Consider the following 121,896-nt stretch of genomic DNA (forward strand, 5'->3'; position numbering starts at 1 on the left):
TGCAGGGGAGCAGAGGCAGCACCGAGCTGCCCAGCTGCACCCGCAGGCAGGGTGTCTGTATTTTCATTGGCGTTCCTGAGAGCGTAATCCTGTTAAGGGCTGAGCGTCTGATTCAGCTGTCCTGCTATATGGCTAATCCTGCCAGCGGGAGCATGCATTATCCCATGGCCGGGGGAGGTTCTCGGGCCCCTCCAGGCTCTGGGGTCACTGTGGGTGTCTCCGGCCCCTTTACCCTCCCTGCGGGCAGCCGGGAGCCCCCGCCGCCGGCCCTGCTCCCCTCCCTTTGGGAAGCGAGCCCCCGGAAAGCCGGGGAATTGTGTACCACCCCGGGAACCGTGCGAGGCTGTGTGGGCTCCTTTGAACTTTCCTGAGCAGCTTATGGCCCCCGGGCATTACGGCGGGCACGCAGCCCGGCACCCGGCGGGCGCTCCATTGAGGCTGGCAGGGAATTCCCGACTTTGATCCCATTGTCCTCTTTTGGGGTTGCGGCGTTCAATAGTTTCACGGCCAGGGAGTTAATTTTACTCATTACCTATACATTTGCCAGGCTTTAAATGCTACTTTTGCTCACGTTCCCCCCTTCACTTCTGTGATATCCTCTGATCTTGAGGAGTTTCACCCTTCTGCCATTCCTGGCTTCTTACAGGCAGGACACAGTCTGGTGGGGTTTGTTTCACTGGTGGCTGCCTTGGTCTCTCAGAGGGTTGTAAATGCTCCATAGAAATAAGGTTTCTACAAAATAGGCCATTTTAGCTGCACACCTCTTTGGACAAAATGTGGGTTTGCCCATCTCTCCCCTGAAAAAATAAGAAGAAAAAATCCAGTGCTGATGAATAACAAATATATTGATAGAGCCGGTGATAAAATGTGTGGGTGCTTCTAGCAGCTGGGAAGTCCCACATCGGAGAGGAGGTGAGGAGGTCCGTGGGAAGCCCACGGCACCAGGGGCACAGACGATTTCAGTGTGCAGCAGCCCTTGTTCTGACCCTTTCATTATTTAAATTTTGGCCACAACCCGTCCCCTGAGCAGATGCCAGCGTTCAGCCCCAGGAATACCCATTTCATCACTCTCTGCTATAACCTGAGACAGTGAATCTGGGGTTAAAAGCCTGAAGGAAAGCTGATAAATGTGTATAATATAAACTATTGAAGAGTAAAAAATTCTGAAAACACTGGAGAAAGTAAATACAATAAATTTGGGGTGACATTTCTCTCCCTAACTCAGGTTTTCCAGCAGCAGCTGCCCAGCCCTCTAACAGCTCAGAACTCCGCATCACCTCCAAAATGTAATGAAGAGAGACTCTTGCGAAACACTTTTTTCTTGAACTAACTGAGCACAAGTAACCTTGGCTCTTTTTTTCACCTGGGGTCTCCCGTCGGGTCTGGCAGTGCCGTTGATGAGGGACAGATGCGCCGAGCTCTGCGGGATCCTCCCCGGGAGCTCCCGTTATCGCCCGGATCTGCCCCTCCGCCATGGGCTGGGTGCGTGCCCCCGGGACCCAGTCCTGCCGTCTTGCCGCTGCGTGTTTATTTCTTCTTGTCTCTTCCAGTTTGGCTCTGCGGGAACCTCTCACTCCACATCCCCCGTGCCCCGGTCCCAGCTCCTCGGCCAGACGGGTTGGGTTTCCATATGGAGAGGTGGGAAGGTGGGAACGGCTCTGGCTCAGCTCCGGCGGCTTCCCCGGCCGGGCTGGAAGTGGCTGCGCTGCTGCAGGAGTGAGCTGTGAGTGCGTGGTCGTGATCTGTTTCTTAATTTTATTTTTTTCTTATGCTCGAACACAAAACGTGAGGGCACCCGCGGTCTGCATACAGCTGGGCTGCAGCTTGAACTGGAAGAGTCAATGAAAAATGAGAGCGCAATGTATGAGAGAAGGTGATAAAACATATGTGTAGTGTTACTGATATTGCTGCCCGTCCTGAGCTGACGTCCTTGGGAAGATGCTAGTGGGAATGTGATATCCCAAGACACCCTTGCAAAACCCTTCCTAATTTTGGGGCACGCCGCACAGCAGGGTAAAGCATTTTTGCTTTCATCTCTTATTAAGCTGGGACAAGATCCGTTACTGGTTTAGAAAGTACACTAACAGTTTTCCTGGAAATCCCTTACACGGAGATGTTAATGCCGGGGTGGTGACATCTGTGTCAGCCCTGCTGCACCAGGAGCTGGTTTGTTCTCCTGAAGGTCTCGTGGTGGGTTATGGCAGGAGGGACCCTTTCCCGTACCGAGGGGCGAATGTCCCCGTGCCGCAGGGACAGGGCAGCTCCTGATAGGAGCCAGAGGGAAGTGCTGGAGGGAGAAGCGCAGACGTCAGGCCTGCCCCGGCTTTCTTCTGTGAAAACTTTTGCTCTTCATTACGAGCAGAGTGCTGTGAGGGCAGGCTGTGGGCTCTGCCGGCAGACACCTTCTCCGCGCTCTGCCAAAATCTTGGTCTCTCCCTGAAAATGAGGCGATGCTCGCCGTGCTTCTGCAGGCTGGCGGTGTGGGACACGACTCCCGTCCTCATGGGCTCTCCTCCTTCTCTGCTGGGGACCCTCTGCAGATGCTCCCATCCAAGGATGGTGCTCCTGCCTCCGGCAGGTTTCCCAGGGCTGGATCTGCAAGCTGGGCACCCCTTTGCGTTAACCCCAGCTCCTCTGCTCCCGCCTCGACGGCTGCTTTCTCCCTCTGGCTGGTGGGTTTCAGCTGTGTGGGGGCCGGGGTGGGCTGGGTGCTGCTCTGCGGGACGATGCTAATCAGCGCCATGGCCGCTGCTTTGATCTACGGGCAGAGCAGGGGTATGTGAAGCTGCGGCTGTGCGAAACAGATGGTGGGGGCTTTCTGCGTTCCTGCCTGCCTTCTTTTTGATGTCTAATTCCCCCCTCGGCTGGCTGAATCCTGCGTGCCGGTACCTGGCCATGGCGTGGGGTGGGCAGCAGGGCGGCAGGCAGGCGATGGGCTGGTGTGGCACTGATCCTTTCTGATGGCGAAGCCACTCGCAGGGCACAGGAGGGCTTGTTGAGATGCTGAGATGCCTAAAGGGCTTTCTGCCAAGTCGCCGTATGCATTCAGCACGGTCCTGTTTATCCAACAGCGCCAGGGCACTTAAGCCCTTTGTGAGGGCAAGAGTTATGCCGTGTTTACCGGCTGGCGCGTGACGCTGTCTGCTGGGGGAGCACCCGGCTGGGTGCCCGCAGCGCCCGGGTGAGCTCCCCGGGGCCATGGGGTGAGCATGCGCCATCCGAGCAACCCACGTGAGCGCGTCCCCCATCGGGATCCAGCCCTTGGCTCCCCACCAACACACCTCCTAATAATTTTGCCTAAATGCTTTGCAAATCATCCAGCAACCTATTTATCCCTGAAATATTTTGGGAGATGTCACTCCAAGAATGTTAATGGCGCGTGATTCACGGGGTCCTGCATGCTGAAAAATGCGCGGCCGTGTGGCAGGCTGATGCAGGAGGGCTGCTGGGACAGCACGCGGGAGGTCGGTGATTTATTAACGGTGGGTCATCTCGACTTTTAGACCCTGCTTCCCTCTGGTGCAGCATGGCAAACCGGGGGAGAAACCGAGCCATTAGGCTGGCAAGGATATCGTGCTTGAAACTGGTTATTTTTGGATCGAATTTCCGAGCTCCCTCCCCCCCGCAGCATTAAACACAGTTGTTTATTGGAGTTGACAGTAGAAACACAAGCAGTTGTTGGTCGCTTCTGCAAGAGTAGTGTCTACCAGCGGTGGAATGAACATGACGGAGCCGATGACTAATACAACTTTGAATTTTATATGCTTCCAGCTAACGGGTCCCATATGTTCCCCTGCTGCAGCCTGAGGAGAGAGCGGCTCATTCAGTGTGGTGCTGGGCCCCAGGGCTGGAAGCCTCGCTGGGTCCGGGACGTGGCTCCGAGGAGCTGGTTGCAGAGCCGGGGCAGGGCAGCAGGGCCCAGGACCGTGCCGGTGCGCGGCTCTGCCCTTCCCAGTGCTCCCGGTCCACGGCTGGCTCGGAGCTCGCACCTGAGCACGTGTCCTCCTCGCTGCGGGAGCTGGGGCCATGCTGCGGACGTGTTTGGGGGGTCTGAGCCTTGGGGGGGGTAGCAGGAGCGTGTGTGCTTGTGGCTCTGGGGCTGGTGCTGCTGGCAAGCTTTGCAGGCAGCGCTGAGCCGGATTTGATAGATTTATGAAGAGATCAAAGAGTCACCAGTCTTCCCTGGCTAACCTGGATCTCTTGCTCTGCAAGAGATTGTCGTGATCACATGGATACCCTTGGCTTGGAGCTCTCTGTTGTAGCCTGTTGGGAGGACTAAGCAGGAGGGGAAGTGATGTTTCCTCAGCAAGCTGCTGTGTCATTAAAATAACCCGTCGGCTCTCACAAATCATGCTTAGTAAAAATGTGTGCAGCTTTATTGCAAGAGATCTTATGAGAACCCAGGGAGCAGTTAAAACCCAACTCAAGCATGTGTCTCTGGGCACGTCCTCCCCGGGCACCCGGGCTCCTGGTTGCACGTTCCTACATCTGCCCGCAGGTGCTGCCAGCCCGTGCACCCGGCTCCTGCTGCCCGGACCGGCTGCCGGAGCAGCGCAGCAGTTCTCTGGAGGAGCTGAGGCACTCCAAGGTGATCACATAGCTTGGGCAGGTCACTTTCCAGGACCTACAACATAAAGAGGTCATCCTGGAGTAATTTCCAACAGCCTGTGCTTACTGCTGCCGGTGTTATGCCAGGGCTGAGCTAGGGGAAGGCTTTTGTCTCATTGCTTTTGTTTGTACAGCACTGGCTGGACTGCCGCTGCCTTCCCGTTTGCGCATTGCTGCTAAGGGTGTGTTTTGGCTTGTTGCGGTTATTCAGACAAAAATCAGAATCCATCTTGTTCCCCTCCAAATGAAGAAGGAAGCCATGGGAAGGTCATTGTCTCTTGCCAACAGCGGCCTGCGGTCGGCGAAGCGTTTCCCACGCTCTCCTCTGTGGTCTCGCCTCCCGCTACGTCTGCTCCCTGCCCTTTGCCGGACCAGGCAGCCGGTCGCTCCTCGGAGCAGCACCTGGGGACACCGGGCACACGGGCACGGCTGCGGGCTGATGCTGTTTAAACAAGCATGTGGGGTATTCCTGTGTGGCTGACACTGGGAATACTTCCCCAGTCTGGGAGGAGTTTGGCATCCCAACCACTGGGAAATAAAAGGCAGCCGTGGTGGTAGCTGGCATCTGGCCCCCCAGGCACTGACACGCCAGAGCCTCGCGAGCTCTGCCCAGGCCGGTCCTCTGCTCCCTGGGGAATTTTGACCTTGTGTGTTTTTAAACTCTGAGTGCAACCCGAGAGCTAGCAAAACCAGCGGGCAGTGAAGGTGAGGGTGCTCGGTGCTCGCTGCTGCCTGTGCCCTGCCTCCACAGAGCACGAGACCTTTCCTTTGGCGATGCCCTCGATACCTGTCATTTCTCGAGCGCCGCAGGGCTGGAAGCGCGGGCCGATGTGTGCCCGGGGCCACGCGATGCTGCCCTGGCTCCTCTCTTCTAGCTGTTGGAGGACAGCTCACACGTGGCGGCCAGGTGCCGCCCTGGCCACGCTGCACCCCTGGGTGCTGCTTTGCTCCGGCGCAGGGCTGCGGCACCGATCCCTGTTCAAACTCCTCGCTGCTCCTGGGCAGAGGCGGCCCCGGCAGCGGCGTTTGCAGAGGGTGAGCTGCCAACCTGGCCCTGCGCTGAAATTCCCATTACAGTGTCTCCAGCTAGTTCCCATCTGTTACTTCACTCACTTGATTTATCTGCCAAAGAAATTCCTGGTATAAACACAGCATTATCAGAATTTTACTCCAGACTTGGCCCCTGGATTCCCTGCCAGCTTTTGCTGGTATTGAACTTTTGCTACAGCAGCTCTTCAGTGAAAACAAACGCCTGTGGAAAGTTATTGAGGCCACGCACTGAGCTGGGGAGGCAAGGGTGCTTTGGGTCAGCCCCTGGGAAAGGCTGCGGGTGCGATCCTACACGGATCAGCTGTTTGCATCGCAGCCGGGAGGCAGCACGGCCGCTGCGAGTGCTGGGGCCACCGGGATGTTTGTTCTGGAGCACGCCAGGAAAAGGACCTGTTGCAAACGTGACCGTATTCCCCTTCCCTGTCTGCACAGATCTCCCACCGGCAGCACTCGTGGTTCAAACTGCCGCCACCGTCACAGGCAGGAGGGCCAGGTGGAGGAGGACGCGTGCTGCTGCCTGCTGCGGGCGCAGGAGCTGCTCGAGAAGATGGCTTCTGCAGGAGGGTGAGTTTGTACCCACGCGTGCGCATGGGTGCATCGCTGCTGTGCCAGGGAGGTGCTGCCAGCCCCCTCACTGCCCCGGACACATGATTGCATCCTGCTGCCCCTGCCATGGCCAGAGATTTCCGTGTGTCCAGACAGGACTCTGCTTCAGTTAGCGGGCAGATCTGAAACTGGCTGTGGGTCATGACCACATTCCCATTAACAGCTGGTCCAGGAGACGCTCGCCAGCGAGGAGCTGCATTTAATCACGCTCCCTGTTAGCACGAGGGCAGAGGCTCGTCCTTGTGAGGCTGAAGGTCACTGGGTTGATCTCACTATCGATGGCCGTAGGACAGCCCAGGCCATGCTGGAGTCACAAATAGGATTGAAAAGCCCAGTTCCCAGTTCAGTGCTGGGAGCAATACCTGTTCTCCCAGGGTGGAGTTGGAAAATTTAGCCTTAAAGTTTTTCCTCAGAGGAGTGAAACAAGAGGCTGGAAGGTCCCTGGCCCTCTCTTTCCCCCAGCCTGTCTGCAGCACTTGTCCTCCTTGCCACCTCTCTTTGGGCCTTGAACCTTTCCTGAGCCCAGCACCAGGATGCTGTCCTGGGCACGGCAGCAGCGGTGAGGATGGTGCTGCCCAGCACCAGTGTCTCTAACCCACATGCAGGAGTTGGAACTGGTCTGCAGCTCGGCGTCAGCCCGTGTAAGGGGTGAGCTGGCAGCGCGGCGCTGGAGCCTGTCCAAATTTGAGACTTGATTTTCCCTCACCTCTGCTCCTTTCCTTTGTAACTAATGACAAATCAAGCCCATTCATTAAGAGGAGGAATCTGATCTTGCAATTGAGGAAAGATCGCTTCTGAGCTATTCTTAGCTCACTAAGGAGTTGCATAAGAGGCAGATTTTGTTTTCACAACCCACCTGGCAGCCGAGAGCGCTCCTGTCAGAGGCTCTGCTCCTGCCCTGCGCTTCGGGTCCAGGCACACGGCGGGGAGTTTGCAGGGAGCCGTCTCCTGGCATCCCTGGAATCATTTCTGTTATCGGAAGGGAAGAACCAAGCAGTGCAGAAAGGAAGGGTTTGCCTTGTGCCCCTGATAACACTATTATTAATTACTGTGATAGCAGCAAGACGGCTGCCATGGCGAAAGGGCTCGATAACACTCACGGACCGATCCTTTCCTTGCAGTTCTGCAAGTTAAACGCAGGCAGCGGCGAGGGATGGGAGTCGGGGTCACAAGAGCTGTTTGGCAGAAAGGGTCACGCCTGGCAGAAAGGAAAACTGTAACTCTGGTCTTGGCTGTCTGGGGCTGCCGAAGCATCCCGCGCCCGCTGGGCAGGGCTCCCCGGCACGTCTTGCGCTGGGCATCCCGACGGACGGCGCGTGCCGGTGCGGGGCGGAGGCGTGAAGCGGGAGCCTGCCGTGGGATTGCGTGCTCTGTCGTGACCTGAGCACCTGCCCGAGGGCCGGGTCCGAGTCCGGTTTGCAGCTGATGAGAAGAGGTTGTGCTGGACAAGCCCTGAAATTCATTGTCACGCGTGGCCGTGGTCCCTGCAGGGGGATGGATGCCTTCGCCTGCGGGGGGACACGGGGAACCCGCGGGGGTGCCCGGGGAGGATGGAAACACGAACACCCCCCCCCGCAGTGCCGCAGCTCGGGCGTTCCCGGCCGGCCGGTCCCGGAGAGGCTGCGGGGACACGGCGGAGTCCGCCGGGCCCGGGAACGGCCCCGCAGCGCTACCTGCTGGCTACCGGCCCGCGGCCACCGGGAGCCCCGCGCCGGGGGCAGCCCTGCGGGGTGCGGGGTCACAGCCCTGAGGGGGTGCAGGGTCACAGCCCTGGGGGGGGACCCCAGCCCTGCGAGGGGTGTGAGGTCACATCCCTGGGGGAGGACCCCAGCCCTGCGAGGGGTGTGAGGTCACAGCGCACATCAGGAGGTGGGGGGGACGACACCTCCCTGCACTTGTGCCCCGTGTCGCCTTTCTGCTCTCTGGCTTGTTAGCATGACTTGGTGAGGGATAGTACGAGCTGGTGGGGGAGCCCCCAAAATGCTGCTTTACTGTCAAAATAATTGGGTTCTGAATTGTCTTTTTGGGCAGATGGCTTTTGAGAAGACTGGAGATGCTGGCAAGAGCCAGTGACATATCGGCTGATAAAGCAAGTTCCCAGCAAGGAGGGACCTGGGATTATCCGTCAGCCACAGGTAAAGTGGGTTTGGTTTGACCTGTGTTGTCAGCTATAGCGGGAATTTTCCTCGGTTTAACGTAAGGTCTGCCCAGAGTTAACGCTGCTCATAGATGTGCCCAGTTGTGTGTGAAGAAGGAGCTGCTTGTATCTACCAAAATATCTGCTAATGCAAATAATAACTAAAAGGGTGCCAGTGTTTTATTTCCACATGCATCTCCTGACCCCTTCAAAGGTAGGGACAAATTATTGCAGCTTGTCCCGCTGCAGGCTCTGTGTTGAGCGTGCTGGCTTTGTTCCCCCGGCTGGGATGAGGTTGCTCCAGGGATGGATCGAGTCTCTTGTACAAGGTATTTTTCAAAACAGGCCTTTTTTTTTTTTTTTTTTTTGCTAAAACAGCTGTGGGACATTTCAATGTATAAAATTATTTTTTTCCAGCTATTTTGGCAACGAGATGTTTTTAATATAGATTCCCTTCAAAACTTTAAAGAGCTTTTATCTTTTTTTCTTTCTGTGGAAGTGAAAGTCACTTCCCACTCTCATGCTCGGTCCTCTGAGCAGCGTTCCAGCTGGGATGGCTCTCCCACACCCAACTCCATCCCACTGTCAGTGCACTGTCCTCTGCTTGATCTGGGAGCCTTTCAGAGCCATAATCTGTGTTTATTCAGTGGTGCACCGTTAACCGTTCCTCACTGGTAGTCTAATGTCTGTAGGAGATAAAAACCTGCCCTTGCACGGGGAGGGTACGTGTGGGTGCACGTGTGTCCAGCCAGGTCTCTGTCCCTGTTTTCTCCAGGACTTAGTCTGAGTCTTTCTCTCCCCGCTCCTGCCCCTCCAGAGGACAGGATGGGTTCACAGGTGGGTGCCCAGGACCGGGTGCTGTGGCAAGGACACACGCCTTCCTCCAGCATCACCCCTGCTCCTTCCTCACCTCCTGCCCGCTGTGGCAGATGGTCATCGGCGAGGAGGGCCAGGGAGGGGGTGGCTCCGGGGGTCCTGCTCTTGCACGCCGATGGTGGGAAGATGTAGGCACGGGACAGGATCCCACTGCTGCTCCCGGGGGGAGACGGCCGGCGGCACAACAGTCTGCAGCCATCAGTCGTGAGCGCGAGCTCTGTGTTTGTTTTTGTAATCCCCCTTTTTTTTAATTGTGATTTTAGCGGTGGTGAAAGGTGCTGGATTGACAAGCTGTGGAGACGGAAGGGCCTCTGGACTCCGCTGAAGTTTACATTTACAAAGGACACAGAGAATAAATAGAAGACAGTGTTTAGAGTCCTCTGTAGACACTTCAGACTTGCTTATAATTCTGCAGCAATTCCATCACCTCCGAAGTGATTGATGCTCTCTATAAAGTCTTGCCTTAAAACATTTTCCTATGTGTCAGGGGAAGAAGTTTATTACACTTTACTGAAAGGGCAGGATTTGTATTGCGCTGAAGGCTGAGTCCTTCCCGGCCCCATCCCCACGAGAAAAAATAATCAGAGTGCTGGAAAAAAAAAGAGACTGACCCAAAGCACGCATGTGGGTTGTGGTTAGTCAGGTCTAATGCTGGGTGTTGAGATCGAGTTCTCCATGGGTGCTACAAACGGGGCTGATTTAACAGGTTTTCACCAAATTGTTTTCTTCTAAAAGCTTATATTTTCATTCAGTGAAAACACAAAATGCATCTGCTTTCAACAAAAAGGAAATAATATTTTTGATTAAATCACCAAACGTATAGAAAAGAGACTGCTTGGGGATGGAGCTGCTTGTGTTTGGGATCGAAATACGACAGGTCATAGGCTTTAGGTCTACATTTCTCCTGAAAAAGTTGTTTGGTTTTCTTTTTTAGTATGGAAAATTCAGGGCAAGGCATGCTTTTTCTCCCTGTGGGAGGGTATCCCCAGGCTGCGGCACCGCGGGGCTCTGCGCGGAGCTCGGTGGCCCCGAGGCACTTGCAGCGAGGCAGTGCAGGAGAGTTCGGGAGCTTGGCTGGCGCTGCAGATGTACGTTCCCCAGAGCCCGCGTTGGGAACAAGGCTTCCCTTCTCGCCCAGCTCTGCCACCCTGGCACTGCCGAGGGGCTCAGGGCAGCTGCGGGAGGGCACCCCCGATACCCCGCCGGGCTGCGGTGGTAAGCTCCCTCCTTGAAAAGACAAGGAAAAGCTGCGTAAGGAGTCGCTCAGTGATGAAATCATGCAGAACGGACATGGCGCAGTCACCCAGTTCACCTCCGAAAACGGCGGGATCCTTTGGGGATGTTAATTTTGTAAACCACCTGAAAACAGCTCACATGTTCCCCCCCTCCCCAAGACTGGCTCTCGGCCGACCCCAAAGTTTGCCCGGTGTGGCAGGAGACGTGTCAAGAGCAATGAAGAAAAATAGCAGCGTGTGCGGAACCTGTCAGAAGGAATAAATCTCCTCTGCTGCATCCCGGGCTGGGGTTTGCTTCGGGAGAAGGGCGCTGACAAATGCAGACCGATACCGCGGGGATCGCTTCCAGTCCCGTCTGATACTCATGGCGAGAGGGACGCGACCCTGGGGAGCACGAGGGCTGCGCGGGAGCATCCTCATCCCCAGCCGTGGCTGGGGCCGCCTCCCCGGTGCGGGCAGGGCAGGCAGGGCAGGCAGGGCAAAGGGGCTCCCAGCCTCTTGCCCGGCCTCTCCCTGCCTTCTGGAAGGGGAACTTAGGACTAATCCAAGTTTGCTCATTTCTACAGGGTCATAAAACTCTTAGGAAGGGCAAATACTGGTTTGGGGGCTGATCAGATTGCTGTAAGCACTCGATGCCCTTTTTTTTCCCCTCCGCCAAGCTGTGTCTCCATAAGGGACATGCCCTCCTCCAAAGCCAGAGCCTAAATACACCCGGGCTTACCCTACCAGCGCACTCTGTGTGTATCTTCGCAGTAAACATTTCAAGACAAGCACGCTCCTCGTGCGCCGCTGCCCAGCTGGGTCGCCCAGTTTGCTGGCTCCGCAGGGCTGTAAGAAGTGGGAATTTTGTTTAAAAGTGGGGAGAAACAGTGGGAAGGTTCCCTGGGTCTAATCTGGGTTCCCGAGAAGCCGTGCCCTTGCTGCCTGGGAGGGCTGAGGTGCACAGACCGCTGGAGGGGCTTCCGTGGGCACTAACGCTGCGGGAGCGCCGGGCGGTCCTTGGTGCACGTGCAGCCCCGTGTGGAGCTCCGTGCAGGTGAGCTGGACTGATGTGGGCATCAGAAGGGGATGAGGTCCACAGGCAGTGTGACCTGCCCCTGCGGGCAGCCCTGCCAGGTCCCCCCACGCCCCGCGGTGCTGACGTTCGCTAAGCTGGGGCTTCCAGCAGTTCGTTTGCCTTTAGCACGTCAATAAAATACCTGATTTCTTTAAATACTTGTTGAACAAAGTCAACCCACATTTCAAACCGAAGCACACACAAAGCCCTTTGTCACTGGCTCTGGAAATACGGAGCAGATGCTTTAATGAGGCATTGTTTTCTGAATTGCATAGTTCGGGTGCCTGGAACAACAAGCGCTCGGTGGCTTTTGGTGGTGGCGCTGGCGTCATCCTCTGCCCGTCTGGTTGCTGTGCCGGCCGTTTGCATCAACCTCGCTCCTTGTCCTGAGAAAGCCAGCCGGGGCGGGGGGTGCTGACGTGAGGCTGACGGTGCTGGTGGGAGCTGGGGCCTCTCCTCGTTCTGCAACATCACGCGGGGATGAGGGCTGCACGCACCTCCCTGCCATCTTCTGCCGTGCAGCCACAGGCACTGATTTATTGCCAGCCCCACTGGCAAGGAATTGGCTGTGTCCGCCTACATTTAATCTCCATTTTGATGTTTTAGGGAGAACCTGATGTTACTTCAGCTAATTGTCTACTAAAGACTCTGCTCCTTCCCTGCTTTCGTGCTACATTCACCTTTTTTTCTTTCCTTTCCACAATGCCCTCAGGTAAAAGACAAATTGCAACATATAAAAAATGACCCCAGTCACTTAATTTGAACCAGAGAAGATAATAACAGTCTGGATGTAGAGCTGGATTTATGCTTTTCTCTCCGAAGGAACCCCCCTCCTCCAATGATGGCTGTGGAACGGCATGAGCAGCATCTGAAGCAAATTGAGGGTAACCTTTCGTACCGCACGGATCTTCCAGCAGGGTTTGCCGATCCCAGGGACATCTGCAGGCCGCATGTTGGATTTTGGCAGCCGCTGAGCCCATTGTCAGCCAGTTCCATTGCATTAGCTGGTAATGGATAGAAAGACGCCTGCCAAGTCGGCCCATGCACGCGGAGCCACGCGTGGCCGGGAGCATCCCCGCCCTGCTCTGCCCATGGCCCTCGGCAGCGGGGCACAGGGATGGTGCTCAGGCAGCGTCCCGGGTGCTGTCGGGTGCTCGGGCAGCATCCCTGGTGCCCGCCGGTGCTCAGGCAGGATCCCTGGTGCTGTCAGGTGCTTGGGCAGCGTCCTGGGTGCTGTTGGGTGCTTGGGCAACGTCCCAGGCGGTGTGAGGCGTGCTCGCGTAAGGGTGTTTTCAGACGCGTGTCACAGTCTGCTCATCCACCCCAAAGCGCAGCGCTTGTCCTTGTCTCACCTGTCGAACTCCTGGGCTGAGCGCGGGTGTGCAGGTCCCCAGGCAGCCATCCAGGCCTGACACGGGGAGTTGCTGGGAAAGCAATTAGAGTCTCGCCCTGCCTGCTAATTCAAAGGGATTTTTTTTTTTTTTGATTGCGTCCAACAACATGGAAAAATGTGAATGATGCAGATCAGAAAGAGGAACCGGGAAGCTTAACCTCTGGCTCACGAGCTGTTGGACCAGCAGCTCGGGGATGAGAAGCCAAATGTCAGACACGTGATGCCTGTACTGCACTTCAGGGTTTAGGGTTTTGTTAATTGGTTTTTCCAAGTTTTGAGGTGGTTGTGCATCAGTCACGGCTAGGTCACTGTGACAAGCTCCCTCTTACACGCGGTCCCGGGGGAGAGGACAGACTTTCCCTGCTCCAACACCCGGTGCCAGGGCTGCAGGTTCCTCTCCAGCAGAACAGAGGTTCACTTTTATTTCCAGGGTAACACGAGAGGCAGCATCCAAGTGCTGGCCGTGCTGTTGCCTGCGAGCAGGCAGGTCCCGTACCTCTGTTTCCGAGTGGCTGGGAGGATACGGATCAGACTGTTGCAATTAGCTCTTGGCCAGCTCTGCGGCGGCTGCGCCAGTCCCTGGTAAACACCGACTGTTGGCTGCTCCTTCCCTTGCAAGGCAGCGTGCTGCAGCCCTGGATCGGCCCATAAATCATGCACGTCAACGTGGTTTCATTTCGATCCCTTGATCTTCGCTTCGCTTCTCTGGCCAACGTTTCCCCACCGCTCCCCGGGTGCCAGGGGCCGGCTGGCTGGTTTGTCACACCTGCGCGCCCAGCGGCCACCGCGCCAGTGCCGTGGAGCTGCCACGACGATGGAGCTGCGGGGCTTGGTGCATTCCTGCGACTCTCTCTCTCTCCGAAACACAGAGCACCCTCAGCCCAGCAGCTCCCGCTGCCCATTGGCCCCTTCACCCTCCCTGCAGAATCTGAATATCTTCAAAACTCATCTTGCATATTAAACAAGGGCGGGGGGGGGGGCTGGTGCTGGCGAGGGTGCAGGTCTGTTGAGCCATGGGGAGCAGTGGCACATCGGGGGGGCGATTCCTTCCCACTTGGGACTATTATCTGTGGGGTGTTTCCCAAAGCACTGCAACACCCTGGGCACACGCAAGTGCTGAAGGGAACCCATCGATACCCAGGTCGCTCCATCGCCCTCCTGGCTGTCCCCTTCCCTTCAGTTCTCCAGCTCCAGCTCGTTTTCTGACTTATGATCAAAATCATACAGGGATCAAGGAGTGCAATCAGGACACTTTATAAAACGTTTAATTGCATTTCATAACCTCTTTCCATAAAACATCCGCGGCATGTTTATAAACTTCCCATCTCTTGTTTCCTGGCTCTCGCAGCAAACGCCCACAGAGCTGCGGCTGCGGGACCGCGACTGTGGTACCTGGGGCAGCACCGACCGGACCTGCGGCCATGGGAAAGCCTGGGCTGCTCTGCTGAGCTCGGAGCTGAGACGGGCTTTCCTGGGGTAGGAGGGCATTTGGGAACTTGGATGGAAAAGTAACAAGGCACTCTATATCTGAATTCCTGTTTTCCAAAGATACAGACCAAGATGAAGCAACCCCCTGTGAGCTGCAGAGGCATCGGCATCGTTGCTGCCAAATGGTGCTGCCGGGAGGCTGTTCAGAGGGCGGCGGTGGGCCGGTGCAACGCACCTGCAACCCAGCAGCGGCATGGGGGGTGCTCTGAGCAGGAAATTGCTGTCTTGGAGCTCATGGACTCCGTCCTGCGGGTTTTACAAACCTTTCCGTGGAGCAATGCAGCCGGCCTGTGGACCTCAGTGCAGAGCTGTGCCCTGCATCCGTCTGCGAGGGGGAGCTTGGGTGGAAAGCCCCCCCCCCGGGAGAAGGGGCTCTGAGCCTGTGGCAGTCACCGTCATATCTGGCTGCTTTGCTAACATTATCCTGTCACCTCCACCAGGACTTTTCTCTCAAGGACAAGGAGGTAGGGATACTTTTACCTCCAGGCTGATTTCTTACACCGAACGATGCCCCAGCAAACAGTGCGTTGGAGGGGCGGGGGGTCCTCCAAGAGCACCGCTCTCGGGAAGACCTCCTCGCCTCAGCCCTGCACGTCCTGCCTCCTGCCCTGCTGCTGCTTTTGCTGCCGCCCCTCGGGGGCATCCGAAGGCTGCCGCGATGCTTCATCACCCCTTAGGGACATGAGCCCCCATCTCCATCAGCCCATCCGTCCAGCTGTGGTTTCCATGATCCCTGGTCTCTGCTGCAGGCAGTGACTATCATCTTCCTCGTGCCTGGACTGATGGAGAGGACGGGTCAGTGGAACGTCAGCCCCATCCCTGACCGCGGAAAAGAGCTGCTGACACCCAAAGGCACAGGCACGCCGGAGGGGTGCCCATCAGTCAGCTCGGCAGCCTCGCGGAAGCTGTGCCGTGTCCCGTACCGAGGCCCTGATAAATCCCTGCTCCTTTTTTAGCTTGGAGGATTGCTGCAGCTCTCCCCTGCCTTTCAGGGTTTGTTGGTTTGTTTTTAGCACAATGTAAGGAAACTGGAGATGGCAGTGTCCTCAGCAAAGAGCCTGACTCATACAGAGGAGTTTTTCCACACAAAAAGTAACGACAACGCAATGGTTTCATCCCCCAGGATGCAAAACGCGCACAGATAAATTTTATCCAGAAGGTCAGCAACTTTTAACTTTCAGCCGTTCAAATCCAAGCCGCTTTCCCAGGCAGTTCAGCCGCAGGCAGCTCAGGAGGCCACAGGCGCTTTGGCCAAGGAGCTGCGTGAGGCCGCTCCGTGCTCCGCTGCCCTGCTGCTCCCTTGCTCTGTTGCTCCCCGCTCCACCGCTGCCTGCGCGCTGGCTGCGGGGTCTGCACAGCCGGCGGGGCTGGGATCCCCTGGGCTCTGCGGCTCGGTGCTGGTGCTGCTTTTGCTCTCTGCTCTGCAAACATCCCCTGCGCTGCCGATCTCCCTGCAGGCAGCCCCGGCTTGGGGCGGTGGGGACGGGTAGATGGGGCGGCCGGAGGGAGAGTAGCAAAAGCCTCGGCCCCGGGATTTTGGCTGCTAATGCTGGGTGCTGGCAGGGACACAGCTTGCCCGGTTCAGCCTGAGCGTAGTGCTGTGCTAAGGGCGCTGCAATAATGCTGTAACATTATCAGCAGCAAATGGTCCTCAGTGTGTCACTTATAGGAAGCAGAAAAACAAACAAACCCTGAATAATAGCCAAAACATCTTTTGTGGGACTTGCAGCTTTCTAACTTTATTTAAAAAAGAAGGAAAAAAAAAAAAAAGTAAATTTTCCCTGTCAGAGAATTGCTATCATCACGCAATGGCACTTAGGAATATTATAAACAACTGTGGCAGTTTATGGGGCTGAAGACGTTTTCCCGCGGCTCGCACAGCTCTCCTCTCCCAGGCGGGCTGTGAGCGTGGCAGGATGGCTGAGCAACCCCCCAGGGCCTGGGAAATGAGGGATTAGCGGAGGGGTTTGTGCAGACATCAGGGCTTCCCATCCGCACCTCGATTCCTCCCAGAGCTCTTCTTGTAGTCGCTCTCTGTCCCCCTCCCCGGCCATGGGCATCGCTCGCCCCGGCCGGGGGTGGGATGGCTCCTTCCCGGGGCTGCGGTCCCCCCGCACGGCTCTGAAGCCTCCCCGGCAAAACCCTCCTCCTCTCCCCGATCTGGTCCTCATTTTCTCCCAGATCAGCACTTTCTTTGCTTGTAGCTCTGTCAGATGTCCGGCTGTAAATCAGAGCCCAGGCCCATGTGGTCGGGCTTTGCACGGCCAGGGGGGGCCGAGGAAGACGTTGTTTTGGAGGAGTGGGGGGAAATTATCCAGGCAGCGAAGGAAACCACCCCGGTGCACGTTGCTCCTGTCCTCGCTGCACACTCGGTTACTGTTTCCTACACAGGCACAGCCGCTGCACGAAGGATTTTTCCCTGCAGCAGAGCATCACCGCTCCGGGTGCTGCCTCACGTGCGACGTCTGCAGAGGAGGACGGATCCGCGCATCCCGCCGGAGGTTGCCGGCGAGGCCGTCCGCCTCTCTCAGCTCCTGCTGTGCTCAGAAAGGAACAGGTCTGCACCAGGCCTGCTACACAATGCAAAAAATACCCAACAAAACAACCTCCTTTATTCTGCATGTCCAGGACTGCAAAACACGTGCTCTAGCTGGATTGCTGGCGCTTGCTTTCGCCCCTGCGGTCCCTTACCTGGCAGCTGGAGCGTGTAAGACACACCCTGTAATGCTCTCACATCGAGCTGCGGAAGATTTATAAGATCAGTACGTGACTGACAGATAAGGGACTCCCACAGAGCAAAGACGAGAGCGGGGGAACCAGAAAGCTGTATGCTTGGACTTGAGTCAAGGAATTTGCAGCCCCTCTTGTTCAGGCAGGTTCTAATAGAAAATTTGCCAAATCAACCTAACACCATAAAAACGTTTCTTGAGAAAGGGTTGGGGCAGAGATGGGTTTATAAAAAACACCCACCAAAAGCCTCGTGTCCCACCCTGGTATTTATGAGATGCACACAGACGGTGTTGATAGCAGAGACATTTTTGTAAGTCAATAAAATGGAAAAAAAAGATTCTACTTGGTTAGGAGGGGTGGTGACTTTGAACGCGTCGAGGGCAATGAAGGAGATCATTCCATTGTTTTAAGATTTCCATAACTCACTGTGTTTAAGCACATAAAAATGTAGACATTTTGGCAATAAAGTTTGGGTAATTTTTGAGTATGAATCAAAAATCTCTCCCTCGTGCTCCCCTCCCCCTTCTGCCTTTTGTTGTTGCTGCAGGCAGCTGCCCCCCCCCCCCGCTCCGCCCGCTCCACCCCATGGCCTCATGAACGGAAAAATGTCTTCAGCAGAAACCTCCCAGCTTTTAATTTTCTAATCTGCAGCATCTGTGCCCAGCCCAGGCGCTCCTGCGGGCTGCCGTGGCGTGTCCTTTCCCGGGAGCTCACGCACGCAGGCACGTGCAGGTTGAGCGAAGGCGCCGAAGCTGCGGACGCTCGTGCTGCTGCGGTGTCGCCCGTCACCTCTGCGCACGTGGCTCCCACCGCCGCGTGCCGCTGCCTGGGTGAGGGCTTCGGCCGGCAGCCGGAGGCTAGGTGATGGGCGCTGAAAGCGGGGCAGGGCATCCCGTCACCAGGGCTGCTCGTCACAACCCGGGCGCCTGCCTGCGATTTGCTCTCCTTAACCATGCAGAGAATTCCTGCCAGAGAGATCAGTTTGGGGTTGTTTTTTTTTTTTTTTTACTTTACAGCACTGCATGCAGAGCCAGGATGAGCGACATGAGCTGATGCAGCCTACCTACGCGTTCGTCAGCATCCCCCTAATTAACGGTGCTATGGGAAGTCCTGGACCATTGCAGTGAGCGGTGAGCGTAGCGGCGGCAGCAGGAGCACCAGGACCGGGTTCCTGCTCCTGGAAAGTCCGCTTTCCCCACGTGAAGGGTGCAGGTGGCAGCAAGTCCAAGGCAGAGGGTGGGTGCAGGTCCCTGCGGCACCCGGGGTGCAGGCAGCGAGCACCGTGCCGGTGCGCTGGGCTCGGCGGCTCACCAAGCCCAGACAGCTTTGGTGACAGCCGCTTCGCCACTGCTGACCTCTTTGACTTGCCAGATGAAAACTTTTTCAGCCAGAAACTGGACAAGCTGGGTGGTTTCCGCACTGCCCCGGGGCCAGGGATGGGTGGGCTCCCCGGGGGCTTGGTGTCTGCGTGCCCGGGGGGTCCCCCCTGCCAGTGCAGGCAGCTCCCGTGCAGGGCTGCTCCTGCACCCGCCGTTTCCTTCCAGCTGTTTGCGTGAAGGACCAAATATTGAGTCCAAATATTTTCCACAAAGAGCAAACTTGTTTGGGTGAAAAAAACCCATTGTTTTGTCAACATCTAATTTTCTCAGGGAAACCAGTTTCCTGGGTGGGAGAGGGTCTGGCCGGTGTTCCTGGTGCCTCTCGGGCATCCGTGGCATGCAGCGGCACTGGGGCGGCGTGGGATGGGGCGGCTGCTCTGCGTCCCCCGGTGCCGGCTGCACCGCTTCCCTGCGGCACATCGCCTTGGCTGCTCCCTGTGCCCCACCGCACACCAGCCCCGGCGCTGGATGGGGCTGTGCTGCCCGTGCGGTGCCAGCTCTGCCGTCCCTGCGCCGTGGCTGCTGGAACGCGGCGATACCGGTTGGTTTGTGTTATGTAAAACAGCGAGGTTTTAAAACAGAATGATTGAGAACGAACGCCACCTCCGCCCCACCTCGCTGCCTCCCAACGCCGTCCGAAAACGCTGGTGTGCGTTTGTTAGCGCTAATCACGACTGACGTTACGAGAACCAGATGATGGCAGAGCCAGGAATGCGCTCGCCCATTAGTCACTTCAGATAAATACAGTCATCTGTTTCAGCACTATGAGGCCTTCCGAGCCGAGCCTGGAGGGGCAGCACGCGTGCTCCCGGCAGGAAAACTGCAGGAACCCGGGCTGGCCGCGAGGCAGGAGATCGAAGGGCCACGGGTGACACACACGCGCCGTGTTGCTGTTACTTCGTCTGGTGCTGTGCTTTTAGCCTGCTCCAGGGATGAAAAAGCCACAGAGACTTCAGCCGCGGCGTGGGGCAGGTGCTGGCGGTGGCAGAACCATCGTGCCCGGTGCTGGGCGCCTGGCAGCACCAGTGCAGAGCCGGGGCTCTCGTGATGCTCCGTGTTTGAAGCACCCCACTCCTGCCCATGTACCAGCGGCTCCCCGGCAGGCCCTAGCACCATGCTGCTCGGGCTACTTTTCTTTCCCTTTTTCCTTTTTTTTTTTTCTCCTTTTTTTGCAGCGAACAACTTTATTTCCCACTTTGACATTTTCCAGACCCACCTGGGAGCCTGCCTGCCAGAAGGAGAAATGGCACAAGAGGAAATACATCTTCACGGCCTTGAGAGAGGAGAGCGTTGGAATCCGAGTCCGTAAACAGCGTTGCTGCGCAGTGAGCAAAGGCAGAGCAGGTTGTGCTCTGGAGAGTGTAACCCCACCTCCGCCACTCCTCTTCCGAATTAAAAAAATAAAGAAGAGAAGCAGTGCCTGTTTGTTTGTCCCTCTCAGACTGGATGCTTGAGGCTTGGGGATGCTGTGCAGGGAGCAAGTGCACCCCCCCCCCTCCCAAAAAGCCAGGGAGGAACGGCTGGACTGAAAAAAAAAAAAAAAAAACCCCTTTCACAGAGTGTTTGGGGAGCTTTTGTCTTGTGAACCCCCCCCGGGGGGGACGTGCACAGCTCTGACCTGGCCTGGCTGGGACGCGCTGGGCAGCTGTTGGTCCAGCGGTACCTGTCAGCACCGTCACTGTGGCCTCCCTGACAGCCAGGGAGCTGGCACCCACGGCTCCCAAAAGCCACCATGGTGGGCACAGGGACAGCGCTGTGCGGTGGAGAGGCAGCTGGGAAGAGCAAACCCATGGGCAGGAAATGGGGACCCCCACCCTGAACTGCCCAGCGCATCCCGCATCCTGCATCCTGCGGTGCGGGTCGGTGCCCAGGGTGTATGATCTCCGGGACGCGGGGCAGGCGGCTGGGAGCGAGCCAGGCCCCGGGAGCCGTGCTGAGGTCTCGGCCAAACTCGCGGCGCCTGTCAGCGCGGCTGACACTGCGCAGCACCGCGGGTGCCCCGGCGCAGAGGTGAGACTAAACAACTCCCTGTGGCACGGCTGGGCCGGCGGGAGGGCAGCGTCGGCGTCCGGGTGGCAGCGTCCCACGGGCATCATGGTCGCACACTGGTGGTACCGAAGGTCTGGTCTCTTGTGGCCAGGGGTGCGGGACACCTGCAGCATGTTGGGTTACCGGTCACCCGGCCAAATCCAGGTTCTGCTTCTCTGACTGCATCAGCCCGGTGCACGGTGATGCCGAGTGGGCAGGGAGGTGGCGCGGGGCGGTCACATCAGCAGCCGCCGCTGTGGAGTTCCTCCTGCACTGAGGGGTGGCAAGGACGGGGTGCCTGCCGTGCCCTGGGCTCCCCTCACCCAAGAGCACGTGGTGGGATGGGGCTGCCGGGAGTGCAGGGGGCTCCGAGGACCGGTCCTGCAGTCTGCATGGGCTGCAGCGGGTGCTCCGGGCAGAGCGAGTCCCAGCCAGGACACGGCGTTTTGCTGCAGAGCCCCGTGCAAACGCCTGGTGAAGAAGGCTGATACCTGCCCGGGACAGGCTCTGCCGTTGCCCACATCCCTGCCACGTGGCCAGCCGGCTCAGCCCCAGCCGCTCACCACACAGCTCTGGGGTGGAACATGGGGGTCCCCGGGGGTTGGGGAGCTGGTTCCGGTGAGGAGCCACCAGCAATGCCCGTTTCTGCCCCAAATTGTCAGTCCAACTCCCTCCACCGCCCCAGCGTGGCCACCACTGCGAGACCCCCCCATGGCCTCAGCTCCCAGCTGTGAGCTGTGCTGCTCCTGCCGCCTGTGCTGCTGCCCGGGGTCGGCACCGCGCTGCCTTTTCTGCTGCCCGCCAGCGGGAGGTTTGGCTTCGCTGGAGCAGCGCTGTGGCAGGGGTTTACCTTTGATTTAAACAGGTTTTCTCTGGCTTTGAAGAGGGCCGTTTAGAGTGGTGGTTACCGGTGGATGGCAGGGAGGTGTCAAGAAGCTGCTTCCTTCAACGCGTTTCTTCTGAGCTTTTTTTCCCCCCTCTGATCCTTCTCTGTTCGCCTTCCCCGGGCTCGCTGGGTCACTCTCTTTTTCATCAGAAGTGAATTTCCAGCACTGGAGAAAACCAGAGGGGCACCTCCCCCAAGCCGGCATGTCAGGGATGGCGAGGATGCTCCTCCATCGCAGGGCCAGCACCGGCCGTCAGGGCACCATCCCCGCGGCCATCCCCGGGCTCCTCGGGGACATCCACGCCATCCCGCCGGCCTGCGGAGCCTGCAGACACGCACGCTGCTCTCGCCTTGACGCTTTGTCGCATCGTCTGCCAGCATCCATATTGATGGCCCGGAAGATGTGAAAAATCAATCTGCAGGCACAGCTGTGTTTTATTTTATAATGGTCAAGGCCTGATGTTGATTAAAGCCCCTTTCCAGCTTTGCTGGTGCTGATACCCAGTAACCCAGGGCTGTCCCCACAGGTGAATTACACAGGTATGGAGCATAATTTACTCTCCCCATATCTTCCCCAGAGTGAAATAGCATTTTTCTGTGTCCGGAACTGCCAGGATAACCCTGTGCATTTGTCCCGGACGACACTGAAATGCCAGATGTGACGCGGCCGGGGAGGAAGCTCTGCCAGGGCTCCTCGCAGCCGGACCCCGCAGCCTGCGCCATCCTGCCCCACCACAACTTATCCCTTCACGGTTTTTTTCCAACTCAGTGAGCAACAACTGTCATGTTTATACTCTTCCCCCCCGAGTCCTGCTCTACCTCAAGGATTAAGCTTTCATCCTTCATTACGAGCTTCTCCCCCCCAGGCAACATTTTCCACGAAGAAAAAGGAATTTCTGGGATTTTGCTTTTAAGAGATTATGTTACTAAGCATGTGTGTGTTTGTGCCGCGGCGAGGAGCTTTCTGCGCGCGCACACACACACACTGGTGATTTGTCACAACCTGGGGCAACGCAGCGAGTGGGGCGGTCTGGGGGGGGACAGGTCCCCGGGCGCTGCCTGGCCCCGGCGGCTCATGGCCCTTCCTCCCCTCGCATCCCCGCATCCTCCTCTCCCCGCGGGGCGGTGCTGGCGGCAGGATGGCCATGAGGGTGTTTGCAGCCCAGCGCTGGTGGAAGGGTCTGGCCCCACAGCCCTGGGGACCGGGGGGGTTCCCACCACCATGCTGGTGCAGGGTCACCCCTCCGGGATGGAGGAGACGGGGTGGGCATCGCTGGGGATGTGGGAAAGGAGGGGGCTCAGCCCAGCTCACTGTTCTGGGGGTTGCTGCCGTGGCCCCGCTGTTTGAGCCAGAATTATCAAATCTTGGCACTCTCCGTTTGGGACTGAGCTGCTGCGGCTTTGTGGCTTTCCCCGTGCCCAGCACCGTCGTGATGGTCCCAGGGGACTCATGTCCCGGCAGAGCTGGGAGCCGCTGCCGGCCGCCTCCTGCTCCCACGGGGCGAGCGCTGACCTCGCTGCGCTCTCGCCCGTACTTACACGAAACCTCAGCTACTTACAAGGAGCTTACACCACGCCTGGAGGCTTGGCGTTAAAAATATTTGGCTGTACAGTAACTGTTGAACAAGGTTGTGCTATCATTGACAACAGCTCTTGTTATTAAATCCTTTCCGGGAGCTCATCTAAGCCCAACCAATTAACATAAGGGAAACACGATAGCTAATGTCACCCTACCAAAATAATCCAAATCTGTAGCTACAACAGGGAAGACATAAACACGGCCCAGGAAGAATAATTGCTGCATGTTTTAGCTTCAGCATCTGGGCTGCCGCAGCTTAGAAAGTCATCCAGTTTTGCTAGGAAATAACTAGGGGCAGGTCAGGTGCAGCCTGTGAAAACTGCCTGCCCCTGCCAAACCCTCGGGCACCCAGGGGTGCGGGCGCAGGGCCCCTCTGGGGACACCCCGGGACCCTCGGAGGAGCCGCAGAACCCCTCAAGAGCCACAGCATCCTCCTCCCGGTTCGCATCTGCGGGGTGCGGGCCAGGAACCCCCCCCAGCGGTGCTGCAGCCCCGGGGGAGCGCGGTGCAGAGCCCGGTCCAGCCGCCGGCACCTCCCCGCCCAGCGCCGCAGAGCCTGGACCATGACCGCCACTGATGAGCAACGGCTTCACCCGGTGAGTCACAGCGCTGACTCAGACCCTGCTCATCCTCTGCGCATTAAATACCGCTTATTCTACATGTTCTGGGGGACAACACGAAGATCTGTTCCTAGAGAGATAAGAAGCTTTTCCGTTGCTTTGACTGTAGCCATTACATGCAATAATTAAGCGGCGGTAATTGGCGATTGCTTACTCTGGATGCTCAAGCGTGGTCAGCACGCTGCCCTGCTGCCAGAGCGGCTGCCGTGACCCTGCTGTTGGGAAATTAAACAATTACCAGCTCTGCACTGCTTTTTGACAAGTCGTTTTCCACTTTCCTTTAAAAGTCAATAAATAAAAATAGTAGACTCTGTAGAGCTCACACACAAATGGGAGAGTGCATTGAAAAAAGGCTCCTAAATGCGCAGGCAGCCCAGACCCGCCCCCCCCCCAACCCGCCACAGCAGTAGCTCTGTATCACACATGCAGACACACACTATTGTGGGTATTAAAGAGCCTAAATCTGATTAAAGCCTTTCTATCCCCACCAGTGGTCAATTCCAGAAACCAGTTCATCCAGGAGGCCAAATTCATTTCATCCCCAAAGTCTAATTAAAGCCATTAGTGTATTCCTTGTCTTTCTGATAAGATCAAAGCATTCCAAGAGCCAGTCATTACCTTATTTTCAAGACAATTATACAACATATAGCATCGATTTATTCCGCCTCCAGCCGTATGCATTTATCTCTGTCTATCATCGGGTAATCGGAACCATCAGACACAGCCCAGCCCGGGCTCTCAGCTGACGAGGGCCCACGCTCACCGTGCCGGGTTTCTTTTCCACCCCCGGCTGCAAATTAACATCCGAGGCAGAGCCAGACCCCGATGCCCGCGGCGAGACACGGGGCACGTCCAGGCTACCGTGGTGGTGCGCAGGCAGCCAGCGAGGACCCGCTCCCACACACAGCGCGTGCCGGGGCCGTGGAGAAGTCGGGATGCTCACCCCCCCCCCACACACACACACAGTGCTGCCCCCCCGGGTCCCCTCGTCATGCACAACCATGGTTTTGGGTGGGGGGACGTGGCCCTGCAAGGGCGGGGGGAACGTGCTGCTGACCCAAGGCGCTGTGCCCAGCTTTGCCCAGCCCCGCGCTGCTGCGGCTGGTTGACGGGGGCCACAGGCTCGGCGTGCACGGGGAGGGGGTGTGCTTTCCCCTCACATAAACACATCTCCAGCAGCTCACGGCCCCTGCGAGAGCGGAGCTGTGAATTTTCATCTCTCAGCTAATCAACTCGCCTGCTAGTCCAAACTTGTCAGGAGCTTTATCCCTGCCCTGCCAGCCTCCTCCCGGCCCACGAGTGACAGAAGACGTTCCCATCCCTCCCCGAGACACATCCAGCTGCTACAAAAACAAACATCCTCCCGATGGCGATTCCTCCTCGTCAAACAGCCCTGACCCCGGTCCCTGCGGGCAGCCCCTACAATAACATCTGCGCTGCGCCCGTGCCCGGCAGTCGGCACATCCCGAGTCACAGTCAGTAAAAGGGCGATGTTTACGGCGGGGACGGCAGAGCCGTGTTACTGCCTAAGCCGGGGGTTTATTAATTGCCGGTTCTCCCTATTCCTCTGTGACAAAAGATTAATCACCCGGCCGAGGTTGCGCTGCCCGTGAGGCTCCTGCAGACACGAGGCAGCTGTGGCAGAGCCGGGCTCCTGTGTCGGCCGAGCCGCCGGCCCCTCGCTGTGCCCAGGGAGGATGGGGCTGCCCCGGGGCCGTGGGGGGGGGGGCCGTGCTTTTGGGAGGCTCGGCAGGGTCTGGGCAGGTTGCACACCAAGGGGCTCCCAGAAACCTGCCTGGGAAACCACTGTGGGCTGTAGGGGAGCGAGGGGTGCTGGCCAGGCCGTGTGTCTGTCTTGGTCCATTTTGTCACCATGCTGCCTTGCGTTAAACGCCCTGAGCCCTGCACTCCTGCTTGGCCCAAAACGTGGCTGTGGGCAGCTGTGGCTCCAGGACACTACAGAGACATCCCAGTCTCCATCCTCCAAGTCACCAGGAGGAGCCCCTCTGCTCTGGAGACAGGCTGAGAGAGTTGGGGTGGTTCAGCCTGGAGAAGAGAAGGTTGCGGGGAGACCTTAGAGCCCCTTCCAGTCCCTGAAGGGGCTACGGGAAAGCTGGAGAGGGGCTGGTGACAAGGGCAGGGAGTGACAGGACAAGGGGAACGGCCTGAAGCTGCAGGAGGGGAGATGGAGATGGGATCTGAGGCAGAAATTCTTCCCGGTGAGGGTGGTGAGGCCCTGGCACAGGGTGCCCAGAGAAGCTGTGGCTGCCCCTGGCTCCCTGGCAGTGTTCAAGGCCAGGTTGGATGGGGCTTTGGGCAAGCTGGGCTAGTGGAGGGTGTCCCTGCCCATGGCAGGGGTGGCACTGGATGGGCTGGGAGGTCCCTTCCAACCCAAACCACTCTGGGATGCCATGATTATCTGGGGTTTGCAGCCCTGCCGGCCCCCATGCCCTGGACAGTGTTTCACCATTTCTGGCTGCAGACCCTGGTGGCAGCAGACCCATCCCTGGGCCGGGGCAGGCAGTGGGGGGGGGTGCTGTGCAGTGGGGGGGCTGTGAGGAGGTCTCTGCTCGCGGCGTGCGGGTGCAAGGCGAGCTCGTGCCCAGGCCCAGTGAACGTGCCGCTCCTCGGGCTCTTCATGAGCAGCACATGGAGCTGCTTCATTAACATGTAAACAGCTCTTGGACTCCCACGAAACAAATTCCCCTCTTGCTTTCAGAGCAGGATGAAAACCATCAGAATCAGCTCTTCAGCTGGATTCCCTCTTCCGTGCGGCACTCGAGAGCCATTCACCCCGTGGGAACACGGCGCAGGGGACTGGAGCCTGCGGTGAGGTGCTCCACAGCCCCCTGCCCGGGGACGAGCCCTGCACGGCCTGAGACTCGCCTGGCCTGGGAGGGAGCTGGGACCACAGCAGCCAGCCTGGATCCAGCACCATCTTCAGCTTCCAAAGCATCGCTTGAGCGCATCCAGCATGGATCTCCACGGGGCTCAGCAACAAGGCTGACCCACCGCACCAGCTCGCTCGGTGCAGAGCTGGCCCCTCGCTGCCCCTCACAGCCACGGGTCTTTTGGCCAGAGCCAAGAGCAGACTTGGGGCATACGGTACGTGGGAACAGTGGCTCGGTGGAGCCAAAATCATGCAGCTCTCAGGGAATGTGTTTTCAGCTGGACATCCACTGATTCCTAGTTGGAGGAACCAAATCCAGTTTGTGTGGCAATTACACCTCTACAAACACCGCTGCAGCCATGCACGCTGATTTTACAAAGGCAGTTTGCAACCCTGGGGCTACAGGGCAGGGGCTGCCTGTGACCACCGAGCAGGTACAGCCACACAGGGCTGAGCAGAGGACCCAGCACAGGGCAGCGCTGGGAAACACACACCAGTGTGTGTTTTTACCGGATGAAGTAAAGGACTGCAACCCAGGAACGCGGCATTTCAACCTCCGAATCTAGCCCTGTGTTTGCTACTTTCTGTGTCCTCATCCCAAGAGATGATTGCCCCCAAACTGATTTTCCCGGAACCTTTAACCTGCTGCTCCGACTGCCGCGGTGGGTTGTTGGCAGCTGACGGGTGACAAGGCTGTGGTGGTGACGGTGGCGCCTGGATGGCACCCAGGGGTTATCAGCAGCAGTGGCTGAGGCTGAAATAGCAGGGCAGGAAAGTGGGGTAAGCAGACCTCAGCTTCTTGGCATGTTTGCTTGTGCTAAACCTGTAGCATGAAAACTTTTCACAACAACACTCAGCACTTGAAGCCTTCCTTGGCTGCGTGCGCCCCGGCGGAGGGCGAGAGCCAGGCCTGGCTCACGGGTTGGATTGTGCAAACAAACCGCATCCGCAGGCACTGCGGCCGGGACAGCCCGAAGCCGATGCTACAGGGTGAACGCACACCAAAGCGAAAGCTCTTTCTCCCAGCAGAATTGCAGGTTACAGTGTCTGGGGGACAGCCACGCTTCCCAAGGGACGCGCCTGGGTGCTGCAGTTACACGATGTGCTCACCCTAGCCCCGCTCTCGCCAGCACCCGACAGAGCCTCACCAGCGCCCTGCGTCCCCCAACACCCACCACAGGCCCCCCAGCAGGTTTCTCTCCTGGGCACTGTGGTTTGTTGCTCTGTCATTGCTCTGGGGGTTTTTTTCACCCCTGGGCGTTTCTCACGGATAAGATGCTCTGGAGCAGCGTGGCTGGGCGCCGCACGCGCCTGGGCGCTGGGGCTGCTGACTGACCCTGCGGCAGGAGTTCCCAGCCCCAGGGAGAGGTGTGAGCACGCAGCTGCCCCGAGCGTGTGTGTGAGCTGGGCCCAAACAAATCCATCCCTGGTTTGCCAATTAATTTAGCAAACCAAAGCTCCTGGCGCGTGATGGGACGACCGGATCGATTTTGCTGAGCCGATTTGGTTACAGTTTCTCTTGGCACTTCTGTGATTATTCTGATAACAGCAGTGCTGATGGGATCAGCTGCTCAGCGATCGCCCATTTTCCATGAAGGAAACTTGCCAAGCACAAGGCCGGTAGCGACACACAGCAGCTCTCGCGGCTCAGCCAGCAGCACTGCTCCCGGCCCCGCAGCCCAGAGCCGTCCTGCCCTCCCTGCCAGGCAGCCACGGCCCTGCCAGCACCACGATGATCCTGCAGCCGGTGTCCCCGGCCGCACAGACCCCGCTCTCGGGCTCAGTCCCATGCTGTTTCAACTGCGCTTACAGGAATTAGCAGCCGGGGACGGGAGGGTGGGAGCCCGCCATGAAGCCAACGACTCGCAGTGCCCAGCCAGGAGCAGCCCTGGGGAGCTGCCCCGTTTCCCGGGGATGGCAGCCGGGTGCCGGAGTCTTCCTCCAGGGCTGACCTCTCGCTGGGGAACGGAGCATGGAGCTGGGAATAGCTGCCATGTGGTGCACAGCGCAGTAAAGCCGTGTCTGCCCTGGTGGGACAGCCCGCACCCCGGGGTGCCCTGCCCATGGGGGTGTCCCGCCAAGGGGGTGCCCTATCATGGGGGTGCCCTATCATGGGGGGGGGGGGGGGGGGGGGGGTCCTGCCGTGGGGGTGCCCCGCCGTGGGACACCCGCAGCCGGTTCGCCCAGCCCGGCGCTGCCCGGCGCTCCGCCGCCGTTCCCGGGAGCAGGTTTCCCTCTAGCGGCCCCGACCCGCCGCGCACCGCCCGGGGGAACGGACGAGTCCCGGGGCTGCCGCACCCGCGGGTACAAACCCGGCGTTCCCGCGCCGAGCAGCCGCCAGCGAGGCGATTGCGAGCAGGGCTGGGAGATGGCAAAGAGCGGGAGGACGTTGGCAGAAGGGAAACAGCGACTCGGGTTTTGCCAGCTCTCTGCGACGTTTGACTTCGCACCAAGAAAACGCGGCCGGGGCTGGAGCAGGAGGGCAGGCGGCAGGCCGGCCCCGGGAGCCTTGGGTGGTCTGGGGTCAGAGGATGCAACCACGGCTCTCCCGAGGTGCAGGGATGACTTTGCACATCACACCGTGGTTGTCGCGACTTATGGAGTGGTGCTTGCTGCCTGCGTGAGGGAAACATGGCAAAACCCCTCTCCTCCCCCTCTCCGGCTCCGTGCGCTGCACGCGCAGCCACGCGTCCCCATCAGTGGGATGCAGCGAGGCAGAGCTCGCGTGGCCCAGCTGCGGGGGGAATGAATAGATGCCTTGTGCTTGAGGAACTGACTCACTCTCTCCTGCGCAGAAAATGGCTGCGAGCAGGGACACGGGGCTGAGCTCGGCTCATGGCACTATAAACGGGCTTAAGCCTCACCCGCAGCTGGAGTTGGGATTAACGCCCTTATTCACGGCGCATCAGAGGGCAAGGGAAACAGAGCACGGTGGTGTTTATAAAAGGGCTTGTCAGCATTCCAGACTTGGGCAAGGACCTTCCACCTCTGCTGCTATAAAAAGCAAAGCAGGGCTGCGGCTGAGACACACCAGTTCCGATTCCTGCCTGGGCAGGGCTCCTCACCTTCAGCGTCAGTGGAAACGATGGTTACAGGGAGGAAGCAATGCTTGTTCGGTGGCTACCGCTTTCAGCTGCACTGAAAGTACCATCATTCATGCGGCACTCCTCTGAAATGTTATCAAGCCCAAAGAGATGAACAAAGAGCTTCTTGCCGGGTTGTTGCAAAACCTGTTCAAGTGAACCGATGTAAAGATAAGAAAATCAGGTCACTATTGAGGTATATATTAGGGACACAAAGCAGATATGGACTCATCCCCGTGGCTGGGCTGGGGGGCACCTGGAGCAGCCCCCAGCTCGCCAGGGAAGACACATACTGGTTCCTTGCACGGACACACCACATCCCAGCCAAGGGGGACTCTTCTGGGCTGGGACACTCGCAGCTGTATCCCGTGACACAACTGAGCCCCGCTCCTCCGAGGCAGAGCGGTGATGAGGCTGCACAGGGAATTCCCATGGAAACTCTGCATCCTGCTTGAAAAAAAAAACCAGCAGGGCACTGGCACACCTACTTCCCCCAAATCCCAAAGCGTTCTTAGTTTAGCATCGTAACACTGTGGCAAAGAGGTACTCTGGGAAAATCGCTTTTACTTAAATGCCTAAAAGCCCGTTGTCCGAGCTTGCTGCCCCGTCTCACCTGGAGCCCACTGCTGCCACAAGGAACCTCCCAGCACCACCAGTTTCGGATGGGGGAGATGGACGGGCGATACAGCCCCGACTGCAGCCAGCCACAATCGCTCATCAATTGTACTCCAAAGAAATTTGCCGCCTTCTGACATTTCAGAGCACAAAGCTCCAGTTCCCACACGAACACAGCCGCAGGGCTATCACCCCCGGACTGTTTCCTGCTGTGTCCACACACAGTCCCGACTCCAAGCATTTTCTTAAACAATTTGCACATCTTAAAAATAAAATCCTTTATTGATAATATGAATGTTTAACATGTTTAATGCCATCAGCTATAAAAATGATTAAAGACTTCAGCTTGGTACATTTGGCTTTACAAATTTACAAGTGTTAATGAATTAATACTAGTGTATACATTTTGCACTTCATTATACTCCATTAGCCAGTGACAAACTCTGCAACAACGTCTGCTTATAACAGATGTGAGTTATAGGAGAAATATTTAGTTGCTTCCACACAGAATCTACATCAACAGTTAAATACTAACTCTAAATGTCTTACTGAATTAGTTGGATCCATTTTAATATCTTGTGCTTAGTTTCTCTCAGAAGATAGGCTACTAGCAAAAATACATTCTTTTGCATACCCCTTCCCATATTATATTTTAGAAGAAACAGTACTCAGTGCATTTCCTAATAGACTTCATCATAGTATATCTCTTTCTATAGAGCTATTGATAAAGAAAGGGGATAATACCATTTAGATTAATGTAAAAGCAAAGAAACACGTTAAAGCAGTGTATACAAAAGCCTCACTTTTGAATCGGAAGTGATCCATGGGCCAAAATCCATCTGCCCATCAGTCTTTGCAATTACTCTCATCAAGAGGAAAAAAAATCTGCTGTGGACACTTAAAAGTTAAAAAGAGTAATAAATGTGCTTCCAAAAGAGTCACTGCCCTTTATCTCCAGGCTGCCTCTGTCTCCCCACTGTTAGTACACAGCCTGCTCCACCGGATTAGGAACAATAGCACATAATACCACAATTTAAAAGGTCTGTAAAACCCTCTTGTTCTAGTCCAAATCCCTGCCATGGCTGTGCGGGACAGGACAGCGGGGTCGGTCCAGACCACAGCCACTTCAAAGCAGCACAGGAGGTCCATGTCCTACAGACCCAGGCTCAAAGCCAGAGGGAACCTACCAGCTCACGCAGCCCCCCAGCTGCCGCAGGGATCTGTCCTACAATAAAGGTGGATGTATTTTGTCTAATTCGATATTGAAAAATGATGAAGGAGAAAGCGTCTCTGGCAGCGGGAAGCTGTGCTCTGCATAAACGTGACACTGCTGCAGAGGGAAATGCTGAACGTCGGCTGACACCGAGCAGCAAGTCCAGTTTCTAAATTTAGGATCAGTTCAGATAGGACGCCTGGGATAATTACCTCAGGGTTATGCTCTCAGCCTCTGCCACCGATTCGCGGTGTGTTTGTCTCGCATTTCTCGGCGCAGTGACTCCAAAAACCCACCGTGCTGTGCCGCTGAACCGCGGGAGCACACGCAGCACGGCTGCAGTGAGGACCACGCTGCTCACACAACACGTTTCTGCGCAGCAATCAGTCGCTTCTCCCCTCTTGGACCCAAACAATTTTTCACACATGATTTGCCTCAAACTTAGGCAATTCCTCAGTAAGTGATTTTTTTTTTTTAAATCTCAATGAATTCCCACGTTTTCTTCCTATTAGGCAGAACATCAAGAGCAGATAAAGATTTTCCTAATACACTGTGTATTTAGCATGTATGCGTGTGAAACTACTTACACATACATACACATTCAATTACATGTGACAGTAATGATTTGGTTCCACATTTGCAGCCAAGGAAAGCCAGCAAGATCCCACAGCTCACTACTGAGTAAAATCCAGGTCAGCCGGACACAACTGATACAGATGAGGAACAAAATTATTGCTTTTGTTTATAGTAGAAGATCCCACGTTACTGTTGCAAAAAAACCTGTATCATATGAACCAGTGATTTTTTTCAAGTAATAGTGAGATCTTTGTCAAGTAATAGCAAGATCCTTTTCTCAGAAGTTCTACACACAACAGTAGAATGCTTGAAGAGCTTGAAAATTCCAGGTGACACACCAGAAACCAAGTTTAGCCATTTAGAGCACACAGGCATCTCTGCAGGATGTGTTACGGGAAAGCAAAAAGAACTACACGGATAATGAATACCGAGAGAAAAGTAACCTGGATTGTATTATGGCTAAATTTTACCCCAAGAAACTCATATGTGCTTCCTCAAATAGCTAGGAGTGATGTCCTGAAGGACACAGCGTGGCTGGCTCTGTCAGCCTGGTGGTCACCTTACAGAATTTGTAGCACATTTGCTAACTTATTTTAGCAAATGGAAAGAATTAAAAAGAAAAACAGTGTTGGTTTCAACAGTCATGACTCACAGAAGAATTCTGCAGCTAGATGGTCCCCCTCCTCACCTTTTCCAGAGAATCACATTCATATTGCAGGCTTAGTTCAGGCACTTTATAAAATGTTCATCTGGAGTAAAAAGTCTGCAAAAGTTATTTCTGCATAATTTAAAAGTAGCATTTCAGTCCCATTAGAGTTTGATAGTTAGGTCCCACCACATGACTATGGTTCTTGTTATCTCTAATGATTTGACTGTTGCCATGAGACATTTTGAGGCTACTGTATAGCTGTAGTTAAGGTTTCTCCATAAACAAAAATATTTTCCTACCTATTAAAAAAGAAAAAAAAATATACTAAATGCTTTATACAGACAGAATCTGCTACTATGGAAATAAATAACATGGAGTGGAAAAACAGTGTCTTAGCTTTAGGATGCTAAGCCACGGAATGTCACATTCACATTTTCTGGAGACTAGCTGCTAGTTGGCAGGAGTATCTCAATGTCTTTGCCATTTGACACTACGGCATTGTTAGAGCAGCTACTTGCCACGTCCATGGGGGCACCCAGCGAGGGGGTTGGGGAAGAGGTTTTGGTTAGTGGAGTAGGAGCAGCAGGTGACTGAGCGAGGCCGGGTTTCTTTGGAGGAATAGGTGGAGGGTTCCCCCTTTCTGCTCTAGGAATGGTCGGTGACTTAATTCCAGGAGACAACGGGCTTAGCGGACTGGAAACCTTGCCAGGGCTTGGAGAGTGACCAGATTCGTTTTTGGGGCTCACAGCATTTGCCAGATTTCGATAGTCTGTGCCAAAAGGTGAGCTGTTAGGGGAGACAGGCTTAATAGGTCCCTGCTGGCTGGTAAATCGGGAAAGGACCTGAGTGACTGTATTGCGGGCCAGCTGCTTGGCGGCAGAGTTATCTGCTAGAGTAGGAGACAAATCCCGCGATGGTGGGCTCTGCAGACCACTTGACTGATGGTCCTGTTCAGCCTGAGACTGAAACTTGTGCCGAGCTGCATGGAAACGTTGATTGATCCCCACCTGATAGGACGACTGGTAGCCAGGGCTGCTTGCCGACACTCCCACTAAGCGTTTAGTCAGAACTGGTGAGGAGCAGGGAGAAGGTGTTAGAGAGGAGGCAGCTGTGCTGCTGGGAGACAGGGAGACCCCGCTGGAAGGGAACTGGGACATCAGATGCACCGGTGACTCTGTTCTTACAGGAGAACTTCCATTCTCAACTGTGTTCTCTGGGGCTGCCCCAGTCGATTTCTCCTTTTGAACTTGGTTCTCTGCTGCATTTGCCTGCAGTAGCTCACTGCTCATCTGCACGTCTGTATCACAATGACCATTGGATTTTGCATAGGAATGAGTAGGTGTAGTAGGGCTGGGAAACATGGTATGTACAGCTTTGCTTGTGCTGGCAGGAGTTGCTCGGTCTGCCTGCAGACACTCCGTCTGGCAAGACACAGACTTCACCGTGGGACTGTCAGTTGCAACACCTCTGGACATCACCGAGGGGCTTGGCTGCAAAGGCTCGGCAGGACTGCGCTCTTGGCAAGAAGCCTCCAGCTCTTTCAGGGCTTTCTTCAGACACTCCACCTCTTCTTTGAGTGCTTTTGTACGGTTTTCTTCTCTGTTCAGCTTAGCTTTCAGCTGTTCCCTTTCAATATCAAACTCTGAGAGCTGCTTTTCTACTTGTGCTTCCATCTGTAAACCCCGCTTCCTCTTGGATGCCAGCTCCTCTTCCAGTTTACTGACCCTGCTCTTCTCTTTCTCCAATTTCAAGCTCAATTCTGCTGTCTTCTGCCCCTCTTCAGCTGCTTTGGCAGTGGCTTTCTTGCACTCCACTACAAGCATGGAAGACAGTTGCTTGTGGCGTGCCCTTTCCTCCTCCAACTGGCTTGACAGCTTCTTTTGTTCTTTTTCAAACTTCTTCACTTGGGATTTTTCAAACTCCAACTGGAAGATAAGAACAAAAAAAAGACTGTAAGGGAACCACAAAACATCCTGAAAATAAATGAAGTATAATGCCCCAAAAGTGAATGGGGTTACTATGTATCTTGGAGACGTTCCCCAGCAAAAAGATGGCAATGGCTAAGAAAAAGGTTCTTGCCCCAGGTATCTGCAAGACAGTCTTGTATGACTCCGGTTGCACGTATTAAGAATTATTACTTACTAGTAGTTATATCACGTACGAAATTCAATTGACCTTTAGTGATATACACACCCAGTCGGCCACGCACTGACTGAACAGGCGATCTGGAGCACAGCGTCCTTCCACCTCATTTACAACTTTGTCAGTTTGCTTTTTAAAGGCATTTAGACTTTAAAATGCTGATGTGTTATGTATGTTTAATAAAGTCTACAGTGCTTGAGTAACAGAAAACAGTAGCTTAAATATTTATCATCATGAATAACTCCCCCGGGAGATCTTTCGTGACTTATTCTGAATTTTGAGCACTAGAGAGCCCTATCATTTCTAAGTGCAGCTCTGTTCTTCAGAACTTTTCCAATTTCAAGCTAAAGTAAGATTTCAAAGCATTTGATTGCCTATTAATAGCTTTTAGCACTGCTCAGCTACCAAAACACCCCGAAAAATTAAGGTTGTTTTTCATATCGAAATGATAAAAGCTGGCAGCGCCTTACAGAGGAGGGAGGTCCCTACTACTCTTTCAACACGAAGGTGCAATTAGACATCACTGCTGAGGTGACCGCCCAGGAGCCCTGGCTTTCCATGGGCTGGGTAATTAGCAGCTACCAAAGCGTACCTGCTGGGTGAGCCGCTCCCGCTCCTTCTCCAGCATGTAGGTGACATCATCCCCCTCCGCTGTGTCCTGGGCGTGCCGCTGTCTCTCTTCCTCCAGGTCCAGTATCACCTGCCAAGCAAACATCGGTCACTTTGATGCCCAGGCACACTTACAAGCTGGCGTAACACCGGGAGAGATCAGCACCTTCGCACATGGTCCAAAGCCAAATGATACAGGAGAGGACCCGCTGCAGCCTCAGACATCCAAATTCAACTCAAAATCACATAAAAGCAGCTTTTGGACGAGTTGCAATACCGCGTTGTTATTTGGTATAGTTGAGCCAGTTTGCAAAAGAAGTTAGGAAAACCTCACACTGGATCTTTGTTATGTTCATTTATTATCTTCAATTTTGTTATTAAATAGCTAAATTGCATGCTTTTCCTCCAGACTGCAGAATAACCTTGCGAAGTTCACGTTATCAGTCCTTGGTTGTATGGTGCCCTCATCAGAATTTCCTGGCAGGACCATTGATATAAAACCCAGCAGGAGCAGAGGCACCACCCCAGAGACCGTGCAGAAACACGGGGCTCTAAATTACAATGAGACGATCCTCGCTTGGTTTCGGCAGTAATTCGCACACAGGCTTCTCCCCCAGTTTCTTACAGGGGATTTGAGAACTGCAGTGCAAAGTTTATTTTAAAGAACATTAATTTGTTCTTCCACTTAAGAACAAGATGAGCTCTTGAAATGAAACTGCTTGCCATAAGGACCCAGTTAAGGAGCTCCTTCAGCTTTAATGCTGAATTACATGAATAATTGAAATTCTATTAACTCAACAAAAAAAGCCAGAATACAAACTTCCCCAGAGACTTTGCTGTATCTCACCACCAAAACTCTACGCTCTCCCAACAAATGCTAGCCATGAATTTAGCAGCTTCTCAGTTTGGAAGCTTAAAGTACACAGGAATCTTTTTACAGCAGGAGGCAGGAAGGCTAGAAGGAGAAGGGGAAAAACCATCTGATTGTAATGGCACGATTTAGCTAGATACTTGGCTGAAAAGTGAAGCAGACAGCCTCGCTGTTACTTCCAGCGACTTAGAGGACAAACTGAAGGTACCTCCAGCTGCCCACCCTAAGCCTGGTGTCTGGGATGTAAAGTCAAGCTGGCAGGTTGCTTATGTCATAGCAGGGTTTCTGCAACAGAAACGCTTCAGATTGTTCACAGACTGGAAGGAACTTGCTCTACCTTATCCCCATCAAAACAGATTATGGGAAAATAAACTTCAGCCCACGTGCTGATAAAACATAGGGTGCAACTTTGAACATTTTGATTAGAAATAGAATGCGACCATTTGTATTTGAGATCTTTGTACATGATTTAGTAAGTTTTAATCAAAGCAAGAGCGACATACCTGAAAAAATACAGGATGATATTGGCCCAAGCCAAAAGTAAACCTAGAGCTGACAGCGTAAGACAGCTTCTAGACACCAGGGTAACGCACCACCTCGGTCTGCCTCTGGCTCAAGCAAAGCAAAAATCCCAGCTAGTTTTTCAGATGGAAAAGCAGCATGCGAAGAGGTTAAGATAGAGTGCTGCAATGCAGGTGACTGCAGGGATGCTCCAGAGAGCTCCTCCCAGTCACAGACTCCTGTGATGTACTCTTGGGCAATCAGTCTCTGCCCTGACTACGTAGCAGGGACAAATACTTCAATCATTGTGATGTGTTTAAGTTGACTGCAGGACAAAAACCAAACATGTAAACATATTTATTTTTTTAAAAGCTCACTAGTTACATAAGGAGAATATGTTGTAGCAAGACTCCAAGAAGCAGAGTTCAGTTCTTGCTTCCAGGCTTTTGTGCAGCTTTATGCTCCTCTAGTAAACTACGGTATGGCAGAGGAGCATACCTTTGGGGAAGTACAGTCGGACATGTGGACTATGCACTTCATTAGTGTCAACGTATGTTAAAGCGCCATATGAAGAATAATAGATGCTTTATTAAAGAGGCCAAATACCATGAAAAATAGTTTTGGTCGTGCCATTCTTTCTTAGGAAAGCACAAGGAGATGCACTCCTGTAAGTACCTGGTACCAGCTCTTCAATACTCGCCGAGAAGAAGCCCCAAGCAGAACAGTGATATGTCTGCTGAGAATTCAATCTCCCAGAAATCCTTCCTTACATTTTGGTAAGCACTATCCCTCCCAGCTGTGAAGAAGCTAGCTCCGTTTTTTGTGTCCTGGCAAAAACATCTTGCATATATTTCAAATTTTGGAATTACAATTAATAAACTTACCAGCTGCATTGTATCGAGTGAGAAGTTTAAACAAAGGTGCAAAGTCCTTTCAGTTACCAAAACTCAAGGCATTTAAGTGTTTTTCCTGAAGTTAACATATCATCAAAATGCAACTGTTAACTTCTGCACATCTTATTTGAAGCAAAACCTACCTTTCTGTGTCTGCTTTCTGCAGCAGCTAGTTGGGATAACATTCTTTCCTGCATATTCTTGCAATGTTTCATCACCACTTTCAAAATAGATAAGGGATTGGAGCATACTGGTTGCTTTTCACCATGATTTCCCTCTTTCAGGGTCTCAAAATCTCTCTGCAAAGCCATTAATGGATCACTGATGTTGTACTTCCCATAGCGTTCTTCAATGAACGTGTCTCTATGCTGGGCCTGCAATACAAAAACAAATTTGCATTTCAATATACTTAAAATAGAAAACTAGCTAAAGAAAGTAATTTCTAGCTAATATTCCTCTTCCCCAGTTTTCCACTTAGAGATAAAGAGATCTTAACCCAGCCTGATTCATATCCTGTTATCTGCTTTAAGAATAAAGAGTATTCAGACAGGAAAAAAACCTCAAGAATGTTGTGTTAAAGGTCCCTGGTTAACAGACAAGAAAGAGACAGTAATTCATACGACAAACCGGTGAAGCGATCTACCTGCTGAAGCAGCAGTGCAGACCGTGCCACCCGTGGGACCTCCAAAGCCCGTCTGGATCGTGCCATTTCTGATCAGCCCAACAACAAGGGGACAAACACCGTGTTTTTCACATACTAGGCGCGCATACTCTTCCTCTAACGGCAGACCAATCAAGGAAGTTAGGACCATGAAAAGTTAATGTATGGTGAGGACAATAATCCTTGTATCATCAGAAGGATTTTTTAAACTGTTAGCTTTTAAGGTTCAGCTAGGCTCCAAGCTAATAAAAATGCTCATTAATACATTTAAAATGGGCAAAAGTTGATGCTCTCCCATTAATAGAGACAATAAAATGTAGACAGATCAAATATACGCGAGCGAAGCCAGCTCTCGCAGGCTGAGCCAGCGCCACACAGCAGGATGTCCCCCCCGCTTCACAACCGCTCCTAGCAGCCACCTCTGCAGGGAGGATCCTCAAGTCTTGAAAAAAAAATTGGGAAAACCACTCACATTTCCACAGCTGGAACACAAGCAAATACACACTATTCGCAGGCAGCCTGAGAAGTGTGTGGGAGGTTCTGAGACACGTGCTTGATTAATTTCTCACTGTCCCTCCAGCTGAACAATGTCTTTTAACCAAGTGATCCCAAACAAACTAAAATAAAGGAAAGCCTTGCTTAAGAACACAGCATCTCCAGAACATACTCAGTCCACTAACATCCTCACACCACAGCTACCTGCTATCTACATCCATGACTTACATTCCACAACCGTGAGATAGTACAGAAGGTAAGTATCAATTCTTGCTCAACAAAAGATTTAATCATTTACTGTTGTACTGGTGGAAGAGCAGCTGTGTGGTTGTCTTGACTATTTCACCATCAAATCATTCCATGTTGAGCAACTAAAGAGTTTTATTCTTGCAATAGCCTATAAATCTGTAAATTGTTAATAAAATCCTTAATATTCTCATCCAGACTAAACAAAGTTTAGTGTCTCAAGAAGCAAAATCAGAATGGTCAGGTTTCTTTTGGTGACACATAAGAATTAAGGAAACTCAAATGTAGTAGGCTTTACATTTACAATGTTTAAAATCAGCCATTCCAGCTGGAAATCTGTGTGTTTGGATACCAATAGCCTTATCCTACTGAATGACTACTGGGAAGTTCTAAAAAAAAAAAAAACCAAAAAACCAAAACTTGATAAACACACAGATATTAAAGTATTATCTACATGTTTACCACCATGATAAGAAACCACATGAAAACAGATATCCATGCAACAGAAGATGTAAGAAGGAGTACAGACCTAGATTCAAGAGAGCCCTTAGAGCTGATCTGTCTTGGCTCTGAGAAATTCAGTTATTTATTTCAGCAGAAACGGTTATAGGCTAAATGCTACGCATTTGTGAAAACCTCGTGGCGGTGTTTCGTTTCAGTGTGCACCACCGACAGCACAATCCTGTGCACAGCAGAGCTGCCGCGCCCTGCCAAGAAAGAATACCTTTCAAATCTGAGGTTTGCATTTGATTCTTCTTGATTCATTATAGTCATGGTAACCAGCCCTTACGAGACAATTCATCCTTTACTTTTCTAGAGCACGTAAGTGATTATGTGCTGTTCTGCATAGGCGTGCGCTTAGTGAGGCCACAGAAAAGCTGTGGGCTTTCCTCTGCACCAGTTACCTCCAATGCTTTTCTCTGAAAGACAAGAGCCCCGGTACCTTTAACCAAATTCTTCTTCCCCAGTATGGTGCCATCTTTAAAGCACACTTTAGCCTGTTTAACTAGCAAAGCACTCTGCACGTCATCAGGTGCGCTTTGGCTTTCTGTGTGTGCACTGCTCCCATCTGGGCACCCTTAGGAGCATAAAGAGGGAGTAAGCCATCCCAAATTAAACACAATAGCTTTTACAGAGTTGGTGAAGGGTTCTTAGCACAAGCTCCACAAAGCCCCGACTCTGCTGATGCTGGGAAATGGCATTCAGCTGTCGCAGGGTGGAAAAGGAGCTATCTGCTCTGAATACAGAGCACAACTGCCTCAGCCCCGCTGCACGCTTCTCCAGAAAGCCTTTCACCAACAAGAATGGCAAGCTATCAATGGCTAACTGTTACCCAGCTCTTACGGGATGGCTCGAGGACATCTTTTAGATAGGGAAGCCTGAGCCTGACTCAAATGAAAAGACAACTTAGAGGCCAGTATTTATTGGAATAGCCGTTTTCTGATGTCCCAGTAAACTGTATGGGAAATGCAGACACTTCCCTCGAGCGTACGAGAGCAGTAGCGATGCTCTAGGTACCACTGCACACAGCAGTTGGTACAGATGCACTGAAACAGCAAAGCAAACTGCTCTGACCGAGCTTTACAGGTCAGAGGACTGATAGATAAACAATAAAGCTTTGCTTTACTCAAATACCTGATGAGATTTGCTGGTCCTGCCTATATTCTAAGATGCAACCACATGATTAGCACAAAAAAAAAAAAAGTCAATCTCTGCTCTCAAAGGGAGAAGCGTATGCATTACCTTGACAAGAGACATTAAAAAACCAAAACAAAATACTTTTCTTTCTGTATTTCCTCCATTCCCAAACCCGATTAGGGACATTTGTCCTATGACACTGATGTGTTGCTGTATTTTAATCCTTGCAGCAAACAAATACAGAGGAACGGCTCACATATACTCCTCCCTCTTTATCAGTAATTTCCACCAGGAACAGTGGATACCTTTGATCAGAGCTTAAGATATTGTTCTAACTTTACATAAAAAACCAGAAGAGGAAGGAAAAGATCAGCCCTGGAAATGGGAGGGCGGCCCTGGATAATGAACCGCCCGTGGCTTAATAAATCACAGGAGAAACTACAGGCTTTTTTTTTTTTTTTTGAGGGACGAGGAATCTGCAGTTATTCTGAAGAATTTATAAAAATTACTCAACCAAACCTCACTATAAGTGTGTTAGGAATTTCTAACTGACTTAAGCATTAAAAAGTCTGTAAATACAAATTGGGATAGTCATCCAGCTGGCTTAACTACTGTGACAGATGATCTCCCCTTAAACCCAACCCACGCTGGTGCCGGTCACTCTACAGCCACACCGAAACGTGGGAGAAACCCTTCAGAAGGGCACCCCTGCTTTGGCAGGGTAAGCAAACGGGGGACATTTGGAGAGTTTACTTCTGGGCAACTTCTTTCTAAGAAAAGCTTAAAGAACTGAGATCGAGGTCACGCCACTACGTATAACCTCTGATTTTTTGCAAGTACCGATGGTGCAACAAAAGCCGTGTTTTCCTCTGCTCCTCGCAGCATGGGGCTCTGAACTCTTGAATTTAGTGGGGTGGTTTATTTCCTGTCTGGGAAAGAACAAGTAGTTCTTCCTTGCTACTTTGAGCAATTAAGTATTTTCCTGAACTAGCATGACAACCAGATGAAACTATCATAACATTAATAGCTTTCTGAAGTCCAGCTATTCTTCTTTAGTAGCCAGCAGAGCATAAAAATTTAATTAAAGTTGTCTAGACCAGGAAAAGTCTTAAACAGGTCATCCTACACTGTCCACATCTAGTTTACAAAAACAAATCCAGTGCTTTGGAAATGCAAATGTGGAATTTTCAGGGTGCTGCCCGTGATACCTCCGTACTCTGGTCCCACCGAGCAGCCACCTCATCGCTAAAATAATTGGGACAGCTCTTCCAAAATGAAGCCACAGCACCATAATTTGCACAGGTTATTATTTTATACAGGTATTGAACTGTCACGTACACGAGTGACTTCTCCCATGGCACATGCCCCTCACCCAGCTCAACTTCTGTCACTGGAGGTCACGTAGGAACATCTCCAACAGTTTGATTTTGTCCCATCTGAACGGTCTTAAACACAGTTTTTGTTCAACTTTCAAAACAGAAGCAACTTGATGATGGAAGAGAAATATTCTATTAGGGAGCCCAAAGTGGAAAAATCAGCTTAGATCTCAGATCCCAGTATCAACCTATCAAAACACATAAATCCTCAGGAAATCAAGCTTCAATAAGAAGGAAATAAGGTTACAAAAAGCATTGTTAACTTGGGAGCGGAAAATTGAATCTGGAAAACCAGAGATGACATACGTACTTCCAACAACATCAACTGCACTTTGAAATAAGATGCAATCTTCTGAAATCAGAAGATCTTTTCATTTAGTACCTCCACCTATATCATCTCAAATATGCAGACTTACGGATTTCTGATCAAAACATTCAAAATCCAAAAGCAACTAAATGGACTATTCAGCAATTTTAAAGACTATTCAACTGCCCTCCCCCAACAGGAAAAAAGATAACATTTAAGCTTGGGCTGCTCTTAAAAAAAAGGAAACAGCTACGCACATTAGCTACTCTTAAAAATAAACCTCCTGAGGACCAGAAGAATTAGGCATGTGCAGAGAGGGTACCGCTTTAAACTGGCTGGCTTTTAGCTCAAGTTAGGGCAATTGACCACTGCTAGTCCGTTCGAAGAGAGATAATTCTGATTTTATGGAGCAGAAGCAGTATCTGCCACAACTGAAGAGATGTTTCCTGTGCAGGCAGGCAAAGCAAAGGCTTCACTTTGTTAGGGAAAAACTACTGTTTCCTTTTGGGATTTCTAACTGTTTTGGGATGAATGTTTCCCATAATCCATTGGTGTAATTTATTTTCTTTTTTTATAAAAAGATTTCCTTTTACTGAAACCTTCTTTATAAGACAGCATTTTCTCTCTGCCTTCAATAATCTTTATAACTTGTTTTACTGGAACATCAAACGGGGAATTTCCAAGACTTGTTTCAAGTATTTTTTTGGACACAACGTAGAATATTACTCTTGCCTGTAATTTTAGAGTTTAGGTTTTAACTCTCGGCACAACACAAACACACTGTTAATTAACTACAGCTACTACGTTTGCAGTTCTCCAGCAATAATTTGCACAGAAGTTCCTCCTTTATACTGCAGAGTGGCATAATCTTTAAATAGCTTCTTACTGCCTTGAACTTCCTTATTAGCTTCTCTCCCCAGAGACAAATATTGGGAATAAAGACAAGCTGAGGTCATGGCAATCGCTGACAGAGAGGAGGGAAATGGGGGTGGGGACCACTGGCTTTGCACGAAAATAAATGTCAAAACGTCGCAGTGGGATTCCGAGTCTTCCTTTAGCTCCAGCTCTGAAGCAATGCCTACCAGAGCTCCACACAGCCGAAATTATATTGCTCAAATACAGTATCAGTCTTAATTGCCATCATTATATCAAGTGAACAAACCAGATAAACGAGAGCTACCCAGATTTGCCCACATAAGACCTGTTATCAGCTTCAGAAAGCGTAAGAAATTGTCTTTGGAAATGTCAAGCAGCACAAAACTGCAACTTCCTTCCCTGGGAACTTTTGGTCCGTAGCGGATGGTACAAATCCCGTGTGAGCTTGGCCGTGCACAGCTCCCAGCACGCCTGTGACGGTGAGCCGGGGACCGCACCGTGCTCAGGACCTGCACTTTGGCCACTCTTAAGCCAGGGAGCCTGACACCCGGACGGTTGAAATTCAGAGCTGGAGCCATCCCTGCACCTCTGCTCCTCGTTCAGGACCTAGCTGGGTACTGAGAATCCCTCTTTCAAAAGATACTGGCAAACACTGCTGCTTCGAGCAAGAAATAAGCAAAAAATTCCCCAAACTTGCAGGAAAAGCTGTACAAAAAGCCTGCATTCCAGCAGGACAGCGCCCATGGGAACACTGCTAGATCTCAGTCGCTTTATAAGCGATGCAAGAGCCCATTTTGCCCCATCTGTGAAAGATTTACTGGCATCTGCAGTAAGGTTTTATATTACTGAACTTTTTTTTTTTTTAATTTAAACAAGAGGCAGACTTTCAGTTTTTGAAACTGCACTGTAAACTTAAATTTCTAAATCCACTGACAAATGAACACTTAAGTTTGCACTGCATTAATACTGCTTTAGAGAGTGAATCACTGAATTCAGAAGCAAAGCAATAAACACCAGCTCCCGGTCATTAACACAAAATAGATAGTTTCTATTCCAGTGTAAGTTGCCTAAGGCCTCATTAACATAAAAGAATTAGCCAGAAAGCTGGTTCCTGTTTTCTAAAAGTAAACAGAACTTCATTTCCAATGTATGGAAAAGTCTCATTTAAAGAAGGAGGGCAGGGAACAAAGTGCTCTGACACAGTGATAGAGACCCATTTAAATACTGAATTGTTTCCAGTCACGGTGTGCTATTTCAGAAGCCTAACCTGTGGTTCACACACGCAATCCTTCCTACGCGGCAATAAGGACCGAGAATCCCGCCCTTAGTATTATGCAACACTCTGACAGCATCTGTTTTCTTGGATGATTTAAATATCATTATAACTACAGGAAAAGGAGCACAATAAGAAGTGAGACTTAAGGTCCGTTCTGAGACGAACATTTTGATTTATGTAGTGGACAGGAAGTTAGTTTCAGGCCAAAAAAAAAAGTTTTTTTCAAAGAGGTTTTAAAATAGAGGAAGCAAACTGAAGCACTGGAAAAGAATATTTTGAATGCAGTAAATTTGTTCACTTAATCCTTTATACTAATATCTTGTGTTTGAATTTAAGTAACACTGCAATTTGAAATGGACGTCCAAAGTCAAGTCCAGGTCCACTGCAAATGCACAGGTCCCTACCACAAACATCCACTACTCAATTAAAAACAATACACAAGAAAAAAGTAAACCACAGAAAAATAACCCCAAACAGTAAAGGAGAGAAGTCAGCAAGGGCAAGTCATAATATTTTTAGAGGCATCAATTAGAGGTGACCTAACAACTGCTCTTTCTAACACGCACCTGAGCAGCAAACAAGCCTCAGGGGTGAAACCCCTTCTCCCAGCACGCAGAGGGAGGGTGCTGCCTCCAGGCAGGGTGCAGAGACACCCAGGAAGAACCCAGCCCCATGGGAGAAAGGGTGAAGATTTGGGGACGGGAGGTGAAGAAAAGGGAGGAAAGCGAAGGAGCAAGTTAAACAAGCGGTCTCTGGAAAGCCAGGCTCGGCAGCTCCATTTTGACGGAGTGACAAGCAGGGCCAGCGCCAGCCAACAAGTGGCCTGATACCACGAGGGAGAAGAAAACTATTTTAGGCTTTGTCATCTGCATGCATGGATTCTCTCTGTTAAATGCCAGATGCTAAATGCTTTTCTCTAAGCGTGCAGGAATATCAATTATTGCAGACTGGACTATAATCAAATTACACGTTGACAAATTAAGGTACTCTCTTCCTCTGCAAGTGCTTGTTCTTTCCTGTAACGTACCAAAGTATCAGCCTCAAACATCCAGAGAGTTCAGAAGGATTTAAATCTGAATTAGAAGTCAAATTAGCCCATGAGGGGAAATGCATTTTTCTTACTATGTGGGAAGTAAATAGGCAGACAGGCCTCTCATTTTTAACCGCTGACATCTATGTCTCTCTGCTGGAGAAAAACACAGCCATCGTTTGAGATCATGCAATCCTCTAACGAAGTTCAGGTTCCACTCCGCCTCTGTCCAACAAACACGGGCACTTAATGTAAAACTATCAGGCTGCCAAAGAAACCTGATTGCAGAGGCAGAACACGCCGTTCATAACACTCGAGGAACACAGAGGCAGATGATTCCTGTGCATGGAACAACCAAGGCTGCCACCAGCCCTGGATGGTTTGACCCCTCTCACTGGAAGCTACAGCTCGATTTTCCAACGCATGCAAGTCAAACCTGATGCTCAGTTTCAACCTAATTCAGTCTTAGAAGGCTTTTTCTTCAGGGCAGTATTTTTATATGCATCAAAATGTGAATAAACAGATTAGCAAGGTGGGTTTTCCTTTAATTACAGTCACACACAATAAAACTATTTCAGCCAGTGAAGCACTGTAACGCTGTTACCACAGTTACTATCAGTAAACAAGAAGAAAAGCACAGCAAGGCCAAAATTTCTCCAACTGTATATTCCAAATAAACGGACAAAGCAAGGCTGGGAGTTTTCTGCTTCTAAAACTCTGTCCAGCCACCAGATTAAGAAGTTACACGACTTTTTTTTCCTTTCACGTACCGAAAGGCAACGTGGCCTTCTGCCAGCAGGAAGCCGGACCCGAGCTGTGGCATCGCTAACCGCGGCACTCGGACCCGAGTAACGGCGCGGCTGGAGACCTGCGACACCTCACCACTTGCACCCGGGCACGGGTTTTGGGGCGAGCTGCGTCTTCCTACGGGGTCGTGCTCAGGAGGCAGGGCAGCTCCGGTTCGAAGCTTTTACTGCCCTTTTCCTACTACCTTCAGCTTCCCTCGCATTCTTCAGATGCGACACTACGGTGCATCCCTTACGGAGGAAGGGGAAAAATAGCACTAATCTTTGATTAGCTTGGTATTTTATACTATGTAATTATCAAGTATAGGTTACAATTTCAGTTAATTTCTTCTCAGTTACGAGTACTCAACAAATTATGTCAAAGGGTATTTTAACTGTACTAATCTCCTCATGCAAGAGGGAACTGCAGGTTAAATTTCAACAGAAAAGATAATTGCGTTATGCTATTGGAAGGTACGTGATAAAAAGCCTTTGGAATGGAGCTGCTGCATTCCTTCCCGTCTGGCGCTCTGTGCTCCATTACACACATTTCACACTGCAATACTAAAGCGATGCTTGTGTTGGTAACGCGTTCTGACCACACAGAATTAGAAGACTGGTCCCAGGACAGAGGAGAAATTTGCAGGTCTGTGCGAGAGAGGAACCAAACCTTCCACCCAATCCATAGCTTTGAGAGGGTAACGATATTCCTCCAAAATAAAAGGACTGTCTAAATGCAAAACCGATTAACAATAAAAACAGAAGTGTCCCAATGGTTCCCTCCGCCCTCGCAAAAGGTGTTTGGATTTGGAATCAAGCTACAGAAGCTGTTGCTGGAAAACCAGGTCCGCACAGCGCTCAGGCCTGCCGGCTGCCATTCCTCTTCTGAAATAGCTGAAAGTTTAAACATGATGAGCAGTGACAGGTCAGCTGGAAAAAGCCTGCAATATTCAACCCTGTCACAATTAATTTCTTCAAAAATTGACCCTTTTCATCATTTATACCACTATTTTCTTTTCCACCTTACTGAGACCGAGCATCAACTAAGCATCCTTCAAAAAGCAGCAGTATTACACATGGACTACGTATTTTAAAAATACTTTCTAGGCTCGAAGCGACCACACCAAACGGGCTGCAGAGTACCACAGCCCACACCTCCTCAGAAGGGACGCAGAAGCACCGAGCCATCCCTGCAAGAAGAGGCCCTGCTTGCCCCAGCACCACCCCAGCCTGTCCCATCACAAGTGCTCACACAACCGTGACGTCAGCTCCATTGACACAGGCTGAAACTAACTTTTTAGTGGGTTAGTTTTAGCCACTATCTACTTCACTGGAAGGTTACCTTAATGCCTGTGCCGGCAGCTGAGCACACAGGTCTGCTGGTCTCAGCAGCACCAGCTTACATTGGCTTAGTACAACACGCAGCCACGGATGCTTCCGTCTTAGCGTGACGTTATTCTCACAGAAAGACTCATCTGTGATCCCTCCTGGCGAGAAGAGTTTCTGCTTTAAGAAGCCCTCCTTACTACAGAAGAACAAAACCAACAAAGGAAGTCTGATAGACCTTCTACATTTCTCACAATAGCAGAAACACTCCATTCTTTATCAGAAAGCACATGCATAGCACTATTTCCCCACTGAAATGCTTCTCACAGCCAGCTTTCCATAATGAATTCCAAGATGCAGAATGATATACAGCATTTATTATCTAATACTGCTGATGGGATTCTGAACCAGTAATAAATCTTTCCTTCCGAACTTCACCTTGGATGCAAGCGCTTTGCAGAACCTATAGTAGTACTGTTGTCATTTTTGTCTCTCATCATGGTACTTACAACATACCTTTAAGGCTTCTATGACAAGATCTCTTGCTTCTAATTCTCCCTCAAGAATGCTAAACAGCGTCAGTAGTTCTGGTTTGCTGAGTTTTTCCAGATTCATCCTGAAAACCTGAAAAATGGAACATAGTTTACTAGGTATTTCTTTGTACATTAAAATCAGTATTCTAAGTTACAACATATACTCTCCATTTAACTTCAGCTTCCAGTTTTTTGTACTGCAACTTGCCCTGGGGGGGGAAAGGGGAGAATACACAAGACTAACATTTTCTCTTCAACTTCCAAGACCAGTTGTAGAAGATGCATTTTCCACCTTTTCCCAAGGGGTCATGAACATATGCACACCCAGATGGTGCAGGCAGAACGTACGGGCTAACATGACAGTATAATATTCACCACGAAGTAGTCAAAGTTAACAGGAGAGGGAAAACCATGGATCTTTAAAAGCCATGCTACTGTAAATTGCACATCTGGATCACAGAGCTGCAAACATCACTGAAATGAGAGTGAAGAGCTGCGATGAACGGGGTCCAAACCGGGCCACCTACACAAACTGAACGGGAAAGTTAACATTTCAGTGCTGCGATACGTTTCCTAGGAATGCCACTATGTATTACTAATGGAACAGGCCCAAACCACTTTACAAAAAAAAAAAAAAATCAATGCCACAAAACACGCACATTTAATTACTATTCTTTCAAACTGTTTCAATATCACCATCATTTATTAAATATAATTTTACTGCCCACAGAAGAACAAAGCTCCATCATCTGAACTGCACACACAAACAGCTTTTTTTACCCCCTGCATCTTTGCTGATACACTCAACATTGCCTAGTAATAAGCCTTTTTATTACATTATTTTGTTAACAATGGAAATAATTTCACAGACTAAATCCTTGTCAACTAAGTGCCCGTTAATGATATAGTCTTGTGCTCTGGGCAACATACTTTTCCGAGTCCAAGTCACATTCGTCTTTCACCACCCTCTGTATCAATCCAAAAATGCGACAGCATGAAGCAGCTACTCGGAGATACCAAACTCCACTCATTGGCAAGCAATAAAGGATTAGTTTAACCTTTACTAGAGAACCTATCCATCCAAAACATTCAACTGAACTCTAATTTTTCTGAAGTCACTGCTACTTTACAACTGATTTGCATAACTGTGCCTTGGAGAATTATGCACAAATGCAAGTTCTGTCTTGTTTATGCCAAAGCAGTTTTCCAGTTGCTGGGAACAGAAAGTTCTGCTTACAGAGAGGGGTAGGTACCTTCACACAGCAAGAGAAATCAGAAATCTGCTTCGTGCCCCCTCAGCTAAGCAGACAAGTTTCTCACCATGCAGTCATGTTCTTGCTTAATGCAGCGTTTTACATGAAATTCCATAAATCGGCAACGTTTCTTACAGACTTTTCTGGCTAGCCTTACCATTGGCACGGGCTGCTCAAGGAGACCTCAGTGGAAGTGACCACAACTGTCCGGGCTATCGTGGCTGTTCCAAAACCAATTTAACTGGACACCATGGATCTGTCAGCACTGCACGTACCTTCCCTTTTGCAGAGCCATCAATATACGTTCAAGAGGAAAACACATGAGTGGAATGGTTAGCAAACCCATTCATATCCATCGTAATTTCAAAAAAGCCTGACCAAGATTTGACACAAAAGTGTAGTTTAGGAAACTCACTGTATTGACTCAAATCACACTCCAGCAGGCCAGGGCAGCGTTGGTCACTGTTCAACAAGAGCTAGTGTCAGATCCGCCGATAGACCTTTACAGACAGTTGTCCAGGACATGAACCTGACCGTGTCCCTTGGCTTTACAGTTCTGTCACTGTGGGGAGCCTGCCTAGCCGAGATCGCATAGAAGGTGTGTGATTTACAACTTGCTCATTTCATATAAAAAGCAGAGAGTGCAATAGAAGCAGCAAATGAATGTTAATACATAAATAAGTAGCCATACGTGGCGAGAAAAGAGGGGGCCTGTTTTCAGCCTTTAACATTTACCATGCTTATGTTGGTACTTAAGCCTGAGCTGCATCACTTCCCTGGGCAGGTTTTAAATCTGGAACATCTGAACGTCTGCTCAGGAGATGCAAGGCTTAATTTCAAAACCATCTCAGTCCTTGCTCAGAACAAATTCACAGATGCTAAGACTGAATCAATACTGATGTGAAATAGCAACAACTTTTTTTTTTTTTGCTAGATATTCAAATTATATTAGTTTTGTGGCACTTTAAGCCAGAACTAAAAAGGAGAAGTTTTCTTTGAGATCTTAGAACAAAGCGTAGCATCTAACTGCACAACTCTCATAAATTTTGAACGTGGACTTTCAGTGTGACTAGGTCTGTGCTTTCCTCTTAAAAAGAGGAGACATGGGAACGTGCAGCTGTATCTCTCCATTAGGTACCGAACGGCACGGTCTTAAAGCGAGGACAGCTACCAACTGCAGGCTGGTATTTCAGAGCTATTAGTCCTGGCAGTAATCATTTCTTCTATGTTCTAAATACTCCCATTGTGACTTGTGCTTCACAGTGTCAGAGAAATAAGCCATGCTATTCTTAACATGCCTCTATGGCTATAGTCTTTAATCAGCTTAATAACATAAACAAGCTCTGTCCTAAAATATATGGGTAAAAATACTTACAGAAATAAAGAGCAGGTGCCAGTTTGCACAGCAATCATTTATACAACAACAACAACAGGTAACATTAAAGATATATAAATGGTACAGCCTCAGCTTCCTTCTGTGCAACCTGCTGCTATAGAAGGCCTTTCACTGCTCTGTTTGCATAGGTTATCCCGTGCTGCTGCAGCGACAGACGGAGAGCAGATGCTACAAATAAAGTCACTGTCCTAAAAACCCACTAAATTGCACTTGTATTCTGCACCGACTTAAAGAGAACTTTTTAATGCACCTCTGAGCCCACCTGGCAGGTACCGGTTACGCTGAATCTTTAACAATCCCAAGTGCTCCCTTTTAGGGCCATTCAATACGAGGGAGCTGAAAAATGGAAAAAAAAGCTCTATTCCTTTTACATTACTATTTTACAAGAACAAGAAGCATCTCTGTATCAAAGAGCTAACAAGCACATACCTGAGCTCCTCCTCCCCTATCCAAATCCAAATCCGAATCCCTTCCCGGCCCTCCAGCGTCACAGGCTCCTGAGCTGACCTTTCCAAGGCTGCTTTCTGGTTACATGGCCCTGCTCCTTCCCTCGTCCCACTTTTTAATAAAAGATCACACCGACCCTATTCAATTACCCAGTTCTCTCCCACTCTGCCAAACAGATCTGTACTCATCAGCTGCGGAACCTGAGCCATTATTTCAAACCATTTATCCAAGAGATAGAGTTTCACAGCATTAGAAACAAGATCTAGAAATACCCGGGGCATATCACCCCTTTACATTCAGTGAAATATCCTGACCACTGCAATCCTACAGATCACAAACCACAAGAACCTCATTATTTAGTCTGATGGTATAAATATTTTCCCTGAGTCTGAGATATACCACCATTTTTGGACAATAAGCAAGAGTTCAGAGCGTAAACAAAGATAATTACTTACTGCTTGCCTAAAGGTAAACTTCCTTTTAGCTATACCATGGACCATTAAAGAGTCTCCTCAGCAGACCCCTACCTATCCTTCAAAGAGACAAAACTCTTCTTTTGAAAGTTACTTCCCAGGATTTAACTGGAAATAAATATCACGATCAGTTTAAGCGTACGTACAACCACCCAAGCTACCACACCAGGGTAAGTTATCTTTGGCATGCACCACTTCAGGAACAAGAGATAAGCTTCTCGACCGTGGCAGCTCCTCCACGCACTGAATCACGCTACGATGATTATGAAACCATTAGAGGCTACGCTTTGCTCCGGCTCACACACATACAAGCACGAACCGAGTTAACCAACGTTGCCAGCGCAAAAGAACGTCACCCATCGACTTCAGCGAAGGTTGGAGTCACTTCGCAGCGGGCACTAACCAAAGCACAGCCCGAGGCTGGCAGGGGAGTTTGTCAAGCGGAAGCTTCAAGATACTCTGCAAGCACTTGGCTCAGAACTCTTCTACTTTTTAAAACGAACTGTGAAGAATGTAGCTCGTCGTTCCTTTTTTTTGCTCTGAAGGAGGGTATTTCCTTTCACAAGCCATGGTTACAGCTATGCCAATTCAACAATGCCTCTATGTCTGTAATCCTGAATCAACTTCATTTTTTTCCTGTCCCTGAAGAGGAACTGATATTTTCCAGGAGCTTGCATGGGCACTCATGTAATCGCCTTCATATGAGAACCTAAATGACTAGTTTGAAAACTCTTGATAGACAAGTTTTTAAAAGTGCTGCTGCATGTCTAGCGTGATGTTTGAGTTGTTAAAATAATTACATGATACGTTTATATAATAAAAAAGCTAACATACGCTTTATAATTGTGCATCCACAAAGTGACCTGGCATTGCATCAGAACTGTAGAGAACGAGGTTAAAACGAGCAGTGTTTAAATCCCCCACCTCCGTACCTTAGAACTAAAAGGAGAAAGAATGCCTACCCCCCAAAATCCGCCTCACCCAGCTACTTCTTGAAGTGCTACTTTGAACGAAGCAAATACCTAAAATTCACGTTCAAAACATCCCTACAGCCCTTGAACAACCACTGTGCGGTCACTACAGCTCCCTGAAAGAAAATTAAGGCGATCCCCTAGCTGCCCTGCCCTTCGGACCCCACACCACCCCCGGGCAGCGGGGAGGGGGGGTACCGGGGCGCGGAAGCCCAGCCCGGCACATCCCGACCCACGGGCGGCCGCGCCCCGTCCTGCCCCACGAATCGTTCACGACCAGCCACGGGAGCACGTTCGTGCCCAGGGACGGAGCAAACGCCGGGGTCACCGCGGGGGGATGGAGCTCCGTCAGCCCGGGGGCTCACACGGAGCTGGAGAGAAGGCGCTGCCCGGTCGCTACCCGGGTACCGGCTCCCCGCGCACGGCGGCGGGGGGCACCGGGGTGGCTCGGCCAGGGATTCCCGGGCTGCCAGGGGCCGGTACGGCCCCGCCGAACAAAGGGAAACACCGCACCGGAGCCCGCGGCAGCAGCCGGGCCGCAGCAGGGGCGGCGCGGCCCCCCGACCTCCTTCGGCGCCCGGGGCCGCTGCGAGGCAAAACCGCGGGTACCGGGGCGGGCTCGGGGGCAGCAACCGACTGCGCCGTTTCGCTCCCACTCGCCCCGCGGCAGCGCCCACCCGCCAGGCCAGGCCCGGCCCGGCCCCGGGCAGCGACGGCCCGAGCTCCCGGTAACGCCCCCCGGCCTCCACAACCTCCGCACCCCCCGGTAACGCTCCCCTCGGTAACACTCCCGCCGGCTTCCGGCCGCCCAGGTCCCGGCCGCCTCCGCCCGCAGCAGGGCTGGGCTGGGCTCGGCCCCACCACCGCCCCTCTCAGCCCCCGCCAGCCGGGCCGCCCCGCACCTGCCGCGGCCCACCCGTGGGGGCAGCGCCAGGCCAGGCCGGGCCGGGTCAGGCCGGGCCCAGCCGCACAGAGTGAGGTTCCCGCCGCCACCGCACCAGGGACCGCGCCCCCCGCCCCACCGACCTGGCCCGCGCCGCCGCCGCCGCCGCCGCTACCGCGCCGCTCCGCTCCCCATCCAGCTGCCCCGCCCCTTCGCGCCCGCCTGCTGAGGGATGGCGAGGCCGCCAATCAGAGCCACCGCCGGGCACGCCCGCGGCCCAATCCACGGCGGGGAAGGCGGGGCGAGAACATGGGCCGGCCGGTGGCGGCGGCGGCAGCCAATCAGACGGCGGAACCGGGGCGAAGAGGGCGGGGCAGCGGCTGAAAATCCCTTTTGTTTGCGGCGGCGGCGGCGGAGTGAGCGGGCGGCCGTGATTGGCGCGTCACTTCCGCCGCGGGCGGGCAGGGCGGGGCCGCCATGGGCGGGGCCCGATGCCACCGCCCCAGCCCCGTCCCTCGCCCCGTCCCTCGCCCGGAGCCCGGCGGGGAGCGGCCGTAAATCCTCGGCGAGTGCGGCCGCCCCGGGCAGCCCAGCGAGCGGGAGCCCCGCGGAGCCCGGAGCTGGGAGGGGGGCGGTGCCTCTCCGCCGGCTCAGGCCGGCCTGCTCCCCTCACGATGCCCCGGCCTGCTCCCCTCACAGGGCCGGCCTGAGCTCGGCCCCGCTCTGGGGACCGGCGCTTTGCCTGCGGTGTTTTGCGAGAGACACGTTTTGTCCGCGAAGCAGCACCTCACTGCCCGCTGGTTTGCAGCATGGCTCCCCAGGGCACAGGCACACTTAGGCCTGTCACAGCGTCCCTCGCCGAGCGAGGCCCAGGGGTGCCCTGGAAAGCCTGGCCTGCTTAGGTTTATTTACCTGCTGCCAGCTGAGGAAAGAGCCCAAAATACGTCGGCGACCGGTGCTGGAGGGAACGTGGTCCGTGGGTGCCTCGGCCAGAGTGGGGCTGCTGACGCTGTTGAGGGCAGCAGGATTTTTCGCTGCCGGAGCTGCTTACCCAGCACTCTGCTAAGCCGGCGCCGCAGCCGAAACAAGAACTAACCCTTTCTGTGGGGAACGTGGCGAATCGCGCCGACTCTGATCTTCCTACGCGATGTGCTCGGCATTGCTAACGCGCTCGGTTCTGAAGGGCTGCAAACAGTTTTTAATGGCCGTGCCTGCTCTCAGGAGTCGCTGGGCTCGCGTGCCGCTGCAGTGCAGGGCCTGGCTGTCGGATGGTGACGTGCGCTGTGAAACCAGCAGTTTCTGAAGTAGGAATTAATGAATCCACTGCAAAAAGTGGTGTCACGTAGAGACAGAGCTTTACAGAGTGACAAGGCCAGCAATAAACCCCACCTCCAACCATTGCAGTCTCCTGTCTAGTATGTTCAGAGGAAGATGGTTTTGTCTAGACAGGGTTGTCTGAGCATTAATTCCCAGCCTCGATAAATACTGGAACTTTTTCAGTGCCTCTGGTCTGGCAATCTCAGAGCCCAGGGAACAAAAAAAGTGCGTGGGTTACCTCTGGGGCTGTAAGCGCCCTTGTGGCACTGCCAGGCAGCTCGGCCGTTAAGACCTCTAATTGTCATTACCTTTCTCTTAACGCCGCTGCTCCTGGCTCTCTGCTTTTCACCTGTTGTCTCTTCTTTTATCCTTGGAATATGGTTTTAGGGCAGACATCCTTTCATCACGTACATGAAAAGCGGTAGCAGCTCGTATCGAGGTTCCTGCTCACAGGCTTTTCTTTCCTTCTTACACACAGTTTTCCACCCCACCGGAGAAGTGACGGTGCTGGCTGAAGCCCTTGGAAGAGCAAGGATGGGCTGGGGAGGGTGTAGGAGGAGGGGGATGCTCCGAGAAGGCCAGGCAGCCCCGGGGGAAGGGATGGCTGCTGGCAGAGGGGGACCTGCCGCCGCGGGACGGCCGCTCGCTGTCTGCGGCTGGAGAAAAGGGGAAGGGGGCTAGTGGAGTGCCACAAGTGAAGGAAGTCAGACAAAACAAAAGCTGACTTAGCTCATCACATCCTGCGAGCGCGGGACGTGGAGCCTGCCAGGGAGATCTAGGCTGTAAGCTGGCAGAGCGTGTCAGCTCCCTGAAAAAAAAGGGGGGGGGGGGGGGGCTTTAGGGAGAAAAGTGGGTAGAGACCGAGAGCCGTATGGCGTGGTTACGGCCAGGCGGGGGTTCACGCGTGTCACTGGATGCACACCCGTTGTGATACCGGGCGCTTTGGCATTGGCTTTACGCACGGGAACCAAACGCACCCCGAGGCGAGCGCGGCTCCGGCCGGTGGCGGGCACCGGTGCGCCTTGGCATCCCCGGGCAGCTCCGGGCAGCGCAGCCAAGGGGCAGCAGGCCGGCCGGGAACCCCGCGACCGAAACACGGGGAGGGGGAATGGATGGTTTGGGAGCCGCGTCCCCGTTGGCGGGGCTGCAGCTCCCCCCCGTGTCCGCGGCGCTCGCTGCACGGCGGGGGTGGCGGCGGGAGGAGGCTCCACTGGAGCTTTGCTCGTTCCAGAACCGTTTTCCCAAATACCGCAAAAATGTAAGGAAAACGTTATTCACGTTTGCATCTGAAAACAACAAGGGAGGAGTTGTGTTTCCAGGTTGGCGTGGATTATCTGGGTGATAACGTCTGCTAGCTGGTCATTCCTCGTCTGCTGCAAACATTCCTCTCGCTGCCCCGTCCCGCTCTTGGAAACGCAGGAGAAAGGAGACCTTTGTGCGGAAAGAGCTTTGCATGAGGCCGATGACTTGACTGGCGATGAATCGAGCATGTAAAGGTCACAGATGCATGAGTTACATCAGGGAACATCTGGCCCCAAAAGCTTCTCTGTTCTGGGGGTTGGTGAGGACATTCGATGAAGCCAGCGCAGCTGAAGAGCAAACATCTGAAGAGACTGAGAGTCCTAAACGTCCTAGGTGGTCTCGGGGAGGGCAAACTGAACAACTGCAGCCTTGAGACCCAGCCAATTAGTACAGAAGAGAGAAAAAAAACATTTCTTAGCAGAGCCCATATGCCCATGAAGAAAAAAATATATTTGGTTACCTGCTGGTCTGCATTTGGGGGGGAAATAAATCAGCTGCACAGGAGGAGGAGGCGGCTTTTCAGGTCTGGAAGACATCTCTCTCCAGGCTGTTTGGCCACCTTCCTTTTTTTTTATTATTTTTAGCATGCAGCTGAGTGCCAGGTGTGTCAGATACGGGCAGAAAAATGAGGTACCTGCCCGAGAGTGTGTGCAGCGAGGATTTCTGATGTGAGGAAACAGCAGAGGAGTGCCAAGGTGAGGGCAGATACAAATCACTGCAGTACCCGCGCGTACATCAGGGCAAGCACGAGTATGTGCAGGTGGTTCTGGGTTGCCTCTATCTGTTTATAGCGTGTGACACGAGTCACAGATAAGAGCGAGCGGCTCTTAAGAGGTGGGTGGGGGGGGGTGCTGCGGGCTGGCGGGGGTCCCGTGGGACCGAGGGGTGGGAGCGGGGGGTCTCGGCTCTGCGGGGAGCCCAAAGGAGGAACCGGGCCGGGGGTGCAGCCAGCGCGGTGCGGGCTCGTGTCTTGCTGGAGACCATTAACAACCAAAAAAAGCTTCAAACACCGCAGAGGAGGGAACGCAATGGTAGGAGAGAGGAGATTTCTCCCGAAGTATCACACAGGCAAGAGAGATAAACCGCAAATACAAACAATTAGAAAGAAGCACATCTGTCATGTTTGTGACGCTGTCGGAACGAGAATCCATCTGGGAAAAGAGCCAGCCCTGCCTCCCTGGGAGTTATGTATTTTTTCTTTTTAAATATTGTATGACATTCATCTCTATAGCCGTGTGGTGTTTGTGCTGGCATGTGGGTGTGTATTTCTGAAGGCTCCCCATATTAGCAGAAGATCTATAGTCTCATTCTAGAAATTTTGCCGCTATAAAAATATATTCTGTTTTTGACTGAGTGTTTTTTTGTTCTCTCCTGAAACTCTGGAGCCGTGTAAAATAGCTTCATAAAACTTGTAGAGCTTTTTAAAGTAGAAGTTACTGCCTTGCCTTGCTTTTAAAAATGCACCCTTGATTTTAAGTGTCGGGGTATTGTTTGTTTTTAAACAAGTGAATGCTTAAAAGATGCTATAAACTCCTTTTTTATTTTGTTGCTTATTGAGAAAAATCCAATTATACCTAAGGGAAACGGGAACAAAGTATTTCATAAAAATATATGGTACATAAGCAAACAAAGCCTCAGTCTTCCAAAGTAAGCATGCAAAAAAGGGAAAATCTTTTCAGCATTATCCCTTGAGCCAAATGCCCTCTCTTGGGAACCCAGCGGTGCCCGAATTACCAGCACGAGCCCGTCCTTGGCACCAGAAAGTCCTTTGACCGGCATCGGCTCGCTCGGTGAGGAACGACGGGCCGCGGGAGCCCTGGATCCAGCCCCTCTGGTTGTGTCTGGCGGCTGCTCGGCAGCTTATCACGGAGGAGGGCTCAGTCCAAGCGCTGCCAGACCGGCATCCCCAATTCACATGGACCGGCCATCCCTGGAGTCAGGCCAGACCGCAGGGACGTGGGGAGCATCCTCCATGCCACGCTGGAGTTAGGCTGCCGATGCCCAGCCCTCATCCTCCACGCCGTGCTGGAGTTAGGCTGCCGATGCCCGGCCATCATCCTCCACGGCGTGCTGGAGTTAGGCTGCCGATGCCCAGCCCTCATCCTCCACGCCGTGCCGGAGTTAGGCTGCCGATGCCCAGCCATCATCCTCCACGCCGTGCTGGAGTTAGGCTGCCGATGCCCAGCCCTCATCCTCCACGCCATGCCGGAGTTAGGCTGCCGATGCCCAGCCCTCATCCTCCACGCCATGCCGGAGTTAGGCTGCCGATGCCCAGCCCTCATCCTCCACGCCGTGCCAGCGTTAGGCTGCCGATGCCCAGCCCTCATCCTCCACGCCATGCCGGAGTTAGGCTGCCGATGCCCAGCCCTCATCCTCCACGCCGTGCCGGAGTTAGGCTGCCGATGCCCGGCCCTCGCTGCAGGCACCTGCCATTAGTACAAACGTCATAAAACCCTCACGAGAGACCTCGGTGCTGCTCCCAGCCTCCGTTACGACCTTGTGGGAAAAGCCGCTTGGCTCAGCGGGAAGGAGACTCTCGGCCAAGGTTTCCCTGCGTGCGAAGTCGGGCTATCGCTGCTATCGCTGCTTACGTCTCTCAAGTGTTCTGCCTTTCAAGGAAGGATGCGAAGTGCTGGAGAGAGCGTATTAGAGCAGCTGAGAAGCAGCTCCAGTTCAAAGGATGTTTGGAAAACCCTTTTCCCAATCAAGCAATTTGCAACTTCAATTGCTAAGTGTTTCCTTTTCATTCCTTGGCACTCTAGCTCCATCTGAATTGGCTTTCTCAGCACTTCAGAAAGGCTTATGTTATGTTATGTAAGATTTAACAGCCATCGCTTCTCCAAAGGTAATATAGAAATGTCTTTTTTATGACACAAGAGGGAGATTTCTCATTTGGGAAGCCGATTCTTTGTTGGTACCAAATGACTGCTTTTGGTGCATCCTTCAAGCAGCTTTGATCTAATAACTAATTTTTTTCTTTGAAAAAACTAAAAGAAATTTTGTTGATGTTTCTGATAAATGGAAGTACCTGCTGGAGATACATACTTTAAACCGAAAGGAAATAAAATTTGCTTCTTTATACGTAGATATCATACATATTTATGCACGCATATTTACATTTAAATATAAAGACCCCTCATGACGCTGCCTGCATTCATGTAATTCTGCAGCTGAACAGACCGGTCGTTACATCTCCAGTAACGACTTGTTCGCCCCCAGCTTTGCACCGCACATGCTAGCTCACATAAACCTGGCCGCCAAAGTCCTCGCCCAGTCCTGTCATGGCCCAGCCCAGGAACCATCCCAGGCTTTCTAATCCCTCCAGATAATTCCTCTTTCTCTCCACGAGCGTTTATCCATCCCCGGGTTCACGCGGACTCACTGTCCCTGCGCAGGGAGCGGAAGGGCAGGCTCGGGGCGGGGAGGGGGGGGGGTGGCAGCGGGGCAGCGCAGGGTCTGTCCGAGCATCCTTTGCTTCCGAGCACGTGGCCTTGAACTGCATCCCGCGGATGAGGACAGCTAGGCCAGCCTGGGCAGGGAGCTTCTCGCTGCACCTAAAATATTGTTTACGGCAGGCAGCAAGAAGAAATGTCACTTTGCTCTCCTGACTTCCTTTAGCAATTTGCCAGGAAAAAAGCGCTCCAGCAGCTGCTGGTTTAGCGGATGACTTTCCCGACAGTGATTGAATGCTTTGATAAGAAGCAGGAGTTTGTTTGCCACCTCATTTACCATGCTGGGCTCTTTCAGCAAAGCACATAATACTGTTCTTACCAGACCAGGGCATAATAGAAGTAGAAAACAGAAATATACTTGGAAATGACCCTCACCTAACAGCACAGCCCATGGTCTCGCTTTCTTTGAATTACCCTACGCTCTGCGCGTTGGGAAATTGCTTTCTCTGACGGACGATTGCTTGCCAAAGCCCTGGGACCCCGATTGATTTCTGTGCCTCTGCAGTCGGGAGAGCAGAGAGGAGAGGAGCGTGAAAACCAGGACAAGAACTGGGAAGGACAAATTGTCCCTGGGCTGACCAAAGGCTGGCGTTTGCTAATCATCCCTCTAAGCGGAAAGGAGGGGGAAGACCAGGAACTGTGTGGTTCTCCCAGAGCCTCACGGCCAGTGGCGGTGTCCGTTAGTCCTGGCTTTCAGAGCTCGCAGCAGCTCTGGGGCCTCGGGCAGCGCTCCCACGCCAGGCTGTCCTGGCGACCGCAGCCTTCTGCTTGGGCAATGCTGGAGCTCGTCCATCAGGGTTGGCTCTTACAGGAATCCCGGGACTAGGATGGAGCATTATGCCAAGGGACCGCACAAGAAAAAGAAATTGAAAAAATCGCATTATATCCAGAAGAGGCTTGTTAGCCAGCAGTGACAGTAAACTGACACAGCAGCTTGCCAGAGGTGACAGGAGCTGCGGTCTACAAGCAGGTTGTCCTAACGGAAGGAATCCAGCTGTTCCGCACAGGGACAGAGCCGGGAGGAGACAACACTTCAGCGGTCCTCCAGTTTACTGTCAGTTGCTGTGAAAGGCATTTCTTACATCAAATTATTCTAAAAGGTAAAACCGACTTATGAGCATCAGCTCCTCGGCCATTCCAGGCTTCCAGAAAGTTTCTTCCTGTTATAATTAGAATACTTTCTGTTTCAATTAGCTAGGGTTAGGGGTGACCGTACCAGATTGCGATTTTCTGGAGAGGCTTTCTGAATCGCAGTTTGTGAATATTGAAGCTTCGTGTACACTTCTGTTGTATCTCCCTTGTCCAGCATCTCCTTTGCAAGCTGAACAGTCGTAATCTAGTTAGGCTCTCTTCGTACAGAAGTCTTTCCATACACCTTATCTCTATTTTTGCCTTTCTCTGCCTCTTTTCTAATTCAACCAGAGCTTTTCTCTAAGGTGTGACTGATATTGCATACAGTGTGTGAGATGCAAGTCCTTCAGCTCACATGCAAAACTCATAGCTTATCCAGAGCACAGTTAGATGCAGAAGCTAATTGCTGATGGCATTTGCAGAAGGGTTCTGCATCCTATTTTCAGGCCAAAACAATACAGAATAAGCTCCAATTTTTTTCTAACTGGCAGTGGGTTAAAAAAAAAATAAAAAAATTGCTTTAACTCTGTCCTGGTTTCTTGATTAGATGAAGGCAAATTACATGTTTTACCACCAGTCTATTATTACAACTTAAACTCCGCACAGTTTGTTGAATAGATGTGTTTTTCTCGCAGAAGATAAACTTCCTTCTCTGGAAAGATAACAGAACGATTGTGTCCAACATAGCAATTTCTAAGCCATCTCTCCAAAAATAACACTTTTCAGACCAATGGTACAAGGCACGTGCTCAAGGCCAGCAAAGCCAACGTAGAGTGCAAGAGCATCTTCTGCTACAGGATTTTCTCTCCCTTGTAGGGGTCCAGCACCATTGCAGGTTTTCCCAGCGTGACGGTCGCAGCATTGGCCAGGGAGCACTTTTTGCACGGACAGAGTCAGGGCACAGGTCTGGGCGTTTCCAGCAGCTTGCCTGGGAAGGGGGCTGTGAAGCCCAATGACATGGGAGGCTGCTGGGCCAGGCTGGAGGCACTTCGCTTCTCCCCAAGACACGGAAGCAGGAGGAAACAGTAGGATGCAACGCAACAGCATCAGACTACAGATGACATCTCGGTCTGGTCCCACAACCTCCTTTCGCTTCGCTTCCACGACATTCATTTTTCTTCTGCCTCGCATGGCCGACAGAAGACCTCCCTCTGCTCCGACAGCGACGTTCCCTGGGGTTTCAGCAAAAGCAGGATCACGCGCAGGGCGGTCACAGAGCTCGTGCCCTTCGTGCTTTGGAAGGGCATTGCATCACGAAGACACTGTCTTATACGTGGGCAAACCACATTTTTTCCAGGCTAGACTGGGGCATGTTCCTTCCACCCCTTGCTTCAGGAGCGGCAGAGTTGGCTGATGGAGCGTAACTGGGTCTCGGACAGACACCGCGCCTACCGCTGAGATTAGGCGATGCCTGGCTGTGCCCAGAGGAGACTTTCATGGCAGGGTTCAAATACAGAACAGGACCTAAGCGAAGAGCCCTGCCGTTAAACCAGCTGAACGGCAACGAGCAGCCTCCTGCACCGCCGAGCAGCTGTGCTAGTGACAACGGACCTACTCCATGAGATACACTAAAAATAACCAGTTCCAAAATTAGGCGTGCTTCATTAGACAATTTCTACACCTAGATGAAAATCATACTTTTAAGGTGCGCAGTTTGAAGTGTGGCGGTTCGCGTATGTATTTATTATCTCCTGATTTGTCGTCTCTTTCTGAATGATGCAAAATGGAGTGAGTTCTGTTTGCTTTCACACAGCAATTGCCGCCCTGTTACCCAGAACAGAGGATTTTATTAGCGTAAGAAAGAACCTGCAGGACACATGCAGTATTTACAGGTTATTCACATCTGTATTTTCTAACTTTACCGAGTAATCTGGGGGAAAAAAAAAAAAAATCTTTCTGTTTTGCAGTGTTGCCTCGCTAAGCGGGGCCCTGGAACAGTGACGTTAGTTACTTCAGATAGTGAACATGGTCTCCTCTCTTTTTCAGCTTATTTTTAATTTGAATATTTTTTAAGCCTAGTTAGGTTTTGAGCAATATATTTCTGCATGACGCCCGTTCTTGCCATTACTCCCAGGCTGTAGTTCTCCTGTGTCCCAACTACCTGCCTTCACCATGTGTCAGGGGAGAAACACCTCAGGCATATAAAAAACAATAAATCTATTTATTATAACTTTTAAATCACTGCAAACCTGCTTTGTATGGAGGAGGTTTTGGAACTATTTAATATCATTTTTCTAGTCCTGGTAGCTGGACAGTAACAATTTGAGCATGCATGAGTACATTTGCTCAAGTACCAAGAAAACACATTCATATTTTCCAGTGAAGAAATATCAACAGCTTCTCCAGCTAAGCACCAGAGCTCTCAGACTGTGTAATCTTAGTGAGGCACAGAGCTGAGCTTAATGAGTAAACAGACTTAGTTCACCAATTGCTTTTTCCAGAGCACACCCTGCTTGGCTTCTTCTGAGTCACGGACGGAACGATCGCTGTGGTTTTGCAGCTAGCGAGCTCTGCCCGCTTAAGCACACAGCAATCCCAACCAGGCTCCAGCTCACCTTTAACGAGAGGATCTGGAGACCTTGCCAAGGTATCTGTCTTTCCCCCCCCCATATTCCCAGTTCCAAACTGCCCCCAGCCTACCCCAGGTTCCACGTCCTGCAATTGCCACAGCTCCTTCCCACGCGGAGGCAGAGGCTGCGGAGCACGGGATGCTGCGGGGCACGGGATGCTGCGGGGCACGGGATGCTGTGGGGCACGGGATGCTGCGGGGCACGGGATGCTGCGGGGCACGGGATGCTGCGGGGCACGGGATGCTGTGGGGCACGGGATGCTGTGGGGCACGGGATGCTGTGGGGCACGGGGATACTGCCAGGCACCGGGATGCTGCGGGGCACGGGATGCTGCGGGGCACGGGATGCTGCAGGGCACGGGATGCTGTGGGGCATGGGATGCTGCGGGGCACGGGATGCTGCGGAGCACGGGATGCTGCGGGGCACGGGATGCTGTGGGGCACGGGATGCTGTGGGGCACGGGGATACTGCCAGGCACCGGGATGCTGCGGGGCACGGGATGCTGTGGGGCACGGGATGCTGCGGGGCACGGGATGCTGTGGGGCACGGGATGCTGTGGGGCACGGGGATACTGCCAGGCACCGGGATGCTGCGGGGCACGGGATGCTGTGGGGCATGGGATGCTGCGGGGCACGGGATGCTGCGGGGCACGGGATGCTGTGGGGCACGGGGATACTGCCGGGCACGGGATGCTGCGGGGCACGGGATGCTGCGGGGCACGGGATGCTGTGGGGCACGGGGATACTGCCGGGCACGGGATGCTGCGGGGCACGGGATGCTGCGGCTTCGCCTCCCTGGGAAAGCTGTGCTAAAACATTGAATGCCAATGTAACCAACCCCAAGGAGGATTCTGCAAACAGCATCTCCCAACTGTCCTGGGAACAGTAAAATGTTTCCAGAGTGTGTCAGTGTTTACTGAGATGCTTTTATCTCTTCACCAGCATAGGAAGAGCTGCTGTGTATCCCGAAAACCTCGTACGGCATTTTAATTACAGTCTCCAAGCAAGCCCTTTTTCCTGCCTCTGCCAGTCTCCCTGCCCCCAGCACCCTGCTTTCCATTTTTATTGGATTGATTTCCAGGCTGACCGTATTTGACAACTGGACATTGCAATCACAATGATTTTTCCTCCTCTTTAATCGAGAGGCTTATGATGAGAAAATAACCCGCCGCATGTGCTGGGGGCCCGCGGTCTTTACACAAGGGTCCTGCAAACCCCCCAGGACCGGTGCAGCGCTGGGGCACTGTCTAGCTGGGATGAGCACTCATTAACTTCTTTATAAGTGCTCTATCCAAAGTGGTTTTCAGCAATTAAGAGCCGAGGTAACCTTTCAGGGCTTTGCACCGGTCATCCTTTGCAGACGGGCGCTCCCTGGGGTAAGGACCCAGCCTGGATTTTCATCTGGGATGCATCTGGAAATGCTCTTGGTTTGGGCTGTGTTTGCTGGCTGTCAGGCACCCCGCTTGCCCGGCACAGCCCCGCACCCCACATTCGCCCCCACCAAGGAGCACGTCGCACCCCGTGGCAGCGGCGCCAGCCCCGGATTGGGGGGGACCTGCACCGCTGCTGCGTCTGGAGCAGCCGGGGTGAGCTGAGCCGAGCTGCGCCTGCAAGCCAGTTAGTTTTGTTTTATTTCTCCCTCATGGAAAGTCATTTATTATTTTACATTACTGTCTGAAGCCTTGGAGCATCTCCTCCTGCATTTAAAATAGGAGGGAAAAAACCTCCCTCTGCAACATTGACATGCAGGGTTAGCTCTCCCAGCCTCACCGCACAGCTTGGAGATTTGGGATGGGGAGGCTTGGTCGGACCCCTTGTAATGAGCAGAGCCATCTCAACTTAAATAGCAGTTAATAAAAGATGCCTATACACGGGCTATAAGCACCCTGACACTTGATTAATCGTGCTACAGCACAGTACTCCTAACAGCGCTAAACCAAACACCCAAACATTCAAAAGGAAGTAATTAACTCAAAAACTCAGCCAGTTGGTGCCCCGCTACGGGGAGAGCGCTGCCGGCTCCGCTCACGGGGAGCAAACGGCTTTCGCCGAACGGGCAGGTTTGTTCTGCTTCGGACTTTGCTACGGAGGAGCAAAATTCACAGAAACGGAGGTTTGGCCCTGGACTGCTGAGTTTCTGAATCCCAAGAGCAGGATGGGGTGGAGGAGCCCATCGTGGGGCTTTGCAGCGCTCGGCGAGGCTGCGGGCTGCAGCGTGGGCAGGCAGCATCCCCCCCCCTCGTTCCTCCCACGTCTCTGGCCCCTGGCTCGGGTGAGACCCACGTGCAAGGAGCTCTCGGGCACCAGCCTGGGGGGAAAGGCTTTGCCTTTCACGAGCATTGCACGGGGATCACAGAGCAGAAAAGTTTCTAGAAAAGGAACCTGCTGAAGCGCGCAGCTCACCTACTGAAATACTGCCGGTGGTGGAATCGGCAGCGCAAAGAGCTGGATTTGGGGAATACAGGGAAGCGCTTCGCCCTCCGTATGTCTTATGGTAACATAACAGACAGAGCGTGCAGTCAGCTACCAAGGATGCAAAAATTAGAAGTTGCGCTGCATCACAGGGTACAGAGGAAGTCCATACAAACCAGCTTTAATTTTATGGGTATTGTCTGAAAGGCTGGGTGCTGTAGGAACTCAGCACCTTCAGGGAGAACTCTGCTTCTTTGGAAAGGAGGGAGCCTCTCCAGGGCAGGAGGTGGCTCGGGGCGCTGGGCTCTTTGCCCTGTAGGAGCATGGGGAGGGCTCTGCACTCCATCTTACTTCCTCTGGGAAACAGAAAACGCTCCCGCGGACAGCTTGCAAAATGTGCTGGATCCGTCACCGAAGGGAAAAAAAAAAACAAAACCAAAGATGCTAATGCTAAGTCTTGGTTTATGCAGAAACACAACCAGATAAAATAACACCCGGGATAGGAACTGCTCACATTTCACTGCTCCACAGCAATGCAGCTGCAGAGGTGCGTTTTCGTTGCAGGACAGCAGCCAGTAGTTTCCCTGCTTCGCTGTTGGTTTTTTCATCAAGACAAAGGGAGGAAGAGCCGGTGCCTACAGCAGTAACCTTATGTTTCAGCGGCATTCATACGCATGGCTAGCAGGGCTCCCGCACCGCCTGGTGCCATTCACGCTGATGGGGAGGAAGGTCACGGGCCCACGTCCCGCCGCGGAGGAGCCAGCCCAGGGCAGCCAGCTCGGGCACCTCGGTGCCACGCGTGACCACCTGCACCTTCCACGAGGCAGGTCGCTAACGGAAGGACAGCTGATGCTTTCAAATGCACAGGGTGATCAGTAAGGACGAATTAACAGAGGAAACGGTAAGCGCTGTCGCAGAGGACATGGCAACGTTTCACTCGGGACAGCTACGGAGGACTTGCCCCAAAGTCGGTCGCGCTGCTCGTCTCCGGCTCAGTTTGCCTCCTTTGCCTGTTCTGTCCGTCTGGTTTGTGAGCTCTTGGCGCAGGGACCGCACCGCACGTTTGTTCAGCCCTAGCATAATGGGACCCTGATTTCATTTAGGGTTCCCTAGGCATTACTGTAATGTAAATGTTAATTAATAATAAAGCTTCTTAAAATCCTACATCCTTAATGATATATGTGGCCTGACTTTAAATATGTCTTTAAAAACCACCTCAGTGCATCTCCACAAGAGATAAATTCAGGATTCGGACCCCTCCTCTCAGCAGCAAGAGCGCTGCAATCCCAGACTTGCCCTGGGAGCCACGTATTTCCCGCTGTCTGAAGACCTCACACGTGGGGCTTTGCAAACCGAGCTCACAAGATGTAGATTTTCCTCTGGCTCCTTCCAGAAATCAGTTTTTCCAAGCCTCCTCTTGGGAAAGCGCTGTCACGGGAGGGAGAACGCTGCTGGGAAGAGGCAGGATCCAGCTTTGCAAGAGCACAACAGTCTGGGGCCTTTCTGCTCCTTCTCCCCCCCGGCTGGTGCTGTGCACAGCCGTCTGCAAGGCACAGGATCTCGCTCAGCTCCAAATTCCTGCCGCAGCCCAGGCGAAGCTGGGACTCCAGGCTTCCCAAAGCTGCTCCCGTTCTGACTCTCAGATCCCAGCATCACATTATCCAGATTATCCACTTGCACGTTCACGGAGCGTCCCCTGCCCGCAGAAATTTGGCCCTTGCCTCATCCCTAGCCTCTGCATTTCGGAGCTCTCCACACTAAGTCTGCCAGAAAAATCCTCCCTCCGACTCCGCGTTTCTTGGCTTTCGTCGGTTATTCGCGTGCCAGCTTTGCTGTTACGTTAATGTGCTGAGGAGGGTTTCTCTCGGCAGGCAGCACCGCACCGAGGACTTTCCTAATGGGGAGCAATGGGGCAGAAAGAAAACAGCGAGCCGGTGCTCCGCAGCATCCATCCTCCGGCAGCCTCTCGTGACCAGCTGCTGCTGTGCTCAACTCCTCCTCCTTCCCCCAAACGGGGAAAATTATACTACGGCCAGAAATTCCGAGTTAATTCACTAGTGGCTACTTAAACCGAGGATGACTGTGCCGTGAGGGTGGTTTCCTCTCATCTGTGAAGCGCTGCTGAGATGCAGAGTTGCTGGGGGTTGGGAGCAAGAGGCGGAGGAGGTTCAGCAGACCTGGGAGGCAGCAAACCGCCTCAAAATTTGCAGCCCCCTCTCAAAGCCAAGGCTTGCAAAAATGCTGAGAATAAGAAACCCCCGACACTCTTAGCGTGCCCTCCAGCCTAACTCCAGGCCAGCGCAGGCAGGGCAAGCGATAGATTGCTACTGATCCAATTTATACGCTGACTGAAAAGCAGCACTAACACACGTACACAACAAATACGTCCTGCAACAAAGCAGACCTTGGCCTGAATTACGGAGCGGCTGCGCGCACCTCGGAGCGCAGAGAGGACGACGGCAGAGCAGGGACGCAGCCCCCGTCTGCTGCCACCAGCCCCCTCGTCCTGAGCCGTTTCTTTGTAAAGCTGCAACTTCAGCTGCAGCACAGCTCTTGTGAAACTCTTGTGAGTCTTGTGAAACGGCGAGAGCGTGGAAGAACATAAAGAAACTTTATTTCCACCTGGAAGGATTTTCGGAACGTTTCTCAGCAGCATCCTTACGGGGAAGAGGCTGGTGGGGAAGAGCCGCGGGCACTGCGGGACTGAGAAAACATTTCCTTAAGACTCCGGCCAGAGAGGTTAAAGCAAACGCGGGGCATTTCTGAGCCATTTAACGTGCCAGGCAAATCTCTTATCCCAAGAGCCTCAGATTCCTGTTTTTCCAAGGAACACGACAGACGTCAGCCAGCGCTAATGCGGCTCTGACAGAGGAGCAGGAGTCACCGAGGGCACGGGTCCTGCTTTGATTAGTTCTGAGCTGGTGAAGGGGGAATGGAAGAAGAGAAGGAAGATGTGAAAGGAACATTTTAAAGGCCACGGGCAATGAGGCAAGTCAGGAGGAATAATAAGAGCACCAGTCTGGATTAGGACTTCACTTACAAATAACTTATGGACGGCAGCTATGAGATCAATGTGATTTCATACCCGATTAAACCGTAGTGCACAGAGTCCTGGAGGCTGCTTATAAGCAGGATTTCTGCTGTGTGCCGCTCACAGATGTAACACTCCGATAACATTTACTAATTACGTGTTTACTCTGTTCAAGCGCTTTCTCGGCATAACCCGGCGCGGGTGCAGCCGGCGGGCAGCGAGGTGGGGGCACCCAGGTCCCCCAGCTCACCCCCCTCAGCATCCCGACCAGCACGGGAAGGGGCCGTGCACCGTCCCCAGCACCGCAGCATAAGCGAAGGCGAGAGCAGGTAAAGCAACGCTGCCGATGGCGTTGCACCTGCAGCCGGACCGGCCGTTTGGAGGCTCCTGCTCAGGGAGAAAAGATTTGACTCTCCCCTCGCACTCAGCATTTCAACAGGGCGGAAAACAAGAAGCAGGTTTCCACAGGCGGGGTTTTTTTGGTCCTTTTTTTACAGAGGCTGTCCTGGAGCCTGCTGGCGTGGGCTCCCGCAGATGAGAGGCAACGAGGGGTTATTTCGACACGAGCGTGGAGAAGTGAGATCAGAGCTGCTCGTCTGACATTTCTCACCCCCCGTTTCCAGGGAAGGCCTTGAGCGGACGTGTCTCTGGTTATTGACTTTCAGAAGCCTTTGACATTCACATGCTCTGGCTTTTGTGAGGAAAGATTCCAGCAGCACTTTATTCTAAAATTGCCAATATAGATAATCGGCAACCCTCGCTCTTCATCTGACCTTGGAGCGATGCCCCCAGCCCAGGCAGCCGCACGCTGCCTTCCCCTCCTGCCGACGGCCGGGGTCCCCACATCCCTGTGCCTGGCTCACCCGGATGCCCCGGCCCCCTGCCAGCATTTCTGCACGCACCGGGAGCGGGGAGGGGGCTGCACATCCCGGTGGGGCCCAGGGCTGAGCCAGCACCTGAGCCGGGAGCAGAGTCCCACCAGCCCAAAGCGCAGCTGGAGGGTCCGGCCACCAGCCCTCCCCAGCACTGGCCACCTCCCGGGTGCTGCCAGGGGTGGGATGCGTCTTTGCCCGCAGGAAGCCACGGCGCGATGGATGTGCCGTAACGGACAGATGCTTTTTAATGCTGCAGCCTCTTGTTCCGCTCCTCACAAATTGGTCGTGCTCTTGTCAAACCTCTCATCCATTAACCAGAGACGCTGCTTCCCCCGGACACGAGCTCAGGTGGATGTACACCCTACGGGGAGCGTGGGGCAGCAGCTCAGCAGTTTGCATTTGAAAACGGACAGTTTTACGGGCAGCAACCCCCCATCCCCAGTACCGTTGCTGGGAGTGACGTGCTGAGGACCACCGCAGCCTCCCCTCTTTGCAGAGATGTCACCGAGCTGTGCCAGGCTGCGAGGAGCCCGCTGCCAGCCGAGCCACAGACCTCAACACTATCAATAAGCGACGATAACGGTGAGCGCGAGCTGCGTGGGGTGGGAAACGTCACCCACTTCTGCACTGGCCCCTGGCTGTTAGGTGGGGGCTGCTGACACAGCACGCTACGGTTGGTAAAGCGCCGCTCTTGGCGTGCCCGTCCCTGCTCCTCGAGCCCCGGGCTCATCGCCCGTCAGCAGCGCGGGCTGGCGCGATCACCCGTGTCCCGTTCGGAAATGAGACCCTGCGAGCGTAACGCAGAAGGGCACAGTCACTGCGGAGAGCGGTCAGGCATTATCGGGAGGGAAATCAAGAGCCCTTCCACGTGCACGCTCCGCAAAGAGATTAAAGCGCAGATAAGCAATCGTGTCAAAAGCCAGGAGCGTGGTTAGTTTTCCCCTCTCAGGCGCTTGCTATTTTGACAATGGCAGTGGCGGCGGGTGGGGAAGAATATTTCTGAAAACAAACTGACCCAAACAAGGTCTGGGCAGCACTAAAACGCGAGGCCGATATTTCCTCCCCAACGTATTTAATAACACAAAGGCAGAAGGAAGCGGCAGGGCCAGACATTCAAGAATATTTCTTACTCTTCAGATTTAGATCTTAAAAAATTAATACGGTGGCTGGTGAAGATTACTTTCCTTCTACAGATGGAGGAGCAGAGGTGCAGCTGGATGGCTCCAGCGAGATGTCAGCGCAGGAGATGGAGCACAAGGGCAAGTCCTTGTTTAAATATGAACACCGCGGGGAACGGGCTAATGCATTACAGGTACGCGTGAGAAACACCTAGGAAAGGCATGGGGTCACTGTTTCAATCTGGTAGCTGCAAGGTTTAAAACTCTCTCATTAAATGCATATTCTTTTCCCAGAAAGCATAAATTACCCTGCGAGTCAGCAAAGTCACAATAGTATTAAATCAGCACGAGAGGAGTCAGGCTCGAGCCCTCTTAGCTGCTTCAGGAAATAGCTGGTTCGTGGGGAAGCAACTACAGCATCAAACGCTGCCGTGCAACAGGGAGCTTGAGCCTCTTCGAGCTCTTTGGGTGATGGATTGCATCTTGGAGGCTGCTCCAGAATTTGGTCCAGTTCTCATTTTATGACATCTGCTGAGAAAACACAGCTGAGTTTTTATTACCCAGGAAACCCTTTCTCTACCACATGTAATAGTTTATTGAAAAAATGACTCATTCAGTTTAATAGCGAGAGGACACTTGTGTGGCCACCCCTATTAATTCCAAGCCAGCCTGCCTGCGTCTCGGAGTCTTTGCTAATTCGGGGCCGTAAGTCCCCGGGCTTGCTAGCATGCATACAGAATTATTCTGGTAGCTCTGCTGCAGCCATGTGAAAGGCCTTCCTGAAAAACCACCGGTGCAAAAGGGAACTCGGGGGACAAATTTCCATAAAACAAACGTAAGTAAATTTAAGGGCTGCTGTCGAGCCAACGGTCCCTGCGAACCAGTGTGCAAACTCTGCCCCGCCGGTGAGGAACAGCGCTCCCCTCCCAGGCAGAGAGAAGGGGGACAGTTAAGGAAAATGTCCAAAAGGTTGTATAATATTGTTATGATATGTATAATATTGTTATGATATGTATAATATTGTTGTGATATGTAGAATATTGTTGTGATATGTAGAATATTATGTATAATATTGTTATGATATGTATAATATTGTTGTGATATGTATAATATTGTTGTGATATGTAGAATATTGTTGTGATAGGTAGAATATTGTTATGTATAATATTGTTATGATATGTATAATATTGGAGGGATCTGAACTAACAGCGGCTAATGGGGATTTTTGCCCCACCCAGCACAGAGGGAAGCAGCGGTGCTCTCCACTCAAGATCCTTCATATTGCTAATGGGTGATTAGTTTTGGAAGTGATGCTCCTCGCTTGTTCTCTGTTGTGGAGCAGAGGCCACACGCTGCCCCAAGGTGACCAGAGAGCTCCGAGCTCCTGCCGGGGGTTTGGAGGGTCTGCGGGAGGCTCTCCGTGTCCCGCTGCCCACCAGCCGTCCCTGCGACCCGAGACGGGATCCAGAGCCCTTTCTTTGCTGGTACAAACCCGGCCTGGGCGAGTACCGGTTGAATACCGTATTGTTCACACACCGGTTGGTGCCCAGAGCTGCTACGACTTCCCTGCAGCCCCAGGCGCGGTCAGCACCCCCACGGACAGAGCTCGCAGGCTCTGTCTCCGTGCAAGCTCCGTGCTGCCCATCAGCCCAGGGCAAAGGAAGAAATTCAGAAATCCGAATGGAAAGCTGCTGGCGTTGATGCCTGCACCGTTTCTGCTTTGTTGGATGAAAGGAGTTACGTTCCAGGCTCGGCTGTGTGGTCTCCAAAATGACAATTTGCTCAGGAGGAAGAAGGATGTCGAGGGGCGCGGAGGCTGCTCGATAAACATCAGCATCTCTGCAAAAAGCCCAATGCTCGTGCGGAGAGCGATGCTTCGGCCCTACAGTACCGAGGGCCAGAGGAACTGGCCTGCTATCATCATGCATGTCAGGCTTGCTCACATTTAGCAGATTGCTTTAGAATTTGCATTCAGGCAACGTGAGTTGAAATAGCAACCACAGACTTTATCAGTCTAATATATAAGGTGATTTGCATAATTTCCTATTTGCATGGGGCTCCCATTTAGGTTTTTTTCCCCTCGTATGATCAAATATACCTACTTCCAGATGAAACATATTTCAAGTTTAGAGGATTAACCTGCCTGCGAGAAGCGACAATGCTGACTGCTTGTTACCTACAAAATACAACTCCAGGATCCCTGCAAGCTGGAGAAATCTCTGCTCTCCCCATTCCTTGCCACAGGGGATTGCACCACCACCACTTCCAGGGGGTTGAGAAAGAAGTCTCATACAATGCCTGCCCAGGACCCCCTTTTTTTTCCCACCCCTCTTTTTGTGCCTGGGCCACATGTAGACGTAGATGGGGATGCTGTAGATCACAGAAAGCTCACGTACGTCCACCCAGAGATATCCCAGGTTTGATGTCCAAGGTTGCCAGTTCCCACAGGGGTGCAGCATTGCACCTTCTGCCCAGGGGGATGGAGCTGGTTTGCTCTGCCAACGTCTCAGCTCCCTCTCACACAGGGAGAAATGGGATTCAGAGCTGTGTCTGACAGAAAGCAGCTATTGGGAAAAGAGCAGCTTTGCAGCTTGTTCGAACGACATAAGCCTTTAGGAGCAATGAGTAGTCAGTCCGTGACTGGATCGGTAACTATGATAACACTGGCTCTGCTACCCTTTGGAGGGCACGGAAGAGGCGCGTCATCCCTGTCTGCCTCAGTTTCCCCACATCAGGTATGAAGATGGTACTATTGGTGGACAGTAGAGGCAGTGCGAGAAAAAGGCCACCGCTACGGTTAATTAATATCAGGAGGACTGAGCTCCTCAAACAGCAGGTTCAAAGCAGCACCCCACGCCCAGCTCGAGGGTATGCCATCTCCCACCGTGTGTCACCTCATCCACGGACCCATCAACCGGCGCGACTCGCGGAACCTCGAGGCTTATCGCTCGCTGCGGGAGGGAGAACTCCTCGAAGGCGGCAGAGCCCCGTTGCTGCCAGGTCAGCGCGGTGCCGCGCGTGCCCCCGCCGCACCGAGCCCGTCCCCGTCCCAACTCGAGAGCCCGCGTGGATTTTCCATCTGCGTCACCTGAGTGACAGAGATGAAGTGGCTCTTTGTCTAACACGGATTAATATTTAACACAGGCTTCTTCACACCTGCCACGCTGGCTGGACAGCCTGCCTTTTCCTTCGCGGGCAGAAAAGCCTACATTGATCCGCTGCTAAAAATAGACCCTCCGAGGTTCAGAGGCAGTGCCACCAGCTCCCCCGGCGAGGCAGCAAAAGGTTTCTTGCGTCTGTTGCCTGGCAGAGGCCCAAAGTATTTTTCTGGTACAAGGGGCTTTTTTCATGCATCACCAAAGAACAGAGCTGCTATTTTTAGTTCTAATAAGCATATTTAATTTCCTACTGCCTCATTTCAACTGTTTCGTGCGACTAGCATTCCTAAGCACGTCCCCAGGGACCGGGGTGAGGACCAGCCCCGTGCCGCTGGCCAGGCTGAGCTCGGCGCTTTGCGGCCGGTTCGTGTCCTTCGAGCATCCGAACCGATGCTGTTCCTCTCGGCACCACCAAAGCCTGGGATTCGGTAAGGAGCGATGCGCCAAGGCCGCCCCAGCTGTAACCCTGAGGGTCCCACCTCCATTGGGGACTGCAGGGTCCTCCGGGCAAGGACCCCCCCCCCGCCCCGAGTGCCCCCCGTTACTATCTGGGGCAGCAAAGCGCTCCCATTACACGAGTAATTAAACACCACAACATCAAAGGTCGCTCATTTGAAGGTATAAAGTGCCGAGTAAGGTCCAAATTTTGCAGTTCAGAGTCATTCCCAACTAAAAAAGGGCTGCGGTAAGAGCAGGGATGGTAGAGCCATTATCCAGTTGGGAATGCTGCGGTGCAGGGGAGAGCTCCTGCACGCTTTGCTGAGCACCAGCATCGTTCCTGGACCGCACAAGACAAAGTCACGCCACGGGCCCCTTGGAGTTCAAGGTAGGCAACCAGTGTAGCACAGACAGAAAATATAGAAGATTTCCAGAAGTTTTTTTCCCCCCTTGATTTCAGGGAGAAAAACACGACAAATATCTTTTGAGTAGATGGTTGGCAAAAGCTCTACAGAAAAAAACCTCCCGCTCGTGAGGAGCTGGGGTGTTAGGAGGGACTGGGAGTTTTGTGCAGCTGCAGAGGTGGGAATCCGAGGGTGAAGGATGAATACGGCTTCACCGGAGCCACACGTCTTATGCCAGAAAACTGACCCCGGGAGGTACGCAGGTCCCCTCGGGCTGAGGGCACCGTCCTGCTCCAGGGGTCTGAGTAGAGGAGGAGCCCTGCTGCACCCCTTCTGCCCCCCGCCAAATAACCCCTACAGAAACAGGGGATTTTTGAACGTGGGGAAGAAGAGGCTGTAGGTACCGAAGTGCCATTCATTAGCGAGAGATGCTTTTGCCATTTTCCTGCCCCTGCACGGGCCTAGCGAAGAAGAGTCACTGCCTTTCCGTCTCCATTCAGTTAGCTTAAAAAAAAAGTCATTTCCAGCAACACCAAATGTAGTGTACCTCCTTCATAGCAGAGAGGCAGAAATGTGCTGGATGTGGAATGAGAAATGGATCTGTCCTGGTTTTGCGGGGATCACTGTGCTCGGCTTCTCCCGGCCAGCTGTGGCAGCCCCGACCAGCACCCTCCAGCACGGGCTGGCGTGGCTCTAACAACTGCCAGGGGAAGAGGGGAAAAAGTCCTGCTCGAACCCTGAATGCTGACGGAGTGGAACGTTCTTAAGGTTTGATGGATTCATCAGAGCAAGGAAAATGAAAAACAAAATCCTACTGCGGTCGAAAGTACCAACGAGAAAATAAGGTGTCCCTGGTGTGCTGTGCAGCGATGCCCGCCGGCTCCGAAAGTCACCGTCTGGCAGTGACCGCAGCACGAGAGCTGCCCTGAGCTGTTCCCATCACTCGGGGCTTCGGGGGAAGAGGAGGGGAGCCAGCCGGGAAGGGGTTAGCCCGGGCTTCACAACACGCACAACACAAACACCTTCTCCTTGAACGGGCAGAGGCCGGCAGAACCATCTGGTGATGGACCTTGCAGATGACTTCAGAAGTGTCATAACTCCTAAACTGCCCACGAACGCATCGGGCCGTACGTCCCACCAGCATCATCTCAGATGGAGAGAGCATTCAAAGCAGGGTCCAAATTCACTTTCCATCCATTATTGATTTTGGTTGCAAGGGAAGGGTGTGCAAATGCTTCACTGGGCTTTACGTGAGAAGTAATGTAAGGGCAGACAGCATCCCCGCATAACTCACTGTCAAGTCCAGGCTGCAAATACAGATCTAACAACTAGACAAATAAAGAATATGGGCTGTTTATAGCTCAGTCCTTATCCTCCGGTAATCAATATGGCTCATTAGGTTTATGAGACAATCATGTCTTCTGCTACCCTGGCCCAGAACCTCTGAGTAATGGCTTGCCAATGCCAAGTAATTATAACGATGTCTTGCAAGTGAAGCAGAAACAACCAAGTAAACTGATTTAAAGCAGTTTAATCGGGCTGAGTTTTCCTTGAGCTCAGTGTCTTTCCAATGTTCTGCTTCTAACTTTATCAGCCCAAACCTGTGCTTTATTAGATATTCTTGTTGGGTTGCCACGCTGGGGACCTGGGGAGCGTTCCGCTTTCAGATCCAGAGATACATCAGGCTATTCCCCTCCCTCTCTCCATTACCTGCCCTTTCTGCTATGCCTTTGCTTCAGGGATAAGGGAAGGGGAAGCAAGGGGTAAACGAGTTACATGCTGACCCCTGAAATGACACAGGGCATCGACCCCCAGACATCCCCAACCCAGGCTGATCCTCAACCATCTTCCCCGTGCCACAGCTCGCTGTGCTGTCCCTGCAGACGGGGAAACGTTAAGAGAAGGAAAAAGGCAACAGAAGACCCCGACACCTCTGTGACTGCCCAGAAGATGCCCTACAGGCGACACCAGCCCCCCGGCACCGCTGGAGTTACTCCTCCTTTCCAGCTCGCTGGTCGCACCCTTATTCTAGGTGCAGGACACCAGCTTGTACGTTTGCACGCTGCGTTGGCTCAGACAAAGCTCTGTCATTCTTCCAGCCCAAGAACGCGGCATTTGGGTTAGCAGGCAACACAGCTCTTACAATGGTGACCGTGAAAGGTCAGCGGCACGTGTTTTTGGATTAGGGCGCAGACTCCTTCAGAAAAACCCATTCCTCTGCCAGTGGCTTGGCAATAAATGAGGGATGCTCTTGGGACTCAGTATAATGATTAAAGGAATAGCAATTACACAAGCAACGCTGTTAACCGGGGGTAAGGAAGTGGTGCCGTGAGTGAGCAGTGCTCCTCTGGACATCCAGCTGCTCCTGCAGAAATGCTCCTTCCTCCAGCCCGTCCCCTCTGCACCCTGCAATTCAGCAGCTACCCCGGGCTCTGCAGCAGGCAGGGATAACACTGCTCACCCACAGCAGGGTTTTCTGCTCTTTCTGGGGTCTGGTGTTTGGTTTGAAACGCCTGCACGTCAGTCCAGCCTTGGCTGCAGAGATGGCTCGTACCCCCGGTTCAGGAAGGCAGGGTCTGACCAGCACACCTTCTCTCAGGACGGCTGATTCGGGAGCAGCCATCGTACAAGAGATTTGCAGACTTTCAGGAGCCTTGCATCTCATTGGAACTATTTGCTATTTTATACCCCTTTGCATCTGTTTCTTTTAGGCAAGCAGCTACCCCGAGCCCTGCAGCATCCGTGGGGATGAAGCTCTCCAGCCCCCTCTCCCTCCCTTCTACCACCTCTCCCTGCAGCTCCCTCCGTCATGGTGCTCCAGCTCTCGCTCGGATGTTTGCCCTGCGAGTGAAGCGTTTAATTTCATCACGAGCTGGATGTGTGGCTTAATAGCCAAGGTTAACTCTTTTTTCATCTCCTCAGAGCACAGTGGCCCATCTATCCACTAATAATGTTTGATCAGAGAAGGGCGGCTGTTAGCAAAGATTAACCGGCTTCAGCGGTACGGGGCAGAGCCTGCAGAGACGGGTTGGGGATGCGGGTTCCTCTCCCTCCGAGCAGCAGGCGATGCATTTTGCCGGTGTCCCTGCAGCCCGCGCCGCACGCTCGTTGCTCACATCCTTTCCCCGTCTCCCCCAAGCACCTCTCGCAGCGGTGAGCAGACACCCCCAGCTCCTGCGGGGCTGATAACTGCAAGCATTCTGCAGATTACTACTTTGGCAGGGCTTAAATGTTTGCCGCAGACATAAGCCTTGTCATGGTTGATTTTATTTATTGTTGTGTAAGTGTATTTCCAAATAAAACAGAAAGTGAACAAATAAACTGGGTGACAGAGCTATAAACCCCATGCCTGCTCATTCACTTGAAGAAAAGCCTGCCTCAACTAATTAACCTGTGCAAGCCTTGTGCTGTTCCTAAACAAGCCATGAATTAATATTGTATTTTTTCAAGCAGCCAACATACGCCACTAAATCTTTATTGGGCAGCAAAAAAGAAATAGCTCCCCTTCCTAGGTTAGATGCAACAACAACAACAACAGGCTGAGTTCTTTAAATGAGAATGAAATATTAGAACAAGTTTTTCTCTGAGCACGTCCGGACCGTGCTGAAGGTTCGTGCGTATGGAAGGGGCTGAGCTGCAGCCGCCCTGGCACTGGGGAGGGTTGGAGAAGCAAATACCAAAACGCTGGAAAAATAAATCCGAGGAAAAGCTGGCAGAGGACGTGCGTTAGGGACACGGGTCTGCCGGCCGCGCAAGCGCGCGCAGATGACGTCTGCGGGCTTTTCTTCAGGATGAGCCTTACGCGTTTACTGATCATACACACGTAATGGGAGACTTCAAGAAAAGTAGAGGGGGGGGCCAGAAACACAAATCAAGGAGTAACATTTTTGAAGGAGAAATTATAAATTGCAATTTAATCACATAATCACTTTGACACTCTCAAGCAAGCTAATTTCTTCCCTTGCCTCATTTCACCCACTTGGCAAGATGAATCTTAATGAATAATGTCCTATGAATATTTAATTTTTTGATCAATTTGAATTTTTTTCCCCTCATATCCCTACCTGCTGGATGGATAAATCAGTTCTCCCCTCTTTTCCTCTTGCAAACATTCAGAGCACAACAGCTTCTCCTTCGACTTCCACTTTTTCTGTTTTGTTTTGTGTTTTTTTTTTTTTTTTCCTTTTTTCCTCCCCTTTTGGCCAAGCAGCGGTCATTGCCGTCACCCCTCACCCATCCTCTGGCAGCTCCCCAGGGCTCACCCAGTGGGTGAGGAGCCCCTCGCCAGGGGACCGGGACCAACGACACCAACCTCTTTCACCCCATAAACCACCCACCGCTTCCGGGGAACTTCCTGAAACCAGGAAAACTTTGCAGACAGACAAGCAAATTGATTGCTGAGAATTGCAGATCTTTAATGTGAATTGATTATCTCTAATGGTTTTAAAGCAATTTAAATATAACTGGATTGTTTGGGCAAGAATTTGGTGTCTAAGGAGAGGGCAATAACAATCTCCCTGCTAATGAGTATTGACTGGCAGCATCCTTGCGCGCGGGCGATGCCGCTCTCGGCCGCGGGGGCCCCGTGGGTCACCTCTGCCAGCCCTGCAGCTTCCACGGCCAGCTCCGGACACCGTCCCTCGTCCCCTCGCTAAATACAGATCAGCCGGTGAGGGGGAGCCAGCGCAGGCTTTTAGGAACACGCTGGACATGTCTGCTAGGGCTGGCCGAAGGATGGCTGGCCATCTCCCGGAGCAGGAGGGCAGGATAAACGCTCCGCTCAAATCCCCACCTATGTTGTTTGCTGTTCGTCTCTCCAGGCTGTTCAATCAAATTTCTGCCTAAAATTACTGAATTGGAGAAATCTTTTCAAAGTTAGCCCTGGTTTCAAGCTGGAAATCTGTGCCCTTGACTTCACGGTACAATCCATCCACACCACTGCTGCTCCCAACAAGCTGCAGTGAATCACCAGACAGTGCTGAGGCAATGAGAAATACGGAACAGACTTTACCCTGAAAGCCATCAGATTTGGGTTTCTTCATGTTTGTGCTGAGAACCACCAAAATACCGAGTCTGAAGGAAAAGCTGCACTTCTAGCTCAGCCTGACAGGGTATTTTTTTTAAGCTTGCTAAGTAAATGTGGCACCCAAGGAAATGCTGGAAAAGTTATTGCAGCTGCACTCTGGAATAGTGTAATTTTGCCTATAAACGGGTTCAGATGAGGGAAGCATAGTGAACAGGCTGGGACCCGAAGCCTGGTTTGGAAGCGGTGAAGACAATTTCTGGAAGCCAGGATGCTGCGCTGCACGTGGCAGGTCCAGGCTGGGCAGAGGGTAACCCGTACACAACGCCTAACGGCTGCAGGAGGGTTTGGGGAAAACCTTTAGCATCAGCCCATTTGCACAAGCAGTAGGAGAAGGATGTAAGGACCCAGAGATTAGGAGCCATCAGAAAAAAAAATTCCCAGGAGAATTGTTATCATTCATATTGCCGGGCAGGTTATTACAGACTCCTCTGCTCTCGCCTGAGCTGAAGAGATGCACACAGTGCTTCAAGAGGGTCACAACGTACGTACTTCTGGTTTTGGTCACTTGTTTCATTAAATGAGCTCTCCAGGCCCATTGAAGGAATTCCAGGAGCTTTTGGCTGCTTCTTATTTGTGCATCAAGGAGCAATAACGTGCCTTTGGCCAGAACTCCACATTTACAGCGCCCGGGAAGGCTCCCGTGGGCTCTGAAAGACACTTTCTGTAACCCCAGTCTTGCTTAAACTTGGTATCCCCCACTCCTTACGCCGTTTCCTAGCTCGTAGGTGATTACTGCTTAATGTGATTTGCACTGTCTATAAATTATTCAAAAGAAATCTCAGATAACAATTTATGAATGTACTGCAAAAGATAAACAAGAAATTTAAGTCTTGTTTTGATTGAAAAGGAAACAAGCTGCAATCCTCACGAGGAGGCGGCACATTAAGTTCTTCATTAGCATAGATGAGATCTTACCCCATCCTGACCCGCTTCTCCCGGTCGCCTCCCTCTTCAGTGCACTTTGCCAGCGGGCTTGACCATCCATCTCAATCTCGGAGGACTCACGTTTACCACCTTTTAAATACCTCAGGGTATGCAGAATGAGCTAGACAGGCTTCATCACCTTCGGGTGAAATCCCCGAGCTATTTGTATGGAATCCTGACACACCATCTCCCTGCTGGCTTTAACCCTGAATCCCTTCCCCTGGCATCACCCCTCCCCAAATACCAACTCTCACTCGGAGCGGGGTGCAGTGAAGCTGTAACAGGGCGCACGGCGCTTCCCACCACCTCCCACAAACCAGTAAAACCAGTCCCAGTCTCTGCAGACGATGGGGATCCATCACCGAGGGTCCCTGCAGATTTGCGTTATCGATTGCGACTGATTGCAGGGGAACTGAGCTGCACAGTCCGTCCGCAAAGGGCAAAGCATCCGAGAGCACCGGCCGCAGGAGCCCTCGCATCCCCCACGCTGCCTGCCCTGCCTGCACCTTCCCCCTCTGCCCTGCCTGCTGCTCCAGCCCAGCTGTGGATTAAGCAACTGTGCTCAATAAATCAGCAGAAATGCTTCACTTGAATTCATCGCCCAATATTCAAATCTGCCAACTGTTTGAGCAAGTGAGAGGCTTTAAGGGTGGTTGGCACGTGCCCGGTTGTTTAATCTGTTTATTAAACCTGACAGTCAAATCGCTAGAAATACAGCTGAAATGCCTCCATGAATTTAAGAGAGGAGAAGCCTGAACCCCGTGGCACAGAGGGTGTTTCTAGGCTCCGAGACCGTGCATGTGCACAGCAGATCTGCAGAGGGAGAACAGAGGACAGCGAGGTCGTGGGAAGCCGCACAGACTCCAGAACGCTGTGATGCGTTCCTGCCTCCGCTCCGCAGTCCCTCTGTGCTTTTGGGAGGCTGTTAGCTGGGACCCCCACTTTCCCTTCTCTGTAACGTGATTTCTTACAGCTTGTCCTTGCCCTGAAAATCCTACAGGGTAAAGCGACTCCATGCATCAGCAGCCCTGCAAGGAAGCGCTGATCCAGACCGAGCTTCCAGGCTGCACAGAACACCGGTAGCAAATGCTCGTAGCCTGCTGTGGAGCCGGCAGATGTTTCCTCCTTCCCTATTTTTCTCTTTTTTTTTGCTTTAGAAATAGGAATTCATTACTAGGTCCTAATTCCTCCCTGCATTAAAAGCAGCCAAGCTATTGGCTTCCCACATTCATCATCTCCCTGGTAGCACCTCCAGACCCTTCAGCAGAATTTCTCAAGCAGCCCAGGGAAGCGGGTGAGAGTTTATAAACAGAGTTCAGTCCCTTTAAGATGATCCGAGGGAGAGATAACGACATTTTATCTCTCTTGGATATACTTCAGCACGGAGTTTGTCTCTGATGATGAAGATCCTAAAGCCGCCTTCTGAAGTGGGCATCAGTGGAAAACGGATTGCATGGAAAAGCCAGTGTGAACTGGAAGACTGAAGCACTCGCTGTGCTCGAGCGGTCGCTGAGGGGAGCGACTGAGGCTTCGTGGGGCTGGGGACGGTCCTCGGCGCTTCTGCAGTTTGTGCTGCAGCCAGGGGAGAAGCGGAACAGCGTGGAAGGAGCGAGGTGAGCCAAGGCACGTCGCCTTCTGGCTTCAAACTGCTGCAGTCGGTTCAGTGACCCTATCTTGTCAGCGCGTGAAAACGAATCCAAAGGAAATGTGTTTTAAACAATTTGTGACACGGCACTTTCTAAGGCTATCATCATGTTTGATTACTCTGCACTTAGTATGAATCAAGGTGACAGAGTCCCTGGTGGCTCAGCCCATCTGCCATCGGGTGCTGTCCTGCACAGAGCCCGCGGTCGCGGGGCAAGCCCCCCAGCAGCGCCTGCCCGCAGGCACTTCCCATCATTGAGGAAACAAAGTCGTCTGCAGGCTGTGCTCATTTCCTGCGTTTCCACATTTTCCAGGTATAGAGGCAGCCAGAAGGAGTTTGAAATTATTACAGACCTCGTTTGCAATAAACCTGTTCTGAACTTTGAAAGGACCAGAACGGAGCCCCAGTGCCCAGACCTGAACCTCATCAGCCCGCCAACTGCGTGACGATGCTTTCTCCACACTAGAAACAGTAAACATCACGTGCGGAAGCCTTTAGAAAAATCACTGCAATGTACTGGAGAGCAGGAGGGCTCGAACAGGCATTTCCGATGAGCAGTGGGGAAAGGAGCGCTTGGCCGGGGACAGGGAAAGGAGCTCAGGAGTGAATGAGGACAAAGTGTGGAACGGGGATGGAGGGATGAAGGCAAAGAGGGAAAGAGCTGTCTATGGAAGGAAGGGTGAGATTTAAATCACAAAACAATTAGACAAGTCATTCCCACTGGAAATGAACACTCCAATACAGCAGCCCAGGCACAATCTACAGCAGGTTTGGCCAAAGACACCTCAATTTGGCAACAGGAGAAGCCTCATTACAAATGATTCACTTCAAACAACTCTAATATTAAAGAAGAGAACAAGAAGAGAGGCTGCCCTGGCATAATTTGCAATTCTTGCACATTTTGTAATGATCTGGAGCTGGTTTCTGCATTATTTCCCCAAGTCCACAGGACGCCACATCTTCCCCGGCAAGGTCCAGGGGCAGAGGCAGGGCCGGTGGCTGCCGCGACTGCACCGTCACGCACCAAACCAGAGCACTCATGGTTTTTCCACAGAAACCCCCTTTTTATGATCAACCGTGTTCTGTGTTCAAGGCCACCTTCGGGCCCCCTTGCCAGGATCTGAGCAGCTCCTGGCCCAGAGTGGTCCAGCCCTGGGCGATGGAGAGTCAGGCAGTGCGGCACCGCGCCGCAGGACACGCGTGAAAGGTTTGCTCTTTCGCCTGCCCGCATCATGTTGCTGTTTGTCCTTGTAAAAGGAGAGCGGAGTCATGTTTTGAGACAACCAATGCCTGCAAAAGGTTCCCCTCACTTTGGCATTTTCCTAGTGGAAGTCACAAGATGAGTAGCTGAAGTTCACAGCCAAGCTGCAGAATTAATACTTTGCTGCTGTTGCTAGGTTGTTTTTTTTTTTTTTTGCTCGATAGCTTTAAATGACTGGGGATGGAATTGAAAACAAACCCGCTGGAAAAGCCAAGCGACCTTCCTTCCCACCTTGCCCGCTCTGCCCACCGTCGGACCACGGTGCTGACACAGAGGGTCTGTTTTCACGCACTGCGCATCAGAAAGCTTCACCGGAGCAGGACGCAGTACGGGTTTAGACCGGGCTCAGCGGACCCCGAGCCTCTCGCAGGGTGTTGCTGGCTGCCGACAACCCGCAGCCCCTCCGCCCTGGCTCCCCACCACTGCATCATTTATAGATCATCTTTAAAATCCGCCTCCCTGCGCCAAACCGTACGACAGAGACCGAGCCTGCTGTTGTAAATGCAGCTGCAGGAAAGCCATTCCAGGCAAACCAACGCATTATTAATAATTAAATAATTCAGCACACTTTACAAGCCGATAAAATATGGGAGCCTCATCTCCCGATATCCCTTGAATCCCAGGGCCCTCCCATCTGTGGGCTGGGGACATCCTGGCCGCTCCCCCCCGCTCCATCCAGCCAGCCTCGGCAGCGCTGGTGCCCCCAGCATCTCGTTGGAGCTGGCTGTCGGCTTCCCCTCCTCCTCCTCCTCCTCCAATTACCCTCACAGTTCCTATCTCCGAGCTCTTCCCCGTGACCTCTGCCTCTCAACATCTGTCTTTCTCTGAAGCTTATACTAACATTAAGTTAGTCCCGCACAGACTTTGGGGGTGAGAAATACTTCCCGTCTATGAAAATTTCAGCACAAATTTATCTCGGTGTTATTTGAAAGCCTCATCAGCGTAGCTTCTGTGTGCTGCTGCTGCTGCATGGAATTGCACCTCTCTGAAGTCATCTTAACTTTGGCGCCTTCGCCGTGCTTCTCCTCTCTATGCCCCGTTACACACTGTCTAAAGCATTTTTCTTCATTTGCAGGAGCGGTGGAACTGCTTAATGAGGGATACTGTGTGCTGCCGTCCCCTGCTAACGGGAGTCACTTCATTATAAGAAGGGCTCTTCTTTAAACCACAGCTTCACGCCGTGCAAAGACCTAAATCTTACCACAAGGATTTTAATTTGGGATTAACCGATCGGGAAATTAGATCACTCGTTACATCAATCATTCCGCGCTGCGCGTTACTTCATGCTCCAGATAGCTTTGCTGCGGCGGGGTGGCAGGAGCCGGGATGCTGCTGGGGGACGGCGCTGCCAAGCGGGGCAGGGGCAGCTGGCAGAAAATAACCTGAATCCGGGTGTTTTCTCTTCAGAGAGCGCCTGCTAACAGCCAGGGCTTTCCTCTAACGCTGTCTTTGGGTTTTAAGTTATTTCAATGTCTGATTCTTTTCTATGATTTGCATACAGTTGCTTAGCTGCTCATTCTTAAATAGGAACCACTTCTAATATGTGACAGGCACCTTTTGTCTCTAGGATGAGCCTGTCCCTGAGGATTGTCTTGTCTTACTTTTGCAAGTAAATTTTACTGAGAAGAGTAATTCCTTGAGGCTCGGTGAGAATACCTGCATGTTCAACTGCCTATAAATTATCCCCACTCACAAAATAATCCCAGCCTCCATGGATGCTCCTGCCAGCAAACTGGCTCACTAGTATATTCTTAGCACAGAAACGCAAAAGAGGGGTAGACAGAAATGAAACAATTTCGTAAGACTTGAGAACCACAGAAAAGCTTTGTCATACTTTCAGCACAGATAAAGATTCAACATAAATCCTTCTTTAAAAGCTTTTGATTCCAGAACTTACTTCTCTGTTTGCAGTCCAAATCAGCTTAGACCCCAGCAGAGCCTTCGCAGCCCGACTGCTCCCCGAGGCTCCCAGTGACCATCCCAACACAACCAGGTGCTGCTGTCGGCATCAGATTTATTGACTCTCCCTTCATGTTTGGCAGCTGGTTTAAATCAAACCCAATTACTAGTGATGCTGCCATCCTTTGGTGTGTGGGTATCTCGTGCTGTGTGATTACTGTTTAGTTTAAAAGTCGGGAAATCCTCTGTCTCTGGAAGAAAAGGACCCTGTACTCACATTGGGGGTCCCAGACACATAACCTGATTTATACAGTGAGTCAGCCTGGCAAGCAGGTGTGGATGTTATGTTACATGTAGACAGGAATTCTTCTGGTCTGCGAGCTTCTTGCAAAAGAAATCCAAGTGAAATATTTATGTGCTATAAGCAGTATGTGGGAATCCCTTGCCCAAGGTCAAAATCAATTCATTATACTGTTAAAACAACTATACCGGTATATACATATAGATTTGCGTGTATGTCCCTGCATATACAGGCATACGCATGTACACGCACACCCCCGCTATCTTGTAAATTCTTGCTTTTTGCTTTCATTTCGAGGGCAATATTTAATAGAAGATGCAACATAATAGAAGCCCCAGCTGGGGAAGCCACGATACAGCCAAGGTCCCCGAAAGTCAATTACGCTGTAGGAGAGGGTGATGATAACTAATGAGATTTGCATGGAAATAACTGATCTCCTGATATAAAGGATCACACAGAGTCTGCCAGCAGACAGTACTGAAGGGAAAGGTAAAGACAGAGGATCAGAATACAGCAGACATGGCTGGTGTAATAAGCATTTCTTTATTCCTTTGTTAGAGACGGCCACGCAGGAGACCGAACTGGTAGAGATCTGGCTGCATTCTTACAAAAGCCGGTCATTGAAAATTAATGACAGCTTAAGTTTTCAATTAAATTTTAATTTAAAGTCTGTGACTGGTGCAAATCAGCACAGTTCCACTTGTGTCAGTGATTTATGTTAGCTGAGGATTTGGCCCGACATCTTGAGTGAAAGTCCTGCCAAAATATGCTGCAACAGAGATCCTCCAGCCAGATTCTTAAATGTGTTTAAGCCCTGAAAGGTGTAGATAGGCATGAAATCAATGCGAGTCAGGCACTTCTGAAAACTCCGTTAGGTGCCTGTCTGCATCTTCTGGTGTTTAAAAAAACCGGCCCCAAGTAATAATTTGCCATAAAGGGAAAAACTCCTGCAACCCCCGAATCCCCTCGTACTGTAGTACAGGCGGGATGTGTTCACGGCACTGCTCGGGTTCCAGATGAAGATCTCTCAAGTCTGAGGGTCTCTGCTCGAGACATCCCTTGTGCGGCTGAGGGAAGGTGACATCTTCAGCAGGGCACAAGCCCCTGACCGCCAGTCTGCATTTCAAAGCACACCTAACGGATCGCTGGCATTTGATTTTTGCAGAGCCTTTTCGTTAGGAAGGATTTAACTGGCTTTTCTGCAGCCCCGCTCCCGTTTTTGCATCTTCTGCCTATTTTGGCATTAGCCTTTTAAAACCTAAATGGGATAAAAATCAGGAATCAGACTTTTACTGTTTGAAAAATGCTTCCCCGCTTCGGACATGATATAAAATAATTAGCCATTGAGAGACATTATATATAATTAATAAGCCATTACTGCTATATTTTAGGTAAATAATGCATTTTAATTAACACATTAATAGTAATTGTAGAGGAGCCGAATGACTAGGGTGCTGGCAGGGGTGCTCAGGGAGGGCACTGTCCCGGCACCGCGTCTGCCTGGCTGCGGCAGGGACGTCACCCCGCGGGCGCCTGACGCTGCCGAATGTTTCGAGGTGCCCGCGGCACCAAGCTCTCGTGCCACGGACATCGGTAGAGATGCTCCGACTAATGTGAAGGGCATCCTTTGCTGAAACGCAGCCTGTAACGAGGAGAACGAGAAACCCAGAACGCTGCGAAGAGCTTCGGGGGGGTTGGATACGCAGGTGGGGTTTGGTGCAGGGAGAGGAGATGCTGGGAGTCGCAGGGGTTGGAGCCCTCGCTCCGCAGAGCGGATACAGAGTTGGCAGTGCCGGACGCCAAATCCCAGCCGCGACAGCACGGCAACGAGCTGCGTTAACACCGCGGAGGAGGCTCCTCGCTCCCCGGCAGGCTGCCGCGTGGCTCATCCATCCTGCGTGCTGGCTCAGAAGGGGAGCTTGTTTCGAAGTGCATTCCTCTCCTGCTTGAATAACATTCTGTATTTCTCCCCTCAGGCCAATACAACCTCTCCCTGGCTCGCCCGCGATGGTTGCAGACGCTGCCTTTACCTGCCTCCTGCATCCCTGCCCAGCCCTGCATCCTCCTCCGGCCCCAGCCCCAGCTGGTCCCCAGGGACACGGGGACAGGGGCAGATGCCTTCTGGGTGGCTTCGTTCGAGAGGAGGGGTTTGCTAGGAAGTCGTGAGGACTCGGTGGGTCCTTTACATCCCGTTTAATAGAGCTGTGGCAGGAAATTTAATAAGTTAGGAAGTTTTACACACTCTTTTTTATATTTAATGTAGTCATTTCTCAATATGCCGTTCTCAGGAGTTTTTTCTTCTCCTTACTGTTGAAATCTAGCTGGATTGAATCATTATTCCTGATGTTTCACAAGTCCTGTTCTGAATATTTTTAGAATAAAAAAGTGAGATTTCTGCTTGGGACTTTTCTGTTTATAAATTTTGCATAAATTTCCAATACAAAAGCACCAAAAGGCATTTAACTGAATCTTTTCAAGAACAGGAACAGCTTGTGATGTACAGAGCAAAACCATTGGGTTTAAGGAGCTGAGAGGTTGGAAGAGAATGAAGCAATTAAGGGGAAGGAGGGATGTGGAAATGAGGGTCACTCACTTTACAGACAACTAGCACAACATTTAGTTATCTCTTAAGCTGCGAGGGCTTGGCGAGCCCAAGGACAGCGAGGCAAAGGCTCTCTTGACATGACTGCTTACATTTTTTCTGGGGATGATACTGAGGGTGACGACAGAAAACACTTGCGACTACAGCTGTAGCCCTGAAAGTTCACGGTTTTTGTGCATTAGGCTGGAGTAGCTGCTTACAACTCATTTGGTGATAATTGGGCCGCACTAAACTTATATAGAGCAAAAGTTCAGGAGAGGTGAATCACAGCCTTCCCGCTCCCCAGGAGCAGCAGTGATGGGACAAATTTGCCTCACCCCCCATTAGACTCGATAATGTTAACTAAGCACCTTGAAACACGAGTCTCTGCTGCCCTCTCCTCACTCCTCTGCAGGGCTCCCACCGCCTCCCAGATCTTCCAGTTGCAGCAGGGACTGGCCATGGGAGGGTGTACTGGGAAGCTCTGGGGCTTGCTGACATTACTGCTGCATTCCCCATTACTTTTTCAGAAGACGATAGACTCATAAAAATTTTAGTGGTGAACTAAGCTACCCCAGAAATTCACGGGGCTGCGGGATTCCAGCCACGGCTGGAAGGACTCGTTCCATGGAGCCATCTGGGGACGTTGTCAGCTTTTCATTATTTGTATGCGCTCAGGATTAGTGGGGTTCATGGCTCACGGGCACTGCTGGGGAAAAAAAAAAACCACGTTGTGAGTTCGCTCTCAGTGATGCTCAGAAAACTTCAGCCTGAATGGCAGCGATGGATGGGAGACGTCGGATCAGAGCAGGCAGTGCCGGCTTCTTCCAGCCAACACGGGAGAAATCAATTGGCAGGTTTCCCCCCCCCCCGACTGGTTTTCAGCGAACCGTTCGCAGCATTTGCAGCCGCAGTCTGGCCCCCCTCGGAGCGGCACAGTTTGGTGGCTTCACGGGCAGCTGCCCGCTGCCCTCGGGAACCTCGCTGCCCTGTAACCAAGTGACCCAGCCACCGGCAGGGAGGGAGACCTGCAAGGGGGGAAGCGGGGAGTGCCCCTCCCAGCTCTGCTAACCAGGGTCGGCAGGCTGAACCGCCGCAGCGCGGGCGAGCAGAGCTCGGGGCACCCAGACCCACCACTGGAGCTGCGGCACCAGCAGCAGCCAAGGTACCACGCGGCAGGGCACACGCTCTAATTTCTCCATCGTAACGAAGCGCCTGGGCCTGCCTGTCCCCCCCCCCCACTTCTCATCTGTGCAAATTACCGGCAGCGATGAGAGCCCCGTGATGGGGTGGCATTGCCCCTCAGTTTTGTTGGTGCGGCCACCACTGAGCGTGGCCACCAGCCGGCTGGGCTGCAGCCCTCCCGCGCAGGGTGCTGACAGCGGGACGGGCTCCTCTGCGCGTCCGTCTCCTCCTTGTGGGATTCTGCAAGCGGAAGCAGGCAGGGGGGTGAGCACCGGGACGCTCCTCCGTGCCCAACGCGACGGTTGTACTTCCAGGTGGAAAACGGACGTGTGCCGCTTTAGGCACCTCGCGTTCCCTTTTGTAGAGCTGGCCAAGAGGGATTCCTGCCAAGCCTGGGACAGCCCTTGCCCGCTCAGCCAAAGGAAAAGAATTTTTTAAAATCCTACCTCTTCTCCAGCCCCAGCTTCTCCTACAGCTGCCTGAAACCAGCCAGCGGAGCTGGGAGGCTCCTCTCCCTCTCGGTTGTGGAAGGAAGATCCCCAAGGAAGGGTTAAATCAATCACAACTAAATTCACTGGCCCTTCATTAACAAGTGTATCAAATTTAAATAATTAGCATTTTTATGTTACATGCCATATACAGGGAAACCAAAGGGATTGCAGGCACCGAGCAGAGCCATATGGTCGTCTGATTAATAATGTCAAGCAGAAGCAGGCAGAGCATTCAAGGGAAAAAATACGCAGGTCGCAAAGGCAATGAGCTCTTCCATGCCTTAGGCAGTGTTCTCCCCACGTAAGGGAGCTGTGGCCATGAGGTGGGGCAGGAAGGGCTGGGGTGCTGCGTGCCTTGCAGGGGCTGGGACGGCCAGAGCCCCGCGGGGAGCCAGCATCTCCCCCACGGGCAGCCAGCATCTCCCCCACGGGCAGCCTGTGCCCTCGCCCAGCACGGGGTCCATGGAGGCGCCTGCTGCGAGGTCCCTCTGACTCACATCCTCGCGCTTCAGTACCGAAGGTCACGGCTGGATCACTCGTCTTCAGCCCAGGTCTAAACACGTCGGGGGAGCAGCACGGGGCAGGCAGTGCTGGGGCTGGAGGGACCCGTGGCAGGGGGGGGGCTGTCGGAGCTCCCCGCCACCGCCCGGGAATCGCCTCTTGCCTGAAGCTAGGTCAGATCTGACAGTGCATGGCGGGGTAGGGATTCGTGCAGACAGGGCCACTGTCTCTGCAGTTTCAGAGTAAGGTGGTCAGCAATTTATCTTCAGACATGACGGAGCAAATGGGGTGTGCGGGAGAGTGCAAATGTCCCTCTCTTGCCAAGGGACAGAGACGTACATGTGACTTATGACCACAGACCGCAGAACTCTCGGCAGGGGTTTTCTGGTTAGGGAGAAAGCCCCCTCCATGCCGGGGCACAGACACTCCGCTGACGGCTGGCTGGGACCCAGCTCCAGCTCACGTCGCTCTTCCCACTGGTGCCACGTACAGGATTTCCAAAAGTGGGTTTTCTAAGAAGGGGCTTATAGCTTTTATTGCTCCCACATCTCTCAACAGGGTAGATGAGAAAGTGATTTTTTCCATCTGTCTGCAAATGACTGTTATGTTCTCATTCATACGAAAAGCAGATCTAGCAGAGAATGTTACAGACTCAATGACAGTACTCTACAAATGTTAATATGGTTTTTAATTGGAAGAAATAATATCTTACTGCTGCACACTTGGCAGACCGCTCCCTGTAGCTACTTGATCCTGCCCCTTTTCTAAGACAGAAGGGAAAAAATTGCAATTCTGCATTGCAGTCAGGATTTATTTTAAGTAATCGAGGTGCTCAGCTGACACAGATGGTACGTAACCCTCTGGTTATCCTTCGGACAGCAAAGGCAGAACCACCTCTTCCGCAGCACGGGTCTTGCTGACGCCCTGCCACGGCGGGAGGGAGTATCCCGAGCCTACCCACAGCCCGGTCCTTTGGAGGGGGACGGGACTCCCGAGCCCTCCGTTAAGCACAGACCCAAGCCCGCGCGCCGGGCTGCCGAGGGGTACGCCTCGGGGCTGGCACGTCCTTGGCTGCAAGTGCCCGAGCAGCTGGAGCTGCCGAGCGGGGCTGCCCCATCGCGAACGTCGGTGCAGCCTCTGGGAGCTCTGGCAGAGCCGTGCCTGTGCCCGGACTGTGCGGTTGCGGCCGGCGCAGAAGGCAAAACATCAAATCTGGGTGCTCTGCAAGCCGGTGTAAGCGCCTCGAAGCAGCTCGGTCGTTCTCGCTGCAGGACACAGCTCAGAGGTGGGGAGTTTTGCTGCACTGCTTTGTCTTGTGAAACAAATGAACAAAGAAACCCAAACTCAGCCGAATACAAATGACAAACACTGATGGCAGCAAACCACTTCCCGCTCCATCAAGTCTGCCCTGCGGGTCGGGCTACACGGCCTCTCCGGGGCTTGGTCCATCGCCAAGTTCTGCTGAAGTTAATGAGGGCCTGTGCGCACAAGGATATCAGGAAAATAATCGGAATTAACTTTTAAATGGATTAGCCAAATTGCATTAAATAACTTTGTAGACACTTTTGTTTAGAATTAAGGTGGACTAACTTGATTTTGTTTACTTCACTTTAATTCCATGTAACACCAGCTAAATGGGAACTTAAAGCGGTTTAACCAAACCGCTTGAAACTTGCACCTTAATTAGTCAGATGAATCTCCATGAGCACCCAGAGCAGAGTCTGGGGGACCCCTCAGGAGCCCACGTGGGGTGGGAACCCCCTCGCCTTGGGGCTGGGGTACTTGGCAATGTCCTCCCCGTCTCATCCCGGGGAAACCTCCGCTCCTGCAGAGGATTACTCGCTTGAGCTACAGCAGAGCCTCTGCCAGAGAAAACCGTTCAATCATGGGGAATCAATCCCGCTTGATCTTTGTACTCCAGCCTCTCTGATTACATCGCCACTGGGTTTTTCCTCCTCGTTTCCAGCTTTGGCACATCTGTGGGGCATGGCTTTGCTTCAGCTGGAGCCGGGAGGGCAGACGGCGAGTGCTGGTGCTTCCCGGGGAGCCCTGGCCCCCCCCCGGCAGCCCCCAACGCAGCTGGGTGCTGAGCCTGCCGGGCTGGCGGTCGAGAGAGCATCTGGCTTTCAGGAGCCCAACTAGGGGATTTAATTGCTTTCTTCATTTGCATGGGGGAAACAGAGGCAAAGGGAGCAGGAGAAATCCCATCCCGCACCAAGGCACACGGGGTAATTCGGGTGATGGCTGGTGTTGGCAAACTTCACTTAAGCCGTTTGCAGCCAATCCCCCTGGCACCGCGGCTTTGCTCAAAAAGTCTCCGTGTGCTTCTCGCCAGTGGTGCCCGGGGCAAGGGATGGAGAAGGGCCATGGAGAACCTCCTCGGGAAAAGGCAAAATACGGAGAACATGAGGCTTGCTCGTCCGGAGTCCATCCTCAGCTACGGTACGGTTCATCCCGCGGGCAGAGAGGGCAGGAGAAGCAGGGAAAAGGAAAGAGAGTTCTGCATGCATTCGGAGCACGATCAGCGCCCATCATCCCACCCGGCCCCGGTCCTTGTCCGGCGGCGCAGGCTGTGCCCCGCGGCCACCCCGTCACCCGCCGGGACGCCAGCCAACGGGGCAGCGCCGCGGAAGGAAGGGGTCTTAGAGAATTAGGGTGTTGGATGGAAACCGATGCCAGCTGCCGTGATTTTCAAGGACAGAGGGAGATAACTCGTGCCCAGCTTCGCTCGCTGGGCAGAACGGTAAGGACAGCCGTGCAGCTCTCCTCCTTTTTTGGAAGAATTACAATGCAGCTAACATATTTTTAGTAGGACCTTAATTAAATAGTCAAAATATTTGAGGCTGATGTTCATCAGCAAGTAAATTCAGAATACAGGACAAGAAAAGCAGCTGTGTATTATTTTTCCCAGTAATTATATTTGAATCTCTGTGGTACAGAGAGAGGGAAAAAAGTAAATTATGCAGAAAATGCATTCGAGAAGATTTTAACGTTATTACAAACCTTCATTATAATGTATGATCAAGCATGTAAGTGAAAATCTTAGGACCCGTGGGTAACATATCGATTCTGGCGGACATTAAAATTTCTATTTGATGCTTAAGCAAAATCTAATCTGACTTCTGATTTTGCAAAATATTTTAGGGTAATTAGACATGTTTGTGCTTTATTGATTCTTAAAATGAACATAAACATGTGGGGAATTGCTAACGCTCTGGATTAAAGAAAACGAGACTCCTTGCTTTGCGAAAGTTCCTGCAATTAAATCACCTTCTGCTAATATAGCCCTCATTATTCTGGATGGAAATGAATGCAGGAAAAGCTACGGGAGTTTAAAATAATAATGATCATAAAAGCAAAGCTTTGGGGTTTAAATGAAAGTTTGGTTTCTCGTACTTTTGCTGATGGTTCCCACAGGCCTTTGGGTAAATCACTCATCTGGAGGATGAAACCCCAAACAGCCCCAGAGCGCGGTGGGGGGGAGGCAGAGCAGCAGCTTCGCCATCGTCTCCCTTCCCTCTGCTTTGCCACCGCCTCCGATCGGGGCAAACTTTGCAGCGTTGGGTAGCACCCCGACACGCTCTTTACTGACACCGCACGCCCCCTTTGCTGGTTAATTTAAAAATAGTTTTTACGATAAGCAAAAGGACGAAAGGACGCTGGGTTTGCAGGCAGAGAGGGGGTTTGAGAGCATCGGGCCAGCACAGCTCAGCCAACAAACAGCACATTGCCTCCGAGCAAACAGCAGCCGAGCGCAGGTCTGCTCTGGAGGGATCCATCAGAAAACGGCTTCTGAGAAGTCGAGCTCAGAGCAAACGCCGAGGGCAGGATCGGCACCGACAGCCCGATGCACCGAGCCCAGCTGCCGTCCCAATGCAGATCGTCCCTGTGCTGTGCTCGCCAAGGGAGGAGATCGCCCAGCACCCTCCCGTGCATTTCCCAGCAAGAGACCAGCCATGCACATCCATCTGCGAGCCACAGGGATATTTACTGCTCCGTTAATCTTCTCTGCCTTCTCCCCAAGCGTTTTGGAAGACTGAGGCCAGCGCACGAAGCTCACGCAGAAAACCGTGACACCCCTGCAGAGCTGCCTCCGCCGAGGGAGGAGCAGAGAGCTGCCTCGCTGCGTCGCCCGGCTCCGGAGCCCCCAGCCCCACCAGAGCCCCCAGCCCCACCGGAGCCCCCCAGCCCCGTGGGTGCTCGCAGCCAGGCATCTCTGCTGCACGGAACGTCGCCCGCTTGCTCCGTCACTGTTCCCACGCCGTACCGATGGAAGCGAAGGGTTAGCAGGTCTGGGTGCTTAGCTACATTTAGCTTGCCTGCACCACTGCTCACCCTAGATCACGAGGGGGTTTGTGAAAGAAAATGCCTTATTACTAGTTTTATACACGATAACGCTTCCGACTTGGTTTATCCTCATGCCGTAGCAGGCAACAGGGAGGCTGGCAGGCTGCGGGGACGAGCAGGTGGATGCTGAATCCAGGGTCAGACCTGGAGTCAATGGACATTTCATTAAGGCTGGGAGAGGCTCGTCTCCAGTTTGCTTATTAATAAGATTACAAATAATCTTTCATCTGAGAGACAGAGGACTGGTTCTTACCCTGGCTGTGAGTCAGAGCGCTGCATAGAGGCGATTTGTGTTTTTTTCTCTTTAGCAAGCATGCGAGACTCCTCCAGATATATATTTTAGCCTGTGCTGTGAACTCCAGATGAAACATTTTGGACAGAAAATCAATAGGAGGACATGTGTATTCCCACCCTGAGCTACAGCAGCACAGACAGCAGCATAGAGCGTGCCTCCATCTGCTTCCACCCTGCATCTAGCCACAAGTCCTTGCATCCCGCAGTGCTTCATCAGGTTTACATCCAGCATAAAGCGAACTCAGAAAGTCATAGATTTTAAAGCCAGAGAGTACCGTTGCAGTCATCTAGTCTGGTCTCCCACAAGAGTCAGGCACAGGACCGCCTGCAATATTGCGTCCTGATTTAACTGACTGCCCTACAAGGGTAAGTCTCACCAGGGTCCAGGTTCCCTGACCCCAGGAAGCGTAGCGGTATTAAACCCGGTGCTTAAACCCCCCTCCCCGTACCAAGGGCTGTGCAGGGTGGTGGCATGTGGCTCTGCTGCACGACGTAGGTGGGGGGCACGTGCTGCAGAAACACCCACAGCCACCACGAGCATCCTCACACAACCGCAGCATCTCACCAGTGACCCCATGGGATGTGGCAGCTAGCCTCCAGGGCTGGAGGCTGCAGATCCAGCCCAGCTGCACCGAGGACACAGCCCGGACCCGGGAGCACAGAGGACACAGTGCCCCTGGGAGCGAAACCCGTAGCCACTTTGCAGGGTACGTGCTCTAAGTGCCGGCTGTCTGCGAGGGTGTGAAGTCTGCTCAAAATGCACAAAAGGACAGGAGTTCAACCGGTTTGAACAGATGGCTGAGTAACATTTGCTGCCGGAGCCTGCAGGTCCCCAGCAGGGCCTTGCTGTTATCATTTACTGCATTTGCCATTTTTCATGGTGATGCAGGGACGTGCGCACACGCGTGTGCGCGCACGGCACTGAGCTACACGCGACTGCGAGGGGCGGCTGTGGGCCCCCCCCCCCCCCCCGCCCCTCGCTGGCACTGCAGGTTAAATGAAGTCATAAATAAGCAATAAGCAGAGATAAGTGTCTGATTTATTGGGGAGCTCAAAGCAAAAGACGAGCAAAAGCAAGGTCACATCCACGGTTAAGCACATCCCTGACACAGCTCTCTCCTCTCTGCTCCTCCCCTTCTGCTCCCGCCAGGTCTGGGAAGCACGGAAACTGAATTTCTATCTGCGCTTCTCTCTTCGGCTACCTTTGCATTATTCAAACAAGCCCATTCGCTCCAAATCAAGGGAGTTTTTCTTAATGCAACGCCAGCGTAGAGCACCACAGCGGGATGATGGCTGTGCGGCTCCTGGGCTCTCCCGTAGCGTGGCAACAAGTGCTAAGCAACACGGAGTTTGCAATCAGGACTTCGGTCTGGCTTTTATCTGGTGAGGGACCACTTATTTAAGAGCTAATCTCTATACAAGACACTGCCCCTCTGCAGGGCTGACAGCAGTATTACTCATCTGAACTTGCTTGAAGTGGATGCTCATTTAAAAAATATATATATCCTCACTCTGACAGGCACTATGTCAATAAAGGAAGCCCACTTTAATCCACATTACTCTGACCTGGGTGCTTTGTCAGGATTAGAGCTTGTGATTTTCCCCTAACCGCTTCTCAAGGGAAGAGGCTGCTTTGGCAAAAGGGGGGTTCCACGTGCGGCGAAGTTTCTCTCCCCTGCAGGTCCCCGACTCTGGGGGCTGCCCTGCCTTCCTCGGGACCATCGCCCTGCCCGCGGGATGCCAGCACCGGTGCTGCGCTCCCAGGGCCGGGCTGGATGCCCGTTCCCAAGGGAGAGGGCAGTGCCCGCGCAGCCCCTGCCAAGGCATCCCTCCTGCTCTGGGGTGGGCATCCCGGGATGCACGGCCCCGCCAGACGTATCCGTACGGGGTCCTGAGCTGCGCTGAGCATCAGGGTACCACTGCAGAGCGAGAGAGAAGAAAAACTTCCATCTGGCAGGAAGGCAGCTGCCGTGCCTCCTGGCCAGGAATGCAGGCTGGGCAGGAAAATGTGCGTTGGAAAAAGCGGTGCCTGAAAGATATCTGGGAAGACAGACTGCTATCTCCTGTCTTTTTGCTCTCTGTCATCACCCGCAGCATTAAATAAAGCCAGGCGGCCAGAGATAGAGGGGTAAAAGCGATGCTTCCGCATGACATCCTGAATTTTCCGTCACTTGGTACTAAATAAGCCACGGCAGATTTAAAAGCAGTGCGATTGCTGAAAAAATAACCTTAATAAAGTGGGTATAAATAACTGTATAGCAGTATGTCTGTGTGCTGGAGTTGTTTATCCAGGTAAAATTTAATAGCAGAGGTGTGACCACATTTATAACAGAGTAATCAGTATGTAATTTCACAAACCCAGTGTGTTTGCTCACAGGAGACAACCTTAATGTCTTTTAAGAAGAGTCATTAGATTTAAGTAATAGCCAGCACCCAAGTACTCGATCAGGCAGATATAGAACAAATCAACTTTTATTGCCAGGCAAAAAGTAGAAAACCCAATTCCTCGGAAGCTAATAAAAATTTTATAATTTTTTTTTCCCAGTCAAATAAGCGCAGGGCTTATTACTTTGTAGATGTCTTCATAAAAACTGGAGCAAACCTAATCTAGATGAAAACAACAGCTGTGAGGCACGATGTATTTGACCAAGATGGATGCCTCAGAGGTATGATATTCATTAGCTCACTAATTCCAAATGGTAAACAAGGTTTAATTAATTTTGATTTCGAGCTACAATGGTCTGTTGGTCATACAGAGGTGTGCGCCTGGGAGGCAGCATTAATAACCAAACGTACAGCTGCTGTAGGAACAAGTGTTTTCTGGAAAATTTTGCACGTTCTGTTGACACTTCTGCTGGGAGAAGTTTTGGGGACAGGAGAAGGGGAACATTCATCTCCTGATTTTGCTCTTTTGCAAGAGTGGTGCTGGGCGCGAACGGCTAGCGATGCAGCCTCAGCGAGGGCTTTCCCAGATTAAGGACTATAGGGTATGCTTGGATGTATGCAAGTAGAAACTAAGTGCCTAATTCGCTAATTTTATGTCTAATTTCTGCATTCAGTGACGGGGGGGCTACCTTTGCAATGTTAGACGTCTGCATAAGCTGTACCATTTCTCTGGTGCGTCGCCCACAACGACGTGCATTGTTCGTCTTTAAAACAGAGTTTAGAGGAAGCAGTTATCAATGCTTCATTGCAAAACATCTTGACCTAAAGCCCCGATAAAGACCCAGTTTTGGAGAATGAACAGTTACTGAGCCAGCAAATTTACATATGCAAACACTCACTTCTGTAGCCAATTACACATCTGCATGTTCGGCTTCCCGGTTTTATATCCAGCTGCACGCACAAATTAGGCTGCTGCTGCACGCGCAGCCTGTTTAAATTTAATCCTTTCTTAGTTTTGAGTCGACCCCTTGGTAAAACCACACTTCTGGCAGTCAGTCCTAGCTCTGCAAACCTGCCTGCAGCAGCCAGATCTTATTTTTCTACACTGCCGTTACTGTTTTCTGCATGGCGACTGCTATTCCTTTGTACTGGCGTAAGAGGAAAGGGAAGAGGTGCTGTGGGCCAGGAAGGTACTGCACATTATCTCCTTTTTAGAGTCTGAGCTCAGCTGGCAGTGCAGCGTCACCCCTCTGCTCCCCGCCCGTCTCGCAGCAAGCGCGGGTCGCGTTTTGTCACCACTACAGCCCCTTCCTGAAACCTCGCTTAAGGGAAAGAAAATTCCTGTTTGAATGGGATGCCTCACCTCCAGCAAGGAATGGCTGCAAAGCTTCTGCTAAAACAATATTGTGAACTGCTCCCTCTCCTTCATTTCCAAAGGATCCCAAAGAGTTTCTTGTACAACCGAGCAGAGAATTACCTCCATCCTCAAAATAAGACGGATATTTCCATACTCTGCCCGCGAGTGACATGCACGATCGCTCCAAAGACAGACGGATCCGTGATAGATAGATGCCTGATAGAAACAAAGATCTTTCGTTGCATTTAGCTGAGCCACACTGACTTCCATCAGGTTTTCCTTTCTCACAGGGGAAAAAAAAAAAAAAGCGGGCAACGTGCAAACCGCAATCGCTGCGCTGATGCTCCACGTTTCCCCGGCTCTCTCCAGGACCCACCATTTGCTTCTCTCGGCTGCCCAGGCCCTGCTCTCTCTGTGGGTTGTGTTACGTGGGATGCCGGTGGCTGGTGTGACGGGTCCGTGCCAGGGGCCTTAACAGGCTGCTGCAGCCCAGACAACCGCTGTTAATAATAAATCTTTTACCGGTGGATTTGAGGGAGCCTCCTGATGGGAAGCATTTACTCAGGGGGTATCTAAACAAAGTCCAATGCCTGAAAAATCAGATTTGCGTTGCTGACATTAGTGACCTGAGAGAACAAAACACTCCCGCAGACAAAAATCAGATGCAAAATGAAGATACCCAGAAATAACCACGAAACAGAAAGCACTGAGGAGCACCTTCGTGGTAACGCATGCCTTCGGCTTTCCAGGCGTCTCAAGGAGGGTTGCTTCCCTCCCAGAGTCATCCGTCATGTCTCTGCCCGCACAAACAAACCAAGTATCAGCAGCAAGAACGCCCTTCAAGGACAAGTGCTTATGTGGAAATGCATACCATAATTACCATGATAAATGCCGGGCTAGATAAGTGAGGAGCAGCAGCACATACCGCGGTCTGCCCATGCACTGTACGAACCAGCACGGCTCCTCCTGTCCCCCCCCGTGCCGGGCTACACGCAGCTCGCCTTGGCCCCACACCCCCCATCCTCACCACTGCCCCCCCGTTTCAGCGAGCCCCTTTCTCGGCAGACTGAGCGCGGGCGTCCCACGGGGAGAGCATCACCATGCCGTGTCCCCCCCGACCGCTCCGCCGCGCTCCCCGCAGCTGCACCGATTACTCATTACTCACTTCTGGTTTAAAAACTGGAGTTTGTTGAAGTGACTGAGAGACCAGGGGCAGGGGGGAGGCTGGAAAGGCCCGCGCTCATCGAGGTGCTGCGGGCTGCCATTAAAAAACCCAAACTCGACCACCTTTAAAACCATCTTGCCGTGCTCATGGAGAATTGGACGTTGCTTTGCATTTCTATGACCGGGCAAGAGAAGGATTCTCCACGTTTTGGGCAAACCTCAAGCGCTGCGGCCGGGAGGCTGAAGGGATGAGGACGTGTGCCTGGTGTAGCCTCCCATGTCATCTCTCCAGGACGTTACCTGTGCTCTGTTTCCACTTGAGAAAGCTCAGCTTGCGCTGATGAGACTCCAGGGAACTGGAAAGCTTAGCGCAGAGCTCTCCAGAGAGAAGTTACAGGGCAAAAGAAAATCTGTCACCGAGCTGCAGAAATGCCCGACCCTTCGGTGGGAAGGGGAGCAGAAGCAGGGCACGGTTTTGCTGTAGAACATCTGGCCCAGCTGCCGGCAGCGCTGGGGGCTGCAGAGAGTAGTTCAGAGAGGGGAAGGACGGCCGCAAGGCACAGCTGAGCTCTCCCAGGGTTTCGGCTCCCCGAGGACGATCCCTAGCAATAAGCTTCCAACTCGCATCTGACTTTGCCGTCTTTTCCCCAGCTGCACAGAAGTCCCTGCTGCGCACATTTTTGAACCGCGGGCGAGCAGCGCGCGCCGCTCGGCAATGGCAGCAGCTGTGCCCAGCAGCAGTCACTCCCCTCTAACCAACGGCACCTTGCGTCGAGATGGAGAACTTCCCCGGGCTCCCCAAAATAGCCCTAAACACAGCATGAGGGAGATTTTAATTGCTGCTTCCAATGACACGAGTGCCTCCTTTGCATGGGTGTCCTCATGCTCCTAAGCAGCTGTTCTCAGGAGACGCGTGGACAGGCGTGGAAAGCCGCCGTGAACCCCGACACTCGGCTCTTTCCTCTCCAGTGCCACCCCTGGACGCGCACATGCACTAACGGAGGTAGTTATCAACAAACCTGCTGAAGAACGACGTTCTGTTTCTAAGGGTTATCATTCCTCAGTCTTTGTGATTTTTTTTTTTTTAAAAAATTTCATTTATAAGTTCATTTTTATTCTATAAATCTCAGAAATCTCTGAGAACCTGCCCAGGTGTCCCCGCCGAGCCACGGTGCCGGTGCCCAGGCGGTGAGCTCTGCACCGTGAGCTCCTGCCATGGGTGGGTGCTGCCGGTGGGCACAGCATGCTGCCCCGGCCACGCAGGGGATGGTCCCCTACGCCCTGCATCGCTGGTGTGTAGCGCTGGCCGCCCCCTGACAAGCAGCAGAGACAGATCTATACCAACTCCTCCATTTGCATCAGAGCCGTATTAATATTATTAATGATAATTAGATTTCAAACAGTGACCAAGTGAACTCCAGTCTGCAAAGGCTGAGTCTGCACCGATCGGGTGCCAGAAGCCGTTCTGGTTGGTAACTGTCTGCCTCCCCCAGCTGCGGGACCCCTCCGGGCTGGAGTTTGGCACAGCCGAGCAGGGAGGCTCGAGGTCTCCTCAGGGCTGCCTCCGCCGTCTCTCTTATGTTTGGAAACGTCAGCATCACTCATCGCTACTGACACGACAACTGCTTTTCTAACATGAATCACTGGTCACGGCCAGAAAAAAATGATGCCCAGACGCTCTGATTTATTGCTAGTATAAAGAAACACTGCACCAGGATTATGGCGAGGAGTTTCATTTCAATGGGGGTGGTGGAAAGAACAGTCATTTTGATTTTATTTTTTTTTTCCTCCCAAGATCTAGACCTGTAACTGAACCTTTCCACCCCGAGGCAGACTTCACAGCGGAGGTATTAGGCTTGTAATCCCTCTGCCCCAGTACAACATGAACAGAAAATAACCCGTGTGCAGCCTCAGAGCCCAGCACCAGCCACAGCACCGACAGGACGGGGCTGCTGCGGCCCCTCCACCCGTTTGTGTGAGCTGCCCAGTGGTTCAGAGCCAGTGATTTTCAGTTACTACCGATCGACACCTTGGTGTGGAATAGACGCCGGTATCCTATTTCTGCCAACGCATGCAAATCAAATCCCACAGCCCAATTCCACGTTAAACGGACCCAGCTCTGCAGCCTGGAGCTGCTCGAGTGAAAACGCAGGGATGGAACAGGCTTTGTACCAAACTTTCGCAGATGGATCATTAAAACGTCGCAGTACATAATTTGCCTAAGTATTTCAGAGTTAATTGCACGACTACTGCGTTTATCTCACCTCGGTGTACTACAGCTCTGTTCCTGTCCTGTAGTGATGTGCGGGGCGGCGGGGGGGATACGCTGCACACCCATCACAAACACACCCGCGGAGGGGTTTGGCTCCAAGTGCCCGTGGAAGAGTTTACTGTCACCTCTGAGTGACACTGGGACACGCACTTGTTTTGTCCTCGTGAACTGAAAATGTATTTAATTCAGGCTCAAGGCAAAGTCATGGCTCACAGCCCTTTAGTGCGCTGCTGAATTTGAAACCAGCTTGCAAAACTGTTCCCAAAATAACCTTGCGAGCGTCTTTTATCCAGAGAACTGTATAAAATATTTTTGTTCAAAGACAGAGGCGCAAAGAATTTAAATGTCAACAGTTTCCCCAGAGACAGGGGACAGGTTTTGGGGACTATCTCCGTACGAGTCTGCGCTGGAGCCCAGGGGGGCTTGAGCCGTAGGGCAGCACGGACCAAGCGTGGCTCTGCTTGGGCTCGTCCTCGTCTTGGTACCGTAGCAGGGTTACGGTACCGCTCTGACAAAAAACTGTCAGAATGCATTAAAAAACCCAACGTTTTTTCTATGGGATTCCTTTAGCCACCACTGATAAAACCGTTCAGGTACCCGCACACACAAGCTAAGGGGAGGCTCTTGTTCCCTGCCGCATCCTTCAGCGGTTCTCACCGAATCCTCCCCCGGGGCTGGGGAAGGCGCCTGCACGAACGGCGTCGCAGCCAGAGCCTCACCGATTCGATCTGCTGCATGGTTGTACGCAGGGAAACTTTGCTGACAAATAACCGGAGCTGGAAATACGCTTTAACAAAGCACGGCAAGAATTAGCTACATTCACTTTTTCTCCCCCCCTCGCATTGTAGACATAAACATATGCACTTAAAGAATGAGGATGTTTTGAGTAACCATGGTTAACTAAATAGGACAGAAACTTTGCATACCTTATGCAAAGGAATTTGCTAGCTGCAAGATTTCAAGTTTCATTTAAAAATAATCAAGTCATCGGAATGAAGTCTATACCCCAAACCCATAGCTTTGCATTTCCAAGTGCTATGGCCGCAATGCAATAATGAATATATTTGTCTTCTTCAGACTGTCATCCTATTAGTTGCTGCGTCTAACATAATCTGCTTTCGGCTAACATCTATCATAACACACAAACAGAAGAACTGAAACGCATTAAAAAGAAAATTGATTCCCCTGCATGCCCCTCTTTGTCTGGTTTCTTCATTTGCCTATTAACAGCCCACTGTGCAATTAATTATGTACAATTTCAGGTACAATGCTTGTACCCCTACGGAAGAGAGTTGATAAAGTTCTGCAGACGTTTCCAGCCTGTGGGTAATATTTCTCCTCCGGAGCCACGCTGCGGGTTTCTGCTGGGACCTGGGTTGCACACGGCAGCTCGGAGAACACAACGGCACCAAGGAACAGGCAGGACAAAAATTGTTTGCTTAAAATGTTCAGGACAGTCCTGATGAATAATGGATACATCCGCAAAAACAGGGCTCAACCACAAGCAAAACAATGGTTAAATTAATCAGGTAATTTAATGGCGAGGAGCAATTTGACATCTCGTGTCTCACTGGCGCTACTTCCACAGCCTTCCTCCGAGCAGGCTAGCTTATTCTCCTCGCCGCAGGCCGGAGTTTCTTAATGCAAGGCTTTTAATTATCCTTAGATCGACACGTCTCATCAGCCCTGAGAGTAACCTTCCCCTCCTGGTGCGAGCCACGGGGTTACAGGTACACGCTCCTGGGGCGTCCAACAGATCCACGTCCCTGGAGAGGAAAGGCGGGGGGGGAGTCTCTGGAGCCACCCGCGCCGTCACCAGCGCCGGCCAGGCTGGGGGTGCCGGGACCCGCCACGCGCAGATGCAGCCCCCCCCACCCTGCGGCACCGCGCTGCCCTTGCCAGCCGTGTCCCCGGGAGGTGGCTGCGTCCTCCAGCCTGGCTGCAGACGGTAAAAAATGGCTCTAAACAGCAGCTCCTGCTGTAGCCCAACCGAAATACAGGGAGTGCTAACGACATTGTTATTTTTCACGCTGAGAGGGACTTTAATTATTTACAAAGCTCCCAACTAGATGCTCAGCGTGCCTGGCACGTGCTTTTTCTCCTTCTTCCTCTCCTTTCCGCCTCTTCACTTCCATCCTCCCACATGGCAACGCGCTTTGCCGTACCATTTCCCCCGTGCCCAGAGCGCACCCCGGGGGCCGGATCCTGCGTGCCCAGCGCTGGCCAGTCCCTGCCCTCCCCTCCCCAGCAGCACCACTCCGCGCCCCGGTGAGCCGCAGCATCCCCGCTCCCCCGCCAGCACCCCCGGCCCCGTGCCCGGCCGAGGAGCAGGATCAGAGCTAATGAGTTTGGCCTTGGGCAACCACCTCCCTCGCTCCGTTATTTTTATTTTTTTGGAGCCTTTCAGCCCAGGGTGCTTGTTGCTCCTCCAACATCAACAACATTAACAAGCTCTGACATCTCATAAATTTCCCCTGGTAAAACAAAGGGAAGCAAATAGGAAAACAAGTTTCAGCAGTACAGGGGGTTTGGTGCTTTGAATTTTCCTTTCCCTCTCCCAATATTGGATTTTGCTGTAAGCAGCCCCTTTTATCTTGCTGGTGTCTCACTGCTGCAGCCAAACTGTTCTGGACAGTGTGGTGCAAGCTAGAACGTACTCATTTTGGCTTTGGGTAGAAAATGCTGCGATAAAATGAGATCTGATTAAAAAAAAATGTGGTTAGGTCCAATCCAAGCCCAACCATAAAACCATTAAGAGCTCAGAAATAATAGGGTTAATCTCCTTTCTTTTAATTTTCACCTTATTCTAGAGATGAGCAAAAGCAGCTGGATGAAAAGCAGAAAGTTCGTATCTGTTTTCCTGCCATTTTCTGCCCCCTGAAAGCCTCTGCAGAGCCAGGAGAAGTCTCCAGCCCCACCTGTGGATGTGCAGGATGGGACACTGGGAAAGGGACCGGCTCTTGGTGGAGACTTGGCAGCTGAACAAGCATCAGCCACCGGGGTCACTCCAGCTCGTATGCCTCAGTTTCCCCTTTTAAAAAGCACACGGAGTAATCGACTTCTAAGAATAATAAAAATCTTTGGTAACACTTAGTTCAGAATGTGGGAAGTGAAAAACACAAATTAGTCATCGCTGTCCCAAAGACTTGGTTAGAATGGTCTCTGCAGTGGCAGCCCTGGCCCCTCCCCACGCTTTCCTCCTTGCTCTCTGTAATGCTTTGCCTGCGCTCAAAATACAAATTGGCTTGCTTTAGGAAATAAGAAATCTCTTGCCTCTGAGCCTAGCTGCTGCTCGTAGAGTGGGGATGTAGCTACTGCAGATACACGGGATTTTCCCTTTCAATCAAGTTTGGAAGTGCAGCTCCTCCAAGGCGCTATTAGAAATCACGGAAGGATGAAGTGGCTACAAGCCATTCTCTCTTTTCCATGCAATTGATTTTCTTTAAATATATATCTTGGAGCATCTCAGAGACACTTAAGTAAATAGGGCTCTTCTGTAAAGCCCATTTTGTTATCAGGAGCTGGACGTGGCACTGCAGCAAGACCAGCACAAGCTCCATCCTCCCTGGGCTCGCAGGCAGTGTCTCGGATCAGAGACTCCCGAGAGCCAGCGAAGGGGCCTGGCTGCTTCCGAGCACATTTTTTATCAACCTTTTCCCCTGCGCAGAGGGAGTCTCAGCTGGTGCTAAGCCAATAACGTGCACCTTCCAGTTAAGTGAGGGCACAAACCACACAGCATTAATGAAGACGGCCAAAACAGACTTTTATCAAACCTTGTCGTTACCTGAGCACAGGTCCCATAAAATACAAACTAACATTAAAATAATATTACTGGGAGGGAACGTGAGATGGAAGAGAGAAGCTTCTTTTCCAAGGATAAAATTATACGTGAAGTGGCATTTTGGATTCCAGCATCCACTGCTTTAAACAAGGCAGAATATTTTCCTTGGGGATCTGGTTCTCACTTGAAGCACTGATGCTCCTGGCTGTGTCCTCTACATTACTGTGGCATCATAAATATCAGGAGTTATAGTGCTTTGCAGCGAGCACACTGCACATTGCTGAGCTGGTTTGAATTTAATATGAATTTAATATTAGCATCCAATAGCGCTACAGCAACTGTCAGGAGGCAGCTCTGAATTTATCCTGTTTTGCTTTCTGCCTTTTCCTCTTTCTCATCCTCCCTATGTACAGAGAAACAATTATCAAAACCATTTTGGGGCACAGCCCCTCCCGGAGCCCTGCCGATGTCCTCGCTGCTGGGACGCAGGTTTCCGCGTGGAGTAAAGCGGAGGCAGCGTGGCCCGGAGGGGAATTTCCTTCCGTCTCTATCCAGAAGGCTCTGAAGCGGCCGTGACAAGTTCACCCCCCCCCCCCCCCCCATTGCACAGGCCGGTCGCAGGACTCGCCCGGCGCGTCGGCCGGGTCAAAGCTGCACGATGCTGCGCGCTTCCAGAGTCATCAACTTCCACAAGACGTGGGGAAGCAGCCGAGCATCCAGCCTCTGACCACAGCCAGATGGGCGCTGGACTTTTGGGTGCAGGGAGCAGAGCAGGGAGTTTTCCAATTAAACCTTCTTGCAATATCACCCCGGGGGCGAGAAGCACTGCTGCTTGCAAAGGAGGACAGCGAGCCTCCCAGCTCGTCACGCTTTCGGAGAACGTCTGGAAGCTGGTTTACTGTCACTCTTTGGCATTTTTAAATTGAAACATTTCTTTTGTTATTTAAATAGATTTTAGTTATTTAGTATTAGAAGTTTAAAATGTTCTGAAGTAGCAAATTATAAACAAGATTATTTCAAATTCTGGATGTTTGAAAAATAGTGGAGGTTTCAACTCCTCAGTCTGCTTTTCATTGGGAAAAGTTATCAAAATCTAAACAGGTCTCTGGAACAGACCCCCCCCCCCCCCAACCTGCCCCCAGAAGAGCCAGCCACAACATCTGCATTCGAATAACCTCATGGAGGACCTGGGCCGTGCTCTCAAGAGGAAGACAACATTTTTTTTCTTTAACTTCAAAAAAACACCATGTATCTGTTACTCCCACTGCAGTTCCACTTTGCAGTCACAAACCCACGTGCACTAGCACCCATTTTTTATCCATCCATCCATCCGTCCATCCATCCTCATACTCTGCTCTTACAGCCCTTCAGCCCGGGGCTTGCTCAGGGCTCTGCTGAGATTATTTGATTTGGCACCGCTATACTGGGTACAAGGGAAAAACCCATGAACCCTGATCACTCCCACGTTTCCTGGCACACCGTTACTGCTTTGGTGCGATAGGATAAGATTTTAACACCATGGCAAAATTTACCACATTTTCGCACGCAAAAATGAATCTGAGCGTCCGCGGGACGGACTGGAGCTGCAGGATTCATGTCGCCGCCTCTTCAGAAAATTACTACAAGATCTTCAGTTGCCCAAATCTGTTTTACATCTGAACAGGGGAAAAAAAAAAAAAAACACAAAACACCCAAACAGCCCCCCAAAAATCCACCCCCACCCAAACCCCTCGGGCAGTTCAGCACTTGGGCTCAGAGGTGGCTGCTCCTTGCACGCTCCCGAAGGGTTGATTGCCTGATCCCCTCCTTATTTATCTGCGGCTGGTTTACTACAAATGAATAAAAATAAGTACATACTACATCACCCATCATCATATATCACATTAATATAATAGTGGAGGGTGTCCGCAGATCTACTGCGGGCATAAACTGTTTGTTATGAATCTTGTTACTCCTGAGATTAGTACATTTCTTGAAGTAATACAATTTAGGGAGAAAAGTTTATTTCTCACTGATCCAGTACAAATAAAATCTGTATTCCATCTATGAAAACTTTTTGTTGAATGCTTTATATTATGCTACGAAGGAAAAAAAAATACATCCAGAGAAGAAATCCCATTTCATGAAGATCTGAAATGAAACCACCAGCCCCGTAAGCCCTGATTTATCGATCAGCTGAACCCCAGGACAGCTCCACTTTGACTTGTCCTGGGTTTTTATGAGTGCACTAAAAGCAAACATTTCACAGCACAATCATGAATCCTGATGTTTGGGAGACAAGACAGTACATCTCTGTCAGTTATATGGGTTCAGAAAATAAAATGATCTGAAATAGCACATCTGATTAAAAAGAATAAAACCCCACATACATCAGGAGACACTGGAGCCTGAAAAAAGCAGCGGAGACTGGCCGTACCGCACTGCTCGAAGGGGTGGAAGGGGATGGAGATCGCAGAGAAAAGACCAAAGAGTTTATCATTAAGTACTGTGCCCAGGAACGTGAATATAATTACAACTGCAACGTAAATGATGCTCTCTGTACAAATCAGAGCGAGTGTCAAATGTCTGCCACCTTACCCAGGCATTCTGTCTGCCTGTTATTTAACCAATAATATTCACGTGGGAAGAAACTGGTAGAGCAGTTCCTGGGTGAACAGTAATTGGTTTGAACACAATTTCTCTTACCCCAAGGGAGACTGAAGTCACAAATAAGATAAGGCACATTTTAAAATTAATTCCCATGTAATTGTATGATGTGCAAAGGCAGCATGAGCACCAGCAGATTGCTTCTCCCATTTTGTTGGGAAGGGTACCGGTGCCGAAGGGACACGGGATGGAAATGCCGGGGAATCAGACCCAGCCCGGAGCAAGAGGAGCCGTTTAACCGAGGGATCAGCCTCCACGGAGGGGCTAGCGCAGTATCACACAGCAGCAGGGATTGTCACAGGCAAAAAGACGCCTCCTTTTGCAAAAGAGCAATTTTAAAGGTAATTTTTGTTTCCTGACAGAAGCAGCTGACCTTACAGTCAGAAACTGGAGGTGAAGATGGCAAAACATTTCTCCATGTGTTAGCGTGCTTTCAGCAGCACTAAACCCACGCTGTCCACCACCGCAGCCGCCCCCCCTGTGCTGGCGGAAGATGCTCGTGCCCCTCTCTCGGGCGGTACCGCGCCGGCGCAGAGTCAGCGGCACGGAGAGGGTGCAGAAGCCTCGGCTCTCAGCCCAGCCCCAGACCTCAAACCCTTCCTCGAGGGTCAGTGTCCACGTGCCTTCCCGAAGCCGTAAGCCCACGGGCTCCGCATCTTCTAACGTAAAGGCCAGCGGAAACAAGCAGAGCAGCAGTGGATATTTGTAGCCAGATATAATTACGTTTGCAAATAATAAACATGGCTATTTGGAAGGAGGCACTACCCACACGAACTTCACGTATTCTTCGCGTCACACGGAGGGTACAGACGCACTGCTAGGCATTTCTTTAAATCCTTCCCCCAGGCAAGCACTACGGAGCGACGTGTCCCTCTGCACAAGCATCTCCTTCAATTAGAAGTCTCCCGTCTTCCAGGAGGTTGGCTCTGCCGGCGCTCTTGGACTAAGGACGCGATTGAGGACCTGCGCACGGTCCGCCGGGTAGCTGCAGCCTTGCCCATCTGCTCTGGTGGCTCTCTGCCTGCTCGAGTCGGTCGGGCTGCTCTGCTGAAGAGTAAGTGCCAATCAAAAAAGGATTAAACGAGCAGCTGGCGAGAGCAAACGAGAGTCACCTCTCCTGCCGGGAGCCCCCAACACGCTGCCGCGCTGGCATTACCTGCCGACCCTCGCTGCGGGCACGGAGCTGCGCGCTGCTGCCAGGAGGACAGGTTGCAGCGTGCTGGCTGCCAGGGAGAGCAATTAAAACCACTTGGATTGTCAACACTTAGGCAACACGAGAACATTATCCTTTGGCTCTTCATCTTAAAGTCAAAGCCCCACAGAGGGGCACGGCACAGAGCAGCGCTGGCACCCGCTGCTGCCCTTTGGGAAGAGCTGGGCTTGTGTGCTGGTAGCGCTGCCTGCAGCGTCATCTCTGGGGGTTTGGCTCCTCAGGTGGTGATGGAAAGCAGATGCCGGTACCCACCAAGACCTTTAACAAGGGGTCATAGCAGCCTCTTAGGAAGGCTCTGCGTGCAAAGGAGGATGAAGCCAGCAGAGCAGGTAGTAAACCTGCAGGACAGATGGAGCAGCGTTGGCAGCTACTCAAGAAGGCGCAGAGTACCTGCCCAAAGCTACATAAGGAGAGAGAATCTGCTCCTATTTCTGTTGGGAGCCTTGTTGCTGTTCCACAAGCAGGGCATCACGTCACTGGCAGCATCCCTCCTGTCCTGCAGCTTGGAGCTTTTGAAGACCGCTCTGTTGGAACCCAAGCCAACCCTCCTCCCTTTCTCGCTGCCCTTGTAACGTGCACTGGAGTGGAGACATCAGTCATGGGAAACCCGTCTGAGAGCAGCACGTTGCACCAGCGTCCTGTCAAAGATCAGCCCTAGGAACACGCTGAACAGAAACTCCGGCTTTAACACGCCCAGAAGGGACTTCACCGTGGCGTCCCGCGAGAACCGGTCCTCTGCTGCTGACGGCTCCTTCCTGCCAGAGAGCCACAGACATCCCTGACGGAGCTGGCCCCGTCCCAGCGCCGTTGCCGCAGCGGGGATAAGTGCTGGGCCGCTCGTTCACTGCGACCAGGTGGGGAAACCCACCCGTTACGGAGCGGTTTGCTTTCTCACATACTCCGCTCTCTTTTCCTCTCTTCAGTGCTCACATCTTTCGGATCATGGCTGGCGTTTATGTCTCCTTAGCCTGTGCTCTAACCGGATCACACATCTTTATATGCTCCAGCTTTCGCCTCAAGCCCGTACGTTTCATTCCAAGAATCTATATTGCTCCTATAAGTATTGTTGGATAAGAAACGTCAAATGCAAATTGAGCTGAGAGATGCAAAATTTGAGGAGAAAAAAAAAAACCCCAGAGAGTCAGATGTAGGTAAAAGCGATCCCTGAAGCCACTTCTCACCCCGAGGAGGCACGGGGAAGGGCAGACAGCTCAAGAAGCACCAGTAACAGAGACCAGAACACCAGCAGAGGCTGAACAAGCGATGAAAGGTGAGCGATCATACATACGCACGGCAGCAGGACCCTAAGGGGATGGGGGGAAGCACGGGGCTTTTTTCCTCGACTCAGAACCACTTGCTGGCTTTGCCAAGAGCAGATAAATTGATACAAATCAAAAAGATTTGAGAAGCAGCTCTGTATAAGGCAGCTTCGGCATTATTAAGCTTATCTTGGGAGCGGACAGAAAACAAGGGGCAGAATGTCAATTAATTTGAGTGCAAGAATTCCCCATCACAGCAACTCGAGGAAGGCAGGAGAGCAGCACAGATGGCAGTGTCAGAAGGAAATGGATTTTTCTGCACAGACCCAGGAACTTGAGGCCCTTCTCATTTCTATTTGTTTAAGGATTCTGTTCAGTGTAGAACAATTTGGGCTGGATGAATGCTGTCTTACGGAGCAATAATTGGCGCTCTGAACAAAGAAGAAAACTCCGTATGGACAAAGCCAGCATGGGCTGAGCAGTGCTGGAAGATGAATCCACTCATCCGGCATCGCCTCTGTCGCACAGGCTGGAGCAGGGCTGGAGCCTGCCCCCCCCCCAAAACCGTCCTCCTCTTCTTCCTCTAAACGTTGCAATTGCCATTACTGCTGCAAGGAGGGGGGGGGACATGGGGCTGGGCACAGCCCTTCACACCGAGCTACGAGGACAGTGCTTGGCTTGACTTTGAACTTGATCTATAGCAGGATCTTGGGTTCGGGCCATAGAGGAGCTCACAAATAACGCATGTCTCGCTGCCTGGCGCTGCAGGTAATTGATCAGCTGGGAATCGCACACGCACATCTAGGATGAACTCATTTAATGTACTCCCAACTTGCCTCGGTGTAGCCACTGTAGTTTCAGAAATGCTGTTTGCATCTGGGAAATACATCATCGGTGACAGAAGCCGGCTAAAGCTCATTTCAGTCATTGTCATTAAATCCAAGAGAACAGAGAGGCTCCTCTGCTTTGATTTTTTCCTGCTCATACACTGAATTTGGTGGTCCTGACAATTGCCAGGTATCACAGTTATGTTTTTGTCCTGTGAGGCAGGTACAGCCTGATCGATGCCAGAGAGGATCCCTTGTGCTGGCCCCCAGCACCTCGCCCCCAAGGAGGGTGAAGATGGACAAGGCCGTGGGCTGTGACCTGGTTGTTCGTCAACCAGAGTCTCACTGCTGGGTCCTGCTCATCATTGTTCCCCGCATAGCTCTGCACTGACCTACAAGTCAGGGTACGGTAGCCAAAACCCTTTGAACTTCTGTGCTTTTGCGTACACGGCAGCGGAGGAGCCCCCTGCACTTGTGCCAGCACAGCTGAGGTCGGACGCTGCCCCAAGGAACACGGCTCCTGTCGGGGCTGGCACGTTAGTGAGACGCAGGCACCGGCCTCAGCCCCGGCACGCTCCTCCGAAGCTCCGAGTGCCGCAGGACAGCTTGAATCCTGCGGCCACGTTTCCTGAGGCAGGTCAGAGCGTGGCAAAGTACGACCCGTGGCTCTCCTCCCAGGCTCCACGCACGGCAGAGCGCAGCCCTCGCTCGCAGCGAGCACCATCCTGCCCCTGCTCAGGCTGCAGAGCCTCGAGCCGGCTGCATCTGCACCACGTTCAGCACTGCAGAGCCCTCATTTATTTCAAAGCCTGAGGTGCTGCTGTAGTGCAATCGCTAACAATAAACTCTTTGAGCATACAGATCCATCCAGAGAGCAGCGTTTAACCCCGACGTCCCTTCCTGATCACGCGCAGCTCCCTTCCCTCCTGCCCCGTCAGCTTTCCTCCTCTTGCCGCATAACCGCTTTCGCTAATCACCGTCCCTTGGTGCGTGGAGCAAAGTCCTCTCTTAGTCCCTCCCAGTCAGTTTGGAAGCCCTCAAGGCAATATTTTAACATTTCCTTTATCATTCTCACTTGATTTCTGTAGAAAGTGTATTTATGCAGGTTTTTCTCTGGAGGACCATCCTAAGCAGCGACGCTATATATTTACACTTAACATGCTCTTTAAGGAACTCGCTACAGCTCCAACATGCCCGTGCATGCACAGAGATGCTCCTGGAGGAGCAGAGCTGCCACAAGATATTTTCCCTTAAATTGCTCAGAATAAGCACAATCCAAAAGGGTCAGAGCCTGGCTGGGGGGCAAGAGGGAAAATGGGTCTGCTCATCTCCGCCTGTACCTTGGGAGGGTCACAGCCAGGGACAGCCCTGTGCTCCCTTCCACAGGGCGGAGGGGAAGCATCCCAGTGGCAAAGCCAAGAGCACGAGCAGATCTTCATAAATGCTCAGCGATTTGCCCTGCCGCGAGAGGCTTGTCCCAGCCGTGAAGGCGGCACGTCGCTCGATGCAGGGTCCCACCGCAGCCTCTGGAAGCGGAGCCTGGGTGCTCCGCGGGGCTCAGGCACCAGAGAAGACAACTTCTGTCTAAAGCGATCTGGAAAGTGAGGCAGCGTCTATCTACCAGCTAGCTACGAGTCAGGTCGAAATCTTCTAAAAGTAAGGCAGCAGATATAATAAACTCTTAAGGAACTTCCATTCCCAATAAACTTGAAACACCGTTTAACGGTTGTGTTAGCACTCACTAATAGCACAATCCTTCCCAGGAAAAGCAGGGAAGCAGTGCTGCTGCCTCATACCTCCCTGCCACAAAATCAGGTTTTACACTCATGCAAGTCATCAGGAATGACACCCACCTGGTGAAGGGTGTTCTTTAGAGCTCTGGGCTGCACTGGTGGAAACGCCTGCCAGAGTAAGGCAGCCCCCATGACACAGCAGAGGGTCAGAGAGGTGTCCTGGCCCACGGATAATCCGATGATGGCGGGATCTTCCTTCCATCTCCTTTCAAGCCACAGCCAAGCAGGTCTCACAGCACAGACTTGTTAAAAGATCACTTGGGGTCTAGGCTGTTTCTTTTGGTATCTGCGCTGAGGTATGGCAAATGAAAATTAAGTGAGCATGAAGCTGGACTGCCAGCTCTTTTCTCCACCCCTCCATGATATTCTTCACAAGACCATACGGCCACGGCATGCAGAGAACTTCTAGCTGATGAGCTGGCCACGAGGCTCAAGGGAAGGTTCCTGCAGATGTTTCAGCAAACCCCTGACCAAAAGCCACATGTGCCACATGCCATCCCACCCGCCGTTCCCAGCGTCATTCTCCGGGCACAGCCCACTCCCCATCAGCGTTTTTTACTCCTGACTTCAAAGATGCTTTCCTCTTGTTACAGTAAAGAACTGGGAGGTTTTGTTCCCGCTCCTTGTTTAGGCCCTACATGGCTGGTGGAAGAAATTTTAATTAAAAGCTGTTCTGCTTTTATGTCCAACATGCTTCAATGGGAAATACATCTTTCTGATGCTGGAATTGCCTACTTAGTATTTCTTACACCCTCTAAGCAGCTGGTGCAAGGCAGCACTCAAATTAGGATAGGGAGCTGGGTGGAAAGCGTGTGGTGTGGCCACAAAATCCTCTACATCTCCATCAACGCAACTAATTATAGCAGTGGCTGGATTCCAGCTGATGCCCTGGGAAAACAAGACAGAAGGCCTAGAGATCAGGGAAAACATGCTAAAACCTACCCAGACACCCCCCTCGCAGGTGGGCTCGCTGTCTTCTGCGACCAGCGTTTCATTTAGTGACACTGGAAAATGCCTCAAATAAAGGATTGCTCCTCTGCAGAGCCAGGAGGAGAGATCTCCAATTAGGAGGCAGCATCCTCCCAAATTCACATCCCCCTCGACCGCTGCTGTGAGATGTACAGAAACCGGCTCAGCCGCAACACCCACTGGGTCAGCGCGGCTGTACCCCACGGAGCTGAGCAGGGCTGTTCTCAGGAGTGATGTGCAGGAGCACGGTCCAGATCACACCTCTTCCTCTTGGCTAAAAATAAATAAATAAATAAAATGTGCCTTGTCACTTCTGACTAATGTGGTTTATCGTGATGCTGGGTTGTGGTCTGTGCAGGGAATGATTACTCGTAGCGCTGAGAAGGACATACAGTTTGGCAGAAAGAAAATGCTGGGGAATGAAAGAGAATGAGAAATAAGAGGGAGAAGCAGCTGCCTGAGCTCCTGGGCTGCTGAACTGCCTGTGGGTCAGTTTGCCAGCTGCAAAACCTGGGAATCAGCTCCCCTTTTGCAAGGGAAGGCAGCTCTTTCCCCCGCACCCTTTCGGAGAACTGGAAAAAGCTCTGGGCTTTACTTGCGGCTGCTTTAACTGCTGGCACCTCTGCAGAGCCAGGGCTATCCCTTGAGCAGGCAAGACCCAGCAAACCCTAGCCAAGGCCAAAGAAATTGCATTTTTTTTTCCTCTCTTATCAAGCTGCAAAAATGGATTCTTTGCCCCTTTACGAAATCAGCCCGTGCAGCCACAAAGCTCCTTCCCCACGCTGGACCCGAGGTTCGTCCGGTGACCAACCACGCATCAAATGCTATCCCAGGGAGAAACGTCGTCAGGCTGCGTACAGGAACATATACATTTAAGCTGAGAAACTGCTTAATAAATTCAAACCAACACTTTGTGGCATTTCCCACAAGACTTTAGTGCTGTTTACAAATTCTGAAGAACACCTCGAGTCATTGCTGGCACAGACTTATGATTTATTTCAAAGAAAAATGGGTCAGAGTGTGTGGGTCTGTGTTTAATGCGAAAAGGGATTTGGAAATGAAAAGTCAACCGGCATGAAAGATTGCAGGGCAAATGTAAAAGCAGTAAAGCGTGTGGGTAGTCTCTGAGCATGTAATAGGATATTTGTAAGGAAAAGAAACATGCAGGATTGTAAGCTTTAATAAAACAGTTCCTTTTTACCCAATCAATAACATAATTGTAATTTTCCAAAGCAAACTGCCTCTTAACTCGCGTTTCTCAAGGAAAGAGTGGCACAAATGGGACAAGGACTGAGAAATGCCTGAAGAAGCAAGCGTGTGAACCTCCCCTGCGTCCGAGGCAGAGGTCCCGCTCGCAGCAGGAGCGCCCGGACCAGGCAGAGCAGGGCTGGGCTGGCACCGGGGGTGAGCACCCCCCAGGCAGGGATGGGGGGGTTCTGCCCATCACAGCTCCCCAACTTCCCACACGCCGCTATTGTGCGTTTGCCAAAGGATGGTCCTGAGCAGCCCGAGCGCTCCGAGAAAAGCTCTGAAAAGCTTCACAGGAGATGGAACAGGGAACGCAACAGCTTATTGGAAACACAGCAGGGCGGTGGGGGGTTACAGGTCTCCCGGAGGTGGGAGGAGAGTGGGATGGAGGTGGAGCTGGTGCAATGGTGCCAGAGCCCAGCGAGGGGGGAGAAGGACCCACAGGGATGGAGCAGGCAGTGGCAGGACAAGAAAATCATTGAATCAAAATGCAGATAAAGGCAGTGTTATTTCTACCCAAAAAGACTCCCCACTAACCGGGCTTCCCAAATCTGCCCAGTAGCACAAAAGCCCAACTTATGTTCCTAGCTGCTTCTTCAGAAGTTCCAGCGTATCATGTTGAAGACTAATCCATCATTCTACAACTCCCTTGTACGAAACTAAGCCCCACCTTTGTTTCAACACTTTGAAAGTATAAGCACCATTTATTTTTCAAAATCCAGAAGAAATACTTAAAGATGAAAGGCTCACAGGAGCATCTCACCACCATTCTTTACCAGCTCCCATTGTGCAATGTAAAATAAGAGATACCATATTTTAATTGCTAGAGATTAACGTAAAAAGTATCAGGGAGCAAGCACATCTTTGGCTCAGACTCATTACTGGGCCCCATCTCTTTTGCCTCACAAAAGTGATTTCCTTCACACTTTTATTAGGATGCGCATCAGCTCCAAATGGAGAAGATTATACAGGCATGGGGGGGTCTGTTCATTTTTTTTTTAGCTTTTAAGAAATAAAATATTTTTGATAAGAAGAAAATGTAATAGCTGGCAGAGGTTTTGGACTTGAATCAAGTAATAAATACCAGCACAAAGATTGATGCTCACGTTGGGACAGAAGTAGATTGGAGGAAAGGTAACCCCAGTGGATCACGACCCTGCTCAGGTCATTAGAGGCATTAATATGCAACAAGACACTGTCATAAAAGTCAGAAGCCCTGTAATGAACACAGAGACACTCTGCCTTGCAAGAGAGGACAGCAGGCTCCCCAGACCAGATGCTGGAGGGAACAGGGGGACCACCACAAGGGCTGGCAGCAGCAGACAGGGCTGCACACACCTGAGGATCCTTCTCCTCTCTCCTCCACTGAGATAGCACAAGCTAATTAGCAAGAGCAACCTTTCTCAACATGCATCTGTACAGCACCAAGCACATCTGGACTGTAACCACAGGAGGAGCTTCCCTCTCTTGTTTTCACAACAGAGATATTCCATTCCTAACTAATTACTGACTGCTTAGGTGTCCCTGTACTAACAAAGCTTCCCACACCCAAAGCAAACCATGATGCAATACCCTGGTCACACAGACACTGGTGGGCACTAAACTGAGCGTACCTGAGAGCAGCCAGCAAAGCAACCCAAGCTAAGGGAAGCACCATAGACCCAAAGCACTGCTCACACACACCACCTCCCAAATACATTCCCTGCCACACTGAATAGGAGGGAAAACCACAAGGAAACACTCGGGAAATTGTACAAAAAACCCCCTACTCACAGGCTATGCAGGCAGCAAAGTCCACCATCCTGCTCCCTCCAAAGCTCTGCCCCAGGGCTGCCTGTGCTGCCCTTTTTATTCCCTCTGGAGAAGCAGGTGACCCAAACAAGCCTTCTCCTTGTGCCCACCCAGACCTCCTCCTGCCTCGTTAAAGCCTAATTAGAGGATCACTGCCAGTAGCTGTGAATCTTCTGGTTACTGGAGAAGCTGTTCATGCTTTTGACCTGCTCTTGCCATGTGTTTTACAGGTTTCACTCTTCCTTGCCAAAACGTTGCCCTTTTAGCAGAGAACAATGTCTAGCACCCAAGCTGAAGAGCCTGGCGAGCCTTTCCATGGAGCGCTCCTATGGAGCCAGCTCCGGCTTTCCCTGCTCTCGCTGGTCCTGGCTCCCAGCACGGCTGCTCTGAGCCTGAGCAGTGCAGGAGTCTCCAGAACTGGCTGAATAAAAGAAGGAATATTTATCCAAGCATATTCAAAACTAATTAGACATTTAAACCTGTATCCAGACTACAGAGTTTTCCTGTAACCACTGCTCTGCAGCGACAAGGTCAGCAGTTTTGCAGAATTGATTTAAGACAAAACCTACTGCTTGCTCCCCCTCCAAAACTCTCCCAGAGGGGCTTTTTTGTGTGCTCTTCTAACGCAATGACTTACTTCATTTGCCTGAGCTGCTGATGGCCCGTGCTTGGGAGGGACAGGCTGTCGGTCGTCCGTGCTGACCAGATCTCAGCGAGTGCTGGTAAGGACGAGCAGCATCTGTGGTCCTGTTCCCGGCTGGGCACCCACAGACACAGCCCAGCGAGCAGGCTTTTCATTAGGAGTGAGAGTCAAGTGCGTAATGTTTCCATCAAATGAGCGGCTGACAAAACTTCTGGGTGTCCCGGGGATTTCGGAGCGTGGTGTTGAGAGCCTCCTCGCTGGGCTCCAGCTGGGGCTCAGGCGCTGGTCCTGCCCGGGATGGGGCTTGTGGGGTGGCCCACATGGCCAAATCCACCTGATGGTTTGAAAACCTGAGCTGCATCTGCGCCTCTCGTAGCGACTCCCCTGGGAGAGGTGGAGGTGCCCTGTGTGCCGCTGAGCAAACTCTTCCGCGGAGGGGTTTAGCTTTCTGGACAGTTCAGAGTCAGGAATCGGTTTCAGGTCATCTTTCCTGCAACGGAAAAAGGAAGACACTTTGAAAGACTCTGCCATTATCCTCCAGGACAATAACAGAATAATTAAAACCACCCTACACGGTCCATTTTCTTTCCAGATCGTGGAAGACTGTAATAGAGAGAATAACAATTACCAGGGCCCTTTTCTTCTCCCCCCAGAAGAACCTCACAACTGACAGAGACTTGAAAGCTTGGAGCCGGGCTCTCGGGGAGAAGATGAAATGCTGCTCAGAATACAGATTTTGGTGCCAGATGGGAATTACAGCCCTGATCCATCCTCCTCTGTCACTGGAGTCTGTGTTGCTCTGTGGGCTAAATGGAAGTGAATACAGTTACTTTCCCTGTCTTGGGGGAAAAAATGACATTCCATTTTGTCTCCAAAAAATACACATTATTTAACTTATAAAATATTTAATCTATGTAATTAATCCTCTCATGACAGCGCTTTGCACATTTTTGCTGGCAATCCATACTTTGAATGGCCTATAGTTATAGCTAACTTTGTTTCCTTTTTCTCATGAAATTAATCAAAGGCTTGTATTCTAAATTATTCAGGAACTGAATGAAGCCTGCTTTCTATGGCTTGCAGCAAGAAAACTATTTCTTTCATGTGCCAGCAATACAGCAATTCAACTTTTCGAAGGGGGAACGTACCGGAAAGCGGAGCCGATGTGGTGCCCGCTGCACCCCGGTGACACGGCTGGGGCTGAGCATCTCCTGCCTGACGAGTCCACACACCTCCTCTACCTGCCTGGAAGGAACGGCAGCACCAAACGAGAGGCTTCAAACCACCGGGGCTCGGATCCATCACCTAAACAGAGGTGGCCTAATTTCCAGAGAAGTTTGGCTCCTGCAGGTCTTGCTCAGCTCGGTTTGATTTCTCATCGCTGGCTGCAATTACAGGGCTGAGAGGGGCAACTTCTCTTTTCACGACACTCCAGGAGAGGTGAAACAGTGGCCGTGGGGGCCACAAGCTCTGGGTACTTTGAGATCTACTGAGACAGGGCAGAGATATCCTGCTATAATCCAGAGCTGGATCTTGTCCTTAAAATGCAATGCCCTGTGCCAGTGCCTTGGCCAGCAGGATCGCACCATGGTGCTGGTGTGCCACCAGCAAGGGCATGGGGCTCTTGAGCCACATCATGCCAAGAAGAACTGTTCCCTTCTCCTCCTCTGACTCCTGCTGCCCATCCTGTGCAGCTCCTTTCTTTGCCAAGAACCTGTCTGGGCTTCTATGTCTCCTTTGGGATATGCTAATAATTCAAGCGAGGCAGAGGGACACATGCCTGCAAAAGTACAGGCGTAATGTACTACACAAAACCCGATAATTAGGGACCTGAAGTCCATGAGGATCCTCCCTTGGCTGTCAGGGGCCATGCTTCAAGCCCAGAGTGCCTGTCTGCTCCTCTGGGAACCACTCGTCTTGAGAAACCTCTGACCATTGAGGAGCATCAAAAGCTCAAAGCACCCCACATCTTCCATTGCGAGCTTGAAAGGTAGATTTTCTTCACCAAAAAGAAGTGGATCTCATGAGTATCGCACCCAATTTTGAGCCCTGAACACTGCTCAAAGTCTACATCAGTGGGGCTTCGGGGCCGGAGCTCGGGCTGCTCCCCAAGTGCTTCCCTTAACCCGCTCAACGCCACCCCGCACCGGACACTTGCACTGTCCTCGCCTTCGTCGCCTTTCACACTGTACGTTTGAGTAATTGCAAAGGGTTTGATTTGCATTTGGTCCCCACCGACGCTGGTGTTCGTACAGCTGGCCAAAGCTCCTACCGCAGGGGAGCCGCAGGAGAAACCTGATCACAGGCTTGGCGAGGTTTTGAAGTGCTTTATCAACGCTTGCTCTTCTCAGCTCCTGGATGTGCATAAGGCTCTTGCTGGATTCAGAGTTCAGCCCCTTTGAAGTTTTCACCTCCAGGCTTATTTTTTTTCAGCAGAAAATTCTCTCTATCACCACTTGTGGAGGAGCCATATGGAGAGTCTCACTGCAAGGGAGGCACACGTGCTGTTTCACTAGGAGCTGCATATGAATTTCCTGAGATCCTTTTATTTTTCTTATCTAAAATATTTTCTTCTTTCTCCGAGCAGCCACTACTTGCAACCTCCCGTGAGTCTTCTTTCGCCTCGGACTCTTGCCCAGCATCCCTCAGGATTTTAGTGACTCCACTAAGTGCAACCAGCAAGAGCTCTGGTTTAGATTCGGGGCTCTGGAGAAGAGGTTTTTGTAACACGCAGAACATCACTGCTTTCGGTCACACGGGCTCTGGGAACCCTTCAGAGCTCCCAGGCTCCGTCCCCTCCAGACTGACAAATCCTGTTCTCAGGGAACTAAATTACCAGCACTTGGCACAGAAAGGAGACCCAAAGGAGCTGCCAGGACAGTTCATAACTGTACCCAAGAAAATGTTCTCAGCTGCCCTTTACTCTTCAGGCTTTAGTTTGGAAGTCAGCCTTTGTTACCAAATAATATGGGCAAATTGATAGAAAACTCTCATTTTCCGGCTGTTCCACTGCCCAGTGGGTTGTCAGCCGCTAGCAGAAATGCATCCCAGAGCACAGCGGCCTCGCGTGAAGGGAAGGGGCACCGTTTGTTAGAAAGCATTCCCAGCGAGGCGTTGGATGCAACAGCCGCAAATTCAGT

At 52.0% G+C, this 121,896-nt stretch overlaps 1 protein-coding gene and 1 long non-coding RNA gene across 7 annotated transcripts; one reads left to right on the plus strand and one right to left on the minus strand.

Moving 5' to 3' along the window:
- The first annotated feature begins 6,087 nt into the window (after nucleotides 1-6,087).
- LOC129196483 (uncharacterized) lies at nucleotides 6,088-9,791 on the plus strand. The gene is made up of 3 exons (XR_008574169.1): nucleotides 6,088-6,222; nucleotides 8,296-8,399; nucleotides 9,541-9,791. It is a non-coding gene; the product is annotated as an uncharacterized LOC129196483 (long non-coding RNA).
- Nucleotides 9,792-30,519: 20,728 nt separating this feature from the next.
- On the minus strand, nucleotides 30,520-121,462 carry CTTNBP2NL (CTTNBP2 N-terminal like). 6 transcript variants are annotated; one of them, XM_054803544.1, is made up of 6 exons: nucleotides 119,905-121,462; nucleotides 118,751-119,246; nucleotides 48,247-48,354; nucleotides 37,858-38,088; nucleotides 35,433-35,540; nucleotides 30,520-34,623 (listed from the first exon to the last, which is right to left on the minus strand). In XM_054803544.1, the coding sequence occupies exons 3-6, from the start codon at nucleotides 48,343-48,345 to the stop codon at nucleotides 33,142-33,144; spliced, it is 1,920 nt and encodes a 639-aa protein (XP_054659519.1). In that variant the 5' UTR covers nucleotides 48,346-48,354; nucleotides 118,751-119,246; nucleotides 119,905-121,462; the 3' UTR covers nucleotides 30,520-33,141. The 6 variants fall into 6 exon arrangements, with proteins under 6 accessions (XP_054659519.1, XP_054659520.1, XP_054659521.1 ...); XM_054803545.1 differs by lacking the exon at nucleotides 119,905-121,462 and adding an exon at nucleotides 119,385-119,484; XM_054803546.1 differs by lacking the exons at nucleotides 118,751-119,246; nucleotides 119,905-121,462 and adding an exon at nucleotides 54,599-54,620.
- Between the last annotated feature and the right edge of the window lie 434 nt (nucleotides 121,463-121,896).

The sequence above is a fragment of the Grus americana genome, chromosome 25 (assembly GCF_028858705.1).
Source record: "Grus americana isolate bGruAme1 chromosome 25, bGruAme1.mat, whole genome shotgun sequence".
Taxonomy (NCBI): domain Eukaryota; kingdom Metazoa; phylum Chordata; class Aves; order Gruiformes; family Gruidae; genus Grus; species Grus americana.

Coding starts and splice junctions, on each gene's coding strand:
- CTTNBP2NL (XM_054803541.1), bottom strand. Junction 38,089..48,246: donor TTGTCATAGAAGCCTTAAAG/GTATGTTGTAAG, acceptor TTTGTATTGCAG/GCCCAGCATAGAGACACGTT. Junction 35,541..37,857: donor CAGAAAGCAGACACAGAAAG/GTAGGTTTTGCT, acceptor TTTGCTTGGCAG/GTGATACTGGACCTGGAGGA.